This window comes from Nerophis lumbriciformis, linkage group LG08 (genome assembly GCF_033978685.3).
Source record: "Nerophis lumbriciformis linkage group LG08, RoL_Nlum_v2.1, whole genome shotgun sequence".
NCBI classification, from domain to species: Eukaryota; Metazoa; Chordata; class Actinopteri; order Syngnathiformes; family Syngnathidae; genus Nerophis; species Nerophis lumbriciformis.
The window spans coordinates 39497332-39641510 of record NC_084555.2 but is presented as its reverse complement, the minus strand read 5'-3'; the positions used below and the strand labels follow the sequence as shown (position 1 = coordinate 39641510).

The 144179-nt window shown below is 42.1% G+C and overlaps 4 protein-coding genes across 13 annotated transcripts in view; 2 read left to right on the top strand and 2 right to left on the bottom strand.

The window, feature by feature from the left end:
- The window catches only part of LOC133611786 (ankyrin repeat and SOCS box protein 2-like), a 29378-nt gene extending 21364 nt beyond the window's left edge, over positions 1 to 8014 (top strand). For 2 of the 4 annotated variants that reach the window (XM_061968918.2, XM_061968917.2), the window contains exon 8: positions 7502 to 8014. In XM_061968918.2, the coding sequence (XP_061824902.2) occupies positions 7502 to 7632 (131 nt within the window). In that variant the 3' untranslated portion in view covers positions 7633 to 8014. The remainder of the gene's footprint in view (positions 1 to 7501) is intronic. The other 2 variants (XM_061968919.2, XM_061968920.2) reach the window with 2 other exon arrangements.
- On the bottom strand, positions 8001 to 11694 carry LOC133611788 (protein FAM181A-like). The gene is made up of 2 exons (XM_061968921.2): positions 11380 to 11694; positions 8001 to 8785 (listed from the first exon to the last, which is right to left on the bottom strand). Exon 2 carries the CDS (start codon positions 8721 to 8723, stop codon positions 8001 to 8003), a length of 723 nt encoding a protein of 240 aa, XP_061824905.2. The 5' UTR covers positions 8724 to 8785; positions 11380 to 11694.
- A 32425-nt stretch (positions 11695 to 44119) lies between these two features.
- Positions 44120 to 102196, top strand: prima1 (proline rich membrane anchor 1). Of its 3 annotated transcripts, none has more exons than XR_009816037.2 (4): positions 44120 to 44515; positions 45515 to 45656; positions 56694 to 56937; positions 100623 to 102196. XR_009816037.2 is itself a non-coding variant. In XM_061968914.2 (4 exons), exons 1-4 carry the CDS (start codon positions 44357 to 44359, stop codon positions 100720 to 100722), a joined length of 534 nt encoding a protein of 177 aa, XP_061824898.1. In that variant the 5' UTR covers positions 44120 to 44356; the 3' UTR covers positions 100723 to 102196. The 3 variants fall into 3 exon arrangements, 2 of the variants coding, with proteins under 2 accessions (XP_061824898.1, XP_061824897.1); XM_061968914.2 differs by having other exon boundaries at positions 56694 to 56826; XM_061968913.1 differs by lacking the exon at positions 100623 to 102196 and adding an exon at positions 60328 to 60864 and having other exon boundaries at positions 56694 to 56826.
- A 26463-nt stretch (positions 102197 to 128659) lies between these two features.
- Positions 128660 to 144179, bottom strand: part of LOC133611779 (protein unc-79 homolog) — a 132487-nt gene continuing 116967 nt past the window's right edge. The window contains exons 47-51 of one of the 5 annotated variants that reach the window (XM_061968907.2): positions 132170 to 132353; positions 131895 to 132098; positions 131716 to 131793; positions 129106 to 129147; positions 128660 to 129015 (exon numbers count right to left, since the gene is read on the bottom strand). In XM_061968907.2, coding sequence (XP_061824891.2) covers positions 128827 to 129015; positions 129106 to 129147; positions 131716 to 131793; positions 131895 to 132098; positions 132170 to 132353 — 697 coding nt within the window. In that variant the 3' untranslated portion in view covers positions 128660 to 128826. Of the gene's footprint in view, positions 129016 to 129105; positions 129148 to 131715; positions 131794 to 131894; positions 132099 to 132169; positions 132354 to 136263; positions 136426 to 144179 lie in introns of those variants that run through there. The other 4 variants (XR_009816035.2, XR_009816036.2, XM_061968909.2 and 1 more) reach the window with 4 other exon arrangements.

The window sequence follows — 144179 nt, the reverse complement described above, 5'->3', positions numbered from 1 at the left end:
AGGGTCACCACTTTGTCTACAAATGCGTGAGAAAATTGTTGAACAGTTTAAGAAAAACCTTTCTCAACCAGTTATCGCAAGGAATTTAGGGATTTCACCATCTACGGTCCGTAATATCATCAAAGGGTTCAGAGAATCTGAAGAAATCACTGCACGTAAGCAGCTAAGCCCGTGACCTTCGATCCCTCAGGCTGTACTGCATCAACAAGCGACATCAGTGTGTAAAGGATATCACCACATGGGCTCAGGAACACTTCAGAAAGCCACTGTCAGTAACTACAGTTGGTCGCTACATCTGTAAGTGCAAGTTACAACTCTCCTATGCAAGGCGAACACCGTTTATCAACAACACCCAGAAACGCCGTCGGCTTCGCTGGGCCTGAGCTCATCTAAGATGGAATGATACAAAGTGGAAAAGTGTTCTGTGGTCTGACGAGTCCACATTTCAAATTGTTTTTGGAAACCGTGGACGTCGTGTCCTCCAGACCAAAGAGGAAAAGAACCATCCATCCATCCATTTTCTACCGCTTATTCCCTTTGGGATCGCGGGGGGCGCTGGAGCCTATCTCAGCTACAATCGGGCGGAAGGCGGGGTACACCCTGGACAAGTCGCCACCTCATCCATCCGGATTGTTATAGGCGCAAAGTTGAAAAGCCAGCATCTGTGATGGTATAGAAGTGTATTAGTGCCCAAGACATGGGTAACTTACACATCTGTGAAGGCGCCATTAATGCTAAAAGGTACATACAGGTTTTGGAGGAACATATGTTGCCATCCAAGCAACGTTACCATGGACGCCCCTGCTTATTTCAGCAAGACAATGCCAATCCACGTGTTACATCAACGTGGCTTCATAGTAAAAGAGTGCGGGTACTTTCCTGGAACGCCTGCAGTCCAGACCTGTCTCCGATTGAAAATGTGTGGCGCATTATGAAGCCTAAAATACCACAACGGAGACCCCCGGACTGTTGAACAACTTAAACATCAAGCAAGAATGGGAAAGAATTCCACCTGAGAAGCTTAAAAAATGTGTCTCCTCAGTTCCCAAACATTTACTGAGTGTTGATAAAAGGAAAGGCCATGTAACACAGTGGTGAACATGCCCTTTCCCAACTACTTTGTCATGTGTTGCAGCCATGAAATTCTAAGTTAATTATTATTTGCAAAAAAAAAAAAAAAGTTTATGAGTTTGAACATCAAATATCTTGTATTTGCGTATTCAATTGAATATGGGTTGAAAAGGATTTGCAAATCATTGTATTCCGTTTATATTTACATCTAGCACAATTTCCCAACTCATATGGAAACGGGGTTTGTAATATTAGAGCATAGAAATTTGGTATTGACAGTATCGTTCTTTCAGTAACGATCTGCACATGATTAAAGTGTACGTTTTGTACAAACACTATTCTATATTGTATGCCTATAATCGTTTATTATCGTGTTAAACGGAAATTAAGATATATTTAATGATTGTAAGAGGAATATTATAGGGTTTAGAGGTGTCCAACTTGTTTTTATAGAGGTCCACATAGTAAATATGGCTACTATTAAAGGGCCGCTTGTAACAGTGAATATATATGACTATAAGTGTTTAATGGCCTCCTTACACAATTTGCATTGGCACTTGTGTTTGATTATTATATTTTTTTAAGAAGAGATAGATGGATAATTTGAAATTGTAAGACAAGCAGATATTTGCATTCATTTTTGATAACCGAAAAAATGCTTGGAATATTTTGTATGTACAAACCTCGTTTCCATATGAGTTGGGAAATTGTGTTAGATGTAAATATAAACGGAATACAATGATTTGAAAATCCTTTTCAACCCATATTCAATTGAATGCACTACAAAGACAAGATATTTGATGTTCAAACTCATAAACTTTATTTTTTTTTTTGCAAATAATAATTAACTTAGAATTTCATGGCTGTAACACGTGCCAAAGTTGTTGGGAAAGGGCATGTTCACCACTGTTACATTGCCTTTTCTTTTAACAACACTCAGTAAACGTTTGGGAACTGAGGAGACACATTTTTTAAGCTTCTCAGGTGGAATTCTTTCCCATTCTTGCTTGATGTACAGCTTAAGTTGTTCAACAGTCCGGGGGTCTCCGTTGTGGTATTTTAGGCTTCATAATGCGCCACACATTTTCAATGGGAGACAGGTCTGGACTACAGGCAGGCCAATCTAGTACCTGCACTCTTTTACTATGAAGCCATGTTGATGTAGCACGTGGCTTGGCATTGTCTTGCTGAAATAAGCAGGGGCGTCCATGGCAACGTTGCTTGGATGGCAACATATGTTGCTCCAAAACCTGTATGTACCTTTCAGCAGTAATGGCGCCTTCACAGATGTGTAAGTTACCCATGTCTTGGGCACTAATACACCCCCATACCATCACAGATGCTGGCTTTTCAACTTTGCGCCTATAACAATCCGGATGGTTCTTTTCCTCTTTAGTCCGGAGGACACGACGTCCACAGTTTCCAAAAACAATTTGAAATGTGGACTCGTCAGACCACAGAACACTTTTCCACTTTGTATCAGTCCATCTTAGATGAGCTCAGGCCCAGCGAAGCCGACGGTGTTTCTGGGTGTTGTTGATTAACGGTGTTCGCCTTCCATAGGAGAGTTTTAACTTGCACTTACAGATGTAGCGACCAACTGTAGTTACTGACAGTGGGTTTCTGAAGTGTTCCTGAACCCATGTTGTGATATCCTTTACACACTGATGTTGCTTGTTGATGCAGTACAGCCTGAGGGATCGAAGGTCACAGGCTTAGCTGCTTACGTGCAGTGATTTCTCCAGATTCTCTTAACCCTTTGATGATATTACGGACCGTAGATGGTGAAATCCCTAAATTCCTTGCAATAGCTGGTTGAGAAATGTTTTTCTTAAACTGTTCAACAATTTTCTCATGCATTTGTTGACAAAGGGGTGACCCTCGCCCTATCCTTGTTTGTGAATGACTGAGCATTTCATGGAATCTACTTTTATACCCAATCATGGCACCCACCTGTTTCCAATTTGCCTGTTCACCTGTGGGATGTTCCAAATAAGTGTTTGATGAGCATTCCTCAACTTTATCAGTATTTATTGCCACCTTTCCCACCTTTCCCAACTTCTTTGTCAGTGTTGCTGGCATCAAATTCTAAAGTTAATGATTATTTGCAAAAAAGAAAAAGTTTATCAGTTTGAACATCAAATATGTTGTCTTTGTAGCATATTCAACTGAATATGGGTTGGAAATGATTTGCAAATCATTGTATTCCGTTTATATTTACATCCAGGGGCGCCGAAAAGGGGGGGTAAAGGAGACAGATTCTAGGGGCCCATGATGGAGGGGGGCCCAGAGAGGCCCCTAATGATGATGAAATTATAATACAGAAAAAATAATGACACTGTGTTGGGGGCCCTGTAAAGATTATTTTCATGGGGCCCAAAATCCCTAGCGGCGCCCCTGTTTACATCTAACACAATTTCCCCACTCATATGGAAACGGGGTTTGTAATTCTCAAATCAAAATATGTATGCTTTTGATGCTTAAGGCATTTAAGAATATGTTTATTATCAACAGGAACACAACTAAATATTTGAGATCTTGTCTAAATGAAACAAGATTGTTGGGAACCAATTTTTCTTCTGCCTGGTATACATAAGCGCAGCGGTACAGTGTGCTGTGCTCAGTCATTCAGTCTGTCATTTGTTTATTTAAGAAAAATACTGGCAAATATTATGAGTTATTATTATGAGTCACTCAGTATCATAAATCAGCAAGTGTATTAATCATTTTATTGGAACACGTTTCCTTGTGGATCAATAAAGTTTGTCTAAGTAGGTTGTTTGGAGACACTATTGACTTGAATATAAATACAGGCAAGACAACGTATTAAGTGCAGAATAACGTCATTATCTGTTATGCCCTGTGATTTTATATTGTTTGAAGATGATTCCCCAAAAGCAGCAATTCTTAATACATTTCAAATTTTACCAGGCACAATATAGGTATATTTGCACATGTATCGGTATCCGATCTGTATTGCCGATACCAGACTGAATTTTACTCTGAAAGAAAATCAGTGGTATCGCACACCACTAACTCAAACACACATCACTTGTCAAAGTGGCTTCCTGCTGCAAAATGTTTTGTATTGACTTATGATACAGCACCCTATACTAGATTCATAGATTTAGCACATTCTATTGAAGTTACCATACAAAAAGTACAGTAATTATTTACAAAGCAAAGAAAATAATATGTATATAGAGAAAAGACCAAACCACAAATATGTGGTGATCGTCTGTAATTAATGTGTTACAGTCTACTTGCATTGGATTGAGTAGGGATAAATATCAGTATTATATTATATCTCACACAGAATGGATAAATCAACAATATATTCACCCATTACTAGGCATGTGCCGTTTTAAAGTTAATTTTGCTAATATTGTACTTAGAAATTCTGCTTTAATATTTTGAAGTGAGTTTTTATTGTGATTGAATGTGGGTTTGGTTTATAAAATACTTTTCAAAGCACTTTATGCTACCTTATAATGAGATAAAAGAGTGTTTTAAGAAAACGTATTTGAAAGCTCTGTGGGCACATACAGTAACTGGTCTGTAGAGGTCATAATTCTTCATCAAATACTTTTTTGCCTCAATCACAGAAAAAATAATAGCGTTAATTTAATATTATTTTTTCTGGGGTTTTTTTGTACAATCCGTGCTCTTTGTTAAAATCAACCTGCCATGCAAATTCTCTTTGAAATGTGGTAAACTTATGAAATCAGTATAATCAAATACTTATTTTGCCTGACGTGCAAGAAGACAGTTTCTCCAGATGTGCCTGTGTTCATGGATCATAATTGTTTTTTGCTCTGCATAATATAAATCATCGCATAACCACTTCAGTGAGACCGTACCATTTTCAGCAATGATTACAGCAATTCTCTTTGCGTTTCCACCACAGAAGTGTACCAGTTTTCTATGAGTCAAAGTGTGATGGCAACCATAGAATCTGAACTATAAAGGGATTTTTGGGTCATATTCAATAACCAATCATTTTGAGCACACAATATGTGACAGACCATATTTATTACTTCCAATAGAGCTTATAAAATGACATTGGGTGACGGTAGCAGTTTTAGTTCAGTTAAAAAAAAGATATGTTTATTTAATTTTGGTATACAGCGGTTAACTTCTCTTAATACTTATGGCATTTAAGGAATGTTAAAAAGTTGGGTAAAACATGACTTTTACACTTAATAAAGGTTATCCTAATGAAATGAGAACAATTTGAAAATCAAGTATTTTTGTATTGTACAGTATTAAATAATATTGTAATAATAAATTATATTATTAAATGTTAGGTTTAGGTTAAGGTGAAGGTTTATTTTTAATATGTATACAATTTCAACATAATACATCCCATATTACACATATTTTCATTTCTTATTACAACATCTCCAAAAAAGAGTAGGAAGAAACAACATTTATTAATCCTACCCCTTTCCACTTCATAGCAGTTTCATGTATTCACTCCCTGTTCTCAACTTGTAACACAGTTTACATCAATGAATATATATATAACGATTCACATATGGGATCAATAATATCTAATTCTCAATACATTTCAAGACGTTTATCAAAATTCCTCTTCCTTGTACTTTGTTGAACAGCCTCTTAAACTTGATCATATTGGTACTTTGTTTGTCTTCTTTGTTTAGTCCATTCCATAATGTAATCCCACATACTGATATACTAAAGGTTTTAAGTGTTGTATATTAAATAATTTTTCTTCCTCAAGCATTGGGACCAGGTGCTGCAGTGACCAATTAGATGCAGTAGAGAGAGCTGTTCCTCTAGGCTTCAAATGAGACACAGCTCTTATGTTGAATGGAAATACAAACCCCGTTTCCATTTGAGTTGGAAAATTGTGTTGGATGTAAATATAAACGGAATACAATGATTTGCAAATCATTTTCAACCCATATTCAGTTGAATATGCTACAAAGACAACATATTTGATGTTCAAACTGATAAACTTTTTTTTTTTTGCAAATAATCATTAACTTTAGAATTTGATGCCAGCAACACGTGACAAAGAAGTTGGGAAAGGTGGCAATAAATACTGATAAAGTTGAGGAATGCTCATCAAACACTTATTTGGAACATCCCACAGGTGAACAGGCAAATTGGGAACAGGTGGGTGCCATGATTGGGTATAAAAGTAGATTCCATGAAATGCTCAGTCATTCACAAACAAGGATGGGGCGAGGGTCACCACTTTGTCAACAAATGCGTTAGCAAATTGTTGAACAGTTTAAGAAAAACCTTTCTCAAGCAGCTATTGCAAGGAATTTAGGGATTTCACCATCTACAGTCCGTAATATCATCAAAGGGTTCAGAGAATCTGGAGAAATCACTGCACGTAAGCAGCTAAGCCCGTGACCTTCGATCCCTCAGGCTGTACTGCATCAACAAGCGACATCAGTGTGTAAAGGATATCACCACATGGGCTCAGGAACACTTCAGAAACCCACTGTCAGTAACTACAGTTGGTCGCTACATCTGTAAGTGCAAGTTAAAACTCTCCTATGCAAGGCGAACACCGTTTATCAACAACACCCAGAAACGCCGTCGGCTTAGCTGGGCCTGAGCTCATCTAAGATGGACTGATACAAAGTGGAAAAGTGTTCTGTGGTCTGACGAGTCCACATTTCAAATTGTTTTTGGAAACTGTGGACGTTGTGTCCTCCGGACCAAAGAGGAAGAGAAACATCCGGATTGTTATAGGCGCAAAGTTGAAAAGCCAGCATCTGTGATGGTATGGGGGTGTATTAGTGCCCAAGACATGGGTAACTTACACATCTGTGAAGGCACCATTAATGCTGAAAGGTACATACAGGATTTGGAGCAACATATGAGCCACGTGTTACATCAACGTGGCTTCATAGTAAAGGAGTGCGGGTACTAGACTGGCCTGCCTGTAGTCCAGACCTGTCTCTCATTGAAAATGTGTGGTGCATTATGAAGCCTAAAATACCACAACTTAGACCTCCGAACTGTTGAACAACTTAAGCTGTACATCAAGCAAGAATGGGAAAGAATTCCACCTGAGAAGCTTAAGAAAATGTGTCTCCTCAGTCCCCAAATGTTTACTGAGTGTTGTTAAAAGGAAAGGCCATGTAACACAGTGGTGAACATGCCCTTTCCCAACTACTTTGGCACGTGTTGCAGCCATGAAATTCTAAGTTAATTATTATTTGCAAAAAAAAAAAAAAAAAGTTTATGAGTTTGAACATCAAATATCTTGTCTTTGTAGTGCATTCAATTGAATATGGGTTGAAAAGGATTTGCAAATCATTGTATTCCGTTTATATTTACATCTAACACAATTTCCCAACTCATATGGAAACTGGGTTTGTAGTTAAGAGTTTTTCTTTGCACACATTCATATTTATGCATATTTTTTGTGTGTGTGTTTCTGTAGTGTCACCTCGTCCACTGCGGCACCTTTGCAGATTAAGTATCCGCAGCCAAGTGAGTCCAAGCAGACTGAGATCCCTCACAAGCTTACCTCTGCCAGGAAGCCTGATCAGATACCTCACAGTGAAGGACTGATACCTTTCATCAAATACATTTATACCTGTTTTGACTGCATCTAATGTATCTGTAAAGCATTCTATCTATTTAAAAACTCCTAAGATATGACTTTGTCTTCTTTAAAGATGATTTTGTTCCTTTGATTTCACAGGGACTCTGGATAAAAATGAACTTAAGCCCACGGGACTTCTTGTGGGAATCGTTTATTTAAGAATCGGAAGCAGTCGTATCAAACATTGCCTTGAGCCTAAAAGTAGAAACCTGTCAACTTACTGCGTGGCATCAGAGAAACAGAACATGAAGAAGTGCATTTTAGTCCTCTAGACGTGAGCAAAAAATAGTATTCCATGAAGTGCTTGAGGACTATTAATAGTTAGTCTGATTTGTTAAATGAAGCCAAACACGCTGAAGATGGGGGAGGGGATGGCGGGCTTGGTGGGTATAGGTTTGACCACAACGTGAGTGTGAATCTTCTGCTCTGCTCTCTCGGGCTCGGCTTTGCGCCACAGTCCGATAGCAGGATGCGGCACCATGAGGTGACCCTGGATGACCTGCTGCTGCTGCTGCTGCTGCTGCTGCTGCTGATGATGATGATGATGATGGTGGTGGTGGAATTGGAAAGGGCAGCAGGAGCACACACGGTGAGAGAGACGCTCCAATTTGAGAGCCTCTTTCGAGACCTTTCCGTCCTCGTCGTGACTTTTCCTGTGTTCTCTCGTCTGCGTCGAGGCCTGCTGACTTTTCCTCAGTCCCGACTGAGAGTGCAGTTTGGGTTCCTCCCAGAAAGAAGCTGGTAGTTGGCGTTTCCTCATGGGCACCTGCTCCACAGAACCACCCACTTTGTCTGTATTTACAGCACCCGCACCCTTTTCTGCCACCCGCACGCCAGCGCCGCCCGTGGGCTTGGCACACTGTGCAGACCGGAGTGAGTGACATCTTGGCACCCGGGAGTATTTCTGAGAGAAGCGCTTGAGCTGCTTCTGCAGATACTTCCTGTGGTCCACGGAGCGTCTGCATGGCGCCGATTTATCCAAGGCTGCCTTGATATCGCTGGACGCCAGATTTACAAAATTGAGCAAAGTCCTCACCTCGCTGTCTGCATTCGCCATTTTATCCTTTTGTTGGTGGGATGTATCAACCCATGTTAAGACTTGTAGTCCATCATCAAAACCTGCAGGTGATAATAATATTGTATTTAGATCATCACAATAAAAACCACATGGCACAAGGTGCACTTAAATCCACTTAAAAACATTGTAGATAAGGAATTGTGTGCAAGTATTCCTTCCTTCCATTGCAAATCAATAATAACGAGCACAGTGTCCTGCCTTTCACCTGAAGTCAGCTGGGATAGGCTCCAGCTTCCCTGTGACCCTTTAATGTGGACAAGCGGTACAGCAAATGGTGGCAGATGACTTCAGGAGAGGCAGCGATTTAAGGAAAAATAAAGAACAACTCTTTTTTTGGTTTTAAACCTATTAAGTTAGATTTAGTTATAGTGCATCTAGAACGTATTCACAGCACTAACACTTGTTCCCAAGTTGTTATGTTACAGCCTCATTCCAAAATGGAATAAATGATTTTTTGTCCTCAAAATTCTACACACAATATCCCATAATGATGATGTGATTATTTATATTTTTTAAAGAAACTTTTACACATTTATCAAAAATAAAAACGTAAGAAATCACATGTATACATAATTATTCACAACCTTTAATCAATACTTTGTTGATGCACCTTTGGCAGCAATTACAGCCTCAGTTATAGCCTTTTTGATGCCACAAGCTTGGCACATCTATCTTTGGGCAGTTTGGCCTATTACTCTGTGCAGCACCTCTCAAGCTCTATCAGGTTGGATGGGAAGCGTCGGTGCGCAGCCATTTTCAGATCTCTCCAGAGATGTTCAATCGGATTCAAGTCTGGGCTCCAGCGAGGCCACTCAAGGACATTTACAGAGTTGACCTGGAGCCATTCCTTTATTATCTTGGCTGTGTGCTTAGGGTCATTGTCCTGCTGAAAAATTGCCCGTTGCCTCTAGAGGTGGGAATCTTTGGCCACCTCATGATTCGATTACGATTACCATTCAGGAGCTACAATTCCATTAAAAATCGATTATTGATGCATCTTTAATTAATGCATGTTGATGCAATTTTACATTTCTTTTCGTTTCACTAAATAAGCGTTTATCACTGACAACTTTTAAAAATAGTGAATATGTAAGAAGAAAGTCCCATCACATTTATCAAATTAATGAAAATGTATGCAAAACTGGAACATAAGTGCACTTTAATAAAAAGGAGCTGGTCGGATCTCTCGGTGAGGTGGCTCGCTGCAGTCAGACACATTTTAGAACTGTCTGCATTACTTTATTTACAATAAATCCATTATCAATTACAAATCAATTTTATCATTGCCCATGTCCAAATTGCGATGCATCTAAAAATCGATTATTTCTCCCACCTGTAGTCGCCCCAGTCTGAGTTCAAGAGCGCTCTGGAGTAGATTTTCATCCAGGATGTCTCTGTACATTGGTGCATTCATCTTCCCCTCGATCCTGACTAGTCTTCCAGTTCCTGCCACTGAAAAACATCCCCACAGCATGATGCTGCCACCACCATGCTTCACTGAAGGGATGGTATTGGCCTGGGGATGAGCGGTGCCTGGTTTCCTCCAAACATGACGCCTGGTATTCACGCCAAAAAGTTCAATCTTTGTCTCATCAGGCCAGAGAATTTTGTGTCTCATGGTCTGAGAGTCTTTCAGGTGCATTTTGGCAAACTTTTTATTAAGAAATTAGTGAATTGCTGCAAAAATGATTGTCCTTCAGAAAGGTTCTCCTCTCTCCACAGAGGAATGCTGTAGCTCTGACAGAGTGACGCGATCGCTCAGTTTGGACGGCTAGCCAGCTCTAGGAAAAGTCCTGGTGGTTCCAAACGTCTTCTATTTACAGCTGATGGAGGCCACTGTGCTCATTGGGAGTTTTAAGGCAGCAGATATTTTTCTGTGCCCTTCCCCAGATTTGTGCCATGAGACAATCCTGTCTTGGAGGTCTACAGACAATTCCTTCGACTTCATGCTTGGTTTGTGCACTCCCATGTACTGTCAAGTGTGGCACCATATATATATATATATATATATATATATATATATATATATATATATATATATATATATACACACACACAAGTGCACATGTTTGCCTTTCCAAATCATGTCAACCAACTGAATTTAACACAGGTGGACTCCAATTAAGCTGTAGGAACATCTCAGGGATGATCAGTTGAAACATGATGCCCCTGATCTCACTTTTGAGCTTCATGGCAAAGGCTGTGAATACTTATGTACATGTGATTTCTTAGTCTTTTGTTTGTAATACATTTGCTAAAATAAAAAATAAAAAACAACAACTTTTTTACATTGTCATTATGAGGTATTTATTGTGTGTAGAAAAATGAATTTATTCCATTTTGGAATAAGGCTGTAACATAACAAAATGTGGAAAAAGTGAAGTGCTGTGAATACTGGATGCAACAGTATGTCAAGCAAAATTAAACTATTTAGTTCCTATGGTTAGAGGACACAGAATCTGAGAGTAGAAAATGCTGGGAAACTAAAATTCATTTTTTGGAGACTTTAGGAGTATTCTATTCTCTGAGAGGAAGCTCACTACATGCGTCACACTTTGAAACCCCTTGTATTGATACAAATATTTTATAATTAATGCAAAAAGATGATTGATCATGTATAAATCATATTACTCACCAGTGGCGTTAGATGCAGCTCTCTGGCAGTGCCCAGCCTGCTTTTGGGGGTACTTCAGCAAGTTGAATGAATATAAACTCCTTGTAGTTGTGGCGCTTCCCTTGAACCAATCAGCGACCTCAGGCCCTCACAATGGACCCCAATCAGCCTGCGAGCGTCCTGCTATCGAATTCTTCACCATTGCAAATTGTTGTCATGGAGATCTCAAGAGAAATACAACCAGCACTTAAGCAATGCTATTTGTCATTCTGGCTATGCTTGTATAGATTTTTAAAAATAGGCTTGATTTGCACTTTGATGCATGCATTGTAGTAAATATGTATGCTTTTGAATGAAGTTGGGATCTACAAGTGATGTCAGCTGTAGCAAGAAGAGAAGAAGGGAGGAAGGGGGGTGTGATCTAAAGAGTGCATAACCATGGAAAGGGTCTTGAACGCTGAAGAATCTTGTCTTTCTATTTGCCCCCTCAATCGAGACACACAAAGGCTGAATTACTCATTCAAACCCGACGGGACAAAGGCAGAAGGAGCCTGGATAGCACTCCTGCATTTGTAGTCAAACATTTAGAGACTTAAATCGAGTCGTCATGAAGGAGAAAGAGTGGGGACAAAGCCCATAGAATTGCCATCAGCAAACATTTTCCTGTGTCATATTATAGGGTCTCCATGACTCCCTCTGGCCAACGGACAATAGCACAAGTTTGCACACTCGAATACTGTCACCCTGCCAACGGCAACAACAAGGCCCAACTCAGGACAAGAGGAGAAAAGCTTCGGACTCTGCAGGGAAGGTGGCAATAGAGGAGGAAAGGGATACTTGTGAAATGCTAATTGGTCTTCATCCCCTCATTCAAGTGGGGGCTGAGGAAAGAAGGCTGGTGTGTGTGCGTGTGTGTGTGAGTGTGTGTGCGTGTGTGTGTGTGTGTGTGTGTGTGCACGTGTAGCCCCTTAGGATTGTGTTCTTCCAGTAAATTTTGCATCGTGGGATAAAAAAATCTTGGGACACACCGCCTTATCAATCAATGAATCAATCAGGACTTAGTATAGACCCCCGACCCCACCACGGCATAGTAGGATGAGTTTGGTGTAGAAGAAAAACAGGAGTCCTGACCATACTTGGCAACTTTTGCATTTAAAAATAGGGGAAACAAACAAGTCCTCCAGCACCATGTCTGTAACCTCTTTACATGCTACAGGATGTGTTATGCCGAACTGAATGGGAGCTTGGCTGCTTTTTTCAAAAGCAAACTTAAGACACTTTTTTTTGTTCAGGCTTTTATTTAGTGTTGCGCTTTGGACCAGATGTTCCTCCAAGGGAATTTAAGTTACTGGTCAATCCCAAGTTCTTTGTAATGACATATATGCTGAGTATAAGTGATGACCCCTACAGAATTTATGTTTTGCAATTTATTTCCAAAGCTTTGGAGAGACCAACCTAAAAACAACACATTCGCATCGCGAAGTTGATCTAAAACAATTACGGAAGCGCTCTCTTCTTCAATATGCCAATAGCCCCCACCCTTCAGAGCGAATACACAAGTCCATTGTTCTACTTACCATGAGACAGGATGAGCGAAAGAAAAGGAGTATGTCTACTCCTCACATTCCCAAGCTCAAGGTAACTCACAGTGCACCATCGGACACGAGATGGAGAAAAAATAGAAAGTGTTCAAATTCAAAACACTAGCTATTTCAAATATGACTATAGAAAGAAATAACTCTTAAAGATGTATATATATATATATATATCTGTGTCATTAGTTACTCTTGGGCTGCTATGATTTTACGTTGTATTTTATTTTATTTTTATATTGTGTTTTTATATGGTATATTTATATTGACCTTTTTATTGTGTGTAATTTCAGATATTTTAACTGTATTGTGAAGCACTTTGTGGCTTTTGGTCTGTGAAAGGTACTATGCAAATAAATGTTACTTTCTTACTTACCTACCTACTTACTTAAAAACAGGAACAGGAGGGCAAAATATGTGTTGCCAAATGTTTTCCTGACCACACCATGCACTAAATCAATAAGCTCCAATACAGGGCCTGTATGAAATAGTTTATAAAAGTAACACTCTAATCGTTTCACCTGCCTCATGTCGCTCGACAAGTTACCAAAATATCACACTTATTTATTAAATAAGATATTAGAAACACTTCATAACGACGATGCAGTGCAGTTGCCAACCGCACTAAATACATTGTTAAATCAATCATAAGTTCTCTAATGTTTTTTAATGACTAACAACAAAACACTAACCAAATATCCTTTATTTACTTACCTACTGAAAAAAAGCTCTCGTCAAAGATCCTCTATATCAGTGGTCCCCAACCACCGGTCCGGGAACCGGTATCGGTCCGTGGCACATTTGCTACCAGGCCGCAGAGAAATATTAAATAATTTATAAACAACTGCATTTTCTCCGACTTAACTTTCGCCTGTCCCACGAGACACACCAATAAGCTTGTTTATAGATGTACAATAAAACTCCTCATAGGAATTTTCCATTTGTTATATTTTTTATAACTTTGTGACATGATACAATGCACATTAATGAAATATAAAATATACATGTGACAGATTGTAGCCAAAGGCTGATTTCCATCTGCATCTCATTGCAACGAAGCAAGTCCAGGGCTCTCACTAATTCAGCGTTATAGTGAGTTGTATTTATCCTGCACTTATTTTTGCTGTATTTATCTGGCACAAGTGGAAAGCCGGTCCCTGAAAGTAATTCCTACACTAAACCGGTCTGAGGTGCAAAAAAGTTTGGGGACCACTGCTCTATATAACAGGATCTCTCCACTGTTTTTAATGACCTACTACAATACACTAGTCAAGGATCCTTTATATCAGTGTTTTTCAACCTTTTTTGAGCCAAGGCGCAATTTTTTCTTTGAAAAAATCCGGAGGCACACCACCAGCAGAAATCATTAAAAAATAAAACTCAGTAGACAATAAAAAGTCGTTGTCGCATTTGTTGGATATGAATTTAAACCATAACCAACCATGCATCACTATAGCTCTTGTCTCAAAGTAGGTGTACTGTCATGACCTGTCAGATCACGCCGTGACTTATTTGGAGTTTTTTGGTGTTTTCTTGTGCTCCTATTTTGGTGGCTTTTCCTGTTTTTTTGGTATTTTCCTGTTGCAGTTTGATGTCTTCCTTTGAGCGCTATTCCCCGCACCTGCTTTGTTTTAGCAATCAAGAACATTTAAGTTGTTGCTATCTTTTTTTGTGCCGACATTGTTGATTGTCATGTCATGTTCGGATGTACTCTGTGGTCTCACAGTAAGTCTTTGCTGTCGTCCAGCACTCTGTTTTTGTTTACTTTGCAGCCAGTTCAGTTTTAGTTTCGTTCTGCATAGCCATCCCTAAGCTTCAATGCCTTTTCTTAGGGGCACTCACCTTTTGTTTATTTTTGGTTTAAGCGTAAAATACCTTTTTACCTGCACACTGCCTCCCGCTGTCGCCTGCATATTGTGATCACGACAAACCATCGTCGTCTCACACGACGTGTTCCTCGACATCTACAAAGCAATTAGCAACCGGCTGCCACCAACTGATATGGAAGAGAATAACATGGTTACTCTGCCGAGCTCTAGACAGCACCGACACTCAACAATGGCACATTATTTGCGGGTTATGATTACTGGTTTGCAAAAAATATTTTTAACCCAAATAGGTGAAATTACATAATCTCCCATGGCACACCAGACTGTATCTCACGGCACACGAGTGTGCTGCGGCACGGTGGTTGAAAAACACTGCTTTATATAAAAGGAGCTCTCTGCTGTTTTTAAGAGCCTACTGAAAAACACTCGTAAAATATCCTCTATATGACAGGAGCTCTATGCTGTTTTTCATGACCTGCTGAAAAACCTGTAGTCATACTTGCCAACCTTGAGACCTCCGATTTCGGGAGGTCTCAAGGTGGTGGTGGGGGTTGGGGGGGGGGGGGGGGTCGGGGCGGGGGCGTTGTATATATATATAAATATAAATAAGAGAAATGCTTGAATTGCAGTGTTCATTTATTTACACATATACACAAACATAACACTCATCGACTCATTGTTGAGTTAAGGGTTGAATTGTCCATCCTTGTTCTATTCTCTGTCACTATTTTTCTAACCATGCTGAACACCCTCTCTGATGATGCATTCTGCTTCGTCTCCTTGTTGTGTGCGCAGTTGTGCACTGCACTCTCTAAAAGCCCTAGATGTTATTGTCACATATGCATGTACAGTACATGGCAGTATTGTCTTGTTTAAGAGTGTCACAACATTGCTGTTTACGGCAGATGAACTGCTTTACGGTAGACAAAAACGTGACTGCTGTTATTGTGTGTTGTTACCGCGTTGGGGGGACGTTAATGAAACTGCCTAACAATAAACCCACATAAGAAACCAAGAACTCGCCCTCGATCATTCTACAGTTATAACGTGATTGGGCAGGAACACTGTTTATATTGTGGGAAAGCGGACGTGAAAACAGGCTGTCGACACCTCACTCAGGTCCGCCTGAATTTCGGGAGATTTTCGAGAGAAAATTTGTCCCGGGAGGTTTTCGGGGGAGGCGCTGAATTTCGGGAGTCTCCTGGAAAATCCGGGAGGGTTGGCAAGTATGCCTGTAGTATATGACAGGAGCTTTTTGTAGCTTTCTGAAACAAACAAATAAACAAACAAAAAAACAACAACAACAAAAACTCTATAGTCAAAGATCTATATGACAGCAGCTAATACAAAACACTAGTCAAAGGTCCTCTATCTTACTGCTATTTTTAACAATGTACTGCAAAAATACCAGTCAAAGATCTTCTGAGGAGATCTTACGTGGTTATTACTGGATTTAAATACAACATTTTTACCCGCGTGCCACCAGTTGATTAGTTCTGGTGTGGAAGAACAGAGATAGTGACCCAGACCGTCTCCCTGCACTAACATGGGTGACCTTTGACCCCACAAAATGACAACAATTCCTCTAGAATCTGTGGAAAGTTCTCCCCAAAGAGGAGACACTGCAGTGGTGTCCCAATACATTGATGATGATTGATGATTGATTGGTCCTCTTAGTCCCTGTTTGTTGGTGTGAAGACACTCCCATCAGGTCCTCTGACTGTCTATATCCTTTAAGACCCACATCCTTCTTTGTGTGACACCATTGTCCTTCTCTCTTCTTCTTCTCCTTGCTCTTCCTCTGTGTTTTTCTGAAAGGGTACAAATGACAATAAGACCCCCTCTCGCTTGCCCCTCCCTACCTCCCTTCCTCACGCTTCAGCTTTTCAAGTGGAGAGAATGACAGGAAGTAGAATGGCATCTATAAATCTAAGTGGATATGTGGAGACACATAAGCTTTCACTTTTCATTTGTGTAACTTGAACGCATTTTATGCAGCCTTTTTTCATACAACTCTAACGACACCATTCAGAATATTTGTGTAGCCTGAACACAAGGGCTAATATAGTAGTTCAGCAACATTTTTGTTGTATCTGTAGAAATCAAACTTGGATTAGAGTAGTCAGTGTAGAGTTTATATAGATTTAGCAAGACGTCCATCTATTTTCTATACTGTTACAAGGGTCCTGGGCAATGTTCCCTCTAATTTTTCATGTGTGTGAGCAAATGCAAAAACTCCCTGAGCATTCAGTGGAGCCCATGTGAGCAACATCAGACGTGCACACTGTGGCTACACCAGCACCACACCTGTCCCAAACCTGACTAAATAACAAGTTCAATCTCCATCTATCAATCCATTTTCTACCGCTTGTCCCTTTTGAGGTCGCGGGGGGGTGCTGGAGCCTATCTCAGCTGCATTCGGGCAGAAGGCGGGGTACACCCTAGACAAGTCCCCACTTCATCGCAGGGCCAACACAGATAGACAGACAACATTCTCTTATTATTATTATAATCAAATGACAGCAGTCAATTCCATGAGGTTATTTTCTAATATAAGTGTTTTGGCCCACTTACAATGACAATAACAAAAAATATTGTTTTTCATGAACTGTGTACTTGTATTGTTTGTATGGGTGGAGGTCCTGCTTTGGAAATAGTTTGTACCCCTTTCAGACATTGCATTTAGTTCCCATTAAAACATTCATATGTTGCACAATGAGATGTAAGCAGGGGATCATGTGTACATTCCTGCAACTTCCTGTTTGTAAAAAAAAATATTTTTATTAGTACTTATTTAATATACTAACAGCATTTCATGATTAATATTTATAAATTAAGATTACTAATAAATGACACTAGAATAAGCACACATTTGATTGGTAAATCATAGTGTAATGACCTGGAATTACATTTTATGTGTGGTGTTGGAGTTGTCCGACTTTTTGTGTGGCTGTAAACGCATCACTGGCTAAGTGGCATATGTGCATGTGTTGGCGCAAGTGAGAAAGAGCGAGCGGCTGCTGTTGATATAACAAAGTTGCTTTTGGTCTGGTTTGTACTGCAGAAAATGACCAGTTTTGCTAGATATAATTTTTTTTTACTAATGTTTTGGTGATGTGTTTATCGCCGACAATAAAGAGTTTTGCTCAGTAAAGTGATCGATGGAATTCATGTCCTCAAAGCGTCTCGACAGACGCTACAATATTTGAACAATGATGACGAAAACGGGTACGCTGAAACCTATCCCAGCTGACTTGTGTGTCCACCCTGGACACACAATTCGCCAACCAAATGCAACCTGTTCGCAATTTAGAGTCCAGTTCATCAATCAATCAATCAATGATTATTTGTATAGACCTTACAGGTGCCTGGAAGGGCTGGACAAACCACAATGACATCACTGGTCTAAACCCACATCCTGGGTGACCGGCGGCACAAGATGCCAAGTGGGTACAATTATTGCAAATTATTCATGACAATGTGAGAGTCCAGTCCATTGGCGGCAAGAAGAGGATTGTAGGAGGTCTCCGTCCAGTGCATAGTGGAGTGGTCCACACTGGGTCATGACAGCTAGCATTTCCTCCAGACTGGTATCTCTTTAGGGATTGTCTGTGTCCTTCTGGTAAACTCTCCTTGCAGTAGAGAGGGGCAAAGAACAGAAACGGCAGGTCAACTGGTCTAAAACAGAGTCCATATAAAAGCTGGAATATAAAAATAAATTTTAAGGTGCAACTTAAATGCTTCTACTGAGGTAATATTTCCATACTTGCCAACCCTCTCGAATTTTCCGTGAGACTCCCGAATTTCAGTGCTTCTCTCGAAAATCTCCCGGGACAACCATTCTGCCGAATTTCTCCCGATTTCCAGCCGGATAACAATATTGGGGGCGTGCCTTAAAGGCACTGCCTTTAGCGTCCACTCTCACCTGAAGAGGAGACTATTATATATGTATCCGTTATCCATAGGTTTATCTATAACCCGTAAAGTAGGCAGGCACGGAGCTATTTCTCAGCGTGTGTTTATTCCAGCCGGCACGATAATACACTGACACACAACATCCGGATTCCCATCATGCATTGCTTCAAAACTACGGCAAGCAGAAATGTCCAAAAACATAACAGAGACGAAGCAGAAGAACGAAGAAAAGACAATCAAGGCGACGACGAGTAAGAAGAAGTACGCCTGCAAGTTCCAAAATGATTGGAAACAATAATTTCAGTTCATCCAGGACAGCTCGAAGGGGAAGGGGTATTCTGCCTGCACTTTTTGTAGTTAAGACTTCTCCATTGAACTCGGTGGTCGAATGGATATACTCATTCATGAACGGTCAGAGAAGCACAAGGCGGCGGCAACGCAGCACCGGTCTCAGCCCAGTATTAAAGTTAAAGTTAAAGTTAAAGTACCGGTACCAATGATTGTCACACACACACTAGGTGTGGCGAAATTATTCTCTGCATTTGACCCATCACCCTTGATCACCCCCTGGGAGGTGAGGGGAGCAGTGGGCAGCAGCGGTGGCTGCGCCCGGGAATCATTTTGGTGATTTAACCCCCAATTCCAACCCTTGATGCTGAGTGCCAAGCAGGGAGGTAATGGGTCCCATTTTTATAGTCTTTGGTATGACTCGGCCGGGATTTGAACTCCCAACCTACCGATCTCAGGACGGACACTCTAACCACTAGGCCACTGAGTAGGTATTATGGGCCACCTTGCTAAATGGAGACCAGAGGGCTATGCTGATAGCTGCAAGCAACATCCCGTTCTCATTTGCGGATGTTTTAAACAAATCCGTGAAGGATATGTTCCCGGATTCAGAGATCGCTCGCCAGTATATATACATATACATGTATATATATATATATATATATATATATATATATATATATATATATATATATATATATATATATATATACATATATATATATATATATATATATATATATATATATATGAAATACTTGACTTTTGGTGAATTCTAGCTGTAAATATACTCCTCCCCTCTTAACCACGCCCCCAACCACGCGCCTTCCCCCAACCACGCCCACGCCCCCCTCCCATCTCCCGAATTCGGAGGTCTCAAGGTTGGCAAGTATGCATCTACTTGAGTAACTTTTGGCATAAATGGTACTTCTAAGAGTAGTTTTAATGCAACATACTTTTACTTTTACTTGAGTATATTTATAGAGAAGAAACGCTACTTTTACTCCGCTCCATTTATAGACAAACCCCGTTTCCATATGAGTTGGGAAATTGTGTTAGATGTAAATATAAACGGAATACAATGATTTGCAAATCATTTTCAACCCATATTCAGTTGAATATGCTACAAAGACAACATATTTGATGTTCAAACTGATAAACATTTTTTTTTTTTGCAAATAATCATTAACTTTAGAATTTGATGCCAGCAACACGTGACAAAGAAGTTGGGAAAGGTGGCAATAAATACTGATAAAGTTGTGGAATGCTCATCAAACACTTAATTGGAACATCCCACAGGTGAACAGGCAAATTGGGAACATGTGGGTGCCATGATTGGGTAGAAAAGTAGATTCCATGAAATGCTCAGTCATTCACAAACAAGGATGGGGCGAGGGTCACCACTTTGTCAACAAATGCGTGAGCAAATTGTTGAACAGTTTAAGAAAAACATTTGTCAACCAGCTATTGCAAGGAATTTAGGGATTTGTTAAGAGGGGAGGAGAAATTCAGCGCCTCTCCCAAAAACCTCCCGGGACAAATATTCTCCTGAAAATCTCTCGATTTTCAGCCGGAGCTGGAGGCCACGCCCCCTCCAGCTCCATGCAGACCTGAGTGAGGACAGCCTTTTTTCACGACGGGAGGACAACAGGGTGACAAGAACTAAATCATCCAGACTAGAGATAAATGGTATTATTATGTTTATCTTACCTAAAAATAAATATATTTATTAATTTAAAAAAAAGGGCTTCACGGTGGCAGAGGGGTTAGTGCATCTGCCTCACAATACGAAGGTCCTGAGTAGTCTTGGGTTCAATCCCGGGCTCGGGATCTTTCTGTGTGGAGTTTGCATGTCCTCCCCGTGACTGCGTGGGTTCCCTCCGGGTACTCCGGCTTCCTCCCACCTCCAAAGACATGCACCTGGGGATAAGTTGATTGGCAACACTAAATTGGCCCTAGTGTGTGGATGTGAGTGTGAATGTTGTCTGTCTATCTGTGTTGGCCCTGCGATGAGGTGGCGACTTGTCCAGGGTGTACGCCGCCTTCCGCCCGATTGTAGCTGAGATAGGCTCCAGCGCCCCCCGCAACCCCAAAGGGAATAAGCGGTAGAAAATGGATGGATGGATGGATTTTAAAAAAAAAAACTAAATCAATTTTTACTATATTTTGCTAAAAACATCAAAATTAATTGTATTTTATTTGTATTTTTTCTGACTCCTTATTACATCCAGCCATAGAATTATACATTAAAATAATCATATTTGAAATAATTAAATTTAAATGATCATACTAATTCATTTGAAATGACCATATTTAATTATTAAAATAATTGCTTGTTTATCAACAACTTTAGCATTTTACTCATTACAAAAAACCTTCCTCCCCCATTCACACTCATTCACACTCATTCACACTCATTCACACTCATTCACACAAAAGGGTTGTTTCTTTCTGTTATTAATATTCTGGTTACTACATTATATATCAATATATATCAATACAGTCTGCAAGGGATACAGTCCGTAAGCACACATTATTGTGCGTGCTGCTGGTCCACAAATAGTACTAACCTTTAACAGTTAATTTTACTAATTTGTATTAATTATTAGTTTCTATGTAACTGTTTTTATATTGTTTTACTTTCTTTTTTATTCAAGAAAATGTTTTTAATTTATTTATCTTAATTTATTACATTTTTTTAAAAAGTACCTTATCTTCACCATACCTGGTTGTCCAAATTAGGCATAATAATGTGTTAATTCCACGACTGTATATATTGTTTGATATCGGTATCGGTTGATATCGGTATCGGTAATTAAAGAGTTGGACAATATCGGAATATCGGATATCGGCAAAAAGCCGTTATCGGACATCCCTAATATATATATATATATATATATATATATATATATATATATATATATATATATATATATATATATATATATATATATATGTATGAAATACTTGATTTGGTGAATTGTAGCTGTCAATATACTACTCCCCTCTTAAAAAAGACTTAGAACTCTACATTAAAACACTCTCGACCTCTAACAACCAAAAAGCTATGAAAATGATGATGCTGTGTTCCAAATTTAAGTTTAAATTGAAGTATTAATTTCAAGCCTGCACAGTACAACACGTTTTTTTTTTTTTTTTTTTTTTTTGACATTTTGGCAGAGACATTTATGCAAGGCTTGAAAAGGGGTTGGGTGAAGCAGATGCTTATAATATCCCAACCCCTCTCACTCACTCCACATTTAACATAAACCATATAATACAAGAACAATACCATACAAACAAAAACAAGAAAAACTCCTGTACACTAACAATATAATAGTACCACTGTTAGTATAAGACAAGACAAGATGAGACAAAACACACACACACACACACACACACACACACACACACACACACACACACACACACACACACACACACACACACACACACACACACACACACACACACACACACACACACACACTCTCTCTCTCTCTCTGACCATACACCTCTCTCCCATCGCTCTGTGCTGAGGGCATCACTCTCTTTCCTCCTCGTACTTTTTTTTAAACAGTCTTTTAAATTGAGTAATGTTGGAACACGTTTTTAACTCGTCCCCTAAGCTGTTCCACAGACTGACTCCACGCACTGAAATGCACATTGATTTTAAAGTTGTTCTAAATTTAGGCAAATATAATTTATTGTTTCCTCTTAGACTGTAGCTATGGTGAGCATCTCTATCCTGGAATAGGTTCTGTATATTGGATGGTAGAGAGTTTTGGGATAATTTGAGCAGTTTTAAAATGTATCACATTGTGCAGTTTAATTTGCTTTAACTCCATGAAGAGTGGATTTGAATGATGTCTGTAGTGAACATTGGACACAATCCTAATGGCCATTTTCTGCAGAGTTACTAAAGGCTGTAGATGGTATTTATAACAATTTCCCCAGTTATTTACTGAGATTGAGTGAGCCTATGGCTTCGCACTTTGTTTATTATATATATATATATATATATATAATTTTTGTATTCTATTTTAGTTACTTTGAATTTACAACCCCCTGGAATTTTTTTGTACTGTTTTTATACTGTTTTGTACTGTTTTTGTACTTACTTTGATTATCATTTTCAACTGTTTGTAAATGTTGAAATTTATAAATAAAGGTTTATAAAAAAAATTAAAAAAATTAAAGGCCTACTGAAATGAGATTGTCTTATTTAAACGAGGATAGCAGGTCCATTCTATGTGTCATACTTGATCATTTCGCAATATTGCCATATTTTTGCTGAAAGGATTTAGTAGAAAACATTGACGATAAAGTTCGCAACTTTTGGTCGCTGATAAAAAAGCCTGGCCTGTACCGGAAGTAGCAGACGAGTAGCGTGACGTCATAGGTTGTGGAGCTCCTCACATCTGCACATTGTTTACAATCATGGCCAGCAGCAGCGAGAGCGATTCGGACCAAGAAAGCGACGATTTCCCCATTAATTTGAGCGAGGATGAAAGATTCGTGGATGAGGAAAGTGAGAGTGAAGGACTAGAGGGCAGTGGGAGCAATTCAGATAGGGAAGATGCTGTGAGAGGCGGGCGGGACCTGATATTCAGCTGGGAATGACTAAAACAGTAAATAAACACAAGACATATATATACTCTAGTAGCCACAACACAACCAGGCTTATATTTAATATGCCACAAATTAATCCCGCATAACAAACACCTCCCCCCTCCCGTCCATATAACCTGCCAATACAACTCAAACACCTGCACAACACACTCAATCCCACAGCCCAAAGTACCGTTCACCTCCCCAAAGTTCATACAGCACATATATTTCCCCAAAGTCCCCAAAATTATGTACGTGACATGCACATAGCGGCACGCACGTACGGCAAGCGATCAAATGTTTGGAAGCCGCAGCTGCATGCGTACTCACGGTACCGCGTCTGCGTATCCAACTCAAAGTCCTCCTGGTAAGAGTCTCTGTTGTCCCAGTTCTCCACAGGCCAATAGTATAGCTTGACTGTCATCTTCCGGGAATGTAAACAATGAAACACCGGCTGTGTTATCCGGCACAACAGTCAGGAGGTGCATTCTACGGCGGGGGTGCGTTATCCGGCACAACACCTGCCGCAATACATCGCTTCCCACCTACAGCTTTCTTCTTTGCTGTCTCCATTGTTCATTGAACAAATTGCAAAAGATTCACCAACACAGATGTCCAGAATACTGTGGAATTTTGCGATGAAAACAGACGACTTAATAGCTGGCCACCATGCTGTCCCAAAATGTCCTCTACAATCCGTGACGTCACGCGCAGACGTCATCATACCGAGACGTTTTCAGTAGGATATTTCGCGCGAAATTTAAAATTGCACTTTAGTAAGCTAACCCGGCCGTATTGGCATGTGTTGCAATGTTAAGATTGCATCATTGATATATAAACTATCAGACTGCGTGGTCGGTAGTAGTGGGTTTCAGTAGGCCTTTAACATACATTACTCTCAAAACACATGATTAACTGCACATAAAGTTTCAGCGGCAAACAACAACAATGGCAGAGACAACAACAAACGCAAACACCCCTGGCCCCACATAAAAATCGATGTTCACGCTTCAGACAACCAAAAAAACAGTTTTGTAATGTGTTGTCATATGTCTCCCCAAACAAGTGGACATTTCAGCTTACATGAACTCAACGTCAAATTTGAGGAAGCACATCGCGGTAAGTAACGTTAGTAGATATTTTGGCTGTCACCGTAGGCTGATGTTAGCTTCCCTGCTATGAATCACTGTCAAATGTACATCATGTGGGGACATTTATTAACGCACTGCAGCCTCATAGACAGACAGACAGAGACACACACAGACACACACACACACACACACACACACACACACACACACACACACACACACACACACACACACACTCACGCATGCATACAAACACCAATCAGAAGTGCACAGTGTGTTCTCAGGTGCAGCCCACACCTATCAGAGTTTATGGTTTGCGTAAAGGCGAACTTGTTATTTTCCTCTGCCTACTGAGCCTATGGTGCTGTTAAGTTATTGTGTGTGAATGTGTGTGTGTGTGAATGGGTGAATGTGGAAAATAGTGTCAAAGCGCTTTGAGTTCCTGAAAAAGGTAGAAAAGCGCTATAAAAGTACGACCCATTTACCATTTAACATTTGTGGCTCAATTTGCCTTTTTTAAAATTTATTTTAATGTATTATTATTTAATATATTATTGTTTTAGTTGCTTAAGAGATATTCCTGGCTCTGAATTTGTTCATTGCTATTTTTATGTTTTTGTGCATTATTTGTTGCCGTCTTCATTAAACGAACAGGTTACTCATCAGTTACTCAGTACTTGAGTAGTTTTTTCACAACATACTTTTTACTTTTACTCAAGTAAATATTTGGGTGACTACTCCTTACTTTTACTTGAGTTATAAAACTCTAAAGTAACAGTACTCTTACTCGAGTACAATTTCTGGCTACTCTACCCACCTCTGCCAATATGTGTTCTGATATGTTCTAACAGAATGTTATGATCGACGGTATCGAAAGCAGAGCTAAGATCAAGTAGCAGCAACATGGAAGACGTATCAGCATCTATAGTTGGCAATATCACTTTTACGGGGGCTGTCTGACTAGAGTGATTTGTCCTTAGGGTTCACAGAGATTGTTAGACGCTACGTATTTGTTTAGCTGTACTGCAACAATTTTTTCCAGAATTTTTTAGATAAACACTGGCCGGTAGTTTACCATGAGGTCAGAATTGAGGCTAGGTCTTTTAAGCAAAGGATGAATAACCACTGTTTTAAATGCTAAGGAAACAGTACCAGAGGAGAGTGATAAGTTAATAATATTTTGCACTGATGGTCCTAATTTTACAAACAGCTCCTTTATGAGCTTCCCATGAAGCGGGTCAAGGAGACATCATTTTTTGTTTTGTCCCATTAATGTTATGTACGTGAGGGGTGGAAGGAGACGACACCACGAGGAAGATCAGGTTAACAGGTTTATTGCAACCTTTGAGGAGTGCGTGGGAGGTGTATGCTACTTTAAGTGTTTGGTGCAGGTCGATGTGTAAATTTAACAATGTAAATGTTACCAAGGGTTGTTGGATGGATCCTTCGTCAGTCCAGCGGGGCGAGGCAAAGAGGGAGTCCGTGGGCAGGCGAGCGGTCGGGGGCTGGAGAGAAGCAAAGAGGTCTGTGTCCAAGCGGGGGTTGAGGATCGAGGAAGGCAGTCCAAAGCCTGGAGGGAGGTCGAGGTACACAACTCGAGCACACGGAACAGGAAGGACACTGCGGGAGACACAAATGACATGAGACGCGGGAAACAAGGAGGACAAGAAAAGAGCATGTACACGGGAGGAAAGCCAGAGACAGAATGCTTATTGCGATGAGTTAACGACGTTTTGGCGTAGGCTCCAAGGGTCCACTGGTCTTTATGCTGCTGTCTTGATTAGTTCCAGGTGTGCAGATTACAGATTGCCTGCAGCTTCGTCGTTGCGTTGGCGTGAAGCGCCCAGCAGGGGCGTGTCCTGGCATACTGCCAACCTTAGAGCTGGAAGAACTAGTTTCTGATGAAATGCGGGTTTGAGACCGCGCCGTGACAATGAATGAGTCGCAAGAGTTCCTCTAATGTTACTTCTTCAAAACAAGAAAAAGTATTTTGCCGTAATGCATACTGTTATGGTTGTAGGAGGGGAGGTGACGGCAACTGACACCAGAGGACAGTAATGTACAATGATTTATTATATATATATAGTTAATATATATAATAATAATAAACAACACTAAAAAACTATAGAATGGTGTGTGTCAAAATCCAAGAGTGTGTATTGTGTAAGGCTATGTGTTGTAGATTAGCTGTTGAGTGTTACCATAAATGTTGAACGAGATACGAGGAAGTCCAGGGGAGAGAGAAGTCTACAGGTCAGAGTCCAAAGCCAGGGAAGTCAAGGATCGAGGGAGGCAGTCAGAGTCCACAGGAAGATCCGGGGAAAAGTGAGACGCACAGCTCACTTTCAAGGCGACGAAGGGTACTGCGGGAACGACACAAGAAAACACACTGAGAACACGGAGGGGCAAAACACAGAGAGAGCAGGATTGCATCAAGCAGGATCGTGGCTTACTGTACGCGAACAGAAGACTATATTCCGGCGCCGGCATGCCAAGTTGTCCAGGTTTATGAAGGCAGCTCCTTCATTCCAGGCAGGTATGCTGATTGCCGGTAAATGATTGCAGCTGGCTGGCGCGTCCCTGTATGTGCGCCGCGGCCGTGGGCATGTCCCGAGGTGTAACACGCAGAGCGCAATGATGAGGGCGCATTCCAATGCGCCCTGGCCGTGACAGTATCCCCCTCCTTATGGACAGCTCCCAGATGTCCTCTAGCAGGAACCACGAGAATACAGCGGTCAAGGTGGAGGGGTGAACTGGAGGTGGGTCGCCGGCTCAAGTGTCCCCAAAGCCGGCGCGGACGAGTCTGGTGGCGGCGGCGAGTAGAACGCCGCAGCAGCCTGCGAGGTGGACGACCAAGGAACGGCAACCTTTTTGGACGTCGGGAGGGCGGACGCGAGTGGCGCCAGAACCACAGCAGCCTACGGGAAACATATCCATGTCTTGGGCGTTGCTGCTGTTGGCGCAGAAAGTGTCCCTGCCCTGGCCACAGAGGGCGCCGTGTGCGGGCGCCTGCTGGCTGCCTGTGCGGCCGGCCAGCCGGAGGTCGCGGTAGCGACAATGCAGGAGACAAGGGGGCTGGCGGCGCTGTGGAAAGGCCTGCCAGAGACGAGTAGGATAATGACCTTGGAGCCAGAGTCGAGGAGGACGATGTCGTCAGAGGCGTGGAAGCAGCAGCAGACGTCGTCGGAGGTGTAGAAGCAGCAGCAGACGTCGTCGGAGGCGTGGAAGCAGCAGACGTCATCCGAGCCGGAGACGAGTAGGGCAGCTGAGGAACTGGCCGAGGTGCTGAAGCCAGTGCTGCTGGCCAAGGTGTAGAGGTCGGCGCTGCTGGCCGAGGTGCAGAGGTTGAGGCCAGCCTGGGAGCTGGTGGAGACGCGGGGGCTAGCCTGGGAGCTGGTGGAGACGCGGGGGCCAGCCTGGGAGCTGGTGGAGACGCGGGGGCCAGACTGGGAGCTGGTGGAGACACAGGGGCCAGCCTGGGAGCTGGTGGAGACACGGGGGGTCAGTATGGGAGCTGGTGGAGACACGGGGGCCAGCCTGGGACCTGGTGGAGACACAGGGACTAGCCTGGGGACTGGTGCTAGCTCGCAGGCTAACTTGGTGACTGGTGCTAGCTCGGAGGCTAGCTTGGTGACTGATGCTAGCCTGGTGACTGGTGCTAGCTTGGAGGCTAGCCTGGTGACTGGTGCTAGCCCGGGGGCTAGCTTGGTGACTGGTGCTAGCTCGGGGGCTAGCCTGGTAACTGGTGCTAGCTCGGGGGCTAGCCTGGGAACTGACTGTCTGGCTGGGGGTTGTGGCTGGGAAAAACAGAAGACAGGCGGTATTTCTCTGGCAGGGGGTAGCCTGTCTGGGTGCAGCTGTGCTACCACATCAGCACAGCCACCAGTGCTAAAATGGAAGAGAGATGGTATTGGTCTGGCAGGGGGTAGCCTGGCTGGATGCAGCTGTGCCACCACATCAGCACAGCCACCAGTACTATCTCTAGTCCGAACTTGAAATTTTAGGAAGTAGCGATTGGACATTACTTTGGTGTAAGGGAGTACTATTACTTTAGAGGCGGTGATACCCCTAAAAGGACTATTACCGTTATGATGCGTGGGTTCATGTATTATTTGTGGAAGACCACAACTGTCAAATATTGTTTGGAGCGCCACACTGGAAAGGGTGAAACGGGTTATTTATGTGGATATTAAAATAAGCCATGATAATTATATTATCCGCATAAGTCACTAGGTCAGCAACAAATTTGGAAAATTTGTTGATGAAGTCAGAATAAGGCCCAGGGAGGCGGTACATAAAAATAATCTAACATGCATTTTTTGGGGAATGTGAGAACAAGTCATAGTACCTTCAAAAATCTCTAGAACACACAAAAGAACATTCATACAAAGTCCACATTGAGATAGCCAAATGGCCAACATGGTAATTGTCTAACTTGTTTTTTGTTCATGAACCACAGCTCCCCACTGCCGGCAGCACTCATGCAGCCAAACTGTAGTTTTTTATTTTTTTTTAGGTATTTTTGCAGCTCTAACCAATGTTAATGTTTTAGATTACAGTAACTGCATTTGAAAGACCCATACAACTCTACAAATTATTCTGCTGCTAAAATACAATGTAGTACTGCTCCAATGCAAAACGTCCGACCTTGTTAATTATGCACAGACATTAAAATCTGCTTATCCTCCAACATCCATTGATGTGAACAACTTTTCTTTGTCACAGCATCTTCTTTGCCTAAAATAGCCTTTCATTGATCCCATGAGAGTGAATCAGGTGTTATTGCAGCACAAGAAGCAGGCCAGATAAAGATTAAAACAATGAAAAAAGACAAGTTGGCAAAGACATTTTTGGTTATGAGATTATTTTAGGACATTAAGCTCTTAGATTGATAAGAAAAAAGGTTTTGCAGAGCTTATCTTTTGGGAAAATTCCATCAAATCAGACATATAAGAGATAGGATGCATACAGGATGGAATGACTGGAAAATGTGAATCACCCTTACTGGAAACTAGGAAGAATGTGAACAGCTTAACATAAAAAAAATCGGATTTGATTCAGTGTTTGTGGTTGCTAATACGATTCAGAGACAATATTTTTTTTGAAGGACACCATCCTAGTTGTGCGGAAACATATATGCCACCTCATACCTCTTGATGATGTTGGTCCCTCAATTCCTAAATTCCATAGCCTCTTGATCCATTTCTTGTATTTATTTGTTTCTAATTAAATACTTCTCCTCGGCTGACAGTTGTTGTCGCTTAGTGTTGTGTTCCGAAAGTGTAAGCGCCGTCAAAACATTCTCCGCTGTCACTTCCGTTGTCTGTCGCATCCCTTTGTCGCTTAAAGTTGTGTTGTGGCTTCATATTATTGTGTTGTCATTTGTTTTTGTTGTGGCTTTTGCAATTTTGCTGTAGCTGAAAGTCCTTATGTTGTAATTAATGATCTTGTCTTGTGGTGTTTGCATTTGTTATGACTTTTCTCGACCACCATAGCTATCCGCCATTTTTGTTTCGATGACGCCACAGAAGGGCAAATAGACTTAACGTTTAATGTCCTTTTCATTAAAAGTGCTGAATTTCATATAAAGACTGCTGTTCTAATATCCAATATTTTCCTTTTTCTAGTATCAATAAAAACGATATTGGATCTATACCTGTCTTCCGGAAAGCAAACTTGCCAAGCACAGATCGATATAAGGGATATACATAGAAATATCTATATATCGATTAATCGTTACACCCATAATAGGCTGTTTTATTATTTATTATTATTTTATTTTATTTAGCTATTTCAGCATAGTTTTTCAAAAACAAAAACTGTAAATCACAAATTGTGGAGGATTTAGGAATCATGTGCTTTTGGTGACACTAGATGGCACTCTATTTCCACTCTCACCTCCAAAATGGTGCCACAACAATCACTTTCTGTGGCCTTTAACACTGATATTTACTGATTGGCTTAGTTTCAAATGATCTTTTTGGCAAAAGTGTGTGCAAGGATATGGAAAGTCCAATTGGCAACAATGTATAGCAAAGCAATTTATTAAGACAGGTTTCCTCATGTGATGTATATTCTGCGGCTGCTTGTTTGATTAGAAGGGAGGAAGGAACCAGGAAGGATGGAGTGCTTTGCTGCTTGCCAGATAATCAATATTGGGACAGACTGAAGGAGAGGATGGACGAGCGGAACCGCTGGGTCAACGGTTTGCACCATCCTATTTTATACTTCTTAAAGTCTTGTGTATGCTTAAATATGCAGTGCAAAAGCAGCTTTTTCATCCTCAGTACAGCTCTTTGTTGCATCATATATTGCTTTACAGGAACATGTTTTACTACACAACTTATTGCTAGTTGTATGTATTGCCTAAAATAGGCAGAATATGTCACACAGCCGGCCTCTTTTTATTGAAGGCACTAACACAATCTACAAATGAACGTCTTTTGGACATTTACTGCACTTCCCCATTGAGAGGAGTCTGCACATTGCAATTATCCACTTGCTTTATTAGAAGTGACACAAGTAGAGAATAATCCAACCTCAATTTCCTTAGAGCTGTCTTTTTCTTTGGCAGGTTTTGTAATTTTGTAATGGTAATTGTTATATTGTTCTATATTTTATCCATCTATCCATCTATCTATCTATCTATCTATCTATCTATCTATCTATCTATCTATCTATCTATCTATCTATCTATCTATCTATCTATCCATCTATCTATCCATCTATCTATCTATCTATCTATCTATCTATCTATCTATCTATCTATCTATCTATCTATCTATCTATCTATCTATCTATCTATCTATCTATCTATCTATATAGATAGCTTGCTGTAAGGTTGTTGTGATATATATATATATATATATATATATATATATATATATATATATATATATATATATATATACAAACCCCATTTCCATATGAGTTGGGAAATTGTGTTAGATGTAAATATAAATGGAATACAATGATTTGCAAATCATTTTCAACCCATATTCAGTTGAATATGCTACAAAGACAACATATTTGATGTTCAAACTGATAACTTTTTTTTTTGCAAACAATCATTAACTTTAGAATTTGATGCCAGCAACACGTGACAAAAATTTGGGAAAGGTGGCAATAAATACTGATAAAGTTGAGGAATGCTCATCAAACACTTATTTGGAACATCCCACAGGTGAACAGGCAAATTGGGAACAGGTGGGTGCCATGATTGGGTATAAAAGTAGATTCCATGAAATGCTCAGCCATTCACAAACAAGGATGGGGCGAGGGTCACCACTTTGTCAACAAATGTGTGAGCAAATTGTTGAACAGTTGAAGAAAAACCTTTCTCAACCAGCTATTGCAAGGAATTTAGGGATTTCACCATCTACGGTCCGTAATATCATCAAAGGGTTCAGAGAATCTGGAGAAATCACTGCACGTAAGCAGCTAAGCCTGTGACCTTCGATCCCTCAGGCTGTACTGCATCAACAAGCGACATCAGTGTGTAAAGGATATCACCACATGGGCTCAGGAACACTTCAGAAACCCACTGTCAGTAACTACAGTTGGTCGCTACATCTGTAAGTGCAAGTTAAAACTCTCCTATGCAAGGCGAAAACCGTTTATCAACAACACCCAGAAACGCCGTCGGCTTCGCTGGGCCTGAGCTCATCTAAGATGGACTGATACTGACGAGTCCACATTTCAAATTGTTTTTGGAAACTGTGGACGTTGTGTCCTCCAGACCAAAGAGGAAAAGAACCATCCTGATTGTTATAGGCGCAAAGTTGAAAAGCCTGCATCTGTGATGGTATGGGGGTGTATTGGTGCCCAAGACATGGGTAACTTACACATCTGTGAAAGCGCCATTAATGCTGAAAGGTACATACAGGTTTTGGAGCAACATATGTTGCCATCCAAGCAACGTTACCATGGGCGCCCCTGCTTATTTCAGCAAGACAATGCCAAGCCACGTGTTACATCAACGTGGCTTCATAGTAAAAGAGTGCGGGTACTAGACTGGCCTGCCTGTAGTCCAGACCTGTCTCCCATTGAAAATGTGTGGCGCATTATGAAGCCTAAAATACCACAACGGAGACCCCCGGACTGTTGAACAACTTAAGCTGTACATCAAGCAAGAATGGGAAAGAATTCCACCTGAAAAGCTTCAAAAATGTGTCTCCCTAGTTCCCAAACGTTTACTGAGTGTTGTTAAAAGGAAAGGCCATGTAACACAGTGGTTAACATGCCCTTTCCCAACTACTTTGGCACGTGTTGCAGCCATGAAATTCTAAGTTAATTATTATTTGCAAAAAAAAAATAAAGTTTATGAGTTTGAACATCAAATATCTTGTCTCTGTAGTGCATTCAATTGAATATGGATTGAAAAGGATTTGCAAATCATTGTATTCCGTTTATATTTACATCTAACACAATTTCCCAACTCATATGGAAACGGGGTTTGTATTATATTGTTATATTGTATATTGTTATATATTATGGTACATTTTTGGTCTACTACTGTACCTATTATTTTTGTCCTCCTTTGTGCCCTTGTGTGCATTATCCCTTTACATCCTTTGTAACTGAGCTACTGCGTATAACAATTTCTCTTGTGGATCATTAAAATTTGTCTAAGTCTAAGTCTAAGGTCAGGTTCAGGAACTAAATATATTATAAGATTAACATGTAAATAGATGGAGAAAAATGAAAAAAAGAAGCACATCTTCTCTGTTGAAACACACTTGGTACTGTGTATACTGTATATGGAAGAAGAAGTCTGTGTACCACAGTGTCTGATATCATTTATCCCATATTGATCATTTATTATCACTGAATGAATACCACAGTGTCTGATATAATTTATCCCAAATTAATAATTTATAATCAATGAGTGAATACCTTCACTATCATTTATCCCAAATGTATCATTTATACACAGCGTCTGAAAGCATTCATCCTGAATTTGTTCATTGTTTGTTTTTAGTGACTACACTGTAGCCTAAAGTTACAATTTATCATCATTCAGTGAATACCAGTGTCTGATATCATTTATTTGAATTTCATAATTTATTATTAGTTAATGAACAACACTGTGTCTGATATCATTTATCCTGATTCATTGTTTATTATTATTTAGTGAATTCCACAGCATCTGATATAATTTATCCTGCATTTATCAATTTATCATTAGTTAATAATACCTCCAATACCTTGAATATATGTACTATATCTTGCATTGATTGAGTCTGTACCCAAAGTTGGCCAGTTTTTTATTTATTTCTGCTTATTTTCTATTGTTATCAAACTATTGTTGTATCGTAATACATATGTTTCATAATTACTTAATATATGTTTTGCTTCTTCAATGTATATGTTTTTTTTAATTTTTTTCCCATTTCTTTTGTCTTGATATATGTATTTTTCCATGTCAAAATAAGCCACCCACAAACCTTATTAAGCCCACCAACACACATTCTTATTATATATTTTGAATATAGGTAAAAGAGAACTGCACTTCTTTGGAATTTTACCTATTGTTTGCAACAATAATTCCTATTCGTAAATAAACGTAAATAAAAGTCCACCTACAGTGGAGTCAATGGGAGGTCCTCTATTCTGCCTATAAAGCCCCCTAAAAAGACATCTAAAAAGTGGCAACCATTCTCTATTTACATTTTGTGACCTGAATTTTGACCAAGTATTCGTGATATTGTTATTAGAAGGATTAACGCAGACACATTATTTATAGCGGCACTTGTCACTGACAGCTAACTAGCTTGTTGCTGCTACAGTATATATGTTGCTTTCTCGCCTCTTAGCTCGTGGATGTTCATTTTAGTTTATAAATAATGCCTCTCACCTTGATATTAGAATGATGAGAACATAATCCGACAAGTTGGTACACTTTGGCATTCAATTTAGACTCAAAAATGGCGAGAAAGACACAAAAAGACATTTGGTTCCACCCCCCTTTTTTCTTCCTGAGGATTATGAGTCATTCTGCATCTATCCATCCATCCATCCATCCATCCATCTTCTTCTGCTTATCCGAGGTCGGGTCGCAGGGCAACAGCCTAAGCAGGGAAGCCCAGACTTCCCTCTCCCCAGCCACTTTGTCCTGCTCCTCCGGGCGATCCCGAGGCGTTCCCAGGCCAGCCGGGAGACATAGTCTTCCCAACGTGTCCTGGGTCTTCCCCGTGGCCTCCTACCGGTCGGACGTGCCCTAAACACCTCCCTAGGGAGGCGTTCGAGTGGCATCCTGACCAGATGCGTGAACCACCTCATCTGGCACCTCTCCATGTGGAGGAGCAGCGGCTTTACTTTGAGCTCCTCCCGGATGACGGAGCTTCTCACCCTATCTCTAAGGGAGAGCCCCGCCACCCGGCGGAGGAAACTAATTTCGGCCGCTTGTAGCCGTGATCTTGTCCTTTCGGTCATAAACTAAAGCTCATGACCATAGGTGAGGATGGGAACGTAGATCGACCGGTAAATTGAGAGCTTTGCCTTCCGGCTGTCAGGCTTGTCCCTGACAGTTTGGTTAAGTTTTAGTTTTTCCTCTGTTTGTTTTATTTCCTATCAGCATTCTTATTTTGGTTCAGTTTCCTGTTGTTCTCTCTGAGTGCTGTCCCCTCAGCTGTGGCTGATTGGCACCTGGCCACACCTGGTGTCAATCAGCCAGCTGCTATTTATACCTGCCCTGCCCTCCAGTCACTGCTGGATTATTGTCATTTCTACCTGTCGATTTCGTTACAGCAACTACCTGTCGTGCTACTACTTGTCCTTGTACCTGTCGTCGTAGCGGTAAGCTGCTCCTGTTAGCTATTTGTAGTTTGCTTTCTCCTAGCTGTTTTGTTTCGTGTTTTCTTGTTAGCCATTAGCTGTTTCCAGTTTTTTCTGTTTGCTGGTTCCTGTTTTCAGTTTTGACTATTCATAGTTCCTGGTTTGTGTTTTTACTTTTACTTTATGAACATTAAATCATGTTTTCCTGGACAAAGCCTGCCATCTCTGCATCTTGGGGTTCGTCACCTACTCACTCTGACACCGGCTCAGCTCCTTCTTCACCACAACGGATCGATACAGCGTCCGCATTACTGAAGACGCCGCACCGATCCGCCTGTCGATCTCACGATCCACTCTTCCCTCACTCGTGAACAAGACTCCAAGGTACTTGAACTCCTCCACTTGGGGAAAGATCTCCTCCCCAACCTGAAGATGGCACTCCACCCTTCTAAACGTGACTACTATAACATCCTAGCAGTAGTCCTCCTAGTGACAGCAGATATTGTACAGTAAGCGATATTTTAATTATGGTTGTTGGTTCTCATGTCTACATTAGTTGTAGTCAGTGTTTTTGTAGAAGGAAAAAATGAAAGCAGTGATTCATTTTTTAAATTAATGCGCCGCCCAATGCTTAAAATGAGCAACATACGTAAATGTCAGATGTTATTATGAATGTGCTTGTTACTATATTATATGTATAACATGTTCAACAAAAGAAGTGAAAACATTGCCTTTTCGTACTCCCTTTCAAACATGTTGAATAGAGATGTCCGATAATATTGGCAGGCTGATATTATCGGCCGATAAATGCGTTAAAATGTAATATCAAAAATTGTTGGTATCGTTTTTTTATTATCGGTATCGTTTTTTTGTTTTTTTGTTTTTTTTTAATCAACATAAAAAACACAAGATACACTTACAATTAGTGCACCAACCCAAAAAACCTTCCTCCCCCATCTACACTCATTCACACTCATTCACACAAAAGGGTTGTTTCTTTCTGTTATTAATATTCTGATTCCTACATTATATATCAATATATATCAATACAGTCTGAAAGGGATACAGTCCGTAATTACACATGATTGTGCGTGCTGCTGGTCCACTAATAGTACTAACCTTTAACAGTTAATTTTACTCATTTTCATTAATGAATAGTTTCAATGTAACTGTTTTTATATTGTTTTACTTTATTTTTTATTCAAGAAAATGTTTTTAATTTATTTATCTTATTTTATTGTATTAATTTTTTTTAAAAGTACCTTATCTTCACCATACCTGGTTGTCCAAATTAGGCATAATAATGTGTTAATTCCACGACTGTATATATCGGTTGATATCGGTATCGGTTGATATCGGTATCGGTAATTAAAAAGTTGGACAATATCGGAATATCGGATATCGGCAAAAAGCCATTATCGGACATCCCTAATGTTGAATTGTGCAAGTGTAAAAATGTGTTGTACATTGATGTAACACATGTTCAAAAATTCCCTCTGAATCTTTAATTTTATTAAGATCTAAGTATATTTTATGCTTCCAACTTTGTGGGGGGAGTTTGGTGTGGAAGAACAACCCCGTAAAGCTCATTTGAGATGAACTGCTGTACAACAGGTTTAGGGTTAATGTTCTTTGGATGAATGTAGAAGGTACCGGTACATGTAACACGGCATAGTGAGAGCTGTGGCTGTCCAACAAGGATGAAGACAGAAATGTAACAAGCAGCTCTTGTGTTATTGTGACAGCACAACAATGAGCTCCACCACCAAGGTTTGATTCTCACTGCCAGTTAACTGTGAATGTCACATACACTACATGGCTGTGGGATCATTTCATAACTGGGCCTTGGTAAGACCACCGGCCTTATTATGCAACTAACCCCGATGAATCCAAGTATGGGAAAAGTGTTGGGAACCTCATATTGACAGGAAGTAAAACATAGACCAGAATAGAATATATCACTTCAGTGCACAGTGCAATGAAGTGAGGTTATCGCCTCTGTTACATGCAGCGCAAGGAGCTTCTTTCTTAGTCTGTACCCTCACGTAAAACTGACTTCATTGTGGACAAAGACACTGGTGTTCCAGCAGTTTCCAGTTCATGGCAGGTTTGAGCATTGCTGGTTTCCTGGTTGCTTCTGAACATCGAAGTCTTTGTCCAGATGATCTTGGAATCTGCAGTTGTTCAGAAAAATCTCCAAAAGACTTTCCCCAACGTGTGTAAATCTACAGTTCACCGAATTCCTTGGACTTTCACCTTGTGAGTATTGGTTATACTTATCAACATTGGGACATGAAAATAAGGTACATTTGGGGGATGGTGGAAAGGCCTGACTGCCAACTGCCGATGCCCTGCAGATTATGTGGCACAAGTGTGGAAGTTGTCACCATTGTCAGATGCAGAAGATTTTTTTATTTTTTTTTAAGAAAAATTACAAACACGGGAAATTTACGGACAAATATTTAAACGGTATAGAAGAGAAAATATGGTAGTTCCCTGGCGATAATGGGAGTGCTGTCAAACAAATAATTTTGAACTGCTAAAGAGAAACTGTCAGCTGCAGTCAATCATGATCACTAATGAAACGTTCAAAGGGCTTGGCCTTGTCAAGTTAAGGTATGAAAACTCGACTCGGGTAATATTTGTTGATCTTGCAACACCTAAAACTCCAATATTTATCACTTTCTCCAATGTGTTCAAATGACCCTGCATTACAGTAAAAAAAATACATACAGCGGGGGTATTAAACTACATTGTTTTGAGGGCCACACTTCTAGAAAGCTAAGGGCTAGTGGCTGGACTATTACTCCTATCTCGTATATTCCTGATAACCTATTGGATTGTTGTCTATTTATAAAAATAAAAAAAAAGCCCTGTCTATATACCAGGAGCACTCTTTTGTTTTGAAATACCTACTACAAAAAAGCTTTATATGACAGAGTGCAAGTGTTTACAGGACTCTTCTGAAAAAATGTTACCCTCTTATTTCAACTCTAAGATCTTCTACAGACTTTGACTACTTAATGGTTATTCATTCCTTTTTCTGCAGGTTATTTTCAAGCCAAATCTTAAAACCGAGGTAAATATAAAAGATCCCGGATACTGTTTACGTGAATTTAGTGCATTTTCTTTGGGGCTATTTTTACATGCAGATGTGATATCTTAATTTTTCTTTGATACTTTTAGTGTCCCTAACCCAAGTTCATCCTTAAGTGTGTAACTATAGCTGGAATACACCTAATACTCCAAACATTATTCTTTAAAATGTACATATGTGATGTACCTCAATGTAATCCAATAAACTAATATACCACAACCCCGTCGAATTGTGTAAGTGTGTAACATACGATGTGTTTCAATATAAGAAGTTACAGTATATAAAGTTGAAGAAAAAACAGCTTGCATGTCAGCTATATGTAATGTATATGAAAAAGTAAAAAAAGTATTGTTACCGGTATTAGTGTTTACAACAGGGGTGTCAAACTCATTTTAGCTCAGCGGCCGCATGGAGGAAAAATCTATTCCAACTTTTATTTATATATATCTATAGATATATATTAACTTAAAAATACAACTACAGTAACTTCAGATTGTTTTTTTTGTTTTACGGCGTGGCGAAGTTGGTAGAGTGGCCGTGCCAGCAATCAGAGGTTGCTGGTTACTGGGGTTCAATCCCCACCTTCTACCATCCTAGTCACGTCCGTTGTGTCCTTGGGCAAGACACTTCACCCCTTGCTCCTGATGGCTGCTGGTTAGCGCCTTGCATGGGAGCTCCCGTCATCAGTGTGTGAATGGGTGAATGTGGAAATACTGTCAAAGCGCTTTGAGTACCTTGAAGGTAGAAAAGCGCTATACAAGTTTAACCCATTTATCATTTATTTACTTCGGCCCATACTTGCCAACCTTGAGACCTCCGATTTCGGGAGGTGGGGGTGGAAGTGGGGGAGGCGGGGCGTGGTTGGGGGCGTGGTTAAGAGGGGAGGAGTATATTTACAGCTAGAATTCACCAAGTCAAGTATTTCTTATATATATATATATATATATATATATATATATATATATATATATATATATATATATATATATATATATATATATATATATATATATAAGAAATACTTGACTTACAGTGAATTATAGCTATATATATTTTTAATTTTTTTAATTTTTTTATTTTATTATATATATATATATATATATATATATAAATATATAAATAAAAGAAATACTTGAATTTCAGTGTTCATTTATTTACACATATACACACATCTACTCATTGTTGAGTTAAGAGTTGAATTGTCCATCCTTGTTCTTTTCTCTGTCACTATTTTTCTAACCATGCTGAACACCCTCTCTGATGATGCATTGCTGTGTGGCACGCACAAAAGTGCTTTCATCAAATGCACTAGAGTCTGGAATCTTCCATCTCTCCCTAGCATGGCCCAAAACCGGTCAATCTTTGCTTCCTGAGGAAGATATTCACTGCCAAGCACTTGGTACTCCACTACTTCTTCCCGGAGGCTATCCAGGTCCAATCGCAGCTGCGGCTTGGAACTTACAAGCGTATTTATTCATCTTACTCGTTGTTGGCGTCGCCATGGCTGTATCTTCCTCGTTCTTCTGCTTCGTCTCCTTGTTGTGTGTGCAGTTGTGCACTGCACTCTCTAAAAGCCGTAGATGTTATTGTCACATATACATGTACAGTAGATGGCAGTATTGTCCTGTTTAAGAGTGTCACAACATTGCTGTTTACGGCAGACGAACTGCTTTACGATAGACGAAAATGTGACTGCTGTTGTTGTGTGTTGTTACCGCGCTGGGAGGACGTTAATGAAACTGCCTAACAATAAACCCACATAAGAAACCAAGAACTCGCCCTCGATCATTCTACAGTTATAACGTCATTGGGCAGGCACGCTGTTTATATTCTGGGGAAAGCGGACGTGAAAACAGGCTGTCCTCACTCAGGTCCGCCTGAATTTCGGGAGATTTTCGGGAGAGGCGCTGAATTTCGGGAGTCTCCCGGAAAATCCAGGAGGGTTGGCAAGTATGCTTCGGCCCAAAATAGAACAAACACATTTTGAAAATGTACAAATCACAAATAATCCTCTTGACAAAACACTTCAAATTAGTTGAAAATTCTGAGGAACACTGAGGAACAACAATGGTGCAGTTTCAAAAACACCATGAAAAACAAAATTAATTTAGACTTAATCTCAGTGTATCTATAAAGCAATTAAACACAGTCACAGCCCATCTTGGATTGAACAAAAAACTATCCATCCATCCATCCATCCATTTTTCTACCGCTTGTCCCCCTCGGGCTTGGGGGGGGGGGGGGGGGGGGGGGGGGGGGGGGGGGCGCGTGAGCCTATCCCAGCTGCATTCGGATGGAAGGCGGGGTACACCCTGGACAAGTCGCCACCTCATCACAGGGCCAACACAGATAGACAGACTAAATAAAGCATAAATAAAAACTATTCTGTGCATCAACTACCTCATTTTTCATTCCCACTGTTCACTTTCTTTAAATATGCACAGAAGACAATTATTCTCAGAGAACTATTTCAATGTGCAGTGTCTTATGCAGCATTTTAAGTGGCGTAATCAATCATTTATTTTACTCCTGTTTGTTTTAAGTTGGGTTGAGGGGGAGGGAGTCACAGCCCAGCTTTACCGTGTACATCTTGCTTGGTATACTTGCTGTCCCCCGGTTATAAACTATTTGCTTGCCTAACAGAATCAATATTGTGACATCCAGTGGACACATTAAGAACAGCAGTCATGAAAATAAAGAAAACGCATTGAAATGAGAAGGTGTGTCCAAACTTTTTGGCCTGTACTGGCTCCCGGGCGCACTCCAGTGCGCATTCATCTGTGTGCTACGCTGCGTGTGCCCTGCGCGCGCCACTCCAGCTGCAGCAGGCGGCTGCATTCAATCACCAACAGTCAGCACTCAACACACCTGTCGCTGATGAGCTCCCTGGGTTTCTTAAGCCAGTTCAAACCTGTGTTCCGGGCCAGAACGTAGCGACCTGTTCCATTAAAGTAAGCCGAATATCTCTAGCGCTATGCACACTCTCTCTCTCTCTGTTTCTTCCCCCTTCGTGTCCCTTGTCGTCTTCCAGCAGCATTTCTCCGTTCCCGCGTCACGAGTTGTGTGTCTTGTCTCTCCCTAATCCCTCTGGTTCCCTGGCTTCCTACTTGGATCTCGACCTCCCGCCTGGACACAGACTCTGACGCCTCGCCCCTGCCCTTGACCTCACGCCTGCCCACGGAACTCCGAGCTTGCCCTGCCCCCCTGGACTTTCGCACCTCGCTCAACACTTCCGGTAACACTCATTAGATAATTGCTACACATAGTCGCACACCATACACATTTTGGATTAGTTTCACACTCCATACTTTTGTACATATAATAAATAGAGCTAAAACTACGTCCCTGCATTCTGTGCCGTCTTCTTCTCCCTGTACCGTAACAGTACTGTATATATTTAAAAACGTCTTGCAATATGCATATTCGTGCATTTCTTGCTTCTGGAACATTCGAACAGACGCTCCTGCTAGCATCTTCCAGTGAGTTCCATTGTAGATGCACTGCCGAAGGTGAGCCACGTAAATAAGACCGCCCACAAAACGGCGCATCGGGAAGCGACTGTCAGAAAGCGGCTTGAAGATGATCTGTAAAACATAATGTATGCAACATTTTGATAAAAAAAATAGACCATTCATCGGCAGTGCGCCTTATAATCCGGTGCGCCCTATGGTCCGGAAAATACGGTAAATAGGGCTTGCTGTTTAGCACGTGGTATTTGGATCATAGTAGATCACTGATCAGGCCCTCTAAGTCTTGTCGCCAGAGAGAGTAGGAATGGAGGAGAGAGCCAAATGAACGCCACCTCCGTACTTGGCTAGAGTGTTTCTCACCTTCTTTATCAAAGTGCTGACACTCACAACTTTCTTTGGCCCCGTGGTGCCTCGTATTGCAGTTGCACTCAAAATAAAAAAATGCGCGGAATGATACGTGGACAAATAGACTTGTTAGCGTTCATTAACATCGTGTCCCAAGACTTTTGTCCACATGCTTTGACCCATCACCTTCTCTCAGAAACTGAGCTGTGTGGCTTTTCAAAAATAAATCTCTTATAAATATCTTATTAGTGTCTTTCAGCTGGATGCCAGGTTACATCAGTGCTGTTTATCCCAGCATGCTCTGGGACATTGGAGTGTGAGCAGCATCAGCACCACCACTCTCTCTCTCTCTCTCTCTCTCTCTCTCTCTCTCTCTCTCTCTCTCTCTCTCTCTCTCTCTCTCTCTCTCTCTCTCTCTCTCCACTTGACTTTAATTGGCTTTCGTCATCCTTATGGACTCCAGCACTGTGCATTAAAACAACCACATAGACGAGGGCCTTCCTGATGAGTTGTTGACTTTTTTCGGAGAGAAGCTCACACATGCATGAGATACTTGTTGTTGTTGTTTTTGTTGTTGTTGTTGTTGTTTTCTTTTCTGGAAGTAGGGAAGAGAATGGGTGCACGAGCTCTGCCCTGCATGCACTGGATAAATTCTAAGAGGAATCCTGCAGCATCTCTCTCTCTCTCTCTCTCTCTCTCTCTCTCTCTCTCTCTCTCTCTCTCTCTCTCTCTCTCTCTCTCTCCCTCCCTCTTTATCTCTAGATCTCTCTCTCTCTCCCTCCTCTAGCTCTCTAGCTCTCTCTCCTCTTCTAGCTCTTTCTCTCTCTCTCTCTCTCTCTCTCTCTCTCTCTCTCCTCTTCTAGCTCTTTCTCTCTCTCTCTCTCTCTCTCTCTCTCTCTCTCTCTCTCTCTCCTCTTCTAGCTCTCTCTCTCTCCTCTTCTAGCTCTCTCTCTCAATTCAATTTCAATTTCAATTTAATTTCAATTCAATTATCTCTCTTTCTCTCTCTTTCTCTCTCTCTCTCTCCTTCCTCTTCTAGCTCTCTCTCTCTCTCAATTCAATTTCAATTTCAATTTAAATTTCAATTCAATTATCTCCCCCCCCCCCCCCCCCCCTCTCTCTCTCCTCTCCCCCTCTCTCTCTCCTCTACTAGTTCACTCTCTCTCTCTCTCAATTTCAATTTCAATTTATAGGGGCTTTGGGAAACATACGTTTACATTGCCAAAGCCAGCATTAGAACACAATCAACACAATTAAAATGTATCAAACTTAAACACCTATCGAAATTAAAACTATGTACAATTAGAATACAGGTCTATTGTAATAAAGAAATCTGTGGACAGAGTCATGTCACATCGCACCTTAAAAAAAATACTAATAGAATACAATAAAATAAACGAGCTAATTGTGCAATACCTTTCAATACAGATGCATATATGTACACTATCTCTCTCAATTAAATTCATCCATCCATCCATTTCCTACCGCTTGTCCCTTTTAATTAAATTAAATTAAATTCAATTCAAAGAGGCTTTATTGACATGGGAAACATACGTTTACATTGCCAAAGCCAGCTCTCTCTCTCTCTCTCTCTCTCTCTCTCTCTCTCTCTCTCTCTCTCTCTCTCAACCCCCCCCCCCCCCCCCCCCCCCATCTCTCTCTCTCTCTCTCTCTCTCTCTCTCTCTCGCTGCTCTCTTCAACTTCCATGGCTTGAGTGGCCCACTTGCACTCCTGCTCGCAGCCGAAGAGGGATCATGTAAGGCATCACAACGATACGAAAAGAAAAAGGATGAAAAGAGAGGGAGAGCAACTTTAGAGATGTGGCTTTATTTTAGGAACTGGCCGCTCATCCCACCTTGTTGTCCTACGCGACCGACAACGGCAGAGGGAATGCTTGTTGTGGCGTAAACTATTCCATCGCCGCCGATTTGGAATCGGAGCCCACGGTGGAGGAAGGTTGCGTCCCGAAGCCTTGACGCGTGTATGAATGCTGCATCCATTAGTCGGACAAGCAGCCAGCTTGGATCACCGAGAAGAGCGCGAATGGGAATGTTGCTCCAAGATCTGATGCCATTCACTTTAAGTTGCTGGCCTTTTCTCCTCGGTCATTGCCTTCTCTCGCTTCTTTTACTCTCTTGCCAGGTAAGAGCCGACACTTTTCTTCTTTTTTCCCCACGCATGACAACTACAGTCGTGCATCTACACCACACATCAGTTTGGTAATGCCTGTGTAATGACGGCCAGCTTTATGATTGTTGCCCACTAGTGTACACTACAGCCACGTTGGGATTACCTTGTGGGGACAAAACATTATCAACACCAAGTGTGATACAGTACACTTATGAATTGTCAACAATAATAATGAATCCCTCTCCAAACTGAGCAATTTAGTGTCATTCTAAAGTCGTCAGCTTGTGTATTGTGTCTCCAACAGAAATAATTAGGAACACCTTTCCCGTATGATACGATAATAAACATATTTTTACATTAATACCAACTGAGCATACAACTCCTGTATTACACAACATCAACAACAATAATACACATTGTTACTTTAAGTCCTCTTCAAGACTGTCAGAACATGGCACTGTTCTGTCTTTCTAAAGTCAGCAGGGCCTGTACTGTGCATGTGCATCTATGCCAAAAAGCTTATCGTTAAATCAATACATTTACAAAAGCAGCACTTTAAGTGCACGTGTACATAATGGTGTGTCCGTAATGCATGCTTGGGGTGCTGGTGGCACACATTCATGCACATGTATAGAGACAAACTCATGTGCATGGTAGACACACACTAGTTATTTCTGCCAACACGATTGGGTTATCCCAGCACGAAGGTGCAGCAGGCGTATGCTAGTGCTGAGTAGTGTAACCTGTGCCCCTGCACGCTGCTGCCTACAGATGAGCTGTTGCTCACGCACACGCACTGTTAGCAGGGTTCACGTGTAATATGATCTGCTTGAGTTTGCAAGTCCACCCACTCACACTCCTCGGGGGGCGGCCTGCTGCCCACTCTGTTGGTGGGTGGGTGGCTTCTTACAGGGATGTGCAGCTGGAGATGTGCTACAGTCACAACGTTGGCGCTGTGCGTGAGGACAGCCTCTCAAGTCTTTTTCATGTGCTTCCTCATTCCGCAAAAAGGGAGAACTTCAGAGGTCATGCTCGCAGACCGTGGCAGAGAAAGTTAGCCAACAGTGCCAGCTGGCGTGCCAATGTAGAAGATACCCGCCCCTTCCCCCGCCGCCGCCTCCGCCACCTCCCCCGCGGCTACAGGGCGCTCCAGGTAAGGATCCCAGCACCCGCCTCACTCCCAGATTTCCATGTGAAGGACTTTTGTTCGTGCAAAAATGCGTCATCCGTCCTCTTGAGTTCTGCACGTGTACTCCCATGCATGTGAGGAGAGGAGGCAGAATGTTGACAGCAGAGCTAATTTATGCGTGGCCTGACCTTGGGGAGTACCCAGCTGCCTGTGGGATCCAAGCCTGCTGGGCCGCCAAGCTCACTGGCTCATCGCAAGGGTTTCCCTCGGAGGACCCCTTGATTAAAACACAGACAACTTCATTAAATGAGCTATAATTCGATTGACATAAGAGACTAATGAGGCAGCATGCTTGTTTCAGCCTTTTTTGTTTTGAAGTTTGGAGCTGGCAGCGATAAGTGTGTGTTGTTGCAGCATCTCTGAAGTCCACTGATGGGCCAACATGTTTCACCTGCCTGCATGCGCTCTGCAAGTGGGTATGATTTGTACCTGGTCTTGAGCCCCTTAATGAACAGTGCGCTGAGATATGGGCGACAGGCATTGCTGATGATGCAGCCATTTGAGCTATTACCGTGACTCTTTAGAATCACTCACCCTCAGCCCTTTTATATACGAGGAGGGACGAGTACTTCATCATCAGCAGGCAGCACTGGAAAGGTTTTCATCAATCTGCTACAAGGATTTTATTTGGAACACTGTTTGTTTTTTCCCCCTGACACACCAGTGGGAGTCATGGAACCCCCCCACCCTCCACGGGTGGGGGGGTGTCGTCAAGGTCACCGAACAAATGCTGCCAAAATCATCTGACTGTAGGCTCAAGTGATGCTGACAATGGCAATGCTCAAATTAGGAAACAACATTTTAAACTGACAACTGATGGTTTGTTTACACCGCAAGTGTGCCTACAAAACACTAACATTAAAAAAATGCATCTCCTAAATCGGGCATAAACTGTGTGAAATAGGCCTCTGTTTGAACCTGCGTTAGCCGGTTCATTTTTAATTTGAGGCCTATTTCAAACCTCATTGGCTTTAAATAGGCAAACATACATTTTACAGGAGGAATCAAGGAGTTATTAATAAAGAGAATCACATGTTAACACTTGCACAAATAAACAACAAGAGCACAAAGAGGCAGAGAGTCGTGTTTCTCACTTCTTTATCAAAATACTGCCACTTTTGGCCCCATAGTGGATTACAGCGGTACTTCAACTTACGAGCACTTTGCGCTCCACGACCAAGCTCATAACTCAGAACAAGCATATCTCAAATCAGCCCCGCCCACTGAAATGAATTGAAATTAATTTCATCTGTGCTTGGCCCTTCCAAAACACCACAATCCTAACTTGTAATATTGTTTTATTTGGTTGAGTGAAGTTGACAAAAGTGACATGTATGTCTGTGTACCAAAAGTAATTTTCAACCGCTCAGGTTGTTGAGACAGGAGTAGACAGAACAAATTGAACCACGGCATATGCAGCCTCTCAATATTTTTATGGATAAATGTTCATTGTTTGTGGATGCATGCTGCAAAGGCTGGCTGCAGCATGTGTAATGCTGACTGACTCATTGGGTAGCCTGCTAAAATGTACAGTACAACATATTTTTAATGATTTGTTTCTCTGATTTGGTCTTACGCTTCCTCTCTTTCTTTGTGCTGGTGGTTGAATGGCAGGATTGTGTCCATCTCTGAACGGCACTCAAACGTAGGTGTCAACTGTCTATTTAAAACGTATTTTTATTTCTTGTGTAGACGAAGCAGAAACAACGTGTAACAATATATTAACTCTTTATTGCTAAATTGGCACAGACTTCTTACAAACATTACTTCAATCTGTGACGCTTGTACAGTGGGTCTGGGTTAGTTTTTGCCTCATCCCTAACTTAAAGCGTGAGTGAAGAATACGTTTAAAAATGTGCCAACTTGATAAGACCTGATAAGTCGGAAAGAGAAAGAGACAATACAATATCATCTGCTCACAGCAGCTAGTCCTGGAAGTCCCACTCATTAATGCTTCAGTTACACGTTGGAATGAGGCTAAAATACAACCTTCCCTACTGTAACTCGAGGTATGCTCACAACCTAAAGCATAACAACAAGTTTAAAGACAGCTCGCACCTCAAATTACTTGTAAGTTAAGGTACTCATTATTTGCGGTATCACTGTATTTTGCAGTGGTACTCTATGAAAAAAGCACAGCATTTGAGTCAATAATGTATGGAAATGTTTGTCTGGGCACTTGATGACACGGAGTGATATGCTGGCAAATGCATTACGGTACTTTGTTACACACAAAGCCCTATGGCAGACCTGGGCAAATTAAGGCCCGGGGGTCACATGTGGCCCGTTAAGCTTTTCAATCTGGCCCGCCGGACTTTTCCAAATAATTTTTTTTAGATCTTTAAGATGGAACGTGTAGCTGCCATTATGATGTGCAGTGATGTTTTCTAATGACCGTAAGTCTTCAACTATATACTAAGTCTTTCAATGGTTGGAATCTGCGCTTTTGGATGATATACTAGTTACTATGGTAATCTAATTAGTTACTATGGTCATCTAATTAGTTACTATGGTCATCTAATTAGTTACTATGGTAATCTACGTCACAGCAGCTCAGACGAGGCACCAAGCAGTGTGGGTGGGAAGCGTTTCCACAGACGCAGAAGGAGATTTTCGCAACAAAGTTTGAAAGCTTAGTGATGTATCAGATTGTAGGTGGGTTTATTTTGTACCCTTCGCGTTCATATTTCACTGTTTGTTGCATTTTTGTTGCGTTTCACTTGATTGTAAAATATGTCGATCGAAATGGGGTGTGACATTCATATTTTGTGTTTTATCCTTCATAGAAAATATTTTAAATTCCATTACGTTTTTTAAGGCGGTCTGTCATGACGTTTTTAGCATCCAATGAGACATTATTGTGAGGTTTTGTATTAGTGTTCCCAAAAATAGATATACCGGCCCCCAGACACAATTTTTTCTCTAAATGTGGCCCCCCGAGTCAAAATAATTGCCCAGGTCTGCCCTATGGCATAGTTTTTTTTTTTTTGAGAGAGCACAGCTAATGGGGTTGTCCAAAAATAAACAGATCTCCATTGTGACTTTTTTTCACCAAAAAGGCTAAAACACTCAGAGAAACAAATAAACATGGTAAGGTTTAGTGAACACCAAAAAGCCAATCAAACTATCAAGAGCAGGGGTGCCCAAATTTTGAAAATGTGTAAATGTGCCAATGAACTGCGGGCCAAAGATCAATTTTAAGCGCAAAGCAGCACCATGAGTAAAGAGTTTAGCCCCATACCACCATATTTAACGCAGTGTGAATCGTGTATTATTTCTATTACCAGTAGAAATGCTGTTATTTTGTCATTATTCCTTTGGACATGTTTTCTGATTGTATGCGCTCAGTGTGTGCATTTTGACACACGAATGCGCCGCGCCTCGGCTCAGCAACGTCAGTGCCGCACGGCAGCACTTGTGGATGAAAAGTAACTACAGGTGTTTTCCAAAGGCAGTAGTACCTTTTAAAATTCAATAGAACCGCTGTACTTTATTAGTAGTGGTGTAATGTACAACCCTCTAGTCCCACCATTACACAACAAACCCGACAGCAGTGGAGAGAACGGCTGAAATCGTTGTTTTTTTGTTTTTTTTACATTCGTCATGCTTCGGTTGATGAATAAACGAAGAACTACACGGGGAAGAAGCTGTCATCTACGACTGTTATCTCTTGTGAATTTTTTGAAGGTACGTAACGTTAATGTTTTCACATTCACGAGCGTTAAAGTTTTAGTATTTTATTATTCTTATTTAGTATTTAAGCCTAACTTTTGCTAGTGTGGCTGGCTGGCTAAAATTAAAAACTAATGTTCCAAAAATAACATGTAATATATTATATAACTTATGCAGAAGTTGTGCTTTTGTCTCTGGCCCTACCTGAGCAAGTCAGCATTTGAAATGCCTCACTCTGAAGGGCTAGATTCATACTCCCCTACTCCTCGTTATGCCCACTACCCTTACATTCAAAGAGTCATTGGAACACCACGCGCAAAATGTAGGGATAGGGCTAAAGTGTAGGGCGAGGGGGTGTATTGGGATTGGGCCTGAATGTCGCACACTAATGTAGTCACAGATGAGGCCACATGCCAAGTGTTTGACTTTTGGATAATTTTGAGTCTCTGTATGCGTAATTCTGAATTGTGTTGGTGATCATTAGTAAGAACTTGCAAGTCATTCTTCTTCTACAGAAAGGTAGGAGTATCCAAAAACGATTTCAAATTAGAAATGGTCTCAACTGACGAGGTGATTAAAAAATTGAGAGCGCTCCACCTAAACAAGGCCACCGGCCTTGATAATATCCCCTCCAGATTCCTCAGGGACTCTGCCACCACCATTGCCCCGATCATCACGCACATAATAAACCTCTCAATTACTCAAGGCCAAGCACCAAAAGATTTCAAAATAGCAAGAGTAACTCCCCTCTTTAAAAAAGGAAGCAAATTAGAACCTGGCAACTACCGACCTGTTTCTATTCTCAGTTCCATTTCGAAAGTAATGGAAAAAATAGTTTATGAACAGGTCGATAGTTACCTTGCCACGAATAAACTCATGTACAAATTCCAATCCGGCTTCAGAACTAACCACTCCACTGACCCATGCCTTCTCTATCTGACCGACCACATCAAACATGAGGTGGACGCGGGCAAATACTGCGGCATGGTCATGCTGGATCTTCAGAAGGCCTTTGACACCGTTAAGCACACTATACTGTTGGATAAGCTCAGAGCAATCGGATTTGACAAAACCTCATCGAGCTGGATGCAATCTTACTTGGAGGGGAGGGAACAGGTGGTAGAGGTGAACGGCACCGTGCCCCCCCTCTCAGTAAGCTGTGGAGTCCCCCAAGGCAGTATATTGGGGCCTTTACTGTTCCTAATATACATAAACGACATGTCATCAGCATGCGACTGAATTGTTCTTGTTTGCGGATGACTCGGCCCTGCTGGTATCAGACAGGGACAAGTCACAGGTGGAGAAAATCCTCAGTGCTGAACTCTGTAGTACTTGCACCTGGCTCGCTGACAACAAGCTATCCATACACTTGGGTAAAACGGAATCCATCCTGTTTGGGTCCCACATCAACCTTAAGAAAGTCAGTGACTTCACTATAAAAGTGGGTGACATTGTTATCACCAGGAAAGATGAGGTCACCTACCTAGGTTCCATTCTAGAGGCTAATCTTTCCTGTGATAAAATGGCAACCAAGGTAATCAAAAAGGTCAACCAACGAACAAGATTTCTCTATAGAATCTCCTCTCTGGTCAACAAAAGCACCATGAAGATTCTGGCCGGAACTCTCGTTCAACCCTTTTTCGATTACGCATGCACCTCCTGGTACCCTAGCACCTCCAAAACCCTCAAATGTAGACTCCAAACATCCCAGAACAAGCTAGTCAGATTACTTCTAGACCTCCACCCCAAATCACACCTCACTCCTACCCACTTTTCCAAAGTGGGCTGGCTCAGGGTGGAGGACAGAGTAAAACAACTTGCACTGAGCCTTGTCTATAAAATCCGCTACACCTCCCTGATACCGAAGTACATGTCAAACTACTTCCTTAATGTAAATGACCGCCATAACCACAACACCAGGGGGAGCTCCACTAACCACGTTAAACCCAGATTCCGATCTAACAAAGGTCTTAACTCATTCTCTTTCTATGCCACATCAATATGGAATGCACTCCCAACAGGTGTAAAAGAAAGGGCATCTCTATCCTCCTTCAAAACCGCACTAAAAGAACACCCCCAGGCAACTTCAACCCTAAACTAACACCCTCCCTTCCTCATCATACCTCTTCGGATTGTCAACAATCAAATGTAGTCACTTTTTCTTATAATTTCTGATCTCTCTCTCTGTGTCCAATACTTGCTGTACATATGTACCAAGTCAGACCTACACTGTTCCAATGTCAATTTCTCTGATGATGCAATTGTTGATGACTGAAGTGTTAATACCAACCAAACTTAACCCCCCCCCCCCCCCCCCATATCCCACACCCCGGATTGTAAATAATGTAAATAATTCAATTTATATACTGTGATGATTAACTTGTGTGATGACTGTATTATGAAAATAGTATATATCTGTATCATGAATCAATTTAAGTGGACCCCGACTTAAACAAGTTGTAAAACTTATTCGGGTGTTAACATTTAGTGGTCAATTGTACGGAATATGTACTTCACTGTGCAATCTGCTAATAAAAGTTTCAATCAATCAAAAAAAAAGCTCAGCTATGTTACGTGCATGCATGGACGCACAGTATGTGTGGAATCGTAACGGGCCCTAGACCACCTCTTCCAATCATTCTAAACAAGACAAAGTATGCTATATCTGTCACGCTGGCCAAACGCATGGTAAAAAACGTCAAAACGAGGCTTCGGTGGCAGTTTGAACAAGTCTCCTGAAACACTGAAAACAATCATCTTTAAAAACAGAGGACATACGCGTGTGAAGTCATTGTGAGTAACCATGCACAAGTCCATCGTGGATAAAACAACAGTGACCGATAACGCTGATGTTGCGTTTGGATGGCATAAGCCAAATTTGTTGGCCTAGTTTACCTGTGACTGGTTATTTCAGTTATGTTGGCCTTTTTACCAAAGCACATCACGTGTGTTGCATCACGCTCTCATCACTCATTTATATTCACACACACGTCAGTCTGAGTAGGAAGAAAATGACCGCGGCACAGGCCCGGAAGACCTCGTTGCTGACAACCGTCATGATTGACATGGACTCTTACACAGGTGGAGGGGTGAGACAAACACTGTCAAGTCGCCTGTCACAACTCTCACTCAACTGAGACTTTTTCCCAAATTATGACCACTTCTACTACTAATGTATTCTTCCTAAAATGTTTGCGCCTGAGCTAACCACCAACATATTACGTACACGCTTTAAATTCTAAACCACATTCCTTATCCTTTCTTTCCCTATTGAACAATGGTAATGTATGTTGAACACAGGAAGTGAACAAAATGAGAACACTGAGAAGGGGAAAGAAGATCTGCTTTTTCCTATCCTTTTGAGACATGAGAAGTATACATGTGCACTATCTCAATTAAAAATGGTTAACTATGTTTGTCTGGAAGTAAAGCAACATGTTCAGTATGTCGACAAAGGCTTTTCGAAAACATGTTCGGCTAAGACCTTGGCAAACATGTTGTTTTTTTTTTTTTGCCTGCACAAAGTGGTATTTTTGCGGCTTTTTTCCTCCTTGTAGCGGCTGGGAGTGTAGGAATGGGCATTTTGTTGTTTGATGACATGTTTTACTGTAAAATACAGTATCTGTTTTGTGGTTGAGTTGAGTTGAGTTGAGTTTGAGTTTATTTCGAACATGCAAGCATACAACATGATACATCACAATCTCCAGTTTCTCTTTTCAACATGTTCGAAAAGGAGTAGGAAGAAGCAGAGCTTATTTAATCCTACCCCTTTTCTTTTACATAACAGTTGCTAAAACTTTTGTTCACTTCCTGTTCTCAATTTTTTCACAATATACTCCATAAGTAATCACAATAAAAATAAGTAAATAAATAATAATTGGTGAAGTAAGTTACATTTCATATGATGAGATAAGTAAGATTATTTTGAGAGTGAAAGAATGAAAGAATGGATGAATTAAATAAATTCAGAATATTTATCATGGATCTTCTTCTTTGTACTTTGTAAACACTTTAAGTTTGAAGAGTTTCTTGAAGTGGATCATATTAGTACATTGTTTGATTGCTTTGCTTAATCCATTCCATAATTTAATTCCACATACTGATATACTGAAGGTCTTAAGTGTTGTACGTGCGTACAAATGTTTTAAATTGCATTTCTCTCTAAGATTATATTTCTCCTCTTTTTTTGAGAAGGATTGTTGTATATTCTTGGGTAGCAGGTTATAGTTTGCTTTGTGTATAATTTTAGCTGTTTGCAAATTCACTATGTCGTGGAATTTCAGTATCTTTGATTCAATAAATAAAGGATTTGTATGTTCTCTATATCCAACATTATGTATTAATCTAACTGATCTTTTTTGTAACACCGTTAATGAATGAAGTGTACTTTATTTAATTATTTCCCCGTATTTCTACACAGTAACTCAGATATGGTAACACTAGTGAGCAGTAGAGATTATGAAGTTATTTTTTGTCTAGAACATGTTTTGCTTTATTCATTATTGACTTGTTTCTTGGTGGATTTAATTAGAACACTAGGCTATCACAGCAGATGTACAATATATGGAACAATGTGATCAGGATAGCAAACATATGCTTTGGATGTGGCAAGTATGATCATATAAAGTTGCGTAGCATAGCATATAAACAGAGTGTAGCTAGCGATCGAGGAGTAGAGTGGCGTCATATCTGATATCAGTGTAATATAGACATTTGACAAAAGTGCAGTTCCAGCCTTTTCTTTCTTCTCCTTGAAATCTCAGTGACAGTGATAAAGTGCACACTCTTTAAACACTTCCCTAAAAGTATACACACACCCACACCAATGCCCACATGACCAGCACACACACAATCAGACGCACGGCGCTTCCCACCAACGTATAGAGCTACGGGTTTACCTATCCAAAAAATGTTGAAATGTTGATGCTAAGACGACAACTGATGTTCAGGTTGTTGTTATCTTACAATATAAATAACTTCTTAGTATATTGGATTGTTTTAAGCCTATTTGCAATATGAAAAATATCAAAATGAGCCCCAGCAACTTTTTATTATTCAGCATGCGGCCTTTGGTGAAAAAAGCTTCCACACCCCTGCATTCAAGTTTTGACAAGCTGTGCTGTGTTGTGAGGAAATACAGTACATCCAGAAAGTATTTACACACAGGGCTTCACTTTTTTCACATTTAGTTTTGTTACAGCGTTATTCCAAAATAAAAATAAAATGTTTTTGGCCTAAAAGTCTACAGACAATACCGCATAATGACAAAGTGAAAACGTGTTTTCTTTTAAAATCTGCCTTAGTGCAGATGGCATGAATGCAAAAAAAAAAACACATGTACATAATTATTCATAGCATTTGTTCAATACTTTGTTGATGCGCCTTTGGCAGCAATTACAGCCTCAAGTTTTTTTGAAAACGATGCCACACATTTGGCACACCTATCTTTAGGCAGTTTTGCTCATACCTCTTTGCAACACCTCTCAAGCTCCATCAAGTTGGATGGGTAGCGTTGGTTTTCATCCAGGATGTCTCTGTACATTGTTAGTCTAGTCAGGGAGGTGACCAAGAACCCGATGGCCACTCTGTCAGAGCTACAGCATTCCTCTGTAGAGAGAGGAGAACCTTCCAGAAGGACAACCATTTCTGCAGCAATCCACCAATCAGGCTTGTATGGTAAAGTGGCCAGACAGAAGCCATTTCTTACAAAAAAAACGTTTGCCAAAAGGCACCTGTAAGACTCTGACCATGAGAAATAAAATTCTCTGGTCTGATGAGACAAACATTGCACTCTTTGGTGTGAATGCCAGGCATCATGGTTGGAGGAAACCAGGCACCGCTCATCACCAGGCCAATACTATTCCTCCAGTGGTGGCAGCATCATGCTGTAGGGATGTTTTTCAGTGGCAGGAACTGGGAGATTAGTCAGGATAAAGGGAAAGATGAATGCAGCAATGTACAGAGACATCCTGGATAAAAAGCAACCCTTCCCATTCAACATGATGGAGCTTGAGAGATACTTCAAAGAGGAATGGGCATGTTGCTGTGGTCGTTTCCCCAAGATGCAAAGGGATGTCAGGAAGCAGTGTGCAGGTAAGATGCTGATTTATTCTCAATAGGCAACATACGTGATTTTTGAGCTTAGCTTTAGCTTAGCATAGCAATGAAAAGAGTCTTTAGCCTGGAAAGCGAAAATACAAAAACTAGGAAGTAGCGTAAAGTCAAACACCAACTGTTGCGTGTAGCGAATAAGACTGCCAGGCAGAGTATGGCTTGAGGTAGGTATAAATATCTCTCTGATTAGTGATCAAGAGCAGGTAAGCGTCCCGACCACTAATCAGAAGCAGGTGAAGCAAATGAACACCCATGGCAACAAGAAAAACTAAAGAGGGCACTGAAACAGAAATGGACAGCAAAGGATAATATTACCAAACTACACATCACTAACATGACTCGGGCAATGGGCCATGACAGAAACTATCCAAAGCTTGTGGCATCGTGTTAAAAAAGACTTGAGGCTCTGAATATTTATGTACGTGTGCTTTTTTTATGTTTAATACATTTGCAAAATTAAATAACAAAAAAAAAAGTTTCACATTTTCATTATGTGTGTTGAATTTTAAGGACAAAAATTAATTTATTCAATTTTGGAATAAGACTGTAACATAACAAAATGTGGAAAAAGTGAAGCTCTGTGAATACTCTCTGGATGCACTGTATGACAAGCAGACCCATTTAGCACATTTTAACTTCTTCACAAGACTGTTTACAAAAAGGTGAGACGTCATGAATGATTCATGTAACTGAGTTATACTTTAATCTTCATAACTACATAATTATCTTCCCATTCTTTCATCTCAGGCCTGAAGTTTTGCTCTAAAAGGAAGTCTTTAAAAGGCGATGAATATGCATGGATAACTCGGAAGGAATCTGGGACAATGACTGGCTGGGAACTTATCTACCTTCCAAAAAGCCTGAGTCTTACCCAAAACTGGAATCAACCCCATAGGGTGTAACAAAATACAGCATTAACAAACTTTCGGTGAAAACCGCATCATACTTGAAATGGGTGGTATAGAAACGGAGGTGCCACTGTAGATAGGCAGATAGGAAGATGATTGCTGGTCTACACATTTGAATTTGCTGGAGCACACAACATCACATCAGAGTGGCTCATCCAGCATACATCTAATGGGGAAAGAACGGGTTTGCACACCAGTAATTGTTGTGGTCTAAGAGTGCTTCTGTAAGCATTGGATATCATTAAATCATCTTCTGGGGTTTTTTCTTGATGTTGTATTGATGACATTTTTCTGTTCTTCTCCCCAGTGGCAGAACCTATGGTGCCCTTAGTGAGACCCTGGTGGACGGACATGGACTTTATAGTGCTAGGAACAGTAGGCTGTGCCTCAGCCCTCTTCCTACTCTCAGCTATCATCATCTGCTACAAGGCCATCAAGAGGTTGGCTGTCACTTCTTCTTGACCAATCTTGTCGTCATGCTTTTGTTAGAATCATGTAGGGTGCAGACCTTTGGTATGGTTGAGCTGGCCAAAAAATCGGAAGGGAAAAAAGTGGGTTGTCATATTTGTGTTTCTTTGTCTGACTCTGATCGGCGGCCAGCATGCAAGGCTACGCCAGGTGTACGTTCATAAAAAAACCTCACTCCCTGACAACTCCAAAGAGTGTGCTAGGCTTTTAGCCTAGTGGCTAGCACACTTACCTGTCAATCGGGCGACGTGGGTTCATGCCCCGCTCGGAGAGGTGGCAGTAAGGGAAGATCGATACACAACTCCGAGCCGCTACATAACCATAACGATGGGGAAAGTTGTTCTTTCTGAATCCAAAGCCAACCAGAAGTTAAATCCTGGCAACATAAAACTTTATCAGGTCTACATTAAGTTTAACTTAAAAACAAAAACCATAACAAGCGAAGTGCTTCTCAGTTGTTTTCTGTTACGCCCCCGTTGGAAGAACAACACACTTCACGCCTCCGCCACAACTATAAATAATATTAATTGTCTAAAAAATTGGTACAAGTACACCTCCGCATAACATTTATCCATATTAACATTAAAAAAAAGATAAAAGAAGGAAAAATAGATCAACTCACAACAAACAATAACTTTAACATATGTTTAGTCTGTAACTGAAAATTTGTTGATCAGCAGCATTAACTCAGGAGCACAAAACATAACAAACTTTTACCTACAATACAAAAATTAATAAAACAATTTGTGCGGATTTTTAAAATATCAAATGAGGAAGTCAGGATTAATGGCTACAATAAACATGTTTTGTAGTGCACAGATTTGGACCCATGCTACTGCATGATACTGATAACGCATGCGCCCCCCGGTAACAGGTAAACATACATTCATTTGTTTTGGTGTCTGCTGGAAAGTGTGGGAATATTTCCTCCTATTATTATTAAAAACTGGAGTACCTTGCTCATTTTGCAAAGCAAATTTAGTTTTATGACACTATATCTGTAATCTGTAATACAGGAGCATTAAAAGCGGAGAGGAATGTCAAACATCTGGAGAATGCGATCTCAACTCGATAAGATTGTTAGCCCTGCTAGCCAGCTAACAAGTATGAGGTAAAGTTGTGTGAAAAATAGATTTAACTATAATTTTAGCCAAAGTTGGCCAGCTAAACTTTGTCTAAATCAATTTAAGTACTTTTTAAAGCAGCGTCAATCTGCAATGCAATGAAGAAAGACACAATAACAAACGCAATGGCACACGCACGCATGCACACACACACACACACACACACACACACACACACACACACACACACACACACACACACACACACACACACACACACACACTAAACATTAGGCACCAATGCACCAGTATCATAAAATTAAACATACAATCTATCCATCCATCCATTCATTTTCTACCGCTTATTCCCTTTGGGGTCGCGGGGGGTGCTGGAGCCTATCTCAGCTACAATCGGGCGGAAGGTGGCGTACACCCTGGACAAGTCGCCACCTCATCGCAGGGCACATAGCTAAAATGTTAAAAATTTATTAATGATACAATTATATGCGTTGAGTCTGTTAGAGTGCTAAAAATGCCAGAAGTTAATCAATAATAAATAATATATCAGTGTGCAGCGTTTAAACACATCATCACAAAATGCTTCTTGCTAATTTGAGCAAGTTAGTTTTGTTTTATTGAGATTCAGATTAACCTTTATTGTCATTCTACTAGGGTGTTACAACGAGATTAGTGGCAAGGTACTCTCACATCGTTTGTTGGTGTTGCTATTTTAACTGTCCTTTAAAAAAAAAAAATACAAAATACACTTTTATTTTGCACTTTTTCTGTCCTTACTTTTAAAAATGGACACAAGTTTAATAGTTATCACAATTTTTTTTTAAACGTAATGAGCAGCATAGTTACAGTATAAATACATATTTTTGAACAAATAAGTCATCTTTGTTGTTAGTAAGCACATGCCAAAAAATATCTCAATTAATTCAAAAGTTGATGGCTGAATTAGAAGCAATGAATATGTGCGCGCTTTATAACCTGACTTGTCGACCAATCGTTAAGATAGTCAATGACTAGTCAACTATTAAAATATTCGCTAGTTGCAGCCCAAATTCATTTTATAATGTTATAGCTGCTAGAGGATTTAAGGATTTATTAAAACAAATTCAACATATGCGTTTTTGTGTGATTTAATATTTTCAAATGATGTTTGTTTATTTCACATCAAATATATATTAATAAAACATTTTCTTTGTTAAAAAAACTTACTGAAGTATGCAGTTTTTAGAGTCTTGAGCCAGGGTAAGTGCATCATCTCTGAGCGCGCACCTTCAGCAAAAAAGTGGTTACAATGTAGATGCACTGCAGGACTGTTGCTAAAATGCCCATAAAAAGTGGTACATGTCTCCTGCATGTTTGAAAACAAAGCAAAACACCACAGGTGATAACATGAATGTGCAGTAAATGAGAGTGTCTCTGTGGCGATGCCTTCTATTGTATACACAAAATCCTCAATTAAAGAAGGTGGTCTGCACCACTTTGTAATTGCACATGCAGTCTTAGTAAATCACACGCCCTCTAGATTGCACATGCTGTTTAGCGTGCAGTGTTTGTATATAAGGCCCTATGTCTGTAATATTTTTTCATTTCAACTATATGTTATACACGTTGACACGCACACGGACAGAAGGTTCTCCGCCGTCGTCTGTCATGGAAGAGTTGGCTTCTTTCTCGCCACAATAGCATTGGCATTTGTGCGTAACTTTCAGTTTTCACGCTAAATTTAGATGAAAAACACTTTTATAATTGATGAATGTTTAGATTTGCATCTCCTCCTCAAAGTATTGGGAACACATATTCTGCATAAGCATGAAGTCAAACAATCTTTTTTGATATTGAGCATTCACATAAAACACACTTGATGACCTCAACTCGACCTGCTCAGTGGCCTTGTGGTTAGAGTGTCTGCCCTGAGATCGGTAGGTTGTGAGTTCAAACCCCGGCCGAGTTGTACCAAAGACTATAAAAATGGGACCCATTACCTCCTGCTTGGCACTCATCAAGGGTTAGAATTGGGGGTTAAATCACCAAAATGATTCCTGGATGTAACCACTGCTGCTGCTCCCCTCAGCTCCCAGGGGGTGAACAAGGGAATGGGTCAAATGCAGAGGTTCATTTTGCCACACCTAGTGTGTGTGTGTGTGTGAGACAATCATTGATACTTTAACTTTTAACTTGAAAGGTAATCATCATATCAGGTGTAATTTGATAAATGGGCTTTTTCTCTCATCTAGCATTCATGCAGAAGCTATATTGAAACTGCTGGGTCAGAGGTTACGTTACAAAATCGGTGTTGAATGTCATTGCATAAACAGTCTCTCAACTCTGTAGGTTAATTGGCTGTTGTGATACGTGAACACCTGACTGCGCGATACTGTTGATTTTCATTTGCAGAAGTGCGACTCAGAATGGGAGGGAAAGAAAGAGGAATCCCGCGAGGCTGCTGGTGCGTTTCCTCCCGTTTGCCTTATTAGAGGAAAGGCTGCGTGAGGTTTTGGCCTGCAGCGAAAGCCAGACCCATTTTTCTGAGTGACATTCAGGCGGCACAGTGTCACACATGCACTCTGAATTACACGTTAATGTTGGCAGACATTTAATAAAGACACACACACGTCACATGGTGTGCAAGGAGAGGAGTGCGTGTGCTCATCGATCTGTAAACACCTCGACATATTTACACGCCCGTGTGAGAATAACTCCAGATGTGTGTGCTAATTCACGTCCGTTTCATTTGTGCGTGATCAAACCAGCTTGTTGTGCATTATATTTATTCAACTATATTCAGCAGATCGCTATCCCTCCTTCCTCCAAACAACAAATAGGCAAAGTCAGGCAGCGGAAGTAATGGGTGGTTGGCTCAGGAATTCATTATGGCAATTCTCCAGCCCCCCCGTGTGTAGCCAAGGGGCACCTTTTTTTAATGCAGCCGCGGCAGGAAAGTGTTGTTGCATTACAGCCTCCATCCCCAAACCAGAGTCATTATTTATGAATTAATTTGCGCAGTCATTCAGTTGCAAGCCACATCTTTTATACATGCGAGTGGGTCGTGTCCTGAAGCCACCAGACGGCTTGCAGACTTTAGTGCTATTCCGCTCTTAAAAACCAAGTCCAGTCAGACCTCATTAGACATTCATTTGACAGCGACAAGCAATCTAAGAATAAATGGGCTTCCTTTAGCATTTGTCATGGCTGCTCTAATCATTTAATAGTCAGGGAGGCTAAATCGATGATGAAAGGGCCAGATAACATATTGTATGTGAGAATCTTGCGCTGCTGTGTTGAGTTTGTCATGGCACAGTTCAGATCAGGTACACCTTGCATTTGGTGGCAACTGCTAAGGAACTTTCTTTTGTCGTTTCTTATTGTCGTTTTTGGGCACAAACAAAACGGTGTGAGTGCTTTCAGATGAGGAGGGGCCCACAGCAGCACACGCTGCTCGTAAAGAACGGCAGTCTGTGCCCAAAAGCCTTTTCACTAGATTTGACGCTGTCGTTTTTAAAAAGACTAGCAAGTGGGTTCGCTTAGTCGCTAAACATGGTGACAAAGTCACTAGGGCAAAGTTTACACTGCAAGTCAATTCCGATTTTTTCAAATGTGACAGCTTTACCAGTACCAAAATGTTGTTTCGATACTTTTCAAAATAAAGGGGACTGCAAAAAAATTAAATATCGGCCATATTTTTACAAAAAATGTTATGATATATTGAACATGCGTTTTTATCGCGGTCAAAGAACAATTTTGGCATTAAATAAAATAGTGAACATACTAGACAACTTGTCTTTTTAGTAGTAAGTGAGCAAACAAAGGCTCCTAATTTGGCTGCTGACATATGCAGTAACATATTGTGTCATTTCCTATTGTACTATTTTGTCAAAATTATGAGCGGTAGAAAATGGATGGTGGATGGATGATTAATCTTGTTCATTTACTGTTACTTTCTGTTTTGACATGTTCTATCTACACTTCTGTTAAAATGCAACAAACACTTATTCTTCTGTTGTTTGGATACTTAACATAAGTTTTGGGTGATGCAACAAATTTGAGTATGCATCCAATACCAAGTCGTTGCAGGGTCATACACTGGTAACAATATAAAGTCCTCCTGTGTTCAAGGATTTATTTCCTGAGTTTATAAACAATAAAAAAGACAAAAGATTTTGATAATAAAAGATATCGATGTAATTATTGTAGTATCATCTATATATCATTCTTGTACATGGTATCGTTACAATCGATATTTGTGGAGATCCACCCATTCGTTAATATTCAGGAGTGCTAGTTTGGTGTTAGCGGTTAGCTATTGCATCCTTCTACGGTGTGTAGTGAAGCATGTTTAGCTAGTCCTGCAGGGATAATGCTTCTAAAATACGTAGTTTATTTGTTGCCATGGAGGCAAGATTAGTGATTCAGAAGTAGCTAAAACATAGTGTGGATGGATGTTAGCTGCTAACTAACTACTAGCTCGCTACCCACGAACTAGCTAATAGCTGAAATAGCTATGTTTTAAAGCACCACTGAAGCCAAAATATGTCTATTCGCCTTCTTCTTTCTCCACACTGTTTCTGCTTGAAAGTGGTCTGTGCGTGTGTTGATGTTGACTCACAACATGCGCCATTAGGGGCATGAAATAAACAGGCCGGTAGTTTTCAAAGACAGTGTAGTACCTTTTAAATTCATTACTACTGCTGTATTTTATTAGTACAGGTATATTGTACAAACTTAGTGGATATAAATCAAATATCTATAGAATGCAACTGCAGTCTGAACGATCAGGTTTTGTTCATCCGACCCATTGGTCATCGATTCATCACAATTATTCGTCAAAACAGACAGGCGCGAACATTAATGGTTAATGGTTTAGGGACCCCTTTGAAAACGAGAGGCTGCATCTAAAGGAGCTATCCCAAATCAATTGAATTGAATTGAATAGAAAAGAACAGAAAACACTCAGTGGCGAAAAGATGATGTTTTAGAAGTGAAATGTAGCAGAATTTGTTACGTTGTACAGGGGGAAGCAGACGTCACAGACAGCAGTGATGTCGTTTTAGCTCTATATTTATTTATATATATATACACAATACATATAAATAAGAAATGAAATGTGTAAACTCATCCAAAATGTGTGTGGTGTACGACTATGTGTAGAGATTAGCTGGAGTGTGTTACCGGGAGTGTTGAGCGAGGTGCGGAAGTCCAAGGGGGCAAGACAAGCTCGGAGGGCCGTGAGCGGGCGTGAGGTCGAAAGGCAGGAGAGAGGCGTCAAAGTCCGTGTCCAGGCGGGGGATCGAGATCCAAAAGACAGCCATGAAACCAGAGGGAATACGGGGAGACGACCACAGCAGCCTAAAAGTTCCACGCCTACGTCCTGGGCGTTGCTGCTGTTGGCGCAAAAAGTGTCCATGCACTGGCCACAGAGGGCGCCGCGTGCGGGCGGCCAGCCGGAGGTCACTGAGGCAACGATGCTGGAGACGAGGGCGGCGCCGTGGGACGGCCCGCCGGAGACGAGCAGGATGATGTCGCTAGAGTCCGAGACGAGAAGGACGATGTCGTCAGAGCCAGAAACGAGGAGGACAATGTTGTTAGGGCCAGAGATGAAGGAGCAGGCCTAGGAGCTGGCCGAGGTGCTGAAGCATGAGCTGGGAACCAGTCTGGGTGCTGGTACGGGAACCAGTCTGGATGCTGGTACGGAGACCAGTCTGGGTGCTGGTACGGGAACCAGTCTGGGTGCTGGTACAGGGACCAGTTTGGGTGCTGGTACGGGGACCAGTCTATTTGCGGGTGCTGGTACGGGGACCAGCCTTGGAACGGGTGCTGGTGGTCTGGCTGGAGGCTGCGGTTTGGCCTGCCGCAGAAAAGATGGTGGTGGTTCAGCAAGAGGTAGCTGTTTTGCTGGTCGAAGCTGTGCCACCCCACCAGCACAGCCATCAGCACTATCCCCCCCTCTGAAAGCGGATGCCACACGCTTCCTGCCAACTGCGGAACAGTCACAAAGGGTGGGAGGAGGGAGGCCATGAGGCGGGTAGATTCCTCCTCCCTTCTAGATAAGCGAAACAGTCTTTCCCTCCTTCCCACAGGAAGCTGTCGAGGAGGGCCAGAAATTTTTTCCAAAGTCACTGGGGGAGGGGCTAGAATCACTGGGGGCGTGGCTTGAAGCACTGGGGGCGGGACTAGAGTCACTGGGGGTGGAGCTTGAATCACTGGAGGCGGAGCGTGAGTCACTGGAGGCATAGCGTCCCGACAGAGAGTCGAAGCCCTTCTGGGAGGTCTATGTCCTCTCCGACGCGACCGCCACGATAGTCCGGCAATGTTCCCGGGCCAGACGGAATCAATGGTAATCAGTGAACCCTCGGGGCCCCACATCATCTTCTCCAGCTTCCTCGTCCAACGCACACCACGTCCCGTGTACATACCCGCAGTCAGCGTCGCGAGGATCGGACATCAGGGAGTTCCATGCCTCCTCCTCCTCGTCCTCTGACGAGTAACATGGCAGCAGCGGATCTGCCTTCATTCTTGTAAAAATCTTTTGCTTTTGCCAGGTGAAGAAAGACACTTCGCCTGGCCGCGTCAAGACACAGTGTCTAGGACGCATGGTAACAGATAGGGAACCGTGGGGGGTCGAGAAAGGGGCGGGGACTAAGGTCACTGAGCCGTCTTTTTACTAATCAATTGGCCAGAACGTACTGTTACGTTGTACAGGGGGAAGAAGATTAGCTGGAGTGTGTTACCGGGAGTGTTGAGCGAGGTGCGGAAGTCCAAGGGGGCAAGACAAGCTCGTAGGTCTGTGAACAGGCGTGAGGTCGAGGGCAGGAGAGAGGTGACAAAGTCTGTGTCCAGGCGGGAGATCGAGATCCAAAAGGCAGCCAGGGAACCAGAGGAAATACGGGGAGACGAGACACACAGCTCGTAATGCGGGAACGGAGGAAATGCTGCTGGAACGACAAGGGACACAAGACAAAAATGAACACGGAGGGGAAGAAAACACAGAGAGAGAGAGCATAGAGCTTGATACGAGTTTGGCTTATTGTACGAAATAGGAAACTACGTTCTGGCCTGGAACGCAGGTTTGCACTGGCTTAAGAAGGCGAGGAAGCTCATCAGCGACAGGTGTATAGAGTGCTGATTGAGCCAATTGAATGCAGCCGCCTGCTGCAGCCGGAGTGGCGCGCGCAGGTGCGCTCTTGGAGCGCACAGATGAATGCGCACTGAGGTGCGCCCGGGCCGTGACAGAATATCCGTCAATGTCCCAACTCCCCGGTACAGACGTAGCAACTATCATAGCTAAAATGATTGGGCTTTTCCTTCATTTCCTACGCGAAATAATAAATATTGACTCCAGTTAAACATACTCCTTGAAATTGTCACACATGACAGGACTGACATCAACGCATTTTTTGTGGGGGAGTAATGTGAATGACTACATAAAAGAACATAACAGATTGTAAGTAACAAAAAAATCTGAAAAGGGCATCATACCCTGTAATGTGAGCGTAACTAAAGTTGGTCCTGCACACTCTTGGTTTTAATTATGAAAGTTTGCCCATGTTGACCTATATCTAATTTGTTCATATTAGTGTGAACAGTACAATTCATATTTTTTCAAATTTCACCCTGGCCTCTTTTGTATGTGGTCATAAATACGATGCGACTGCAGGTCGCATTCATCCGACACATACATTATCTAAAGGCAACATAAATCTTTGCCAAAATAGAAGCTTGCAAAAGGAATGGTGTACAATTGAGTAGAAAACAGTTAGTGGAGAAAAGAAGATGTTTTAGAACTTACTGTATATTTATGTCCCACCACTCCTGGCTCTGACTCCTTACCCACATGCTCCTCAGAACAGACATCGCAGAAAGCGCCCCACAAACTGCCATTCCCAAATTTCTTAACCTTCTCCTTCTTAATCTCTTTCACAAAATAATTCTGATAAGAAAATGTTGATTCTGGTTGCGGGAAATCCTTGAAATCACCTCAAATGCGCTTGCACAAACTTTTGGAAACACACTGCCTTTTATGTTCAGTTCAGTTCAGTTCAATTTTAGTTTATTTCAAACATGCATACGAAACAATGTAATGCACCACATATTTCCAGTTGTTTCATTACAACACGTCCGAAAAGGAGTAGGAAGAAGCAGAGCTTATTTAATCCTACTCCTTTTCACTCCATAGCAACTTCTACTTTATGTTGTATATTTTTTACATGAGATTTCCAGTTCATTTTGTCGTCTATTATTACACCCAAAAACTCGTTTTCTTTTACCCTTTCATTATCTACTCCGTCTATGTGTATTTGTGTTTGACTTTCCCATCTACTGTTACCGAATAGCATTCTTTTAGTTTTACTGAGATTCAAAGATCAATCAATGTTTATTTATATAGCCCTAAATTACAAGTGTCTCAAAGGGCTGCACAAGCCACAACGACATCCTCGGTACAGAGCCCACATAAGGGCAAGGAAAAACTCACCCCAGTGGGACGTCGATGTGAAAGACTATGAGAAACCTTGGAGAGGACCGCATATGTGGGTAACCCCCCCCCCTCTAGGGGAGACCGAATGCAATGGACGTCGAGTGGGTCTGACATAATATTGAGAGAGTCCAGTCCATAGTGGATCCAACATAATAGTAAGAGTCCAGTCCATAGTGGGGTCAGCAGGAAACCATCCCGAGCGGAGACGGGTCAGCAGCGCAGAGATGTTCCCAACCGATGCACAGGCAAGCGGTCCACCCCGGGTCCCGACTCTGGACAGCCAGCACTTCATCCATTGCCACCGGACCTGTGTGTCTCCCCCTCCACAAGGGAGAGGGGAGCAGAGGCGAAAAGAAGAGAAACGGCAGATCAACTGGTCTAAAAAAGGGGGGCTATTTAAAGGCTAGAGTATACAAATGAGTTTTAAGATGGGACTTAAATGCTTCTACTGAGGTAGCATCTCTAACTGTTACCGGGAGGGCATTACATAGTACTGGAGCCCCAATAGAAAACGCTCTATAGCCCGCAGACTTTTTTTGGGCTCTGGGAATCACTAATAAGCCGGAGTTCTTTGAACGCAGATTTCTTGCGGGTAGTAAGATAGTCTGTATTTGTCAAGCCATCTTTTTAATTTGTTCATTTCTTCTGTTATTATTTGTATTAGCTTTTGTATGTTTTCTCCTGCAAATAATACTAACTTTAAGTCCTTTGTAACTTTACAAATGTCGTTTATATAAAGATTGAACAATTTTGGTCCAATTATTGATCCCTGAGGTACGCCACAAAATATTTTCAGCTCTGTAGACGTGTGTTCGTCTATCTTCACGTATTGCTTCTTGTTTGTTAAGTAGCTTCTAAGCCAGTTCAAGACCAACCCTCTGATTCCATACCTTTCTAATTTGTTTATTAAGATGCTGTGATTAATTGTGTCAAATGTTTTTGTTAAATCCATCCAAACTTGAGTCACTTCACAGACATTCTGTTCACATTAGACACAGATAGAAATTTGTTTTAGTAATCTGAACAATGACATAAAAAAATTGGATTTGAACAAAAACTTGAATTGGGCATCATACTTTGCTGTGTGAACTTAGCTTAATCCTCTGGTAGACCCGCTGCATAACATGTGTGTTAAGCGGTGTTACGTTACTTAAACTTACTATACGGGGTTGTAACAACAAGCTACATCCACAGACGGTGAAATCATATGTAATGTGTTGCTTCAAAATAAATACATGTATGTAAAACACTACCAGTGGACTACTAGGTGTACTAAGAGGTACTGATACGTGGCAATGTTCTGGTTGGATGTTTTGGATCCTTTACAGTGGAAAAATAATGTTGTGATATGCATGCAAGATCACCAGTAGTTTCACTACACACACTACTTGTCTTACCTTAAAACCCAATTTTAAATATACTACAGTGGAATTACAATTACAAACATTCCAGACATAAACATGGACTATACCAACATTAATAAAGACAGAGAGGATAAAGAGTGTCCTCAACTTTACCCTGGAACAGATTACTTCTACTTATTGTTTCCTATGGGAAATAGTTTTTTAAATACGAACAAATATGTGATGGATTAGTCACCTGGAGCAGATTTGTGTCTGAACTTTTCTAGATTCTACTGTAATGTGACGATGCTGGACACAAGTACATGTACTGCAGAAGTACAAAGGATTGTTTTGTTCGTGACAGATTCTCAAAAATACTTTACTAAATTAGGTTTGCGTGTACTAAAACGTGTGCAAACTTCAAATCACATGCAAAGCTGATCTACTAAACAAGTGCAAAGTAGATTGCGTCTGTTAAAGGTTTTTTTTCCAACATTTCTACAGATGCCTAGAGGGCGCTAACTTTCTAATGTATTTTACACAGTGTATCCCAGTGTTTTTCAACCACTGTGCCGCGGCACACTAGTGTGCCGTGAATTACAGCCTGGTGTGCCGTGGGAGATTAAGTAATTCACCTAATTGGGTTAAAAATATTTTTTGCACACAAGTAATTATAATCTGTAAATAATGTGCCCTTGTTGAGTGTCTGTACTGTCTAGAGCTCGGCAGAGTAACCATGTAATACTCTTCCATATCAGTAGGTGGCAGCCGGTAGCTAATTGCTTTGTAGATGTCGAGAACACGTCGTGTCGTGATCAGAATATGCAGACGACAGCGGGAAGCAGCGTGCAGTAATAAGATATCTTATGCTTAAACCAAAAAGAAAAGGCATTGAAACTTAGGCATGGCTATGCAAAACAAAACTAAAACTGAACTAGCTGCAAAGTAAACATAACACAAAATGCTGGACGACAGCAAAGACTTACAGTGTGTGGAGCAGAGACGGCGTCCACAAAGTACATCCGTACATGACATGACAATCAACAATGTCCCCACAAAGAAGGAAAGCGTCCGCACAATTTAAATAGTCTGGATTGCGAAAACAAAGCAGGTGTGGAGAATAGCGCCCAAGGAGGACATGAAACTGCAACAGGAAAATACCAAAAAAACAGGAAAAAACACCAAAATAGGAGCGCAAGAGAAGGACTAAAACACTACCCACAGAAAAACACAAAAAAACTCAAAATAAGTCACCGCGTGATGTGACAGGTGGTGACAGTACACCTACTTTGAGACAAGAGCTATAGTGATGCATGCTTGGTTATGGTCTGAATTCATATCCAACAATTGCGAGAACAAGTTTTTATTGTCAATATCGGCGACTGAGTTTTGTTTTTTTATGATTTCTGCTTGTGGTGTGCCTCAGGATTTTTTCAATGAAAAAAATGTGCCTTGGCTCAAAAAAGGTTGAAAAACACTGTATCCCACCCTCTTACGGCTTCTCCTATGTAATGATGTAATTACGTACGTACGAAACACATATCCGCGCATTAGCTTTAGATGATGTTAGCTAATAAAAGAAATAATAACAACAACATGTCTGCAAATTGTTTGCTGCTTCTTTTGAACTGCTCATTTATGTGTGCATGCGCTCCCTGCGTGTACATGTTGACGAAACTGGATAAGTGACCGCCGTCAACACCATTCATTTTATTCGGGCCAATAAAAAAAATATATATTACTTTGTAATTGTGAAAAATGTAGACAATTGTCAAATAAATGTGTTATGTTAAACCACTAATGGTAACATAAGCCAACCAATGATGTTTTTGTTATATTTTTTGCTTTAAAAATGTTACTGTGAGGAAGTGAAATCCATTTTGCGTCTCTGTCTTTGTTAACATGCAAAATATATGCTGATTATCAAAACACCCACAATACTGGGAGGAGAAGATGCAAATATAATTTTTAAGCACACGCAATGTGATTCATTAACACTCATCATCATTTTGCAAGCACTTTTTTGCGTTTTATTTTGCACGTGTCGGACGTGCAAACTGACACACGGCCGCAGGATCAGTGCTTGTGCTGCACAGACAGACGATGGACAGACAAGAATCCTCCATCCCATGTGTAAGTGTCAACATTTTGGAGGGTCAGAAATAAAAAAATATTCGACACATCGTCTCTTCAGCAACACCATTTTATAGCTGCTAGAGGACTTAAAGAGCTGATTAAAACAAATTGAATTGATGCGTTTCGTTTTTTCACATAAAAGATATATTATTAAATTATTACTTATATGAAAAAAAGCTTCTTTAAGTATGCATTTTAATAATAATAATAAGTGGTTTCATTGTAGATGCCCTACAGGACTGCTTCTAAAATTCCCCAGTAAAGTAATAATTGTCCCCTGATTGTGAACACAGCAAAACACTGCAGGTAGTAGCATGATAACATTAAAGGCCTACTGAAATGCGATTTTCTTATTTAAACGGGGATAGCAGGTCCATTCTATGTGTCATACTTGATCATTTCGCGATATTGCCATATTTTTGCTGAAAGGATTTAGTAGAGAACATCGACGATAAAGTTCGCAACTTTTGGTCACTGATAAAAAAGCCTTGCCTGTACCGGAAGTAGCAGACGAGTAGCGTGACGTCACAGGTTGTGGAGCTCCTCACATCTTCACATTGTTTACAATCATGGCCACCAGCAGCGAGAGCGATTCGGACCGAGAAAGCGACGATTTCCCCATTAATTTGAGCGAGGATGAAAGATTCGTGGATGAGGAAAGTGAGAGTGAAGGACTAGAGGGCAGTGGGAGCGATTCAGATAGGGAAGATGCTGTGAGAGGTGGGTGGGACCTGATATTCAGCTGGGAATGACTAAAACAGTAAATAAACACAAGACATATATATACTCTATTAGCCACAACACAACCAGGCTTACATTTAATATGCCACAAATTAATCCCGCATAACAAACACCTCCCCCATCCCGTCCATATAACCCGCCAATACAACTCAAAAACCTGCACAACACACTCAATCCCACAGCCCAAAGTACCGTTCACCTCCCCAAAGTTCATACAGCACATATATTTCCCCAAAGTTACGTACGTGACATGCACATAGCGGCACGCACGTACGGGCAAGCGATCAAATGTTTGGAAGCCGCAGCTGCATGCGTACTCACGGTACCGTGTCTGCGTATCCAACTCTAAGTCCTCCTGGTAAGAGTCTCTGTTGTCCCAGTTCTCCACAGGCCAATGGTAAAGCTTGACTGTCATCTTTCGGGAATGTAAACAATGAAACACCGGCTGTGTTATCCGGACAACAGTCAAGGGGGTGCATTCTACGGCGGGGGTGCGTTATCCGGCACAACACCTGCCGCAATACACCGCTTCCCACCTACAGCTTTCTTCTTTGCTGTCTCCATTGTTCATTGAACAAATTGCAAAAGATTCACCAACACAGATGTCCAGAATACTGTGGAATTTTGCGATGAAAACAGACGACTTAATAGCTGGCCACCATGCTGTCCCAAAATGTCCTCTACAATCCGTGACGTCACGCGCAGGCGTCATCATACCGAGACGTTTTCAGCACGATATTCCGCGCAAAATTTAAAATTGCACTTTAGTAAGCTAACCCGGCCGCATTGGCATGTTAAGATTTCATCATTTATCGCCATCAGTGTGAGAATGTGTGTGTGTGAATGGGTAAATGTGGAAGTAGTGTCAAAGCGCTTTGAGTACCTTGAAGGTAGAAAAGCGCTATACAAGTACAACCCATTTATCATTTATATATAAACTATCAGACTGCGTGGTCGGTAGTAGTGGGTTTCAGTAGGCCTTTAATGTGCAGTAAATGAGAGCGTCTCCGAGGTGATACCCCATATTGTGCACGCAAAAGTATAATTTAAATAAGGTATTCTGTACCATTTTACAATTCCACACGCAGTCTTAGTAAATTGCACGCAACACTCTCTTTAGTAGTACACGCTATTTTATAGATTGCACATGCTGTTCACTGGGTGGTGTTTGAATCTTAGTAAATCAGGCCCGTACTGCACAGCTTTCACAGACATATGTTTTTTTAGAATTTCAGTTTAGATAGATTCCACTTCTAAACCAGTTTTCAGGTTCAAAGATGTGACAATTATAATTAAAAGACAAAAAATATCTGTCTTCATTCAATATCATGGTCAAGTATACTGTCCCGTGTCACCACTAATTGGAAATAAAGAATTTGCCACACATTCAGTTTAAATATCCTCCTTTTCTTAAATTTGTAACTTTGATAAAAGCAACAGACTAAAAACAAATGTCCTCTGCAGAGGACGCTGGTTCTCAGAATATGTTCTTTCCAGCCCCTTATCTCTACGGGCTTTCCTCTGATTGAGGGCCAGGGTCTAAGCCCCTCAGACATCCGACGAGCTGGCTCTGCAGGCCCCAGCCCTCCTGGCCTTTTCTTATATTTTTCATCTCTGTCTGTCACCAGCAAAGGGCCTGGCGAAAAATAAAGAAAAAACACCAACTTCCACACTATTCTTTTGCGTGTGCATGGCAGCAGCAGGGAGGCTGATGTGTGCCAGCATAAAGAAGAGGATCAGACACATGCTGCTCTCTGTGTTGCTGTGGCATCCCAAGCAAAAGGACATGAAGCTGCACTCCCTCCCGGCTGTCTGCCAACTCCAAAAGCCAAAATAAACAAAGCTCAAACTGATGTGCTAATGGCGCGAGACGCTTTTCCTAATCACTTAACGCTCCGGAAGGCTTGTGTAAAAGCAGATAATACGCCGCAGCTGCTCCCGTCCGATCCAAGGGCAATGCAGTACATCCAAGAAACGTGTTAAACGTTAAGTTAGATGGCTTCTAATACACGATTGGTTAACTAAACCTCCATGGCACTCACCTTCAGATGGCGAATGTAATTGTAAACAGCACATGTCGCATGTCCTAATTTCACTATGATCCATAGCCCAAACTGCAAATAGGGCTGTGCGCTGTGATTGCACAGCTTTGATATAAAATATTCATCTAACCTGTGAAATGTTGTGTTACCACCTGCCACATGTCAACAGCTTGGCATCCATTATTGAAACCCAGAGTAGAGGACCAAAATCCATTCTGCCCTCTGTGGTGGCCTCAAGCAACATGGTCAATTGGAGTGGACGTTGCCCTGTAGGGAAACAAAGTACCTTGCAGACAGCAGTCTTTTAAAACAGGGACGTATGCAATGCAGTGCCTAAAATGTGGGTTGCATGGACGAATGGATGAATATGGACCTTGCCGACTTTGTTTTCAAAGTAAGAGAATCCCCAAACTGCCTGGTGGGCCCCTTGAGAAAAGCGTTGGTATGTCCCAGCTCCCCAAAGCTGCGTCACGTGCTCCAATCAGCTCCCACACAACCCCTCAGGGCTGGACTGTTTCATATCTCAGGCCTTTTCTGGGTCTCACAGGGACACGGTGAGAAACATCTGTCCCCAAAAGAAGTCTTCATTTTGACTTACACTTTGTTGACAACAAACGCGCCAGCTTGAATGTCCCTTTTAGTGCAGTGTAGGATTCACGAGTCTGATTATGGACACCTGGTAATTAGGAATGTACACTACACCACAAAAGTGAATACACTGCTTGGATTTTTGCAAATATTTGATTATTTGCCGTATTTTCATGGAACAACACTGAAAAATGGCACTTTGATTGATGCTATGTAAAGTAGTCAGTTTACAGCTTGGATGGATGGAACTTTATTGTCATTGCACTTAAAAGGTATAACAAAACTACATTTTCAGTACAAACCTGTCCAAGAACAGACATACAGTTACACTGTGGAAAAAATGGGAACACTGATTGGGTCGCCACTTGGGTCTTTAAAAAGGATAGGAAAAATTGTAAACATAGGGGGGAGAGGAGAAGATTATTCGTATTACAAAATACAACTCAAGACATGCAACGAAGCGAAAGTGGGTAGGCATCTGGCCCAAAGCTGTCGCCACCAGGGGCGCTTGTCCGTTTTCGTCATACCCCGGGGGGGTGACGCGACGAAGGCATGGAATGTGGGGGGTGGGGTACGTGTGTGTGTAGCATGTATTTTCTGTGGATATATTTTGGATGTGTGTGTAAGCCTGCAGAATGGCTATGTTCCATGACCATGGTGCCCTTGCAGAGTGTTATCGTGAGTGTTATCGTGATAACACAGCCAACAAAGTCGAATGGTCTATTTCCGGTATTCATATTCAACATACTTTGCCATGCAGAGCAAATGGTGTCTCCAAGATGTTATTCAGCGATTTAGTCCAAAATCACAAAAATCTGAGTTCTTCAATCATTTGTGACAGCTTTAGGGTACCAGCATCTTCCAATTTGTCGATACACCAGGGCAACGCATACCCCAATCAGCAGATGTCCTGTTATTATGACTCCAAATATCTTTAACTTCCTTGACTGAAAGGGTCGCCAAGCAAGAGTGCATCGTGTGTCAGGCAACAACATTCTCTCAGGACAGACAGGTCCCCCCCCCGAAGCTGGGCTTCTCGCCGAGAAGATCTTGTCAATTTCGTTGAGGCAAGTTGATCAATTCCATTGTTTAAATTTTGGAGAGAAGTGCAAAAAGAAGCTCCAAGAAAGTTAAGACAAGACAAAACAAAGAAGCAAACAGGAAAGATTAGGAAGATGGAAGGGAAAGCCTCCGCCTTCTAGAGCTTGTCCTGTATAACAGTTACTGTCCCCTTAAAATAAGTCAACACACTACCATGAATTACCATGACCTGTCTTGTTGTGCTTTTGTTGTTATTTCTTCTATGTTTTGTGTCAAGTTCTGTTCCCAGCGTAGACACCAGACTATTAGTGTTCCCCCGTTATTTACCCGCCTCATCGTTCACCCGGCGTGGGATTATCAGAATCAGAATCGTTTTATTGCCATTGTTTGAGAACGGGTTCACAAACTAGGAATTTTTCTTGGTGCAATCGTGCAACATAAAACACATATAACACAGATTTGGGAATAACAAGAGCTGTAACTGAGCTATCAGATCTTGTTATAGACTTAGAAGGAATTCTAGGGAGCTACTGTTAGGAGTTATTGTTCATGTGCCTGATGGCCGAGGGGAAAAAACTGTTCAGGTGGCGGGAGGTGTGGGTCTGGATGGACCGTAGTCTCCTGCCTGAGGGGAGAGGGGAGAATAGTGTGTGTCCAGGGTGAGAAGAGTCAGCTGTGATCCGACCCACACGCCTCCTGGTCCTGGAGGAGAACAAGTCCTGGAGGGATGGGAGTTTGCAACCAATTATTGTTCGCGACAAGCGACTGTTTGCGCAGGTCATTTCATGTCTACTTTGTCATGCCATGTTAAGGACTCTCTTAGCTATGCTATGCTTGTCACTCATATTTGCTTTGCATGGCGTATGCATCGACCTGATCACTGACCATATACTGTAACAACCTGTGCAGGTTTTCAAGTAACCAGTCGCTGTTATGTAAAGGAGCATGTAGGGTCAAAATAAATTAAGTGACGAATCTCCATTGATACATGATTTATTTGTAGATTTTTTGTGTGATTAACCATGTGCGTTAACTCGTTAAACTTGACAGCCCTAATTTATATATTTTCTGTTATATTCGGGTCAGTATAGCCGGTGATAGTCAGTGTTGTCAACAGAAACATAAGAGGTTGCAGACTTTGCCTGTATACAGAAAAACACACATCAATATTGTCATCATGACACACTCCAGAGAGCCTTTCTTCAGATATAAAACTGTGTTGGACTTTAAAAAAAAAACTGAATAGCTGGGCAGGAATCCTGGGGAGGTATGCCGTGCACGGGAGGCTCAGACAAGGAAGACGCCATGACAGCCCAGACAGCACCAAGTGACATAATGGTTTAACAGGTGTGACAAAATCACATTCCCATTCGAAAATGGGGGCAACTTAAAACGAGCGCTGACGAATCGAGTTGACAGCGGGAGAGCGTTCAAACAGAGTGAGCGTGTGCAGAGGAGAAGTCCTGGCACACTAAGAGAGAGACTATAATTAAAGTGTATTATATTATTTCTCTTGATTTTCTTTGTGAGTTTGTGTATAATTTATTGCTGTTTGTTAGTTTATATGTCAGCAGGATTACACAAGATCTACTAAACTGCTGAGGCCCTTTAAGATGTTTGTGAGTCAACAGAATACTTCCTGATTCATGGAGGATGATGTACTGTAGCACAAGGTGATCTTACCATTTGTGGATTGTTTGGTGGAGGCAACGCCAGTACCACTCAAACTGTGAAAAGACTACGGCAAATCATGTTTGTGTTTGTTTATATACTGTGTGGTAAACCATAAAGGGGCTGTTTCCATTTTGCTCAAAGCAGGGCCGGTTCCAGGCAGGCATACATCAGGGGGCAGTCGGAAATGTGAAGGGGGCATCATGTGTACACGCTGCAGCACTTTTTTTTTCTCCTAATACAGTAGTAACATTGCCTTCTTCATTGAATTAGCTACTGTAAGAGCCTGGTTTGCTAAGATCCAAATACCACACACTAAACAGCGTCTGCAATCTATAGAATAGTGTGTACTATTAGTGGGCATATTGCGTATGAATAATTAAGACTGCATGTACAGTTGTAAAGTGATGCAGACCGTCTTATTTAGATGAGAATATTGCATGTACTATACGGGGCATCATCATAGAAGCACTCATTCAATGCACATTCAAGTTATTATGCTCCTACCTGTGGCGTTTTGCTATGTTTTCAAACATGCAGGAGCAATTTACTTTGTTTTTAAACTCTTCTACTACATTTTTAGAAGTAGTCGCGCAGTGCATCTACAGTGACAGAATTTGTTTTCTTTTTTCTTTTTACCACTAAAAGTGCATGGGAGAGAGGCTGCACTTAGTCCGCTCAATATGCAAAAATACATATGTCAAGAAGTTTTTTTCTTATAAGAGGTATTTTATGATATATATTCTATGTGAAAGAAACAAACTTCATTAAAAAAATACTAAAAGACACTAAAACGCATCAATTGAATTTGTTTTAATCGTCCCTTTAAGTTCTCTAGCAGCTATGAAATTATGGTACCCAATAGACGATAGATCTATTTTTTTTTCTCTGACCATCCAAAAATGTTACAAACACACATATTACAGCAAATTCTTATCTGTCCATCATGTGTCCGTGCAGCACGAGCACTGATCCTGCAGCCGTGTGTGGAACTGTCAGTTTGCAGAACTACTACATAACATGCAAAATAGTGCGCGCAAAATGGTAAGGAGTGTAAATCACATCCCGTGTGATAAATAATTGTATTTGCAATTTCTCCTCCCAGTTTTGTGGCTGTTTTGATGATCAGCATATATGTTGAATATTAATTAAGACAAACGCAACATGGATTGCACGCCTTATTCTGCTCAATTAACAGACACAATCCACTTTGCACACCTTTAGTTAAAGTTAAAGTACCAATGGTTGTCACACACACACTAGGTGTGGTGAAATTTGTCCTCTGCATTTGACCCATCCCCTTGTTCACCCCATGGGAGGTGAGGGGAGCAGTGGGCAGAAGCGGTGCTGCGCCCGGGAATCATTTTTGGTGATTTAACCCCAAATTCCAACCCTTGATGCTGAGTGCCAAGCAGGGAGGCAATGGGTCCCATTTTTATAGTCTTTGGTGTAACTCGTAAATCAGCTTTGCATGTGCTATCAGTTTTGCACATTATTATTATTGAGTACATGCAAACCTTTAGTAAATCAGTACCTGGAGAAGAGGAATGCACTTTGTCAGGCCCCTTCCTTCACACCTGTTCAACTTGGGTGTCCCACCTGAAGACAAAGCTCCTGCTGGTAGCTTTTAACCAGAATAATGTGTCAATCTTTCAGGAGATAAACTAAAAATACAAGTAAAATAAAGTATCCTTCAACCACATTTTATCAACCATCACAACATTTATCTTAACTTGATGGCATCATTCTTATACTGAATATAACCTTAAGTAGGACTTCACACACAATAGTCAATATTTACAAAACTGAAAAGTAATGTAGTCTTATGAATAAAACAAAGAACATCTTCTCAAACTAGTTTATCATCAGGTCAGCTGAATCATGTCTCAAAGTTTCTCCTCATTTAGACTGAAACTTAACAGCACTGCCTTGACTGTAGACATAGTAATGTTTTATTCCAAGTTGTGTTTTACTGTACCAACTAACCAGGGGACATCAGTTCCCCTGTTCTTTTAAATGATACAAAACCCAAAACCATTGAAGTTGGCACGTTGTGTAAATCGTAAATAAAAACAGAATACAATGATTTGCAAATCATTTTCAATCTACAAACCCCGTTTCCATATGAGTTGAGAAATTGTGTTAGATGTAAATATAAACGGAATACAATGATTTGCAAATCATTTTCAACGATCCCTCAGACGGCACTGTATCAAAAACCGACATCAATCTCTAAAGGATATCACCACATGGGCTCAGGAACACTTCAGAAAACCACTGTCACTAAATACAGTTTGTCGCTACATCTGTAAGTGCAAAGCAAAAGCCATTTATCAACGACATCCAGAAACGCCGCCGGCTTCTCTGGGCCCGAGATCATCTAAGATGGACTGATGCAAAGTGGAAAAGTGTTCTGTGGTCTGACGAGTCCACATTTCAAATTGTTTTTGGAAATATTCGACATCGTGTCATCCGGACCAAAGGGGAAGCGAACCATCCAGACTGTTATTGACGCAAAGTTCAAAAGCCAGCATCTGTGATGGTATGGGGGTGCATTAGTGCCCAAGGCATGGGTAACTTACACATCTGTGAAGGCACCATTAATGCTTAAAGGTACATACAGGTTTTGGAACAACATATGCTGCCATCTAAGCGCCGTCTTTTTCATGGACGCCCCTGCTTATTTCAGCAAGACAATGCCAAGCCACATTCAGCACTTGTTACAACAGCGTGGCTTCGTAAAAAAAGAGTGCGGGTACTTTCCTGGGCCGCCTGCAGTCCAGACCCGTCTCCCATCGAAAATGTGTGGCGCATTATGAAACGAGACCCCGGACTGTTGAACGACTGAAGCTCTACATAAAACAAGAATGGGAAAGAATTCCACTTTCAAAGCTTCAACAATTAGTTTCCTCAGTTCCCAATCGTTTATTGAGGGTTGTTAAAAGGAAAGGTGATGTAACACAGTGGTGAACATGCCCTTTCCCAACTACTTTGGCACGTGTTGCAGCCATGAAATTCTAAGTTAATTATTATTTGCAAAAAAAAATAAAGTTTATGAGTTTGAACATCAAATATCTTGTCTTTGTAGTGCATTCAATTGAATATAGGTTGAAAAGGATTTGCAAATCATTGTATTCCGTTTATATTTACATCTAACACAATTTCCCAACTCATATGGAAACGGGGTTTGTATATTCAGTTGAATACACTGCAAAGACAAGATACTTAATGTTCGAATTGGAAAACTTTATTTTTTGCCAATATTAGCTCATTTGGAATTTGATGCCTGCAACATGTTTCAAAAAAGCTGGTACAAGTGGCAAAAAAAACAGAAAAAGTTGAGGAATGCTCATGAAACACCTTTTTGGAACAGTTACACAGGTGAACAGGCAAATTGGGAACCAGTGGGTGCCATGATTGGGTATAAAAGCAGCTTTCATGAAATGCTCAGTCATTCACAAACAAGGATGGGGCGAGGGTCACCACTTTCTGAACAAATGCGTGAGCAAATTGTCGAACAGTTTAAGAATAACATTTCTCAACAAGCTATTGCAAGAAATTTAGGGATTTCACCATCTACGGTCTGTAATATCATCAAAAGGTTCAGAGAATCTGAAGAAATAACTGCACATAAGCGGCAAGGCTGAAAACCAACATTGAATGCCCGTGACCTTTGATCCCTCAGGCGGTATTGTATCAAAAACCGACATCAGTGTGTAAAGGATATCACCACATGGGCTCAGGAACACTTCAGAAAACCATTGTCAGTAACTACAGCTTGTCGCTACATTTGTAAGTGCAAGTTAAAACTCTACTATGCAAAGCAAAAGCCATTTATCAACAACACCCAGAAACGCAGACGGCTTCGCTGGGCCCGAGCTCATCTAAGATGGACTGATGCAAAGTGGAAAAGTGTTCTGTGGTCTGACAAGTCCACATTTCAAATTGTTTTTGGAAACTGTGGACATCGTGTCCTCCGGAACAAAGAGGAAAAAAATCATCCGGATTGTTGTAGACGGAAAGTTAAAAAAACAGCATCTGTGATGTATGGGGGTGTATTAGTGCCCAAGGAATGGGTAACTTACACATCTGTGAAGGCGCCATTAATGCTGAAAGGTACATACAGGTTTTGGAGCAACTTATGTTGCCATCCAAGCTACGTTATCATGGACGCCCCTGCTTATTTCAGCAAGACAATGCCAAGCCACGTGTTACAACAGCGTGGCTTTATAGTAAAAGAGTGCGGGTACTAGACTGGCCTGCCTGGAGTCCAGACCTGTCTCCCATTGAAAATGTGTGGCGCAATATGAAGTCTAAGATACCACAACGGAGACCCCCGGACTGTTGAACAACTTAAGCTGTACATCAAGCAAGAATGGGAAAAAAATTGGTCTCCTCAGTTCCCAAACGTTTACTGAGTGTTGTTAAAAGGAAAGGCCATGTAACACAGTGGTAAAAATGCCCCTGTGCCAACTTTTTTGCAATGTGTTGCTGCCATTAAATTCTAAGTTAATGATAGTTTGTAAAAAAAAATTGGTTTCTCAGTTCGAACATTAAATATTTTGTCTTTGCAGCTATTCGATTGAATATAAGTTGAAAATGATTTGCAAATTATTGTATTCTGTTTTTATTTACGAATTACACAACGTGCCAACTTCATTGGTTTTGGGTTTTGTATTCAATTCATTGTGTTCTCTGACCAGTAAGCATGTCGACACTTAAAGCGTGAGGAAGTTTACAATAACGCAAATAATGGTAGCTTACATATTCGTTTTCATCATTTAAACAGGAATAGCAACTGATAGCTCTTTTCGCAAAAAACAGCTAATTTCAACAGAACACCTGAAGCAGCAGATACACACAGCTTTAACTTCAGTCTGTAGATATCACGATTGATGGCTCACCTGCTGATGGCATCATATAGCGTCAAAAATAAAATATGTCCTCTTCACTTTTCCCAGGTGTTCACATATCACCATGTAGAACACGTTAAATCGTCACCTTTTTGTTTTAGCGCCGCCGGTGAGACATTCAACTTGAAGTTCCTCATCTCAGAAGGATAAACATCTGATTGGCCCACCTTTGTTGCTAACTCCCACTCTCTGTCATATTGTATGCTGTTCAAGAAGTGTGATTGGATATATTCTGAACTTGTTCCCCCTTTTAAACGAAATTCAATATGATTAGATTTTGTTCCTGACAACTTTTCGACTCGTTTTTAATTCGTCAACACTGGTTTACTGAGGGCTGAGAGGAGGAGTGGGGTGTGTCTGTGGGCACAGACTCCCGTAGCCTGACTCGGGTGATAGACAGAAAAGAGGGAAGTTGATATCATGTAAGTGTTGTAGCGTGTCCCTTTTTCAGTGGATTTCTCCGCTACTGCGGCTAATTTTATCAACTTGTAACATATACACTTTGTGGGTATATTAAAATGTACTTTCTCAACTTCAAACATGTTGATTCAACGGGGCAAGACATATATTTGGGGGGCTCTGCCCCCTCTTGCCCCTACGTATAGCCGGCCCCGATTCAAAGTTACATTTTATGAACCAAAAAATATAACAAAATACCACAAAATGCTGCCATTAGTGGTTTAACAGAACATATATATTTTTAAATATCTATGTGTCTTACAGATACTGATCATTGTCATGATCTGTATCATGTTTTTGTATTTTCTGTTAGTTTTGGACTGCTTTAGTTCCTGTTTGTGACACCTCTGAGTTTGTTTTGGTTGCAATGGTTGCTCATTGTGTTCACCTGTCTCTGATTAGTGTTCGCCCGCTCACCTGCTACCCGAGCACTAATCAGAGGCATTATTTAAGTCTGCCTTTGCCAGTCAGTCGGCCTGGCGTCATTATTTGCTTCATGCAACCTGATACGGAAGTTGTTTGTTACATACCAAAGTTTCGTGAGTATTACTTGTCTCAAGTCCATGCCAAGTGTTAGCCTCTATGTTTCCTGCCCTAAGTTTTTGCCATAGCTTCCGCATGCGCATCCTTTTTGCTTGTCTTGTGTTTTGCATGATTTATGGACAACAAATCATTCCTACCTTCACGCTTTCGTCCGGAGTTTTTTGTCTGCATTCAAGGGAGAACGACCCCGCAGTAAGCTGCGTAAACCCCGCCGTGACAGATTATATTAAGTACAAATTGCTCGTCGATGCAAGGAATTTGTTGTTCATGCATTTCACTCACCGCTGTCTCGTCCACACGTGCACCCAGTGAGCGCTTGCACATACACAAATGCAGTCCCAGAGAAGCAATTACCAATGTTCAGTTGTTTTGTTTTTATGAAAGAATATACAGTACATACATTCAATGATAGCTACGTTTAGCTAGTAGACGTTGCTAAATCGCAATCATTAGCTGACCACCCACAAAGCTAATGCGTTTGTGTTTTACATACGAACATAGTTTACGTTATATGTGTTACGTGAGCTGCAAGTAGAAACCCAGGAACGGGGGCAGTGGTGTGAAGAAAAGATAAGTCTTCATAAAATCCAAGTTGGGTCAAAGTCCAAAAAACAAAAAGGCGTCACGCAAGGCTAGTAAAATAAGGAAAGTCCAACAAACAAGAGGTGTAGCACAAGGCCAGTGGAATATGTCTAAACGGGGCTGGGGACAGCCACAGGAGACATAGAGAACATCAGAGGAGTCACAAAAACAAAAATCTTACTAGCAAAACCAAGAGTAGGACATAGACAATGTTATTTGCAAGCAGGTAATCCAGTAGTGAAAAACAGGATAATGTGCCATGTGCTGAAGACAACTCCACGTCCTCCTCCTGCACCCGCTCGGTTAAAAAGCAAACTGTTAAACTGTTGCAGGTGTGTCTCCTGGCACGGCCCCTTGTTAACACTCAGGTAATCTCGGCAGATGGAAAACAAAGTGACTGCCCAGAACTGAGCAATTGAAATGTGCCACAACTGCACAAAAAAACAAACATAGCGTACCTGAAGCCAAAAGAGGGTGTGCTATTACTGCGTTCAAATTGTACTGGGAAGTCCGAATTTCCGAATTCCTAGTCAGAATTTCAACGGGAGCGCCTCTCGAGGTCGGACTTTTGACTCGGAAAGCGAGCGCATTCTCACCACCCAGGAGTTTGTTTCAAGGATGGCTGCTCTGGATGTAAACAATGATATCCGCTTCTAAAATATCCTTTATTAGCACTTCTGATTAGTTTTTGGCGCAGTAAATCAGCCATATTGTTGTACTTATATCTATGCTAACGTCACTGTAGTGTAAACTACATTTATTTCATGTGGTATATACACTGTACATAGCTAGCAATAGCGTCTGTGTTTCCTCTTCACCCACTGTTTTTGAAGGTTGCAGAAAGAGTGCGTATTTTCCCATTAGGTGTTTGTATTCAGACAAGGCAAACGCAAAAACAGCTTTTGTGGATGTGGCCATCTTGATTTACGACCTCGTAACTGGAACGCTCACAACACGACTGTGACGTCATTCCCAGCTAAGACTTCCAACTTCCGAGGTAAATGGAATGCAGCAAATATAATTACCGTAAAACACATTGGAAAGTTTGCACTCTCTAGGTATCTGCGTAAATGTTGCAAACAGACCCTGTAACTTGATGTTAGTTAGAAGGATACTTCCTCGTTCATGTTTTACGTAGCACAGTGGGACAATATTTGTCAACCCTCCCGTTTCCCCCAGAAAATGACTGATTTTGTCCTTCTTTCCCATCACACTCCCTTTAAATAGTTTGCTGTAAATTTCTGGTATTTTAGCTTTCCTCATTGAACTAAGAAAATCCTCTTAGGAGTAGTACTTTTCCTGAGGGAACTCTCCTGAAGGAATCAATAAAGTACTATCTATCTATCTATCTATCTTTCTATCTATCTACTGTAGGTGACAATGGTGACAATCAGTATGTGTCCATTCACTAAATTAGTCCGATTTCCCAAATAGTTCGGCTTTAAATAGGCATCCTACATGGAAAAACCTTAATCTGATCATGTTGAGCTCATATTCTGCTATTTTCTAAACACGAGTACAGTCTCCAATAACAGATAAAATATATAAAGATACTAGATAGAAAAAATCACTTAGAGGATACTAAAAATTATCTGTATCAACGCGGAACAAAGTTTAAAAACTACTTTGGCAGTGGCTTCTACTTCAAAACCGCTTATTTTGCTGTCAATCATAAAGGGATTCAGCCTCAGATAGATCATACAATCATCAATCGTCCAGGCCAGCCGAGGCCGAGCCCACTTATCATTCACTTCCAGAGATGCCCGATGGGCGGGACAAAGCCGAGCATTTATCCAGTGATTGTCTAGTTTGTCAACCCACTCTCTGCTCCCCCATTAAAATCAATGGATGTTCAGCTTCAACATTGTTTTAATTCACTGTGATGTTACCACAATAAATGAGAAAAAAGTCACGTCAGCTGTCAAAAAAAAAGCTGATTTTGAACAGAAGTTGAACTAGGGCTGGGCGATATGGCCTTTTATTAATATCTCAATATTTTTAGGCCATGTCACGATACACGATATATATCTCGATATTTTGCCTTAGCCTTGAATGAACACTTGATGCATATAATCACAGCAGTATGATGATTCTATGTGTCTACATTAAAACATTCTTGTTCATACTGCATTAATATATGCTCATTTTAAACTTTCATGCAGAGAGGGAAATCACAACTAAGTCAATTTACCAAAACTGTATTTATTAAACAGTTATTAAGCAGTGGCACAAACTTTCATGTCATTTCCAAAACAGAAAGTGCAAGATTGTCAGAGACATTTTAAAACAAGCTATTAGTGCACTTTTGAGAATGATGTCACTAAGATGACTTATCAAAACAACACTAAATTAAAGTGCACTTTTTGTACAGAACGCCACTACAATAGTTTAAAACAAATAATGTGCACTTTTGTCCATGATGTCACACAATATATTTCAATAACTGCCAAATAAAAATTAGCTGCATAATAGGAAATCAAATAGTGTATGTCCTTCGTTATGTGGTAGGTTCCTGCGGACATTATCTCCTTTTGTTGTTGACTTTTTTTTTCATACGGTGTTGATCTGGAAGTGGTTGCTTCGGCATTTTGTGGGTGTGGCACCAGTCGGAGATGTTGACATGCAGAGTTTCAAGCACTCCTCACAGGGGTCCTCACACTACGGCCCACGTTTACAATCCGGCTCGTGGCAGGTCCCCGTGTTATTATTAGTTGCCATTTTACTTGAACTGTTGACAATGTGTTGCTACCTGATGGAGTAGATCAGTATTGTGAGTCATTGAACATGAGCGATGCATCAGTATCAGGGTGCATAGAAGCAACATCTTCACCCATGGTCTGATTAATTAAAAAACAACACAGAAAGTGGTATAGAACACACAACTTGCCCACTGAACTATGTGGACTGACGTGACCCTTCATGACTATTGTTGTTTTTTTTATCAACTTTTTGTGTTTAGAATCTAAAGCTCATTGTGAATTATTTCTATTTAGTTTCACCTGGTTCCCTTTTTCAGTGCTGTATCATTTTACGTTGTAGACTGTTGCTCGTTGTGCTGTAATTGTTTGTACCCTGCTTCCTGTGTCTATTACAACTAGTTTTACTTGCATTCCGCCTGCCATCTTTACATTTTTAGGGTCAAACTGCATGCAACGCTCACCAAACTATGACAAAATGATCCAGCATTCAAAGAGGGAACCAGGTGGATAAGTAGAATTCATTAACAATGAGAATCAGGTGTGCTGGTAAGACATGAAACAGAAAGTAAAGGTGCTTCAAAACACATAAACCAAACAGGAAATACTGACAAAACAAGAGCACCAGCACAGGAAGTGATTCTAAACACAGGAAGTTGATAACAAAACAACAATGTCATGAATGATCATGATTCATGACATGGACATTATAAAAAATGTCTCAGAACCACATACAATTCAAAAATGCGCCCATTTAAATCAATTACCAAGCATTATGGGTAAAATGCACAACAGTCTCCACACTTCGACATGTTTGACACATTTTAGCCGCTTGATATTTCTAATGGATTACAAACTTTAAGGAGGTCATCAGGGAAATAAACATGAAGTAGGAGTGGTGCACATACTTGGTAACTAAAGCTTGTTGTAACTTTAACAAACTGACGTGTCTCTGATTGTTTCTGATAATATTGTAAATGCTTCATCTTTTATTTTTTGCAAAATGATCGTTCTTGCTGTCATATTTTTATAAATATAGTTTGATTCCTAAGAAACAGCGATTGTTGAAGGACTTTGAATGACGTGTACGCGATGGTGCAGTTACATACATAAGTTGAGTTGTTGAAAACAAAGCTACGTAGATCCATGCTGACGTATGTGTCTCCTGTACTTAACAGCCAGAAAAAGGGTAAAAACCCCACAAAAATATTTCGGTTACGTTTTAATCAGCGTTGTGTTGTGTGGTGAAACAAGGATTGTTGTGTGTGCGTGTCTGCTTGCGTGTGTTTTTTGTCATCATGTTTGCAAACTTCCCTCTTCAATTTGGTATTCAATTTATATGCAGACATTTACCAAATCATTGGTAAACGTGATAAGTGCATGCACTCTCACAATTGTGCACAATATAGAATAAATAATAAGGAAACATTTTTTTTTTTCCTTAAAATTTTAACTACAAATTACTATAACTTTCTTCTAGACAGTTCTGAAGTTAGTATTTATCTATAATTGTATTACATTACAGCCCTAATAATAATAAAAAAATAAAAACATAAAATTATATATATATATATATATATATATATGTATATATATATATATATATATATATATACAGGTAAAAGCCAGTAAATTAGAATATTTTGAAAAACTTGATTTATTTCAGTAATTGCATTCAAAAGGTGTAACTTGTACATTATATTTATTCATTGCACACAGACTGATGCATTCAAATGTTTATTTCATTTAATTTTGATGATTTGAAGTGGCAACAAATGAAGATCCAAAATTCCGTGTGTCACAAAATTAGAATATTGTGTAAGAGTTAAATTTTGAAGACACCTGGTGCCACAAACTAATCAGCTGATTAACTCAAAACACCTGCAAAGGGCTTTAAATGGTCTCTCAGTCCAGTTCTGAAGCCTACACAAACATGGGGAAGACTTCAGATTTGACAGCTGTCCAAAAGGCAACCATCGACACATTGCACAAGGAGGGAAAGACACAAAAGGTTATTGCTGAAGAGGCTGGCTGCTCTCAGAGCTCTGTGTCCAAACACATTAATGGAGAGGCAAAGGGAAGGAAAAACTGTGGTCAGAAAAAGTGTACAAGCGATAGGGATCACCGCGCCCTGGTCAAGATTGTGAAAAAAAACCCATTCAAAAATGTGGGGGAGATTCAGAAGGAGTGGACAGCTGCTGGAGTCAGTGCTTCAAGATCCACCACCAAGAGACCCTTGAAAGACATGGGTTTCAACTGCCGCATACCTCGTGTCAAGCCACTGTTGACCAAGAAACAGCGCGAAAAGCGTCTCACCTCGGCTAAGTAAAAAAAGAGCTGGACTGCTGCTGAGTGGTCCAAAGTCATGTTTTCTGACGAAAGCAAATTTTGCATTTCCTTTGGAAATCGAGGTCCCAGAGTCTGGAGGAAGACAGGAGAGGCACAGGATCCACGTTGCCTGAAGTCTAGTGTAAAGTTTCCACCATCAGTGATGGTTTGGGGTGCCATGTCATCTGCTGGTGTCGGTCCACTCTGTTTCCTGAGATCCAGGGTCAACGCAGCCGTCTACCAGCAAGTTTTAGAGCACTTCATGCTTCCTGCTGCTGACCTGCTCTATGGAGATGGAGATTTCAAGTTCCAACAGGACTTGGCGCCTGCACACAGCGCAAAATCTACCCGTGACTGGTTTACGGATCATGGTATTTCTGTTCTAAATTGGCCCGCCAACTCCCCTGACCTTAGCCCCATAGAAAATCTGTGGGGTATTGTGAAAAGGAAGAATGCCAGACCCAAAAACGCAGAAGAGTTGAAGGCCACTATCAGAGCAACCTGTGCTCTCATAACACCTGAGCAGTGCCAGAAACTCATCGACTCCATGCCACGCCGCATTAACGCAGTAATTGAGGCAAAAGGAGCTCCAACCAAGTATTGAGTATTGTACATGCTCATATTTTTCATTTTCATACTTTTCAGTTGGCCAACATTTCTAAAAATCCCTTTTTTGTATTAGCCTTAAGTAATATTCTAATTTTGTGACACACGGAATTTTGGATTTTCATTTGTTGCCACTTCAAATCATCAAAATTAAATGAAATAAACATTTGAATGCATCAGTCTGTGTGCAATGAATAAATATAATGTACAAGTTATACACCTTTTGAATGCAATTACTGAAATAAATCAAGTTTTTCAAAATATTCTAATTTACTGGCTTTTACCTGTGTATATATATATATATATATATATATATATATATATATATATATATATATATATATATATATATATATATATATATATATATATATATATATATATATATATATCAGTGACGTGCGGTGAGGTTCATGGCTGGTGAGGCACTGACTTCATCACAGTCAGATTTACAAACATATGAACCCTAAAGAGTATCTTATTCACCATTTGATTGGCAGCAGTTAACGGGTTATGTTTAAAAGCTCATACCAGCATTCTTCCCTGCTTGGCACTCAGCATCAAGGGTTGGAATTGGGGGTGAAATCACGAAAAATGATTCCCGGGCGCGGCACCGTTGCTGCCCACTGCTCCCCTCACCTCTCAGGGGGTGATCAAGGGGATGGGTCAAATGCAGTGGACAAATTTCACCACACCTAGTTTGTGTGACAATCATTGGTACTTTAACTTAACTTTAACTTTACACATACAAACTGTAGCACACAAAAAAGCACATTTAATAAAAAAAACTTTATTATGGTCTTACCTTTACTTATAAATGAAGTGCATGCGCCGCTCCTTCTGAACAAAAGCATCGATAACTTGTTATAGAAGTCTTCCTTATCTTTCTTCAGTTTTAAAAGTCTCTCTGTCTCGATGGAAATCTTCCTTTAATTATTATCTCCTGCTTCGATTGAAAGTCCAGTTTAGAAAACTGTTTTATTTTAGATATGTAATCCTCCATGTTAAAAGTCCAGGCCAGAGGAAAAAAATAAACGATCGCTAATTGTTGCTGCTTGTTGTCACTTATTCTGCAGCCGAGTAGTCACAAAAGTGATCCCTGGGATCACTAGCGCCCTCTACCACCATGAGGCGGGATTACTGCGAGCCTCAGCCAGTGCGTCTTCCCAGCCGTTTTATGATTGCTCAGCACAAGAAATACGTTACACACATACAGTTGTTGACAAAATACACTGTACATTATACACCTCAGCTAACTAAACTATAGAAATGTATAATATAATTCATATAGCAATACGGTCTCACTGCACAGCAGGCCAGCAGTTAGCCGAGTCATTGCGCAATCAATGGTGAGGCTCAACTGGCTGCTGATCACCACAAGTCTCTTCTCAGTATTTGAACGGTAAATGTGAAAATTCAGCGATTTTGAATAAAAATAATCTAAGACTGGTGAAGTTAAATGGAAAATAACTTTATAGTATAATCACTGGATACATATAACAATTTAATTTTTTTTTTCTTTTTACATTTTTTTTCTTTCTATGATGGCACGTGAGGCCCCGCCCAGGGCCGGCCCGTGGCATAGGCTGTATAGGCAAATGCTAAGGGCGCCGTCCATCAGGGGGCGCCATGCCAGTGCCACAAATGTTGGAGAAAAAAAAAAAAAAAAAAGTTGTTACTATTATTTCTAAATACAAAAAATAATCTCACGTTAATTAAAATGCAAAGTAAAGCCTATTTAATAGAAATATTATTTGTTACAACATTACGCCCCCCCTCCTCCCCCTGCACGGTGCGCCCCCTCCCTTCCCGTATCATGACTCTTTTTGGACGTCACCACATCAAAAAATCAACACAAGATGTCAAAACGGCCAAAACTGTCAGGTGCCCAGGGTAGAAAAAAGAGAAAAGAAGAGGAGAAACGAGAAAAGACAGAGGTAGCAGGTAGGTAACGTTAGCCTACATGAAATTATTTGTCTGTTACAGAATGTGATAGTAACCTGGCTTTTTAGCATTAAGCTAATGTTACATGATTCGGCAATTGCTAATAAATAAATAGCTAGTTCTGTTTTAACGTCGGGTTAATATTGTGGAGGGGGCTAAATTGTTATGGAAAATAATAATGTAACGTTAGGTAATTACAGTACTTCCCACCTTACATTCCTCAGGGACATTTGTATTAGATCTTTTAAGCAGGTGTTTTTTGTTTACATTATTGCCTTCTGGTTAGCTAATGTTTGCCCTGCAGGTAATAGTCACTTTTCCACCCCTTTATATATTAGGTATAGTTGTAAGTAAAAAAAAAAAAGGTCAAAGACAAAGCTATTCGGGGGGGCGCCACCTAAAATCTTGCCTAGGGCGCCAGATTGGTTAGGGCCGGGCCTGGCCCCGCCTCACCTGCCTCCCCTGACTGCACGTCACTGGTGTGTATATATACATATATATATATATATATTAGAGATGCGCGGTTTGCGGACACAACCGCGGAGTCCGCGGATTATCCGCGGTTCGGGCGGTTGAAATTAAAAAAAATTAGATTTTATTCGCGGGTCGGGTCGGGCGGTTGAAATAAAAAAAAAATTAGATTTTAAATAGATTCAGGCGGGTGGCAGTTAAACCAATTCGGAAATATATATACATAGTTAAATGTTGTTACCCACATACGAAAAACGAGCAGGCACCTGCAGCATATGCCACAACAGAAGAAGAAAAAAAAAAAGAGATGGACACTTTTACGGAGCGGAGAAGGGACGCCTCGCCGGGGTCCGGGACCGAGGCCCCTTCCCCCGAGAGGGCCCCACCGGGAGCCGTAGCTGAGGTGATCCGCGAGAAGGACCCGACGCACGTCCAGGGTCACCACCGCGCCCACCGCACGACACCCCGCCTTGTCCGCCTTCACCGCGGCCGGCGTCACGCGCAGCAGGTAAGCAGCTTACCTGCCCGCCACCCCCGTGGCCGGGGGCTCGTAACAGGGGTCACTCCGCGCGCTCCGCCCGCGCAGCTTACCTGCCCGCCACCCCCGTTGCCGGGGGCGCGTAACAGGGGTCACTCCGCGCGCAGTGCGCTCACGAAAGGGGTGGGGCAAGCAGAACTGGCGCTGCGGGAGGAACCGAACGCCGGGTTAAGGCGCCCGATGCCGACGCTCATCAGACCCCAGAAAAGGTGTTGGTTGATATAGACAGCAGGACGGTGGCCATGGAAGTCGGAACCCGCTAAGGAGTGTGTAACAACCCACCTGCCGAATCAACTAGCCCTGAAAATGGATGGCGCTGGAGCTTCGGGCCCATACCCGGCCGTCGCCGGCAGCGAGAGCCGCTAGGGCTAGGCCGCGACGAGTAGGATGGGCGCCGCGGTGCACGCTGAAGCCGCGGTGCACGCTGAAGCCTCGGGCGCGAGCCCGGGTGCGAGCCCGGGTGCGAGGGACATCGCACCTCCACGCGCTTGGAGGTGCGCTCAGCGCGGCTCCCAGATGATTGCTGCATTGGATCAGTCGCCTTTCTTTAACAGGCAAAAGCTTTATAACCTCACTAATGCCTTGCATCGTCTATATTAGATATATAACAACGGGCGGGTGCGGGCGGGTGCGGTGTTGATTAAATGTTAATTCGGGTGGATGCGGATGGTTGACGACTTTTGTCATGCGGTTGCGGATGAAATAATTGCCTATCCGCGCATCTCTAATATATATATATATATATATATATATATATATATATATATATATATGCAAATATACATATATATACATACATATACATGTACATACCTTTTGTGTGCATCCTTAGTTACTTTTCCTCACTCATTTTTGACTGTGCTTTCCGATATTATTTGTATTATTTCTTCTCTGCATCGGGGTTCTACTTCGGCAGATCCTATCGTGAAAAAACATCCTCTTATTCATCTACTTGTTATTTCCTGTTAATAGCGGGTTAATTTCTGCTGTTACGCGCTTACATTTATACTTCTTAAACTTCACTAAGCACTCATTTTGTGTGCTGTTTCAAACTACCGGTAATGTTGTGGCTGCCTTAGCTATTAGCTTGTCTGTTCCTTTCCTCTAACATGTTTAGCCTCCTACAGTGCTACAGTGATAATGATACTTTGTAGAAATTACGTTTATTTGCCGCAATAGAGAATTATTGACTTAGGGGAGTGGTGTATGGAGATACAGTTGGCTATAGCTACCTCTATGGCAGCTAATATTTGCGGTCGGCGGACTGAGCATCAAAAATAGGAATCAACGTTTAAAATTAGATGGTTCCGGTAGAATGGGGATGTAAGATCCAGTTTCCATCAGTGACCAACACTAATTGTGACTCAAACCGTAAAAAAACTTGAAACAAATTAATTAATCAAAAAAAGGATAAAAAAAAAAAAATTCAACCACGTTTGTTTGTTGTTATAATTGTTGTTGTTATAAAATGAATATAAAAAAAAACACGCCTCATCTAATCCCAATTAATGTTTACATTTAATTATAAAAAATGTGGCATCTATTTTGCTATTCTAGAATTGAAATAGCCAAGGTGTTTATTAATGTTTTCGTCACTGCCAGTGATACAGCAGTTCACAAATAAAACAGCCAACCATCTCATCATTGGACTGCTGGGGGTGAGCGTCTTCTATGGGGTCGAACTCAAATGAGGCAACCACTGCTGATTCTAGAGCAGCAGACCATAATGGTTTATTGTTCCATTATATGTATTGGAAACATTAAATGTTATGCTTCATGGGGAAACTGCTGTAGAACTAACCTATTCTTTGACAAAATCTAAATGGGATTCTTGTCATGACCTGTCACTTCCGGTCATGCCTGTGTTGGTTTTGTTATGATTCTCCTATGTTTGTGTTAGTTTCCATTAAATTTGCCTGGTCGCTACACAGACCTGATTATATTCACCTGCATCTGATTAGCGATCAGTAGACTCACCTGCCTCTGATCGCTAATCAGAGTACTATTTATGTCAGTGTCACCCTGCTTCCCTCGCATGCGCCTGTACGCTATCAGTAGACTGTGATATGTTTTGGTTCATGCCATGCAAAGAAACCTTTTGCCTATGCCAGTGCTACGCTACTTTTATTTGGAATTTTCCGTGCATTTCTAGCGGCACATACGTTTTGTATGTTTTACTTCTTTTGAATGAAAAGCCATTTACCTGCACCCTGTTGTTGCCGCCTCCAGTCCTTCCGCATTATCAGAGACACAACTTTCGCCAAAATGCGACCCGAATATGACACTTCTTAGCACCATAGCTCTACGTGGACCTCTTTACTTTCCCAAACAAAAAATATGTTTAAACCATTCAAAAGTCATTGTAAACTGTCTAAAATTCTAAATAGTATGTTTTACTTTGTTGTTCTAGGCCAGGGGTCGGAAACCCAAAATGTTGAAAGAGTCATATTGGACCAAAAATATAAAAAAAAATCGGTCTGGAGCCGCAAAAAATTAAAAGCCTTATATATACTGTAAGTGTTATGATGAAGGCAATACGTGATGTAAGTGTCTATGTATAAGCTAAATTAGCCTCCTTTCAAAGGCTGACACAAATCTTTGTTGACAGAATTGTTGTATTTTAATTTTTATTCTACACATTTTTTCAACATTGGAAATCATTAGTAAAATGGAAGCTTCTCATAGGATGAAATATCTCCTGGAAATTACTGGCTCAGAATGGCCAAAGGTATAGATGTGTGTGTCCAAGTTTAAGGAAACGGCAGGCTGTCTTCTTCTAATGGATTTATTACAATCTTTGCAAGCTGGGTAACGTTTGCTGTGGTCTGGAACAACATGGCAAACAACCATCAGAGATGCAGCCAATATTGCATACAAATAATGTGTCATGAGACATGCAAATATAAATTAAATACACAGAGGACATACGAAAAGGAAATTAAATTAGCTCAAATATACCTACAAACGAGGCATGATGATGCAATATGTACATACAGCTAGCCTAAATAGCATGTTAGCATTGATTAGCTTGCAGTCATTATTGACCAAATATGCCTGATAAGCACTCCAGCAAATCAATAAAATCAACAAAGCTCACCTGCATTCACACACAGCATAAAACGTTTGGTGGACAATATGAGACAAAGAAGGAGTGACATAAAACACGTTTCTCTGTGGCAGCATTGGAGAAAGTTGTACACTACGATGAGTTCAAGGGTTGCTGAAATTAGTAGGACAAAACGGTGCTTACCAAATACTCTCATCAGTGAAGCATGTTTAACATAAACAGTGGGATTTCTAACAATTAGGAAGGTTTGTGTCATGTTTGTTCTCCTACAAAAAATATATTAAAACTAAAAATATGTATTTTTTCTTCATCTTTTTCCATTTTCACACATCTCTGAAAGATTTCCAGGGAGCCACTAGGGCGGTGCTATAGGGCCACATGCGGCTCTAGAGCAGCGGCTTGCCCCGTTCTAGGCTATTATGGTGTCCTTTATTTTATATTGCTATGAAAACAAATAACAGCGACAAATCTTTGAACATTTACATTTTTTGTATTTAGGCTATTGAAATCTCCCACTAATAACAAGACCACATTGAACACATCATGATAACCTAACTGACCTTAGTCAAATGCTCATAATTAGTAAATATGAGCATCTGACGAATAGTATTATTCATTTACTCAGTAATGATTAATTTTTAATACTAATGTATAATGATTACTCAGTAATTACTTTGAATGCGTCAATACAATTCAATGCAGCCTCAGAATGGGCATATATGGAGCACTGTCTGACAGTGATAAGTGTGTAACACACTTGCACAGACACACTGTTACGCTACAATGAACTGGTGACTTTTTTTAATGAACTGGTGACTTGTCCAGAGTGTAGCGCATCCAGATGACCGCTAACGTAGGCTCCAGAGTTCAGCCTGCATGTGCCCTGTCAAATGTGACATTGCAGACTTTAAATGAATGAACAAGTCGGCTAATTGTTCAGTAGTTTTACTCTCTCAGCATTCTTGGAAATAAAGTTTTTATTGTCCTGGGCCCCTGCCCCGCTGCTCCCACTCCTGGCCTCCTTCCCAACTCTTTTCTGGTGTCCAGACTTTCGCTTTTTGGGGGGGCATCATAACCCTGCTGGAGTTCGCTCCCGCTCACTTAATTCCGATGAGGAAGAACCATGGGAAGAATTTGGAGTTGTCCGACTGTTTTTGTGTTTTGTTGAGCTGAGTGTGTGCGTCTTTTGACGCAAATGAAAGCGAGCGACTGCTGTCAATACAACATTAGGGCTGCAACTAACGATTAATTTGATAATCGATTAATCTGTCTATTATTACTTTGATTAATCGATTAATAATCGGATAAAAGAGACAAACTACATTTTCTATCCTTTCCAGTATTTTATTGAAAAAAAAACAGGATACTGGCGCCATGTTCTTTCAACTTGCCAAATAAAACAAGGAAAATGTTACAAAAATGCACACTTTTGACACCCCTGCTATAGATAATAAAAAATTAAATCTGATAAATGTATCGATAAAAAGCAGAGCCTGACGACGCATGCGCGTTTATCACAACTCTCTCACTCTCTCTGTCTCTGCCCCTCCCTCACGAATGCTGCTGCACGCACAATTTGTTTTGTTTTTAACCTTCTTAACCCTGAACGTACATTGAAAATACACGCAACCCTAACTCAAATTGCCGGACATTTGAGGCATTTAAGAAACTCCGCCCGACAGCTCAGCAAAAGAGGACATGTCCGGTGAAAAGAGGACATATGGTCAGGACCTAGCCCGGTCACTGACCGGGCTAGGTGAAACCGGTCGCTGCTAGTCCTCTTTTGCCAGCATGCTAGCAGCTAACGGGCTAGGATAGACTGACCATACGTCCTCTTTTCACTGGACATGTCCTCTTTTTCGGAACTGTCAGGGCGGAATTTCATTCTGATTCTGATAAATGCCTCAAATGTCCGGCATTTTGAGTATTGTTTACACAACGTGCAGTACGCTACTTAATGTGTCTGTGTGGAAACTCGTTCGGTACACCTCCGCACCAAAACGAAACCCTCGTACCGAAACGGTTCGATACAAATACACGTACCGTTACACCCCTATTATTTTGATTATTGTTTCTCACCTGATTGTAAATGTTGCAGTTTATAAATAAAGGTTAAAAAAAACAAAAAAAAAAACGTAGCCTCTGCGCATGCGCATAGCATAGATCCAACGAATCGATGACTAAATTAGTCGCCAACTATTTTTATAATCGATTTTAATCGATTTAATTGATTAGTTGTTGCAGCCCTATACAACATACAATTTGTTTGCTTTGGTGTTATTACGGCAAAAAGTGACCAGTTTTACTAGAAGTTAGTTTTATCGTTGATGTTGTTTTGGTGTGGTTAGGCCGACAGTACCGTATTTTTCAGACCATAGGGCGCACCGATGAGTGGGTCTATTCAGATCTTTTTTGATACAAAAGGCGCACCGGATTACAAGACGCATTAAAGGGGTCATATTATAAAGTTAAAGTCCCAATGACCGTCACACACACACTATGTGTGGTGTACCCTCTGCATTTGACCCATCCCCATGTTCACCCCCTGGGAGGTGAGGGGAGCAGTGAGCAGAAGCGATGGCCGCGCTCGGGAATCATTTGGTGATTTAACCCCCAATTCCAACCCTTTATGCTGAGTGCCAAGCAGGGAGGTAATGGGTCCCATTTTTATAGTCTTTGGTGTGACTCGGCCAGGGTTTGAACTCACGACCTTCCAATCTCAGGGCGGACACTCTAACCACAAGGCCACTGAGCAGGTCCAAATTATTCCAAAATATTATGATTTTTTTTCTAAATTTAAAACACTATCTTGTGATCCACATAACATGTGATGGGTTTTTTTTTGGTGAAAGTGTTGCATAGATGATGTTTCACAGACCATTTTCAAGTAGCTTTCTGAGCGTCTCTTCAGGATGCGCCGTTTTGTGGGCGGTTTATCTACGTGGTTCACCTTCGACAGGTCTTCTCTCCGTCATCTTTGTTGTAGCCGTGTAGCGTGCAAGGACGGGTGTCGAAGAAGTGTCAAAAGATGGTGAAGTCTGAATGTTTAAATGACATTCAGACTTTACTTAAATCAATAACGAAGCAGCATCTCCTCATCCGTGGCTCAATAATGCAACATCAACGCCGGAAATGTGTCCCGCGAAAAACCGTCCAACTGGAACCCTCTGATAACTAAAGTTCCGTTGGTGAATTATGTAAAACCACAACATATTTTAGCGCTTTAAAAGCTAGTCTACTGACAGATATAAGTTAGAACTTTACGCTACTTTATTTTACAAATGACAACAACGGAAGATGAATGCCACATAAGAAGGTAGAGAAAAAGAAGAAGCTTATCGACAACGGTGTCGACACGGACTACAATGGTGGACGCGTGCATATTTTCAGGACTTATGCAGATCCCAAATACGGATCAGCAGGTACCAGAAGGTAAGAAGAGTTGGTTTTGCATAATATTGCGAAACAAAACGCCAGATAATGTCTGCTAATGGGTGCCATTTTGTGGTCCTGATACACACACACCATAATAATACTTGTATGTTTAATGCGCTGACAATCCATCAAGCGGCGCGGCTTCATAGCTTATCGATGTCGTACTAAAAACATTTTGACATATTTTTGAGCGCCGTGTGTAATGTTCTATATTCTCAATGGAACATTTAAAGTTTTGGTGTTTACTGGCTTATCTCTTCTTTTATCTACTGGTTACACTTATCATTACACTATGTACCAAATAAAATAGCTTTGAGGTGGGTAAGCACAACCAGAATTATGCCGTACATTAGGCGCACCGGGTTATAAGGCGCACTGTCCTTTTTTGAGAAAATTTAAGGATTTTAAGTGCGCCTTATAGTCCAGAAAATATGGTAATCAGTTTTGCCAGTAAAAGAATTGTTGATGCAGACCACCTATTTTGTTTAGAGTTTATGTTGGATTTTGGATTTGGAGTTTGTGCTTTGCATAGATTTTCCATGCGCGGAGGACATCGGTGGCAGTGCGCAATTGCGCAGACGCGCACTTTAGAAGAAACATTGCTGTGGAGTTTGGGGTTATTGAAATTGTTAAAATTTGAATATTGTATGACTTGTTTTTGTTTTAATTCAGATTCATTTGTATGTCATAGAGCAGACCTGGGCAAATTAAGGCCCGGGGGCCACATGTGGCCCGTTAAGCTTTTCAATTTGGCCCGCCGGACATTCCCAAATAATATTTTTTTAGATGTTTAAGATGGAAAGTGTAGCTGCCATTATGATGTGCAGTGATGTTTTCTAATGACCGTAAGTCTTCAACTATACTAAGTCTTACAATGGTTGGAATCTGCGCTTTTTTGGATGATATACCAGTTACTATGGTCATCTAATTAGTTACTATGGTCATCTAATTAGTTACTATGGTAATCAACGTCACAGCAGCTCAGACGAGGCACCAAGCAGTGTAGGTGGAAAGTGTTTCCACAGACGTGGAAGGAGATTTTCACAACAAAGTTCTAAAGCTTAGTGATGTATCAGATATATCAGATTGTAGGTTGGTTTATTTTGTACCCTTCGCGTTCATATTTCACTGTTTGTTGCATTTTTTTTGTGTTTCACTTGATTGTAAAATGTCGATCGAAAGGGGGTGTGACATTCATATTTTGTCAATATTCAGTGTTTTATCGTTCATAGAAATTTTTTAAATTCCATTACGTTTTTTAAGGCGGTCTGTCATGAAGTTTTTAGCATTCAATCAGACATTATTGTGAGGTTTTGTATTAGTGTTCCTAAAAATACATATATAAAATAGACAATTTTTTTTCTCTAAATGTGGCCCCCCGAGTCAAAATAATTGCCCAGACCTGTCATAGAGGCTACTTGGGGGTATGTGTGTCCTCGAGCAGGCTGTGGGCCCTTAAAATCACCTTTTGCCCCCTATACGACAGCCCTGGACGCAAGATAAACATAACTCTTACCATTTGCGTTCTTGGCCCCAGAATGAAGGGTCAGAGTCGAAGCGACCAGTCGTGAGGAGAGGAGACAAGATGTCGCTCAAGGCTCGTGTGCGTCGGAGAGTCCACTGTACGCCGCTGAGCGGGACAATGACTGTACTAACTGTATTCACATGTGTCTCTGAGTTACACAAGCCAGGGCCGCTGAGGGGGTCGCTGCACAAGGCACAGTACACTGGACAAACATAATAAGCACAAAAGGCATGGAGGAGTGCATGAAAGGGCTTTTATTGAATGGTACTACTCTTCCAGGCCAGTAGCGGCAAGAAGTTGCATCTTTATTTTCTGTTTGCACACACAAAGTCAGAATAGGAGAGACTTTCATGTTTGAATGGATGTTATTCCCAGCTTGTTTTGACAAGCCACACACACACTTAGTCATTACTTAGCAGAGAAGATTGCATCTAGCAGTCCCAGAAGGTAATTGCCTTATCGGCGAGGTTGCAATGCATCTTTCCCTTCCTGCAAATGTGACCTTTGAACATTGAGCTTATTAGAAAGGATAGACGAGAGCAGGAAATCAAATCAACGTCTAGGATAACTCGTCTTCAAAGTCCCTTTTTAATGGCGTGGCCTTTAGCCGACGTGGGGCCTAACGTAGAATGTAGACCCTTTGAGCTGGCTTCCCTCCAACTACCTGCACTTGCTATGCTAATCAGACGTTAATAATGTGGCCAAGAATATATATATTTTTTATTTATCAAATGTTGTTTTTTGTTTTATAATTGAATAATTTATTTAATTATTTATTTGATTTTAATAATTAATTATTAATAAAAAACTACTAATTACAATTATCAAATGTTATTTTTTGTTTAACTCAATTATTATTTAGTTAATTATTTATTTGATTTGGATAATTAAATATTAATAAAATGGAAATTGAAAAACAAATGCTAATATTACAGTGTTTACAGTGCATTCATAGAGTCATTATCTACTGTATGTATGTATTGGTGATTATGAATCAGATTTTCTGAGTGATGAGGCAGGACGGTAAAAGCTTTTGCTTCTTCCTGCTCCTTTTCGGACACACACCATGTTGTTGTTGTGTCCAAAATAAATTAGTTAAAAAAAAAAAAGTAATCCAGCTTTTCACTTTTTTTACCCACATTTTCCATTTCAGAATATTTTTCTGTTGTAACAAGGGTGTCATAACATTTGACAAAAGTGAAGCTGGGAATATGTTTACAGAGTTTAGGGCCACCCTGTACAATGTTTGTTAGTTTTATTTATTTATCTTTCATTTATTTTATTTAGTTTTTTGATTTTTTAACACTTTTTTTTCCCCTTCTTTTTCTTTCAACACAAATCAAGCTATCGATTGTTAATGGTATTTTCTCGACTTATTAAATGGGAAACGTAGAAGGTAAACAATAATTGCTGAGATGAGAATAAAGGGGTAGGATCAAATAAAGTCTGCTTCTTTCTACTCCTTTCCGGACATGTTAAATTGTGTAAACATGTGATGTTGACAACCATTACATTTCCTCACTTGTGACAAATGTGTTGCTCTTTGTCAGGAAACCTCTGCGTAAAGAAGAAAATGGGACAAGTCGTGGGGAATACGCCATGAGCATCCGCGCCAAGAAGACCATGGGTACAAACAACACTGTGGTATAGACTTTTAAAGACTCCAGCTCGGGGCAGAAAATGACAGCAGTCATCATTTTCCACCTCTCCCCCTTCCTTCCGTCAATGAGCAACCTCTTCTCACCCAGAATGCAACAAAGGCTGTCAAACTGCTGAAGACAAGATGGACGCAAACGCTACAAAGGCAAGGAAGGCGGGCGCCCGTCCTGCTTTGTGGCGTTGAAAAGCGTCCCAGCAGGCTGAACAAGTCTTGCTGACAGGCTGCGACCGTGGGCCAGTCGGTCTGCCACCTCATCCAGACCTCACGCTCTCATCACATGAGCCATAGAAGCGCAGACAATAGAGCGGTTGGGTCAGCCCATCACACAATAAATAACGTGCATGCACTTTTTTTCAGAGAATGCAACTTTTTCTTTATTATTGCCTCCATTTTTCTTTCTGCATTTTGGAGACTTCCAGGGGCACGATGTGACTGTCACTCCTGGCTCTGGGGCGTGTGCTCATATGACTATGCAATTTAAAGAAATTCGTATTTTGAACAAAACAAAAAAAAAGACAAAAAGAGGAGATGACTTCATCAAGGTCTCATTGTATCATACTTCAGTCATTCGTCTATTTATTTTCTCTATTTATTTTTGTACTTGAACAAAAAAGATATTGTACAGTCCTCAAGTTTCATTTCTTCATGTTTTTCTTAAAGTGAATTATTTATAAGCGATGTAATTACGCTGTGGGTTTAGTCGAGACACTGATGCAGAAAAGGCGCTTGGCATCGAGTTGTTTGTCTGCGTGTGTGTTTGATATGCTTTTATGTTTTGTTAAATGTCAGGGGTCTCTATGGCGTGCTGAGGTGAATGGGACTTACTTCCGTGCTGCGTCACACGCTCTGAAGTCAACTCAGTCCAAGTCCTCCCTTACCAGCACAGTGGAAGCTCTAAAGTTGAACAGTTTGTACTAGGATGCGGGTTGACCTCTGATTTGTTTAAACTGTTTTCCCGATAAGAAATGATGGAATTGTTCAGTTCCAGGGTCAAACTGATGCCATCATAAACATGTGTTAACTACATGGGCCAGGTGTGTCCAAAGTGTCGACCAGGAGCTAACTGATGTTGATTCGTGCGGTCAGGGTAGGTCAATTAAGCAGAGCCTCACTTGTTTTGATGAAAATAACAACAATAATAATAATAATAATAATACATCAAATAAATAGTAATATATTTTGTGTTATACATGTATTTTCTGTATGATTGCATTTTTTAAAAGTAAAAATCTAAACATGTGCACTAGAGATGCGCGGATAGGCAATTATTTCATCCGCAACCGCATCAGAAAGTCGTCAACCATCCGCCATCCACCCGATGTAACATTTGATCAGAACCGCACCCGCCCGCATCCGCCCGCATCCGCCCGTTGTTATATATCTAATATAGACGATGCAAGGCATTAGTGAGGTTATAAAGCTTTTGCCTGTTAAAGAAAGGAGACTGATCCAATGCAGCACAGACATTCGCGTGCCACGCTGTCACGACCCAGATGCACACCAGTGCGCAATCATATGGGAGCCGCGCTGAGCGCACCTCCAAGCGCGTCTCGCTGCCGGCGACGGCCGGGTATGGGCCTGACGCTCCAGCGCCATCCATTTTCAGGGCTAGTTGATTCGGCAGGTGGGTTGTTACACACTCCTTAGCGGGTTCCGACTTCCATGGCCACCGTCTAGCTGCTGTCTATATCAACCAGGGTGAGCCCCACCCCTTTCGTGAGCGCACTGCACGCGGAGTGACCCCTGTTACGCGCCCCCGGCAACGGGGGTGGCGGGCAGGTAAGCTGCGCGGGCGGAGCGCGCGGAGTGACCCCTGTTACGAGCCCCCGGCCACGGGGGTGGCGGGCAGGTAAGCTGCTTACCTGCTGCGCGTGACGCCGGCCGCGGCGAAGGCGGACGAGGCGGGGTGTCGGTGCGGTGGGCGCGGTGGTGACCCTGGACGTGCGTCGGGCCCTTCTCGCGGATCGCCTCAGCTACGGCTCCCGGTGGGGCCCTCTCGGGGGAAGGGGCCTCGGTCCCGGACCCCGGCGAGGCGTCCCTTCTCCGCTCCGTAAAAGTGTCCATCTCTTTTTCTTTTTTTTTTTCTGTTGTGGCATATGCTGCAGGTGCCTGCTCGTTTTTCGTATGTGGGTAACAACATTTAACTATGTATATGTATTTCCGAATTGGTTTAACTGCCACCCGCCTGAATCTATTTAAAATCAAAATTTTTTTAATTTCAAGCACCCGATCCGACCCGACCCGCGGATAAAATCTAATTTTTTTAAATTTCATCCGCCCGATCCGCGGATAATCCGCGGACTCTGCGGTTGTGCCCGCAAACCGCGCATCTCTAATGTGCACATTCTTGATCATATAAATGCCAAATGTTTGTGCAGCGCGCAAAGTCTTAAATGCAATGACCAAATACATCATAGAAACCAGACAAGGCAGTGCCTAATATTCCTTGTCTCATTTAGTGCATTCACAAGTATTTTTGTCTGCTTTACAGCATAAGCAAGTGTCATGTATTCACAATTTTAAAATTTTTGTCACAGTGTTGCCACTGTAACATTTCCGGCAGAAACATTTTTACTCAATGACTTTCTACGCTGTGAAATCTGCAGCCTGTGTAATGTATTTCATGTAAGTGTGACATTATTATCATTGCAAATATCACTATAAATACAGGAACATCCTACTGAGGGGTGCTGTAGTAATCTTAGCTGCCTCACACACTTAGTCAGTATGAATTAGAGAATGAATGTATTTGACTAGCAAGATGGAGGATTTTATATATATATATATTTTTATATATATATATATATATATATATATATATATGTGTGTGTGTGTGTATATACTGTATATATATATATATATACATTCATATATGTGTGTGTATATATACATTCATATATGTGTGTATGTGTATATATATGTGTATATATATTTACATATATATATACATATATGTGTAAATATATATATATGTATATGTGTATGTATATATATGTATATATATATTTACATATATATACATATATGTGTATATGTATATATATGTATATGTGATTGTATATATATGTATATGTGTATGTGTATATATATATATATATATATATATATATATATATATATATGTATATGTGATTGTATATATATGTATATGTGTATGTATATATATATGTGTATGTATATATATGTATATATGTACATATGTGTATGTATGTATATGTATATATATATGTGTATGTATATATGTATGTATGTATATATATATATATATATATATATATATATATATATATATATATATATATATATATATATATATATATATATATATATATATATATACATATGCATATATATATACAGGTATGTATATATATATATATGTATATATTAGTGTTGTCCGGATACCAGTATTTTGGTACCGGTACCGGTACCAAAATGTATTTCGAAACTTTTTGGTACTTTTCGATACTTTTCTAAATAAAGGGGACCACAAAAAATTGCAATATTGGCTTTATTTGAACAAAAACATTAAACATATTTTTCTTATTGCAAAATTGTCCTTAGATAAAATAGTGAACATACAAGACAACTTGTCTTTTAAGTAAGCAAACAAAGGCTCCTAATTTGTCTCCTGACATATGCAGTAACATATTGTGTCGTTTTCCAATCTATTATTTTGTCAAAATTATTGAGTACAAGTGGTAGAAAATGAATTATTAATCTACTGTTAATATCTGCTTACTTTCTCTTTAAACATGTTCTAACTACACTTCTGTTAAAATGTAATAATCACTTATTCGTCTGTTGCTTGGATGCTTTACATTAGTTTTGGATGATACCACAAATTTAGGTATCAATCCGATACCAAGTCCTTACAGGATCATACATTGGTCATATTCAACGTCCTCATGTGTCCAGGGACATATTTTCTGACTTTATAAACATAATATAATTTTTTTTTAAACAAATTTTGTGATGCTAAAAAATATCGAGGTAATCATAGTAGTATCGACTCGATACACTCCTGTACTCGGTATCATTACAGTGGATGTTAGGTGTAGATCCACCCATGGCATTTGTTTACATTCAGGAATGGCGTCATTAGTAGTGACGCCGGTGAGCTACGGTATGTTTAGCTTTTCCTCGTCCTGCAGGGATGATACTTGTAAGAGACACTCTTTATTCATCGCCATGGAGGCGAGGATTAGTGATTTAGAAGTAGCTAAAACACTGCAAACTGCGGCTGGACGTTAGCCGCTAGCTAGCTAGCCATGTCTTCCTGACGGCGTGTCAGTGTTATAACTTCACCTTCATCGTTAGTTTTCAGGCCACATTTTTTTCCATTGTCCCTTTTCTGTCTACACACTGTGTCTGCTTGGAAGTACTCCGTGATTGTGCGCTGGCGAACATGGTCGTAAAACCAACAACAACTCCACGTGACGGCGACGGTGGCGCGTGGGGTGGCGGACCGGTACTTTTTAGAGGCTAATATGAATCATTAGTATCGTGGTACTATAACAATACCGGTATACCGTACAACCCTAGTATATATATATATATGTAGATATATATATATATATATATATATATATATATATATACACACACAGTATATGTGCATGTATGTATACAGTATATATATGTATATATGTGTTTGTGTATGTATGTATATATGCATATATATATATATATATATATATATATATATATATATATATATATAGCACATATGAAATGTAATTTAAAATAAACTCCAAAGTGCCTCTCCAGCCATGAACTTCACCGCATGTCACTGCTTTAGTACTTTAGAAATGCGGCCAGCTAGCATCTAAGTCTAACAGAAGTACAAACCGCAGGAATAGTAAGTCCGCAAACGTTGTTTGGAGGCAACTGAGCTCTTGCTTGTTGAAGGTGTTTTGTCAAAGCAGCTTTTCAATTGGCACTCCTTGGCTGTAATGAGACAATCTTTGGAGGAGAGATGTCAGGACATTGTTGTAAGCAGACAATAGGTGCTTCTTTGTGTACACACCTCAAATGTAAAAGTGAAGAAGCCTTTTGATTACAAGTGAAACTTATTCACTTTGCAACAAGACTATGGTTGCCTGCATTCAACCTTTACGGATTGCTCAGTATGAAATCTATACTTAGGTACAATTTAAAGATGCCCTATGATTGACTGGTGACCAGTCAGCTGTACTCACCTATGGCCCTATATGAATAATTTAAGTTACTTCAGTATGTATATACATTTTATGACTGTTAAATACTGGGTTTTCTGCATTATTTCCTAGGAATGATGTGGTAAGCTCCTATTAAGGAAAATACCCATGTTTTGGTATCACCCATAAATTGACAGAAACAATTTTGAATTCTGTATTTCATTTACAAAAATCACACGTAATATCAACCAGTCCAACAAAATAATACATAGTAATATGATACAAATGAATAATAAAACTATTCCAAACCAATCACAGCCCGCAACACTCCGAATAACAATCCACAGAGCAATTGAGAAGACACAAACACAACACAAAAAAACAACAAAGTGACAGTGATTAAAAACATGAAACGACAATAACATAACTGTGATGACACGGACGCTGTGACGAAAATGACAACTGTGTGTGCCTGTGAAGCCATTCTCTTCACAACAAATATTAAACACAGCTGACTCTGCAGTATACATTATTATCATAATGTAGCTATTTTGTACTGAGTAGCCAGAACAGAGACATGTGTTATGTTACACTAAATTCAATTTACTGTTCTACGGTCATTACCAAATGTCCAAGTACTTGGTTTTTCCACCCTCTACCATGTCCCACCTGGTCCTCTTTAGACACTTACTTTAGCTGGACATGCTCGCAGTTTTAACTCTGAATCGGTCAAATTCAGCATCAGGCTTGATTCAACTTAAGAGGTTCCACTGTCGTGTCACCAGAGTCGGCCAGAAGACTTTTGGCTGTCGCGTGTGGATGTGACAATCTTCATTTTTAGGTGTCGCAAAGGAAACCGGGCAGGGTGAGGAGGTTGAGACATGAGACAGGACACTTAGACAACTGTCAGAGATGAAGGTGTGTGTGTGTGTGTGTGTGTGTGTGTGTGTGTGTGTGTGTGTGTGTGTGTGTGTGTGTGTGTGTGTGTGTGTGTGTGTGTGTGTGTGTGTGTGTGCGCGCGCGCGTGGGGGTGGGTGTGCTTGTGTGGGTTGAGGGTGAGTCTAAATATTGGCTAACCTGTTTGAATTTGTCAAAAGAAACCCATGCTTCCATCTCAGCGCACAGTTGGAAGCCGCCAATGTACCAACAAGCCCTGTAACATGTATGCTGACTGTATGTGAGAAGACATGTTGGATGCATGAATGTAAATATTGCTTCTTCAAGATACCTGCCTTCTGGAATGTTAATCCATGCACAGGAACATCATGTTTATACGTAGTCAAATGAAAGCAACCTTTTAGAATCCATGTTGTCATGTTGATGGAACAAGCCATTCATGTATATATGGCAATCAGTACAATGGATGCATTACACCACATGTGTATTGTAAATAAAAACGTGGACATACCAACAACCGCTACAGTTGATTGTGTCTCTGCATGGTTGCAGGTGTTGGGGAAAAAGGAGGCATTATATTTAGCCTGTACCCATCCTGTCTGCTCTGTGTGGTGCAAGTCTGGAGCTATAGTCTCACATGCTGCATCTTTAATGAACTATCAGCAGACATTGTGCAGCAAGCAACTTCAGAGGTCACGTATTCATGATCATTTTTGAAAAATAAATGCGCGGGAATCCTTTCACATTTCTAGTAGTTTAATTGGTTTCAAATGCCCCAACATAGTTTATTTGAACAAGGTTGTCCAACATCTTGCCTTGATGCAGATTTGTTTTTATAAGTCTTACTGATTTGGGTGTGGCTCCTAGAAGTCTAATGTGCATTTTCATCCACATTTTACAAATACACTATGGTTATGTTTATGGTGTTAGTTTATTTCAAACATGCATACAATTACAAAATGATACATCACATATTTCCAGTTTCTCATAACAGCATGTCAGAAAAGGAGTAGGAGGAAGCAGATCTTATTTAATCCTACCCCTTTTCATACCATAGCAGTTTTTAACTTATTTGTTTGTACTCAATCTGTAACACAACAGTAAATGAGTAAATAAAATAAATGAGTATATAAATAAATAAGAAAAAAAGAGTAAGTAAATATTTATTAAATACATAAATAAACAAGTTATCATAAATAAATAGTTATGTGATTTATTGTTCACATTATGAGATGAGTAAGGTTATATATTTTTATAAGGTGCTATGATTTTTTTTCTGTGTGCATTAACATACTGATGGGAACCATTTGCCTTTGTCACGGTTGGTAAAACTGGTGGCCCCAAATGCAGAAAAGACAAGCAGAAATAAAGTTCAAGGGTTATTATTAATAAATACAGAGGGAAAGGAGGGAGCTCGTAGTCCTTGGCTTTGCAGTCCAGGAGAGCACACTGAGGCTAGCAGGCTGTGGCGAGCAGGCTGAGGCTAGCAGGCTGAGGCTAGCAGGCTGAAGCTAGCAGGCACACACGGTAGGTAGGGAACTGAAGGCAGAGGAAAAAACAGGGGTAGAATGAGGAGCCAAAAAACACAAAAATGGCAGATTCGCAAGATTATCAAAAGTGCTAGAATTCTAGAACAAACGGGCGAGAAACGTTACCACATGTAGAAAGGTGCAACGATCTGGCGATCGCGCCGAGTGAAGTCCAAACATTTGTAGGCTGCAGGCATCACCTGCAGCCTACAACTCATCGTTGATGGCAGGCAGGTGAGTGATTAGGGTGCTGGGATCAGCTGTGCCAGGCTGAGAGCTGGAGCCAAGCCTACGCCCAAAACATGCCCACTTTCCCAAAGACACACACATAGAGACAAACGGACACAGACAGAGACTGTGACAGTTTCCCCTACTCAAGGAACGCCTCCAGGCGATCCCCCAGGCTTGCCCGGGTGACTGCAACCTAAAGAGCGTCCTCCCGAAATACCATCAATATGTAAACTTTCCTACGAGGGAAAAAAACATTCTGGACCAAGTGTATTGCAACGTGAGGGGAGCCTACAAGGCTGTACCCAGACCACACTTTGGACTATCTGATCACATCTCAGCTTTTCTATATCCAGCGTACAGACAGCGCCTCAAGCCAGCCCCCCCAGTGAGTAAAACTGTTAAAGTGTGGAATGAAGACACTGAACTAGTGCTTCAGGACTGCTTTGGGAGTACAGACTGGGACATGTTCAAAACTGCTGCTCAGAGAGATGACTGTACTGTAAACATAGAGGAAAATGCTTCCATCAGCACATGTGTGGAAAACATTGTTCCCACAAAACAATACAAGATATACCCAAACCAAAAACCCTGGATTAACTGTGATGTTCGATCCAAGCTACATGCCCGCTCCACTGCATTTGTCTCAGGCAATGCTGAGGACTACAAGACGGCCAGATATGACCTGCGTAAATCCATCAGCAAGGCCAAGGGACAATACAGACTAAAGCTGGAGGGATTCTACTCCACCGCAGATTCTCGGCGCATGTGGCAAGGCCTGCAACACATCACAGACTACAAGCAGGGGAGCAGGGGGGTGCTCACTGCCAGATGAGCTGAAGGAGTTCTACGCCCGCTTCGAGGTCCTCAACCCCAACCAACAGAGAGGGGTTCTGACCACGGAGAGCACGCAGGACCCACCACTCACTGTGACAACAGCAGAGGTACGTACAGTTCTGAGGAGAACAAACCCACGGAAGGCAGCCGGCCCAGACAACATCCCTGGCCAAGCCCTCAGGGTGTGTTCATCAGAGCTGGCTGACGTACTTGCTGACATATACAACTTGTCACTAGCACAAGCTGTTGTGCCCACCTGCTTCAAGACCACCACCATCGTGCCCCTGCTAAAGAAAAACACTGTGACCTGTCTGAATGACTATCGCCCTGTTGCACTCACCCCAATAGTGATGAAGTGCTTCGAGAGGATAGTCATGTCACACATCAAAAAGACCATCCCAGACACACTGGACCCTCTACAGTTTGCCTACTGGCAGAACCGGTCCACTGAGGATGCAGTCAACACCGTCATCTACACCACCCTCACCCACTTAGAGGGCAAGGACACCCATGCCAGGCTATTATTCATTGACTACAGCTCTGCTTTTAACACGGTCATCCCACAGAAACTCACTGCTAAACTCCTCACTGTTGGTCTGACACCAACTCTCTGTGACTGGGTCCTGAACTTTCTCACAAACCGGCCCCAGTCAGTCAGAATCGGCAACCAGACATCAGGCACAAAGGTTCTAAGCACAGGGACCCCCCAAGGCTGCGTGCTGAGCCCCCTATTGTACACCCTCTTCACACACGACTGTGTGGCCTCCCAGAACAACACCAGTATCATCAAGTTTGCAGATGATACTACGGTCGCCGGACTGATCACCGGGGGAGCTGAGGCAGCATACAGAAGGGAGGTAGCGGAACTAGTGGCCTGGTGTCAGGATAATAATCTCTCCTTGAACACAGACAAGACCAAGGAGATGATTATTGACCCACGGAGAAGGAGTACACACTACACACCTCTGCACATAGGGGGGACAGAGGTGGACAGGGTGAAAACCTTTAAATTCCTTGGGACCCACATCAGCGAGGACCTCACCTGGGATCAGGACCCAACAAACAATAAAGAAAGCTCAGCAGCGACTGTACTTCCTAAGAAGGCTGAGAAAATTTGGCATGCCATCCAAAATTCTCAGCAACTTCTATAGAAGTACGGTTGAGAGTGTCCTTACTAGCTCAATCACAGTTTGGTATGGAAACTGCACTGCTAAGGACAGGAAGACACTCCTGCGAGTGATTAAAACTGCTCAGTACATATCAGGAGCAGCCTTCCCCTCCCTACAGGACATGTACTCTACCAGGGCCACCAGGAGAGCACACAACATCATAAAGGACAGTACACACCCCCAGCACAGTCTCTTCAGCCTCCTACCATCAGGCAGACGATACAGGAGCCTGAAATCCAGGACTACGAGACTGACAAACAGTTTCTACCCACAGGCCATCAGGCTTGTGAATGCTAACTTGTGAATGTTAGAAGCCCCCCCCCCCCGCCCCCGTCTATCTTTTTGAACAAAAGACAGCTACCATGACCACCCCCGAACTGTGAACCATTACTGTAGACACTTTTCACCTTTGATCACTAAAGACACTTTAACTGCTGTTGTGACCAAATGTCACCTCCATATTTATACTGTTGACTGTCAATCCGAATGTGCAATAATGTTATGTTACTTACTGTGCCTTGTATATACATTTTTATTTTTATTTTTATTTTAGCTAAGTACCGTGTGACTTGTTGAAGGGTGGACTAGCAAAGTAAGATTTTCATTGTACGGCAAACTGTCTGTTTAACTGTGCACATGACAATAAACAATCTTAAATCTTGAATCTTGAAGATGAGGGAAGGGTCCAGGATGAAGCTGCATGGCACCCAGCAACGCTTCTCAGGTCCATACCCTTCCCAGTCCACCAGGTACTGCAGACCTCTACCCCGACGGCGCACATCCAGCAGCCGCCAAACCGTGTAGGCTGGGTGGTCGTCGATGACACGGGGGTGGGGCGTATCAGGGGGAGACAGTGGGCTGGTGGAAACAGGCTTCAGTTGGGAGACATTGAAGGTGGGATGGATCCTCCAGCATGCAGGTAATTTGAGTTTAACTACTGTTGGATTGATGATGGAAATGATTTCATAAGGGCCAACATACCGGGGTGCAAGTTTCTTTGAGTCCACCTTCAGGGGAAGGTCTCTAGAGGAAAACCACACCTGCTGACCTGGCTGGTATACAGGCGCCGGACTTCGGTGTCGGTCAGCATATCGACGATTTCGGTCCACAGAGCTGAGGAGGGGAGCAAGAGTATCTTTCCACACCTTGCGGCAACGCCGCATCTGAGCCTGGACTGAAGGTACGGAGATGTCATCCTCCTCAGCAGGAAACAATAGAGGTAGGTAACCTAAGGATACCTCAAATGGTGACACTCCCGTGGCCGCACAGGGTAATGAGTTGTGAGCATACTCAACCCATACCAGGTGGGTGCTCCAGGAGGAGGGGTTCTTAGTAGAGATGTCCGATATCGGCCTGCCCAAAAAACCTCCTTCCCCCATTTACACTCATTCACACTCATTCAAAAGGGTTGTTTCTTTCTGTTATTAATATTCTGGTTCCTACATTATATATCAATATATATCAATACAGTCTGCAAGGGATACAGTCCGTAAGCACACATGATTGTGCGTGCTGCTGGTCAAATAATAGTACTAACCTTTAACAGTTAATTTTACTCATTTTCATTAATTACTAGTTTCTATGTAACTGTTTTTATATTGTTTTACTTTCGTTTTTATTCAAGAAAATGTTTTTAATTTATTTATCTTATTTTATTTTATTAATTTTTAAAAAAAGACCTTATCTTCACCATACCTGGTTGTCCAAATTAGGCATACTAATGTGTTAATTCCACGACTGTATATATCGGTATCGGTTGATATCGGTATCGGTAATTAAAGAGTTGGACAATATCGGAATATCGGATATCGGCAAAAAGCCATTATCGGACATCCCTAGTTCTTAGCAATGACACATCAGAGGGCCGCTACTCGGTCTTGATTTGCCCGTTCCGTTTGCCCATTAGACTGAGGGTGATAACCCGAAGTCAGACTCACAGTGGCTCCAATGGCCCGACAGAAAGCCTTCCAAACCTCCGAAATAAACTGAGGCCCTCTATCCAAGACCACATCTGAAGGAATTCCATGAAGACCGAACACATGCTGGACCATGAGGTTGGCTGTTTCCAGGGACGTGGGGAGTTTGGGTAGAGCCATGAAATGCACTGATTTAGAAAATCTGTCCACTATAGTGAGGATAACAGAATTTCCCTGAGAAGGCGAGAGGACAGTGACAAAGTCCAGTTACATATGAGACCAGGGGCGGCTTGAGACTGGCAAGGGATGGAGTAGGCCAGCAGGTGGTCGATTGGAGGATTTTCCACGGGCACACACAGTACAGGCGGACACGAAGGCACGGGTATCAGCATCCATGGTAGGCCACCAAAAGCGTTGCTTGAGGAGAGTCATGGTGCGGCCAACTCCTGGGTGGCAGGCAAACAGGGAAGTGTGTACCCACAGAAGAACCTGTGAACGTACAGCGTCAGGCACAAAGAGGCGGTTATCAGGACCATTACCCGGGTCTGGTTGGTCTTGCTGAGCCCTTCGGACCACCGACTCAATCTCCCAAGTCACTGCAGCCACCACACAAGACGCCGGAAGGATAGGCTCAGGACTGGTGGGACCCTCGAAGTGAACTGACGTGACAGGGCATCCGGATTGACGTTGCGGGATCCTGGACGGTAGGTCAGTGTGAAGCGGAATCGACCAAAAAACAAAGCCCACCGGGCCTGACGGGACTTGAGGCGCTTGGCAGACTGAATGTAGGTCAGGTTTTTTATGGTCTGTCCAGATGATGAATGGGTGTTCTGCTCCCTGCCAGTGCCTCCATTCTTCCAGAGCGAGTTTGACAACCTGTTACCTACATCGTAATTGCGCTCAGCAGGTTCTAGCCGATATGAGAAGAACGCACAAGGATGGAGCTTCTGGTCCATGGCAGAACGCTGGGATAGAACAGCCCCCACTCCAGACTCTGAAGCATCAACTTCCAAGATGAACTGGCGTAAGGAGTCAGGATGAATCAGGACAGGGGCTGTGGTAAAACGTCTCTTAAGCTCCTTGAAAGCCTAGTCAGCCTCTGCTGTCCAAGTGAATGGGACAGACGGAGATGTGAGTCCACTTGACTGTAGTTCCGGATGAACCGGCGATAAAAGTTTGCAAAGCCAGGAAAGCCCTGGAGACATTTAACTGAGGTTGGTTGAGGCCAGTCCACCATAGCTCGCACCTTTTCGGGGTCTGCCTTCACCTGACTACTCTCAATGATGAACCCGAGGAACCTTGTTGACTGAACATGGAACTCACATGTTTCTGCTTAACTGTAGAGCTTGTTCTCAAGAAGGCGCTGGGGCACTTGTCTGACATGAACCACATGTTCCTCCAGGTTGCGGGAGAAAATCAGGATATCATCCAGGTACACAAAGACGGAGCGGTTAATCAGGTCTCGGAGGACATCGTTCACCAGAGCTTGAAAAACTGATGGGGCATTAGTCAAGCCAAAGGGCATAACCAAGTATTCGAAATGACCAAGGGGAGTCTTAAAGGCTGTTTTCCATTTGTCACCAGCTCGGATTCGAATCAAATGGTAGGCATTGCGAAGGTCTAACTTGGAAAACCCACTCGCTCCTTGTAGGGGTTCAAAGGCAGATGCCAGCAAAGGCAGTGGGTATTTGTTTTTAATGGTGATATTATTCAAACCTCGAAAATCTATACAAGGACATAGAGTGCCATCTTTCTTACCCACAAAGAAAAAACCTGCACCGAGTGGGGAAGATGAGGGTCGAATAATGCCTGCAGCCAATGAGTCATGGATGTACATTTCCATTGCCTCTCTCTCAGGACGGGACAGGTTGTATAACCGACTGGAAGGCAGGGGAGCTCCTGAAAGCAGGTTAATGGCACAGTCATAGGGCGGTGCGGAGGGAGGGACAGTGCGTGTTGCTTGCTGAAGGCCTCTTATAAGTCATGGTAGTCAGAGGGAACCTTGGACAGATCTGGGGGCTTTGCGACAACTGGAGAGACTGTGTCCTCAGCAGGGGAGCGGGCAGACCGCAGGCAGGTGGAGAGACAGTAGGAGCTCCAGCTCATCACTTTGGCTGCAGCCCAGTCAATGTGAGGAATGTGAAGTCTTAACCAGGGCTGACCAAGGACTACAGGAGCATGAGGAAAAAAGATTATGTGGAATTGGATTTTTTCAAGATGATTACCGGAGACAAGGAGGTGCACAGGTTCGGATCGGTGAGTGACACGGGCAAGGAGTCGACCAGTCAGGGAATTGGCTTGCAAGGGTGAGGGAAGTGGCTCGATGGTAATGCCCACTTGGGAAGCAACGTTGGCGTCCAAAAAGTTCTCATCCGCCCCCGAGTCCACCAGAGCAAGGAGAGACAAGGACTGGGATTGCCAACGGAGAGTAGCAGAAAACTGCATTCGGCATAGGGACTTAGGAGAGGAGACAGCTTGGCTCACCAGAACCCCCATGTTACTGGTGAGCCTACTACTTTTGGCCGCATAGAACAGGTGGCAAGGAAATGGCCAGGTTGACCACAATAAAGACACACCCCTGCCCTCCTTCTGCGGAGGCACTCTTCAGGTGTAAGGTGAGCCCGGCCCACCTGCAGGGGCTCCTCAACAGGGGAACTGGAGGTTGAGGCTGTGCACATTGGCAAGTTGGGCTCGGCCGGCCTGGGTCTAAAGCTGGGGGGTTCCGATGACCTGCAAGGAACGGGGTCAGCTTGCCACTGGGCCATCTGGTCAGAGATGTTGATAGCTGCAGTAATAGCTTTGTGTAGGGACAGCTGCTTATTCCTCAGAGCAATCTCCCTTCCAATGACCCGACTAAGCCCATTCTGGAAAGCAGTGAGAAGGGCCTTGTCATTCCAGCCAGACTCCACAGCTAGGGACCGGAATTCACAGGCAAATTCTCTTACTGAGCTATTCCCTTGACGAAGTCGCAACAACTGCTGACCTGCTTGCTGCCCTCGTATGGGTTGGTTGTAGACCCGCTTCAGTTCTGCAGTGCAGCAAAGGACTGGACTGCAAGGGATCCTTGCTCACGAAGGGCATTGAAATAACTCAAAGGGGGCCCCTGTAGCAGGTTGGCTACGTAAGCGATTTTGGCTGCCTCACGGCCAAAGCGAGAGGGCTGAGCATCAAAAGCAAGCTGGATCTGAGTTAAAAATTCACGACAAGTGCTAGGATTGCCAGAGTACTCATCAGGCGGGGCAATGTGTGGCTCTGCAGCAGGGACATCAGGGGGTGCAGGTGGTGCAGGTGGTTCGGATTGTGGTTGAGAATGTTGATTGAAGAGAGTGGTGAGCTGGGTGGAAACGCGTGACATCTGGTCAATAAGTTTCTGTAGTAGTTGGTCATGGTTTCCCAAACGCTGTCCTTGATTGGCAAGGACCTCTCTCATACGGTCAAAATCTGCTGGGTCCATTGAAAGGGCTAGATCATTCTGTCACGGTTGGTAAAACTGGTGGACCCAAATGCAGAAAAGACAAGCAGAATTAAAGGTTAAAGGTCTACTGAAATGAAATTGTTTTATTTAAACGGGGATAGCAGATCCATTCTATGTGTCATACTTGATCATTTCGAGATATTGCCATATTTTTGCTGAAAGGATTTAGTAGAGAACATCGACGATAAAGTTCGCAACTTTTGGTGGCTGATAAAAAAAGTCTTGCCTGTACCGGAAGTAGCGTGACGTCACTAGTTGAAAGTCTCCTCACATTTTCCCATTGTTTACACCAGCAGCGAGAGCGATTCGGACCGAGAAAGCAACGATTACCCCATTAATTTGAGCGAGGATGAAAGATTTGTGGATGAAAAACGTGAGAGTGAAGGACTAGAGTGCAGTGCAGGACGCATCTTTTTTCGCTCTGACCGTAACTTAGGTACAAGTGCTCATTGGATTCCACACTCTCTCCTTTTTCTATTGTGGATCACGGATTTGTATTTTAAACCACCTCGGATACTATATCCTCTTGAAAATGAGAGTCGAGAACGCGAAATGGACATTCACAGTGACTTTTATCTCCACGACAATACATCGGTGAAGCACTTTAGCTACGGAGCTAACGTGATAGCATCGGGCTTAACTGCAGATAGAAACAAAATTAAAAAAAACCAAACTGGAAGGATAGACATAAAATCAACAATACTATTAAACCATGGACCTGTAACTACACGGTTAATACTTTCTAGCCTGGCAAAGCTTAACAATGCTGTTGCTAACATTGAAGCTAACTTAGCTACGGACCTCGACAGAGCTATGCTAAAAACATTAGCTCTCCACCTACGCCAGCTCTCATCTGCTCATCAACACCGAAGCTCACATGCGTTCCAGCGATCGACGGAGCGACGAAGGACTTCACCCGATCATCGATGCGGTCGGCGGCTAGCGTCGGATAGTGCGTCTGCTATCCAAGTCAAAGTCCTCCTGGTTGTGTTGCTGTAGCCAGATGCTAATACACCGATCGCACCTACAGGTTTGTTCTTTGCAGTCTCCATTGTTCATTAAACAAATTGCAAAAGATTCACCAACACAGATGTTCAGAATACTGTGGAATTTAGCGATGAAAAAAAGATGATTTAAGCTGGCGACCGACCTATTCCAAAATGTCTGTTTCAACTATTGACGTCACGTGCATACGTCATCATACATAGACGTTGTCAACCGGAAGTTTCCCGGGAAGTTAACCCGGCCGTATTGGCATGTGTTGCAATGTTAAGATTTCATCATTGATATATAAACCGACTGCGTGGTCGGTAGTGGTGGGTTTCAGTAGGCCTTTAAGGGTTATATTAATAAAACCAGAGGGAAAGGAGGGAGCTCGTAGTCCTTGGCTTTGCAGTCCAGGAGAGCACACTGAGGCGAGCAGGCTGAGGCGAGCAGGCTGTGGCGAGCAGGCTGAGGCGAGCAGGCTGAGGCAGGCACACATCGCAGGTAGGGAACTGAAGGCAGAGGAAAAAACAGATGTAGAATGAGGAGCCAAAAAACACAAAAATGGGAGATTCGCAAGATTATCAAAAGTGCTAGGATTCTAGAACAAACGGGCGAGAAGCGTTACCACATGTAGAAAGGTGAAACGATCTGGCGATCGCGCCGAGTGAAGTCCAAACATTTGTAGGCTGCAGGTGATGAGTTGATGGCAGGTAGGTGAGGGTGCTGGGATCAGCTGTGCCAGGCTGAGAGCTGGAGCCAAGCCTACGCCCAAAACACGCCCACTCTCCCAAAGACACACATACAGACAAACAGACATAGACAGAGACTGTGACAGCCTTTTGATCAAATGTATGTCAATTAGTATACATTTGCATACAAAAGTAATTTTTTTATTTAAGTCATGGGCCGCATGGAGGAAAATATATTCCCACGCGGGCCGGACTGATAAAATTATGGCAAAATAATTTAAAAATAAAGACAACTTCAAAATAGTTTTCTTTGTCTTAATTTGGCCAAAAATAAAAAGAATGAGAACATTCTGAAAATGTACATATCACAAATGATCCTCTTGGCAAAACACTTCAAGTTATTCTGAGGAAAAAATTGGTGCAGTTTCAAAAACACCATGAAGAACACAATTGGCCCCATTCAGCAAAGCTATGAACTTATTGCTGAATGGGGCCCATTGAACTTAGACTTTGTCTCTGTATTTTTACAAAGCCATTAAACTTCAAGCACTTCCTGTTTAGGATTCTCATGTTGGCAGTTCACCATTAAAGACGTGTTTGAAAAAAGCAATCGAGTGTCTCCTCAAACCGCCGCATTGATGACATCCGCAACTGCCACAACACATTAATTTATCAACATTCAAATATTACAATTATGATATTGTCAAAACAATAGTCAAAATGACACCATAGCCGAATTAAAGGTAACGTAACTACAAACTTAACCAATGTGAACATGCTAGATTTAAGGATAAAATAAAATAGAACGAACAACAAATGGAAAAACACACACATTTTCACAATGGAGTTCAGGGTGCGTATTGTGCTTTTAACCAATTGCAAGCGCTGCACTAAACTCTAACTAAAAAGATGATGGTCATGTTGGCTTAAGTTTTTGCATCTTGCCGTTTTGTTATTTTATCTGTTGAGTGGATAATTTACAATGAAAGAAGCTAATGTGCGTCGTCGATAGTGCCGCCATCTCCTGCCAGCCACAACAAGAGCAGCTGACTGCTTGCACCTGCGCTAATTGGAGTGGTGGCAGCCAATCCAGAGGGTGCTTAAAGTCAACTGACACGTCGTCTTTAAACCCTGTCATGTGTGATGTGGGTTACACCTGAATTGTTATTGCAACATCCAGTGGACACATTTAGAACAGCAGTTTATTTCATTAAAAAATTGCATCCAATTTTAATACTGAGCATACTTTAATACTTTTTTAGACCAGTTGATCTGCTGTTTATTTTTCCTTTCTCCTCTGCTCCCCCCTCTCCCTTGTGGAGGGGGAGACACACAGGTCCGGTGGCCATGGATGGGGTGCTGGCTGTCCAGAGTCGCGACCCGGGGTGGACCGCTCGCCTGTGCATCGGTTGGGAACATCTCTGCGCTGCTGACCCGTCTCCGCTCGGGATGGTTTCCTGCTGGCCCCACTATGGACTGGACTCTTACTATTATGTTGGATCCACTATGGGCTGGACTCTCACAATATTATGTCAGACCCACTCGACATCCATTGCATTCGGTCTCCCCTAGGGGGGTGGGGTGGGGGTGTGGGGGGGGGGGGGGGGGGGGGGGTTTACCCACTTATGCGGTCCTCTCCAAGGTTTCTCATAGTCATTCACATCGACGTCCCACGGGGGTGAGTTTTTCCTTACCCTCTGTACCGAGGATGTCGTTGTGGCTTGTGCAGCCCTTTGAGACACTTGTGATTTAGGGCTATATAAATAAACATTGATTGATTGATTGATTGACATTAAAAACAAAGAAACGAAAAAACATCACGTTTGATATTTTTGTTTAGGACTGAATTTCAGTCCTTAACATATTTTTTAGCAAAATAGAAAAAAATAAGAAACTCAAAATGTTGTTAGGCCCTTCAAAAACATAAGATTAAAGTAGAATGAACTGGAGCCTCCTGCGTTATTTTCTTTCATCTCATGCCCTCTCAACTGCTCTGATGTCTATAAAAAATAAAAATATTTCTGTTTATTTGTCTTTACAACATTTTACACAGGACTGTTTAGTCAAGATGGACCAACACTAAATTGGATTAGCCGCTAAACTTTATGAAAAAGACGGCAGCATTGCGACATCACAACATGGTTTGAAATGCAAGAACAGCTAAGATAAAATATGAATTCATCTAACCTTGGCATGCGCACAATAACAGCCATGTGTGCCATGCAGTGACATTAATTCTGCGAAAAGCTTTTTTTTTTTGCCAACCTTGTATTGAGACTGAGTGCACAAGTGTACCTAATGTTATGACTGGTGATTGTACGTACTGTTTATGAAAAATATTTTCCACCGTGTCTGAAAAAAGAAATAGCTCAGAAAGTATGTTATAAATGTGACTGTGGAGCAAAATTCCCACCAGAGCATATCCAATACATATTATCTAGACCAGTGATTCTCAAACTGGTGCGTGTACCACTTGTGGTACGCGGGGTCTATTTAGTAGTACGCCAAAAAAATCACTTGATTAAAGTACACTGTTTTATTTTCCTATTTTCTTTAAACTGTGTAATGTTACAGTGGCCAAAAATATTTGATATTCTCGTTGCATAAAACTTCTGCCTTCATGTTAATGAATACTTAAGCCTACTACGCTAAAGTATTTTAATGTAGGTACTAGGTCGTTATGGTGATACTTGGAGAGCCAAGTTTTTTCTGAAGTGGTACTTTGTGAAAAGCGTTTCAGATCCACAGATGAGGAGTGTTAATTGTCAATTAAAATCACAATAGGTCGCCTTTATGGAGTTAAAGGCCTACTGAAATGCGATCTTCTTATTTAAACGTGTCATGACTTGGTCTGTGGCGTGGTTTGTTCTCCCGAGGTGCAAAAGATTTGGACCAGATATGACTTGCAGGTGAATACATATTTAATTTTACTATAACAAAAGGAACAAACTAAAGGCGCGCACAAGGCGGAAGTACAAACTTGACAATTGAAACAAATACTTGCACGTGGGCAAAAAACTAAGGACAGGAACAAAAGTCGCTAACTGTGGCATGAATCGAAAAAAACTTACTTGGACATGGCATGACGTGCGCAGAGGTAAACAGAGTGTGACAGGGGTATGAATGCGGATGTCGCCAGAAAGACAAACTGAAAACAATGAACTTAAATACTACAGACATGATTAGCAAAAACAGGTGCGTGACTCAAAATGTGAAACAGGTGCGTGATGTGACAGGTGAAAACTAATGGTTGCTATGGTGACAAAACAAGAGTGCACAATGAGTCCAAACGTGGAACAGGTGAAACTAATGGGTAACCATGGAAACAAGACAAGGGAGTGAAAAGCAGGTACTAAAAAGAGTCCAAAACCAGACAGCACATGGCCAAACAAAAACATGATCAACACAGACATGACAGAAATCCCCCCCTTACGGACAGATCCCAGATGTCCAAAAACAAAAAAATTAACAAGAGTCATGGGAGGGCGGGAGGGGGACATGGCGGTGGATCGACAGACCAAGTGTCCCCGAATCCACTGAGGCAAAGTCAAGTGGCGGCGGCAAATGGAACGCCGCTGCAGCAGGCGAGACGGACGCCCAGGGAATGGCCACATTCGTGGCCGACTGGGAGGTGGGCGCACTTGGCGTGGCGGGCGACCAGGTGGCGGCCATATCCGTGGCCGACGAGGAGGCAGGCGCGTCGTCATCGTGGCAGGCGTGGAAGCTGCAGATGAAGCAGGCAGCGAAGCTCGGCGTGGTGCGTCAGGCGGCGAAGCTCGGCGTGTCGGGTCTTGGTCTTGGCGTGGTTCTTGGTCTTGGGGTGGGTCTTGGTCTTGGTCTTGGCATGGCGGGTCTTGGTCTTGGCATGGCGGGTCTTGGTCTTGGCGTGGCGGGTCTTGGTCTTGGCGTGGCGGGTCTTGGTCTTGGCCTGGGTCTTGGTCTTGGTCTTGGCGTGGGTCTTGGTCTTGGTCTTGGTCTTGGCGTGGGTCTTGGTCTTGGTCTTGGTGTGGGTCTTGGTCTTGGTCTTGGCGTGGGTCTTGGTCTTGGTCTTGGCATGGCGGGTCTTGGTCTTGGCATGGCGGGTCTTGGTCTTGGTTTGGGTCTTGGCGTCGTGGACCTGCGACTGGCGGCACTTGGCGTGGAGCTGCGACTGGCGGCACTTGGCGTGGAGCTGCGACTGGCGGCACTTGACGTGGAGCTGCGACTGGCGGCACTTGACGTGGAGCTGCGACTGGCGGCACTTGACGTCGAGCTGCGACTGGCGTTACTTGGCGTCGAGCTGCGACTGGCGGTACTTGGCGTCGAGCTGCGACTGGCGTTACTTGGCGTCGAGCTGCGACTGGCGGCACTTGGCGTCGAGCTGCGACTGGCGGCACTTGGCGTCGAGCTGTGACTGGCGGGACTTGGCCTCGAGCTGCGACTGGCGGCACTTGGCGTCGAGCTGCGACTGGCGGCACTGGAGCTTGGCGTCGTGGAGCTGGTACCGGAGCTTGGCGTGGTGGGTCTTGGCGTGGTGGGTCTTGGCGAGGTGAAGCTAGTGCTAGCCTTGGTGCGGCGACAGGTACTAGCCTTGGTGCGGCAACAGGTGCTAGCCGTGGTGCAGCGACAGGTGCTAGCTTCGGTGCAGGTGGAGGTGGCCTAGCTGGGGGTTGCGGCTTGGCAGGCTGAAAGACCGGTGGTGGTGGCCGAACCGGAGGTTGCGGCTTAGCATGGTGATGCTGAGCCACCCCACCAGCACAGCTCCCGGCCCCAGCCCCCCCCCCCCTCAAGGGGCGGATACCAGACGCGCTCCCTGTGGTCTGGAACTCTCTTTAGGGGTGGGTAGAGGGAGGTCAGGAGGGGGGCAGAAACTTCCCCTTTAAATTGTCCAAAAAGTCTATTTTCTTCTACCTGCGACTTTGTGGGTGAGAACATTTTTTTTTGTGACATGGGCATGGCTTGAGTCCTGGGGGGCGGGGAATCAAAAGAAAAATAATTCAGAAAAAAAAAATCCTGGTCTTTGACGTCATCAGGGCGAAGCCGGGCTGGCTGATGCTTGCTTCCGCCCGGAGGGGGAGGGGCTTGTGGGAGCGGCGTGTCCTGCCGGCTCGCGGAAGTTCTTCCTGACGTCCTTCGTCGGGAGCGGCGCTTCCGGAACTGCGCTGCGTCCCCGCAGTCCTGGAACCAAATGGAGTCTCTGTACTCCACGGAGGAGTAGCGCAGAGTTTCCTCTTCCATCGCGCGCAGGACCGCCCAAGAAGCCTCATCAAAAATGTCCAAATGTCTTGCGGAAGAACTTTTTTGCTGGCGACATCTGTCATGACTTGGTCTGTGGCGTGGTTTGTTCTCCCGAGGTGCAAAAGATTTGGACCAGATATGACTTGCAGGTGAATACATATTTAATTTTACTATAACAAAAGGAACAAACTAAAGGTGCGCACAAGGCGGAAGTACAAACTTGACAATTGAAACAAATACTTGCACGTGGGCAAAAAACTAAGGACATGAACAAAAGTCGCTAACTGTGGCATGAATCGAAAAAAACTTACTTGGACATGGCATGAAGTGTGCAGAGGTAAACAGAGTGTGACAGGGGTATGAATGCGGATGTTGCCATAAAGACAAACTGAAAACAATGAACTTAAATACTACAGACATGATTAGCGAAAACAGGTGAGTGACTCAAAATGTGAAACAGGTGCGTGACGTGACAGGTGAAAACTAATGGTTGCTATGGTGACAAAACAAGAGTGCACAATGAGTCCAAATGTGGAACAGGTGAAACTAATGGGTTACCATGGAAACAAGACAAGGGAGTAAAAGCAGGAACTAAAAAGAGTCCAAAACCAGACAGCACATGGCCAAACAAAAACATGATCAACACAGACATGACAAAATGGGGATAGCAGGTCCATTCTATGTGTCATACTTGATCATTTCGCGATATTGCCATATTTTTGCTGAAAGGATTTAGTAGAGAACATCGACGATAAAATTCGCAACTTTTGGTCGCTGATAAAAAAGCCTTGCCTGTACCGGAAGTAGCAGACGAGTAGCGTGACGTCACAGGTTTTGGAGCTCCTCACATGTGCACATTGTTTACAATCATGGCCACCAGCAGCGAGAGCGATTCGGACCGAGAAAGCGACAATTTCCCCATTAATTTGAGCGAGTATGAAAGATTAGTGGATGAGGAAAGTGAGAGTGAAGGACTACAGGGCAGTGGGAGCGATTCAGATAGGGAAGATGCTGTGAGAGGCGGGTGGTACCTGATGACGGCTGCGTTGACCCTGGATCTCAGGAAACAGAGTGGACCGACACCAGCAGATGACATGGCACCCCAAACCATCACTGATGGTGGAAACTTTACACTAGACTTCAGGCAACGTGGATCCTGTGCCTCTCCTGTCTTCCTCCAGACTCTGGGACCTCGATTTCCAAAGGAAATGCAAAATTTGCATGGTTGGGTGATGGTTTGGGGTGCCATGTCATCTGCTGGTGTCGGTCCACTCTGTTTCCTGAGATCCAGGGTCAACGCAGCCGTCTACCAGCAAGTTTTAGAGCACTTCATGCTTCCTGCTGATGACCTGCTCTATGGAGATGGAGATTTCAAGTTCCAACAGGATTTGGCGCCTGCACACAGCGCAAAATCTACCCGTGCCTGGTTTACGGACCATGGTATTTCTGTTCTAAATTGGCCCGCCAACTCCCCTGACCTTAGCCCCATAGAAAATCTGTGGGGTATTGTGAAAAGGAAGATGCAGAATGCCAGACCCAAAAACGCAGAAGAGTTGAAGGCCACTATCAGAGCAACCTGGGCTCTCATAACACCTGAGCAGTGCCAGAAACTCATCAACTCCATGCCACGCCGCATTAACGCAGTAATTGAGGCAAAAGGAGCTCCAACCAAGTATTGAGTATTGTACATGCTCATATTTTTCATTTTCATACTTTTCAGTTGGCCAACATTTCTAAAAATCCCTTTTTTGTATTAGCCTTAAGTAATATTCTAATTTTGTGACACACGGAATTTTGGATTTTCATTTGTTGCCACTTCAAATCATCAAAATTAAATGAAATAAACATTTGAATGCATCAGTCTGTGTGCAATGAATAAATATAATGTACAAGTTACACCTTTTGAATGCAATTACTGAAATAAATCAAGTTTTTCAAAATATTCTAATTTACTGGCTTTTACCTGTATATACTCTATTAGCCACAACACAACCAGGCTTATATTTAATATGCCACAAATTAATCCCGCATAACAAACACCTCCCCTCTCCCGTCCATATAACCCGCCAATATAACTCAAACACCTGCACAACACACTCAATCCCACAGCCCAAAGTACTGTTCACTTCCCCAAAGTTCATACAGCACACATATTTCCCCAAAGTCCCCAAAGTTACGTACGTGACATGCACATAGCGGCACGCACGTACGGGCAAGCGATCAAATGTTTGGAAGCCGCAGCTGCATGCATACTCACGGTACCGCATCTGCGTATCCAACTCAAAGTCCTCCTGGTAAGAGTCTCTGTTGTCCCAGTTCTCCACAGGCCAATGGTAAAGCTTGACTGTCATCTTCCGGGAATGTTAACAATGAAACACCGGCTGTGTTTGTGTTGCTGCAGCCGCCCGCAATACACCGCTTCCCACCTACAGCTTTCTTCTTTGCTGTCTCCATTGTTCATTGAACAAATTGCAAAAGATTCACCAACACAGATGTCCAGAATACTGTGGAATTTTGCGATGAAAACAGACGACTTAATTGCTGGCCACCATGTCCTCTACAATCCATGACGTCACGCGCTGACGTCATCATACCGAGATGTTTTCAGCAGGATATTTCGCGCAAAATTTAAAATTGCACTTTAGTAAGCTAACCCGGCCGTATTGGCATGTGTTGCAATGTTAACATTTCATCATTGATATGTAAACTATCAGACTGCGTGGTCGGTAGTAGTGGGTTTCAGTAGGCCTTTAAACGAAAGATACACGCGTTAGCAGTGCTTTGGTCGCTACAATGCTAACGTTACAGTCACATTTTAAAAGCATCATGATAGGTTAGCCTATGGCTGGAGAAAAAAAGTTCACGTCTCTGCATGACTGACGGATAGTTAACAAAGCTCATGGCTTGATTTTAAGATGTGTAGCAAAGCCTGCTTTTTTGTATTGTTGAATATTGAGGGCAGGGCGGGGGCTCATTTAGCTAGGGGTCGTATCATGTCCATGTCCTTCATGAAATCACTGCTTTGACAAAATGTTGGTGTCGGTAAAGTCAAGCTCTGTTTCTAGTAACAAAATACATCTCTCTTTGTTATTGTACGGCCAAACATTGCGTGTGACAAACGAGTCAGTTTGCCCAACATATCATTTATTTATATAAATAAAAAAATACGAAAATGTTATGTATAAAAAAAGATCCATCTTCCCCATTTTTGATGTTTGTTTTTTGTTTTGTACAAAAATATTTTATCAATGTGCAGCAGGTCAACAAACATCGGACCACAGTGTGACCCCCGGGGCCACACTTTTTGGACTCTCCCTGCCTTATTGCAATGTAATACCAGTGGTCTCAGTCAATCAATCAATCAATCAATGTTTATTCATATAGCCCTAAATCACAAGTGTCTCAAAGGGCTACACAAGCCACAACGACATCCTCGGTACAGAGCCCACATAAGGGCAAGGAAAAACTCACCCCAGTGGGACGTCGATGTGAATGACTATGAGAAACCTTGGAGAGGACTGCATATGTGGGAACCCCCCCCCCTCTAGGGGAGACCGAATGCAATGGATGTCGAGTGGGTCTGACATAATATTGTGAGAGTCCAGTCCATAGTGGATCCAACATAATAGTAAGAGTCCAGTCGACAGTGGGGTCAGCAGGAAACCATCCCGAGCGGAGACGGGTCAGCAGTGCAGAGATGTTCCCAACCGATGCACAGGCGAGCGGTCCACCCCGGTTCCCGACTCTGGACAGCCAGCACTTCATCCATGGCCACCGGACCTGAGTGTCTCCCCCTCCACAAGGGATAGGGGGAGCACAGGAGAAAAGAAAAGAAACGGCAGATCAACTGGTCTAAAAAAAGGGGGGCTATTTAAAGGCTAGAGTATACAAATGAGTTTTAAGATGGGACTTAAATGCTTCTACTGAGGTAGCATCTCTAACTGTTACCGGGAGGGCATTCCATAGTACTGGAGCCCGAATAGAAAACGCTCTATAGCCCGCATACTTTTTTTGGGCTCTGGGAATCACTAATAAGTCAGAGTTCTTTGAACGCAGATTTCTTGCCGGGACATATGGCACAATACAATCGGCAAGATAGGATGGAGCTAGACCGTGTAGTATTTTATACGTAAGTAGTAAAACCTTAAAGTCACATCTTAAGTACACAGGAAGCCAGTGCAGGTGAGCCAGTATAGGTATATCTATATATGTATACAAAGGTATATACAGTATAGGCGTAATATGATCAAACTTTCTTGTTCTTGTCAAAAGTCTAGCAGCCGCATTTTGTACCAACTGTAATCTTTTAATGCTAGACATAGGGAGACCCGAAAATAATACGTTACAGTAATCAAGACGAGACGTAACGAACGCATGAATAATGATCTCAGCGTCGCTAGTGGATAAAATAGAACGAATTTTAGCGATATTACGGAGATGAAAGAAGGCCGTTATAGTAACACTCTTAATGTGTGACTCAAACGAGAGAGTTGGGTCGAAGATAATACCCAGATTCTTTACCGAGTCACCTTGCGTAATTGTTTGGTTGTCAAATGGTATTATTAAATAAATGTTGGTGTCTAGCAGGACCGATAATCAGCATTTCCGTTTTCTTGGCGTTGAGTTGCAAGAAGTTAGCGGACATCCATTGCTTAATCTCAGTTTGGTGCGGTGCAGGGTCACACCACTGCAAACATGCAGCACAAGGGTAATACATACATTATGTTGCGCAATAAACAATGCAAGTGTCAATCATAAAGTGCATGTGTGAGCAATTAGAGCCTGTCCATGTTTTGTTTATGAGGAAGAGTTCTGACCTTCACAATCTTAGAGGAGCCCCCTTCACACTCCCTCCACCTGAGAGACTTTCAAATAATTACAGTTGCCCCGCCATATGTCCTCCAGGAGGCGAGCAGGCAGGTCAGGGTGGGGAGAGAGCTGCATACCTGTGGGACGCCGATTACATAAGCTGCTGCTAATGAGCGCTTCTTTTGGAAAAACGATCACAATCGTGACTCGGTCTGACAGATGCAACCCCAGCGCAGGGGGACTTGATTACACACCAGTGCATGCACAAACACACACACATAAACAAACCTTGCAGCCAGCATCACTTTTGTCCATCCTCCCACAACAGGGGAGCTCTGATGAGCCAAGACTGGAGGTTGATGACATGGTGGTGGGGGGCACTGATTCAGCCAGCCTCATAGGTCACCAGGTGGAGTGCGTGAGTGTGCATGTGTGTGCAGTATAGTCACATGGTGTGACTCATTTGGCTCACACCTCTCATCACAGGTCCTCTTATGCATGCATGCAAAAAAGAACCCTTTAAAACAAATGGTGTGTATTATTTAAATGAGATTAATGTTAAAACTGGATAATGACATTTAAAAGAGAAATGAACGCCCTGCTGTCATGTCGTCTGTTATCCTCAGAGGAGAGGCTCACACTAATGCAGTTAGACGGCACAACAATGTTTCATGGACACAAACCACATTAGGACAAAGGTAATTGTGTTTGTTTGGTGTAACTGCTTGGAGGCTGTAGGGGTGCTGGTAAAATCCCAAATTGTCGTATTTTACTCACAGGTCTGCTTGCGACTTATCTGGTTAGGAACTCACACCGGCTCCTGATGGTTCTGTGTCGTGACCAAGAGAGGCTGCGTGACGGACGCTTCGACAAGCAGGGAGCAGGGAGAATGTGCCTCATGTCAATTTCCCGGAGAGGGAAAACAAGGTGGGGCTGATCTAATCGCATTTATGGTAAAGTGGACATTTTGAAAAAGGGTGGTGAATGTCACATTTGAATAGGAAATGACACGGTGTCTTAGAAATAACCCAACTTTTATTGTCCAGTTGGAGCCTTTGAAAAAGAGTAGATGCTTTCAGACCACAACACAAGTAAGCAGTACGTTAAAATATCATGTATCTACTGTACACTTTATACTAAAAGTTCTCTGAGACTCCTTTTTGGTCAGGACCTACATGCAGGTCACATTGGGTAGAACTGTGAGGCGGCCTCAGACGACTGGATCTCCACCTGAGCCATCTTGAACTGAGTGCACTGCAGCCATTTGCGCAGCGCGAACGGCGGCGCTTCGGGCGTCTGACCTTGTAGACGCTGATGGTTCACACGGTTCTGGATGGCCTGGAGACGCAGCTGCAGCCCGGCCGACAGGTGCTGATGGAGGAGAGAAAAAAAGTAATTGAAAAAGCCTGCATGGACATTTTAACCCTGACACTACCAACAGCAGAGATTTGAAGGGTTTACCTTAAGATTGGACTGAATCATGGGAAGCCACATTGGAATAAGCTGTAGAGAAAGAACAAAGATGCCTTAACTTCTCGTGTAATGATTATTCATTCTTGGTTCAATCCCGGGCTCGGGATCTTTCTGTGTGGAGTTTGCATGTTCTCCCCGTGACTGCGTGGGTTCCCTCCGGGTACTCCGGCTTCCTCCCACCTCCAAAAACATGCACCTGGGGATAGGCTTATTGGCAACACTAAATTGGCCCTAGTGTGTGAATATGAGTGTTCTGTCTATCTGTGTTGGCCCTGCGATGAGGTGGCGACTTGTCCAGGGTGTACCCCGCCTTCCGCCTGATTGTAGCTGAGATAGGCTCCAGCGCCCCCCGCGACCCCGAAGGGAATAAGCGGTAGAAAATGGATGGATGGGGATGGATTTTTTTATTATTTATTATTATTTTTGTATTTTTCTTTAGTTGACAATATTATTATTCTATGATCTATTTTTAATATTTAATCCACTATTTAATTTTTTATCTGTACAAACATTCAAAATGTTTTTACAAATCTTTAATAGGCTAAGGAACCACTTTTGTTAATTGTGGAATAACTCATGAGGTCTTTTTAAAAGGCAGAAGAATCATGTGATTTCACTCATCCAATCAGAGAACAGAGGCAATAATGTTCATGGAAAGGCCACCTTATGAGAATCAAGTTGCATTTGTACTAAAAGTAAAATTGTTATATTCGTAAAGACGGTAAATTTTAAGAGAAATAATACTATGCAAATATAATTTTAAGAAATAGAAAAAAACACTATTACAATTTTTGTGTGGGCTTTTTAGTGGGACCCCAAAACTCTTGATGTGATGTATCAGGAATATAATTTAAGTCATCGAAATTTTAAAAAAAGGGACTGAAATAATAAATAAAATATAAAAATGTAATATATGTATGAGGGATGGGAATCTTACAACAACTCATGATTGGATTCGATTCATATTCCTGGGGTTACGATTTAATTCAGAGTTGATTCTCAATTCAACACCATTTTCGCTGTATATTTTTTGGTATAAAAATAATAATAAAACAGGTTACAGGTCACAAAAGCTCATCTTGGATGCTGATGACATATATATATATATATATATATATATATATATATATATATATATATATATATATATATATATATATATATATATATATATATATATATATATATATATATATATATATATATATATATTAGGGCTGTCAACCTTATTATCGTGTTATCAAATATGGATGAAGATTAATCACATCCGGGTTAAGGCTTAACCCGGAAGACACACGCATTTGTTACATGGTCTGTGATTATGAAGAGGGGTGGCCAATTTTAGATAAAACTAAGGTAACTTGTTGGTATTGCAACATTTTTTTTTTTTATCATCGACGCACATCAAGTTTAAAATACCATAAAATACCATAAAGCGAAACACATACACATGTTGTCAATCCTCTTGGCGACTTTTTTGGCAAACCGCTACGAGCGTCAAATCTAATGACTTTTCCCGGGATATTGGAGACTTCGTTTGTGTCTTGGAGACTCTGAGGGGAAAGCAAGCAGCAGTCACTGTCCTCAGTGATCAGTGATGGCTTCTGCCGGTCAGCTGGTGCTGCCGCGCCGATAGCTAGGTGCTGTAACATGAATGCTAGCTACATCGACAAGAAACAAAGGATAACGCTACACTGGCAAATTTTACTGATTCAATGTTGTCAACAAAAGTAGCACAGTTAAGTTAAACATATGCCTTTGCTAAATGGAAAGTCACCCCATGCTGGACATCTAACATCTGTGAAGACTAAGATGTAAATCGTTTCATCACAGCTGATCTGTCGGAAGAACAATTACAGCAAGGATGAACCAACTTTGCTACACAAACAAGAGCATCAACTTGCAACTACAGACTAAATGTGAATGTATTTTGCTTCCTGGAGAATGTTGGACATCTTTAAGTAATCACAACGAGCTGAGGTCGCATTGTACCAAAAAAGAGAGATCAGCATTGACATCTGAAAATTAGTTTATGAGTGTGTTATCTCCATTATAGATTAGTAACTGTACCTTGTTTGCAGGATTATTGTTAACTGCAAAGACTTTCAAAATATGCACTTAATTTGTACTTTACTTATTTTCACCAAGTTTTGAGCAAATAAATTACTTGTCGTTACGCATTTAAAAAACGTTCCTGTATGATATTCCGACTACTAAATTGCATTTGTACCCAAATATTGGGGTATTTTCTGCAGCAAATTGTATTTATGTAAGAAAATAATAACATGTTTCATTATTCAGCCCTAATATATATATATATATATATATATATATATATATATATATATATATATATATATATATACTGTGTGTATATATATATATATATATATATATATATATATATATATATATATGTATATACATATGTTTTTATATGTAGTGTGTGTGTGTGTGTGTGTGTGTGTGTGTGCGTGTGTGTGTGTGTGTGTGTATAGACATATATGCAGGAGATATCTATGAAGATGCTTGTTCTGTTATTGGAGTAATACCATTCTAGAACAGCAGTAAACGAAGACATTTTCATTTTCAGCAAACCTTGACAAAGATGGTTGAATTGCACTCCTGCAGGGCTTCCATCAGACTAATCACATGAAGACACACCATCTCTACCATCTGAAGGAAGTACAGCATAAAAACAGTCTTTATTACTGTTTCACATTATTTGAAGAGCATGAACTTGAGGTGTGCTGGTAAGGAGAAAGAAAAGCACTCACCACCTTATTGTGCGCCATGAGCTGCAGGATGCTTGGTGTCACACGACTCCAGAACTCCAGTCCTGTGAGAATGGCACCAGAAGAGAACTCAGTCTGGTTTTGGTTCTGCAAGGATGGAGTGGCAGCTGCCTGCTCACAGTATATGGTCCATAACTGGGCAAACATAAAGGCGTGGAATAAAGAGCACATGTGCAGCACGGATGTCTGTGTAGGGAAACAAACACAAGTACAGTGAGATTCCTTGATTAGAGTGGATGAGATAACTCCTGCCACACCTTAGACTGCTCAGGGAAGCCAATAAGAATGACAATAAGATGATCAGCGATGTGGGAGCCAGTGTCGAGAGGGATGGGCATACAGGAAGTGGAGCCCTGATGCAGGGCGCAGTGTGTGAGGGAGCCCAGAAGAAGCCAAGACAACTGACGCACGTGCGAAACACACTCGATGAATTCCTTTGGCCTGCAAAAGAAAACATGACATTGAACACAACATCATGTTCTGTCATCATTAGTGTGATCTTTTTCTCACTTCTTATGTCATTGTGGTAGTGTGTGTCATTGTGCACTGCTGAGGTTCTGCGTGACACTAGGACAATGGCACAATAAGCAAGCAGCTAACAATTATTTTGACTGTGTGGAATTGATTGTTGAGTAATTGCAACTTAAAGCAAAATGGCATGCAGTACTAGCTTCAACCTGCAGAAGTGCTGTTGATTCATCAGTTGTTGTTGACTTCAGGCATAGAAACAGGAGTTTAGAACAGTAATTCTCGAACTGTGGTACGCCAACAAATCACTAGATTAAAGTATTGTCATGCTCTGAACATGTGTTGTTTGTGATTTGAGTATTACTCTTCCGTCTATTTGGTGTTTGGTTTGGTTTGTAGCTACACATCTCTCCTCATTTTAGTGTTCCTATCTGTGCCTTAGCTAACCATTCCCTGTATAAATGGAGATAGTAAGCAGCACCAAGTTCTTGGGGGTGCAGATAACTGACAATATAACCTGGTCCCTACACACCAGAGCTCTTGTAAAAAGAGCTCAGCAGCGCATGCACTTTTTGCGTCGGATGAAAAGAGCACAGCTCCCTCCCCCCATTCTCAGCACATTCTACAGAGGCACTATAGAGAGCCTGCTGACCAACAGCATCTCTGTCTGTACTGGAGCCTGCAATGCCTCAGACTGGAAGTCTCTCCAGAGAGTGGTGAGGACGGTGGAAAAGATCATCAGGACTCCTCTTCCTCCTATCCAGGAGATCGCAAAAAGCCGCTGCCTGACCAGGGCTCAGAAATCTGCAAAGACTCCTCCCACCCCCACCAAGGACTGTTTTCACTGCTGGACTCTAGAAAGAGGTTCAGCAGCCTCCGAAGCAGAACCTCCAGGTTCTGTAACAGCTTCTTCCCTCAGGCTGTAAGACTCTTAAACGCATCATAATTAAATTATCCCCTCAACTCCCCACAAAATGGATTAACTCGCTGGAATAAATAAAAAAGACAATATAACATACATCCATAAATGTGGACGCATGTGAAAAAGTGCAATATATTTATCTGTACAGTAATCTATTTATTTATTTATGTATATTTATATATATTTATTTATTTTATATATATATATTTATATATTATTTATACATATTTATTTATTTATATATGCACCTTATTGCTTTTTTATCCTGCACTACCATGAGCTTATGTAACGAAATTTCGTTCTTATCTGTGCTGTAAAGTTCAAATTTGAATGACAATAAAAAGGAAGTCTAAGTCTAAGTCTAAGTCTATAAAGTATATACCCATGGTCACCACAGTGTTTTATTTTCCTATATGCAAACCCAGTGTTACTTGGTAAGTAAAACATTTGCCTTATTTTAATGAATACTTAGGCCTACTACACAACTGTATTTTAATGTTGGTAATTATGGTGGTGCTTTGAGAGCCAAGTGTTTTCTGAGGTGGTGCTTGGTGAAAAAAGTTTGAAAATCACTAGTTTAGAATATTCGGACAGAGTTTTCCCCCAACCCTTTATGTGGTATTAACCAGGGCTGTCAAAGACTACAGTTACACTGCAGGCCAAAGTGGACCAAGTCTGATTTTTTTCTAAGTCTATTTTTTTCCAGTGGACTGTTTAGTAAATGTTTAGTCAAATGTGATCTTTATCAGACTCCAGTATAAACGAGCACAGGGACCAAAGTTGCCCCAATATGGCCTTGGCGTGTCCCTATTGGCGTCTTGTTTAATGTATAGTTCTTCCGTGGGGGGGTGGTGGCAGACTTGTAATTATCTTCCAAAACACCAAGGGGCAGTGTCTCCAGAAGTAACAACTGCAGCTGTTGTTGACGAGATACTTTGTGAACCATTCCTGTGCCGAGTGATGTTAACCACGGAACCACATCATCAACGTCGCTGTCGACACTGGAACTAATCATTCCCAATCAGCTGTTTACTTTTAATGGACGTTTTACTTATAAACCAGAGAAAAATACCTTTGTGAAGATGAACTGTGCAACTTCTGAACGACTCGTGGCAGAGGACGCTATTATTATCTGCAACAATATTCGGCCATTCGGGACTTTGGACAAGAGAGAAACATGTAATTGTAAATAAACAACACTGTTAAATAACTTTTGTAAGTTAACGAAAGATTAAGAATGAGAAGTGTTGTGTGCGAGAGAAAAAGATGTGTGTGCACGACAAAGAATATGTGTCCGAATTGAACCTGTTGTTAGCATAAAATTGACAATAAAAGTTGAAAAGAGTGTCGTACTGTGTGACTTCTTCTGGATGACAACAGCTGAAAAATTACACATACAGTATATATTTTTAAAACGCACTGAGATATTATGTAGAAAATATCTGTTGTCATGCAATTGTTTAATCACTGTTGTTTTATTTCATACAATCATTTGTGCATTTCAAGCACAAAGTCTGCTCGCCTGAGTTCTTGTCAAAAACTGACGTAGGCTACGCAGGCAGAGGGGCGACGCCTATGCAAGCCACGCGACGCGAGAGTACACACCAGGATTTAGTGGTTTTGTGCCATGGCTGTTGTGTAGAGGAAAAAGGCAGATGATGGGAAACAACTGCAGGAGGTGGAAGAAGAGAATTGCAAAAAGGAAAGTGATTGCGAATGACATAGCTTGACAAAAAATGACATACAAGTGGCAAACAGACATTACCGTTTGGACTGCAGTAAGATAAAAAAAGATCAGATTCCAAACACATTTTGGACAACCTTTGATGTGGCCAAAGTCCGATGCGAAAAGATCAGATTTGAAGCACTTTGGAGCGTTTGGACTGACAAAAAACCGATCTGAGTCACTTGCGGATAAAATAAATCAGATTTGGTGTGCAGTGTAAACGGACATAAAGTTATCGCTTTAATTGTTGCGATTAATTACCAAAAATATTGCATTAATATTGTATCAATGCAGATTAATCCCAAAAAATATTGCATTAACCAAGCATAAATGCAGATTAATCGCACAATTTCTACATGCTCCTTTGCCTCGAAGGATAGTTACCTGAAAGGTGGAGCAGGTTGTCATACGATCAAGTGATCAAGCATACGTGACTGCAAAGTAGAGTGAGGAGACTGCGACTGGTGTGCTTACTTATTTCACTTGACAATACACCCCGACCTTACTTTAGAGAACACTGTTAGCAAGTTTCGAACAAATAAATTACGTGAATTCAAGTAAAACATTTTAAAAAGATGTCCCTGTGTGAGATTCTGACAATAAAATTTTAATTGTGTCAAAATATTAAGGTGTTCTTTAAAGACACAAGTAATTTACTGCGATTAATCACGATTAATCGAAATGCAAAAAGTGTGATTAATCTGATTTTTAAAAACATGAATTTTTCACAGGGCTCTGTGGATGTGGCGACCCAATCAGTGGTCCCATTTTGTCCACCCTGTAACTGTATGTCTGTTCTTGAAAGGGTTTGTACAGAAAATTGTATTTTGTTGTACTTCTTAAGTGTTCACAAGTGTCTCAAAGGGCTGCACAAGCCACGACGACATCCACGGTTCAGAGCCCACAAGTGCACTGACATTAAATGGTATTCATTAAATTAAAAAAATAAATCAACCAAAACATGAGTGAGTGTGTCACCAAAGTCATTTGAATGTATCACTGCTAGTCTGCACCATACTGAAGCAGAATGAGTCTAATGCCAGCCAATGGTGTTAAAATAATATTTAAAAGGTGGACATTTATCCATGAAAATATTTAAAAGTTGCTGATGGTGTGTTTGACGGAGAAGCAATTGGAAGGAGATATCGTAGTAGTTTGCTCTCCGGGGTAAATGCTGTATATTATTATTACACTACTTCATATAACCACTGTAGTTGTTAGTAGTGCCTACTTTCATTGTATTGCTTTCTATCCATCCATCCATCCATTTTCTACCACGTGTCCCTCTCGGAGTGGCAGGGGGTGCTGGAGCTTATCACAGCTACATCCGGGCAGAAGGCGGGGTGCACCCTGGACAAGTTGCCACCTCTTCGCAGATTGCCTTCTATGTACAAACCCTGTTTCCATATGAGTTGGGAAATTGTGTTAGATGTTAATATAAACGGAATACAATGATTTGCAAATCATTTTCAACCCATATTCAGTTGAATATGCTACAAAGACAACATATTTGATGTTCAAACTGATAAACTTTTTTTTTTTTTTGCAAATAATCATTAACTTTAGAATTTGATGCCAGCAACACGTGACAAAGAAGTTGGGAAAGGTGGCAATAAATACTGATAAAGTTGAGGAATGCTCATCAAACACTTATTTGGAACATCTCACAGGTGAACAGGCAAATTGGGAACAGGTGGGTGCCATGATTGGGTATAAAAGTAGATTCCATGAAATGCTCAGTCATTCACAAACAAGGATGGGGCGAGGTTCACCACTTTGTCAACAAATGCGTGAGCAAATTGTTGAACAGTTTAAGAAAAACCTTTCTCAACCAGCTATTGCAAGGAATTTAGGGATTTCACCATCTACGGTCCGTAATATCATCAAAGGGTTAAGAGAATCTGGAGAAATCACTGCACGTAAGCAGCTAAGCCCGTGACCTTCGATCCCTCAGGCTGTACTGCATCAACAAGCGAAATCAGTGTGTAAAGGATATCACCATATGGACTCAGGAACACTTCAGAAACCCACTGTCAGTAACTACAGTTGGTTGCTATATCTGTAAGTGCAAGTTAAAACTCTCCTATGCAAGGCGAAATCCGTTTATCAACAACACCCAGAAACGCCGTCGGCTGGCTGGGCCTGAGCTCATCTGAGATGGACTGATACAAAGTGGAAAAGTGTTCTGTGGTCTGACGAGTCCACATTTAAAATTGTTTTTGGAAACTGTGGACGTTGTGTCCTCCGGACCAAAGAGGAAAAGAACCATCCGGATTGTTATAGACGCAAAGTTGAAAAGCCAGCATCTGTGATGGTATGGGGGTGTATTAGTGCCCAAGACATGGGTAACTTACACATCTGTGAAGGCGCCATTAATGCTGAAAGGTACATACAGGTTTGGGAGCAACATATGTTGCCATCCAAGCAACGTTACCATGGACACACCTGCTTATTTCAGCAAGACAATGCCAAGCCATGTGTTACATCAATGTGGCTTCATAGTAAAAGAGTGCGGGTACTAGACTGGCCTGCCTGTAGTCCAGACCTGTCTCCCATTGAAAATGTGTGGCGCATTATGAAGCCTAAAATACCACAACGGAGACCCCCGGACTGTTGAACAACTTAAGCTGTACATCAAGCAAGAATGGTTAAGAATTCCACCTGAGAAGCTTAAAAAATGTGTCTCCTCAGTTCCCAAACGTTTACTGAGTGTTGTTAAAAGGAAAGGCCATGTAACACAGTGGTGAACATGCCCTTTCCCAAATACTTTGGCACATGTTGCATCCATTAAATTCTAAGTTAATTATTATTTGCAAAAAAGAAATAAAGTTTATGAGTTTGAACATCTCCTCTCTGAGCTGCCACCTTACAGTGGTAGAGGAGTTTGTGTGTCCCAATGATCCTAGGAGATATGTTGTCCGGGGGCTTTACGCCCCCTGGTAGGGTCTCCCAAGACAAACTGGTCCTAGGTGAGGGATCAGACAAAGAGCAGCTCGAAGACCTCCATGATGAATAAAAAATAAAGGACCCAGATTTCCCTCGCCCGGACGCGGGTCACCGGGGCCCCCCTCTGAAGCCAGGCCCAGAGGTGGGGCACGATGGCGAGCACCTGGTGCCCGGGCCTGTCCCCATGGGGCCCGGCCGGGCACAGCCCGAAGAGGCAACGTGGGTCCCCCCTCCAATGGGCTCACCACCCATAGCAGGGGCCATAGAGGTCAGGTGCAGTGTGAGCTGGGCGGAAGCCGAGGGCAGGGCACTTGGCGGTCCGATCCTCGGCTACAGAAGCTAGCTCTTGGGACGTGGAACGTCACCTCGCTGGGGGGGAAGGAGCCTGAGCTAGTGCGCGAGGTCGAGAAGTTCCGGCTAGATATAGTCGGACTCACTTCGACGCACAGCAAGGGCTCTGGAACCAGTTCTCTCGAGAGGGGCTGGACTCTCTTCCACTCTGGCGTTGCCGGTAATGAGAGGCGACGGGCTGGGGTGGCAATTCTTTCTTGTTGCCCCCGGCTCAGAGCCTGCACGTTGGAGTTCAACCCGGTGGACGAGAGGGTAGCTTCCCTCCGCCTTCGGGTGGGGGCACGGGTCCTGACTGTGGTTTGCGCCTACGCGCCAAACGGCAGCTCAGAGTACACACCCTTTTTGGATTCGCTCGAGGGAGTACTTGAGAGTGCTCCCCCGGGTGATTCCCTCGTTCTACTGGGGGACTTCAATGCTCATGTTGGCAGCGACAGTGAAACCTGGAGAGGCGTGATTGGGAAGAATGGCCGCCCGGATCTGAACCCGAGTGGTGTTTTGTTATTGGACTTTTGTGCCCGTCACAGATTGTCCATAATGAACACCATGTTCGAACATAAGGGTGTCCATATGTGCACTTGGCACCAGGACACCCTAGGCCGCAGTTCCATGATCGACTTTGTAGTTGTGTCATCGGATTTGCGGCCTCATGTTTTGGACACTCGGGTGAAGAGAGGGGCGGAGCTTTCAACCGATCACCACCTGGTGGTGAGTTGGCTGCGATGGTGGGGGAGGATGCCGGACAGACCTTGCAGGCCCAAACGCATTGTGAGGGTTTGCTGGGAACGTCTGGCAGAGTCTCCTGTCAGAGAGAGTTTCAATTCCCACCTCCGGAAGAACTTTGAACATGTCACGATGGAGGTGCTGGACATTGAGTCCGAGTGGACCATGTTCCGCGCCTCTATTGTCGAGGCAGCTGATTGGAGCTGTGGCCGCAAGGTAGTTGGCGCCTGTCGTGGCGGTAATCCTAGAACCCGTTGGTGGACACCAGCTATGAGGGATGCCGTCAAGCTGAAGAAGGAGTACTTTCGGGTTATTTTGGCTCATAGGACTCCTGAGGCAGCGGACAGGTACCGACAGGCCAAGCGGTGTGCGGCTTCAGCGGTTGCGGAGGCAAAAACTCGGACATGGGAGGAGTTCGGGGAAGCCATGGAAAACGACTTCCGGACGGCTTCCAAGCGATTCTGGACCACCATCCGCCGCCTCAGGAAGGGGAAGCAGTGCACTATCAACACCGTGTATGGTGAGGATGGTGTTCTGCTGACCTCGACTGCGGATGTTGTGGATCGGTGGAGGGAATACTTCGAAGACCTCCTCAATCCCACCAACACGTCTTCCTATGAGGAAGCAGTGCCTGGGGAATCTGTGGTGGGCTCTTCTATTTCTGGGGCTGAGGTTGCTGAGGTAGTTAAAAAGCTCCTCGGTGGCAAGGCCCCGGGGGTGGATGAGATCCGCCCGGAGTTTCTTAAGGCTCTGGATGCTGTGGGGCTGTCTTGGTTGACAATACTCTGCAGCATCGCGTGGACATCGGGGGCGGTACCTCTGGATTGGCAGACCGGGGTGGTGGTTCCTCTCTTTAAGAAGGGGAACCGGAGGGTGTGTTCTAACTATCGTGGGATCACACTCCTTAGCCTTCCCGGTAAGGTCTATTCAGGTGTACTGGAGAGGAGGCTACGCCGGATAGTCGAACCTCGGATTCAGGAGGAACAGTGTGGTTTTCGTCCTGGTCGTGGAACTGTGGACCAGCTCTATACTCTCGGCAGGGTCCTTGAGGGTGCATGGGAGTTTGCCCAACCAGTCTACATGTGCTTTGTGGACTTGGAGAAGGCATTCGACCGTGTCCCTCGGGAAGTCCTGTGGGGAGTGCTCAGAGAGTATGGGGTATCGGATTGTCTGATTTTGGCGGTCCGCTCCCTGTATGATCAATGTCAGAGCTTGGTCCGCATTGCCGGCAGTAAGTAGGACACGTTTCCAGTGAGGGTTGGACTCCGCCAAGGCTGCCCTTTGTCACCAATTCTGTTCATAACTTTTATGGACAGAATTTCTAGGTGCAGTCAAGGCGTTGAGGGGATCTGGTTTGGTGGCTGCAGGATTAGGTCTCTGCTTTTTGCAGATGATGTGGTCCTGATGGCTTCATCTGGCCAGGATCTTCAGCTCTCGCTGGATCGGTTCGCAGCCGAGTGTGAAGCGACTGGGATGAGAATCAGCACCTCCAAGTCCGAGTCCATGGTTCTCGCCCGGAAAAGGGTGGAATGCCATCTTCGGGTTGGGGAGGAGACCCTGCCCCAAGTGGAGGAGTTCAAGTACCTCGGAGTCTTGTTCACGAGTGAGGGAAGAGTGGATCGTGAGATCGACAGGCGGACGGTGCGGTATCTTCAGTAATGCGGACGCTGTATCGATCCGTTGTGGTGAAGAAGGAGCTGAGCCGGAAGGCAAAGCTCTCAATTTACCGGTCGATCTACGTTCCCATCCTCACCTACGGTCATGAGCTTTGGGTTATGACCAAAAGGACAAGATCGCGGGTACAAGCGGCCGAAATGAGTTTCCTCCGCCGGGTGGAGGGCTCTCCCTTAGAGATAGGGTGAGAAGCTCTGTCATCCGGGGGGAGCTCAAAGTAAAGCCGCTGCTCCTCCACATCGAGAGGAGCCAGATGAGGTGGTTCGGGCATCTGGTCAGGATGCCACCTGATCGCCTCCCTCGGGAGGTGTTTAGGGCACGTCCGACCGGTAGGAGGCCACGGGGAAGACCCAGGACACGTTGTCTCCCGGCTGGCCTGGGAACGCCTCGGGATCCCCCGGGAGGAGCTGGACGAAGTGGCTGGGTAGAGGGAAGTCTGGGCTTCCCTGCTTAGGCTGCTGCCCCCGCGACCCGACCTCGGATAAGCGGAAGAAGATGGATGGATGGATGGATGGATGGAGTTTGAACATCAAATATCTTGTCTTTGTAGTGCATTCAATTGAATATGGGTTGAAAAGGATTTTCAAATCATTGTATTCCGTTTATATTTACATCAAACACAATTTCCCAACTCATATTGAAACGGGGTTTGTGGTAAAAGTGTGTTGTTTTGTTGGGGCAAGCAGTGGTTTAGTTCACTTCAATTAATTTCATTGGGAGACGTTGCTTTGAGATACAAGTGTTTTGAGTTAAGAGCTCTGTCCAGAACCATCCATCCATCCATTTTCTACCGCTTATTCCCTTTGGGGTCGCGGGGGGCGCTGGAGCCTATCTCAGCTACAATCGGGCGGAAGGCGGGGTACACCCTGGACAAGTCGCCACCTCATCGCAGGGCCAACACAGATAGACAGACAACATTCACACTCACATCCACACACTAGGGCCAATTTAGTGTTGCCAATTAACTTATCCCCAGGTGCATGTCTTTGGAAGTGGGAGGAAGCCGGAGTACCCGGAGGCAGGCCCGGCCCTAACCAATCTGACGCCCTAGGCAAGATTTTAGGTGGCGCCCCCCCCACATCGGCAGTGAAGTGTATATACTCACAAGAACCCGAATAGCTTTGTCTTTGACCTTTTTTTTTTACTTACAACTATACCTAATATATAAAGGGGTGGAAAAGTGACTATTACCTGCAGGGCAAACATTAGCTAACCAGAAGGCGATAACAATGAAACAAAAAACACCTGCTTGAGAGAGATCTAATACAAACATTTATATGCATGTACAACACTTAGAACTTTTAGCATATCAGTATGTGGAATTAAATTATGGAATGGATTAAGTAAAAAAGTTAAAAAATGTACTGATATGATCCAGTTTAAGAGGTTGTTCAAAATAATAGTGCTTACAGAGTACAAAGAAGAACAATCATGAGAAATACTTTCAACCTTATTGAAAATAAGATATTCTTCATCTCAGTATGTTAATAATGACCAGTGTTGGGACTAACGCGTTACTAAGTAACGCGTTACTGTAACGCCGTTAGTTTCGGCGGTAACTAGTAATCTAACGCGTTATTTTTTTATATCCAGTAACTCAGTTACCGTTACTACATGATGCGTTACTGCGTTATTTTACGTTATTTTTTAATGTAGTATCGGCTAGAAACAGAAGAAGTGTCGTCCTTCTGTCTCACAAGGAAAAGAAAAGGCGTGCTTTCCTCGACCGAGGAGCGGAGCGCAGGGGAGACGTTCCTCCAGGGCCTATGTACTTCGGGGCTAACACCCTTCACTTTACCCGGCAGTGGGTCTTTACAGCTTCGGACTCGAGGGTGAATGACGAGGCCGGCGGTTTGTTGCAATTTTGTGACTTTATTGGTGTCTTGCACGCAGCCATCCACCAAGCTAGAGCACCTGCACGCATCCACTGTTGCGCTCCCTCTCCTCTCTCGCCCACTCACTCACTGACGTCACTCACCTCACATGCTGTCATTTCTTAAAGGGCCACACACACACACACACACACGCTACTCTCATAACAACTAAAAAGACATCATGGCGAAACCAGAAGTCGAGTTACATGGAGACATTGTCACTACTTTTCTTTTGTCGAGCACAAAGAAAATAACATTTTAGTTAAATGTAAGTTGTGTCTTGGATCAAAGATCCCATCTACTTAAAGTTAAAGTGACAATGATTGTCACACACACACTAGGTGTGGTGAAATTATTCTCTGCATTTGACCCATCACCCTTGATCACCCCGTGGGAGGTGAGGGGAGCAGTGAGTAGCAACAGTGACCGCACCCGGGAATACTGCCCAAAACAGCAATTCAAATCTGCTGAAACAGCTACATAAATGTAAATGGGTTATACTTGTATAGCTTTTCTACCTTTTTCAGGAACTCAAAGCGCTTTGACACTATTTCCACATTCACCCATTCACACACACATTCACACACTGATGGCGGGAGCTGCCATGCAAGGCACTAACCAGGACCCATCAGGAGCAAGGTTGAAGTGTCTTGCTCAAGGACACAACGGACGTGACTAGGATGGTAGAAGGTGGGGATTGAACCAGTAACCCTCAGATTGCTGGCACGGCCACTCTCCCAACTTCGCCACGCCACATAAGCAACATGCTTTGACGAAGCTAGTAAAGAGAGACACAGACTCCGATGCCACTTCACCTCCACCTAAGGATTTTAACGGAGGGACTGCTAGCCAGGACAACATTGATAGAGCCATTGCAGCGTATGTGCTAGAAGACATGCAGGCTATTTTTACAGTGGAGTCACCTGTTTTCTGGCAGCTAAATAGCATGATACCGGCATCAAACAACAAATGGCACAGAAAACATGTTCCAAGTACCTGGACAGTGAGTACATAAACATGGAAAGCGAGCTAAAGAAAACACTCCAAACTCTGCCTCTGCTCATCATTGAAGGTACACACTGTCAATTCTCTTATATACTATTTCATTCTAGACTTCTAGAGTGTTTGATTATCACATCACTCTAAATGTATAGACTATAAAGTTCACAAACATAAAGAGGGATGCTAGTGGGCCAGGCCAATCTTTCATTTTCTCTAAACTAAAACTGGGGAAATGTGTAGAGTCTTCTGGGCTTCACTACAGTGTTGATCTCCTGAATACATGATTTTATTTCACAATTCCTTGAGAGAGAAAAAATGCCTGATTAGGCTTTGTGTATGTCATGTGTGCCTTCCTTGGGTGAAGCCAGCTTTACAGCTATGTTGTTATTATGTGGTTTGTTACTTATTTACAATAGTTTTGTCAATTTGTTGTGGCCTGAAATAAATTGGCCCTTTGAAACATATCTTTGTCTTTGTGTGTTGTATGTAGACCACATTGCTTAGCAGAGTTCAGTGATGCAAATGCATGTCAAGTTGATCAACACATTGTATTATTCTCCAGTGCAATAACAGTACTGAAACGA

Coding starts and splice junctions, on each gene's coding strand:
- LOC133611788 (XM_061968921.2), bottom strand. CDS start 8,723: ATGGCGAATGCAGACAGCGAGGTGAGGACTTTGCTCAATTTTGTAAAT.
- prima1 (XM_061968913.1), top strand. CDS start 44,357: ATGAATGCTGCATCCATTAGTCGGACAAGCAGCCAGCTTGGATCACCG. Junction 44,516..45,514: donor TTCTTTTACTCTCTTGCCAG/GTAAGAGCCGAC, acceptor TTCCGCAAAAAG/GGAGAACTTCAGAGGTCATG. Junction 45,657..56,693: donor GCGGCTACAGGGCGCTCCAG/GTAAGGATCCCA, acceptor TCTTCTCCCCAG/TGGCAGAACCTATGGTGCCC.